General features: G+C 43.8%; 7 protein-coding genes, 1 long non-coding RNA gene and 1 pseudogene across 11 annotated transcripts; 8 read left to right on the plus strand and 1 right to left on the minus strand.

The window, feature by feature from the left end:
• Positions 1-967: 967 nt before the first annotated feature.
• LOC110342182 (WAP four-disulfide core domain protein 18-like) lies at positions 968-5695 on the plus strand. Its single transcript, XM_021231102.2, has 3 exons — positions 968-1392; positions 2329-2477; positions 5486-5695. The coding sequence occupies exons 1-3, from the start codon at positions 1308-1310 to the stop codon at positions 5519-5521; spliced, it is 270 nt and encodes an 89-aa protein (XP_021086761.1). The 5' UTR covers positions 968-1307; the 3' UTR covers positions 5522-5695.
• Positions 5696-16870: 11175 nt separating this feature from the next.
• On the plus strand, positions 16871-20596 carry LOC121141442 (WAP four-disulfide core domain protein 18-like). Its single transcript, XM_040749345.1, has 3 exons — positions 16871-17049; positions 17677-17825; positions 20408-20596. Exons 1-3 carry the CDS (start codon positions 16965-16967, stop codon positions 20423-20425), a joined length of 252 nt encoding a protein of 83 aa, XP_040605279.1. The 5' UTR covers positions 16871-16964; the 3' UTR covers positions 20426-20596.
• Positions 20597-25289: 4693 nt separating this feature from the next.
• LOC101842805 lies at positions 25290-26943 on the plus strand (annotated as a pseudogene).
• Positions 26944-36973: 10030 nt separating this feature from the next.
• On the plus strand, positions 36974-40536 carry LOC121141443 (WAP four-disulfide core domain protein 18-like). The gene is made up of 3 exons (XM_040749346.1): positions 36974-37254; positions 38293-38441; positions 40349-40536. The coding sequence occupies exons 1-3, from the start codon at positions 37170-37172 to the stop codon at positions 40397-40399; spliced, it is 285 nt and encodes a 94-aa protein (XP_040605280.1). The 5' UTR covers positions 36974-37169; the 3' UTR covers positions 40400-40536.
• A 1132-nt stretch (positions 40537-41668) lies between these two features.
• Positions 41669-54336, minus strand: LOC121141444. Its single transcript, XR_005878358.1, has 2 exons — positions 54092-54336; positions 41669-41814 (listed from the first exon to the last, which is right to left on the minus strand). It is a non-coding gene; the product is annotated as an uncharacterized LOC121141444 (long non-coding RNA).
• A 1510-nt stretch (positions 54337-55846) lies between these two features.
• LOC121141445 (WAP four-disulfide core domain protein 18-like) lies at positions 55847-58099 on the plus strand. Of its 3 annotated transcripts, none has more exons than XM_040749347.1 (3): positions 55847-55928; positions 56636-56784; positions 57890-58099. In XM_040749347.1, exons 1-3 carry the CDS (start codon positions 55847-55849, stop codon positions 57941-57943), a joined length of 285 nt encoding a protein of 94 aa, XP_040605281.1. In that variant the 3' UTR covers positions 57944-58099. The 3 variants fall into 3 exon arrangements, with proteins under 3 accessions (XP_040605281.1, XP_040605283.1, XP_040605282.1); XM_040749349.1 differs by having other exon boundaries at positions 57893-58099; XM_040749348.1 differs by having other exon boundaries at positions 56639-56784.
• A 2669-nt stretch (positions 58100-60768) lies between these two features.
• Positions 60769-62895, plus strand: LOC121141446 (WAP four-disulfide core domain protein 18-like). Of its 2 annotated transcripts, none has more exons than XM_040749350.1 (3): positions 60769-60925; positions 61532-61680; positions 62702-62895. In XM_040749350.1, exons 1-3 carry the CDS (start codon positions 60844-60846, stop codon positions 62726-62728), a joined length of 258 nt encoding a protein of 85 aa, XP_040605284.1. In that variant the 5' UTR covers positions 60769-60843; the 3' UTR covers positions 62729-62895. The 2 variants fall into 2 exon arrangements, with proteins under 2 accessions (XP_040605284.1, XP_040605285.1); XM_040749351.1 differs by having other exon boundaries at positions 62744-62895.
• A 32643-nt stretch (positions 62896-95538) lies between these two features.
• Positions 95539-99539, plus strand: LOC101842268 (protein Wfdc21). The gene is made up of 3 exons (XM_005077066.4): positions 95539-95766; positions 97872-97972; positions 99397-99539. The coding sequence occupies exons 1-2, from the start codon at positions 95670-95672 to the stop codon at positions 97964-97966; spliced, it is 192 nt and encodes a 63-aa protein (XP_005077123.1). The 5' UTR covers positions 95539-95669; the 3' UTR covers positions 97967-97972; positions 99397-99539.
• Positions 99540-100724: 1185 nt separating this feature from the next.
• On the plus strand, positions 100725-130611 carry Heatr6 (HEAT repeat containing 6). The gene is made up of 20 exons (XM_005076932.4): positions 100725-100965; positions 102489-102596; positions 104245-104385; positions 105185-105300; positions 106172-106286; positions 108362-108463; positions 109497-109634; positions 111674-111969; positions 112703-112880; positions 114560-114766; positions 115306-115405; positions 117711-118063; positions 119566-119688; positions 120120-120206; positions 123193-123327; positions 124065-124187; positions 124747-124871; positions 126281-126377; positions 127007-127211; positions 128806-130611. The coding sequence occupies exons 1-20, from the start codon at positions 100750-100752 to the stop codon at positions 129375-129377; spliced, it is 3537 nt and encodes a 1178-aa protein (XP_005076989.1). The 5' UTR covers positions 100725-100749; the 3' UTR covers positions 129378-130611.
• Positions 130612-142577: the final 11966 nt, after the last annotated feature.

Below are 142577 nucleotides of genomic sequence, written 5' to 3' on the forward strand. Positions count from 1 at the left end.
TGGTTTATTCTTTTATTTACTTCTCTCCTTAAGGACTTTATTATTTTTAAACTTAATTTTTTCTGTACCCATTTTTAATCCCTACACACATTGTTAAACAAACTATAACCTATTTAGAGAGGTTTTTCACTAAATCTGCATTATTATTTATCTCTATTCTTTCTCTCTTCATGATCAAAAACTTCAACCTGCACTCAGCTCAGCTCATGGTGCACTGGCAGTTCAAGCACCTAGGCAGCTGCTGGGAGTACATGTCTCTGTATGGTGGCCGGCATGAGACACAAAAGACTAAGAAGCCTTGTTTGGTTGTGTTTTTCTGTTTTGCTAAAGCTTTCTCAGTATGTGGTCCCATGCTGGGCACCATTTGTAGTTACATTTTTCTGTCCTGCCTACTCGACTCACAAATAACTGCAAACAGACTTCGTATTGATTAGGAATACTTGGCTCAGAGCTTAGGTTTCTTTCTAACTAGCTCTTATAAGTTAAATTAGACCATATATTTTCACCTATGTTCTTTTACTTGGCTCAATTACCTTTACTTTGGAAAGACCATGCTGCTTGTTCTGAGTCTCTGGCATCTCCTCAAGATTCTGACCTTCTTCTCACCAGCATCCTCAGTGCATTGAAATCCTACCTAGCTATTGACCATTCAGCTCTTTATTAAAACAATCAGAAAATGCTTTGGCGAACACACATCATCAAAGAGTATGAACAGATTATTCTACAGCATGCATCCTTACTCTCAACTGGGTCTTGATAGTTGGAAATCTTTGAGTATTCATCTCTTCTGGAAGAGACTTCATTGCCTACATCTTCAAGAAAGAGGTGCCCAGATTCTACACCTATTAAGGTATCATCTCATCTATAGACTAGAAATGACACAACCACCATATATCACAGAGGCATGCCACACAATTACATAACTGGATAACCAGGAAGCTCTAGATGGGCCCAAACCATTTGCAATATCCTTCTCTGCTGGAGTTCTCACTCTGACATGCTGAAGGACACAGGAACAACTATTTCCTTGGCTCATAACTAGTACAAGGGACAAGTAGTGTAGTAAGGAAGAACACAGTACAAATCTGTGTTCTTGACTTTTGTCTGGTTATTTGCATCTAGCAAACAATAATTATCCAGAAGCCAAATGTGAAATACAAAAAGGAGTCAGCTATCTGCAAGAACTTTATGGAGAGCTATTTATTGTTTTCATAGACTTCCCCATTGACTGTCTCAAATCACATCCAGGATTCTGGAAACTGGGAGGCTATAAATTGATTCCTGCATTCAGCCCAGCCAGAGCCAACATGAAGACAGCCACAGTCTTGGTTCTGGTGACTTTGATTGCCATAGGGAAGGACTCAGTGAGTGCTCTGAGATTTGCTCCAGGAGGTAAGTATATTAAGTGGATAAAAGCTGGAAGCAGAGAAGATTCACAGTAAGTAGGGGAAACCATGTGCTGAGGGCTTGGATTAAACTCGCTTTTTTGAGCCTATAAGAGTGATAACTCTGGGTTTCTTATCAAGAGACAGAGACAGAGACACACACACACACACACAGAGAGAGAGAGAGAGAGAGAGAGAGAGAGAGAGAGAGAGAGAGAGAGAGAGAAGCTGACAGGCAGACAGACAGTTGTGCCACTGAAGCTCAGGGAGAGATCCAGGCAACTCATCAACTTTGGAGATGCACCTTGAGGTGGGGGGTCACTGGACTCATTGTTCAGAGATGTACATAGCAGCTCTAGTTCCTTTCAGACTTCACTTCCAGTCTGCACCATGTGCAGCTAGCTGAAAGGGAAGGACACAACCCATTCTATCGGTGTTGGGACCAAAATTCTTACATGGAGGAAAGTCTGGGGAGTGGCTGACAGCTATGAGCGTTCATGAGTGGTGTGGGTGGGTAGGCACGCTGTGGCAATGGGTGCCTCTGGCCCACTAAGTTTTCTGCTCTGTCAGTTCCTAACTTGAAGTCGGCAGGCTAGTTTGGCTCTACAAGAGGAACTCTCTGGAGTTGGGCTCCCTCACCTTAGCCTCATAGAGGGTTAATAACATCTTCTCAGATGTGTAGGAGAGGGCTGGGATGATGGATGACTATTTCTCTGAGACTATACAGGCTGTGGAGAAGGAGAACACTCTCCCATGGCCAGGTAACACTCATGCCTAAGAGAGAGACTGGAGCTGGGGAAACAGGGAAAAACCCCAGGTACAAAGGAGAATATGGGATAATCTAGTTTCCTGCAGGTGACCAGCCTTTCAAAATTCAAGCATCTATTCTCAACCTTGTCTTTCTGAATGCTTCAGGCACAGTAAACACCATTGTATATTTCAGGATCACAAAAACCCGGAGCCTGTCCCAAGAATCCCACAAAATGTACTGTACCTATTCTTATACAGTGCTCAGAAGATAAATGGTGCCCCATGGAACAGAAGTGCTGTAAGCTTGGATGTTCCCGTAAATGCACGTCTCCTGTCTTTGAGGTGAGTAGAGTCCCATGTCTTACTTTCCTATTGTTGTGACCCCACAATAAGGCAACCAATAGAAGAAAAACTTTATTCAGAGCTTACAATTTCAGAGAGTGAATCCATGACCATCATGGTAGGGAACATGTCGGCAGGCAGACAGGCACAGTGCTGCAGTTGAAAGTTCATATCTTGACGCACAATCATGAAGCAGAGAACAAGCTAACTGGGAACAGTGTGGGACTTTGAAACGTCCAAGCCTGTCCCCAGTGACACATCTCCTCCAGCAAGGCCACACCTCTTAATCTGCTGGAGGCTATTATTACAGGAACTAGAAATTAATATTCAAGTCATCAACCCACCAGGAAATAATTTCTGATAGATGGCAACTCATATTTGCAAATCTTGTGAGAAATACCTATTCCAGAATATCTTTTTACTTCTGCCTATAATTAAGCATATTCTCATTTGCATTATTTCTCCAGTGGCTGTGCAGAATATCCCAAAGCATGTTTTCTAAGGTGTTTGCAATCCTGATCTAATTTGCATCCTTATCTGTGGAATTTTTAAGAAGGTGGCTCATTCTTAACTCTATTGTCCAGTTGATATTAATAACGTTAGTACATGTAGGGGTTTGATAAATAAATGCAAAAAGATACTACCCAGACCAAGAATTATGGATTTCCATTAAGAGCTATCTTAGAGCACAGCTTAAGAAAACATCTGTCTTTTCCCCAGATACCAAGACAGCCATATAGTATCAACTGATATAAAATTTCAAAATAAACTATTCACAGAAAAATACATTCTTATTTACAGGATATGTAGCCTGCTGTCAGATTTGGTGAGCCAGGTAAACATCGAGAAGCAAATTAATTGTGGTGCCAAATGACAAAGATCAACTCTCTACAATTTTTTGCCTCGGTTTAAGGGCCTTTGATTTTTTTATATTTTTATTTTATGTGCATTGATGTTTTGCCTGCATATATGTCTGTGTGAGGATGCCAGATCTGTTGGAACTGGAGATACAGACAGATTCGAGCTGCCATGTGGGTGCTGGGAATTGAATTCCGGTCCTCTAGAAAATCAGTCAGTGCTCTTAAACACTGAGCTACCTCTACAGCTACTAGGACCTTTTTTTAGACACCACAAGAAAAAATTCCCTAACTAGTCACAGCTACAAAGTATAAACTACCTTTATAGGCCTGAAATAGAGTTACAAGTCTCCCTTCTTACCATCAAGGGTTATACACAGGACAGAACAATATATTTTAAGATTTGAAAGTATTTTAATGTCACTGTGCCTCAGAGAGTGCTCAGTATAGTTGACCTCTGTGCTTCTGCCCCTTATCCAGCCCCACCTGAAGCTCACTAGCTGACAAGGGTTTCTTACCCAGGCTCTGCACTCTCCTTGACAGCACATTGTTGTTTGTTAACAACAGTCTCCAGTCACAGAAAGTTCAACTTTTAGGACCACTATCTATAAAATCCTTAAAGGTTTATACACTTAAAAGTATAGGATGCAACACACAATTTCCTTCTGGATCTTAAAGTCCTAAACAGTTCAGTTTTACATGACTACCTCTATAGGTAGATGACAGAAAGACTTCTCCTTTTGCAGTTGTGATTACAGCCCACTAATTAGGGAGTTGGCTGAAAGAAAGTGTTCTTTTCTTGCTCTGTGCAAGAAATCTGGATTTATTGCTGGTGAGCTGTTGGAATGATTGTTTCTTACATTTGTTTAAGAAATGGTATATGACTTACAGATATAATAAATGAAAGATTTGTGGGTATTCATAAGCTGCGAAGGACAAAGACACCTGGGCAGATTTAAGGGGAACATCACAAGAGAAACATCATGAGATAAGGATAACATCGTGTGTGAGAGAATTAGCAGGGGAACATCAAGAGTAAAGATGCAGACAGAATGAGAGATAGAATGAGATGCAAACAAAGTACCAAAGAAACATCATGGGAGAAACTTAAGGAAGAATTCCATATGAGGGAATGAAGAGTGATACCATCAAGCATGGGCTTGCTCCTTTTTCCTTAGCCCCTCAGATAAAAAAAGAAAATTTATTTTATGCCGACTCCATTAGATTCCTGTGCTGCTGGAGATTGGCCCACCAGATATCAGTTCAAATCCTTCCAAAAATGCCCCAACTACTGGGAACCAAGTATGAAAATATGTAAGTCCATTAGGGTCATTGTCCTTCAGATCACCACATCACGTCAAGGTATGTCCAACGGAGAAAATGAGTGTCCATGGGAATTAGCCTGGACACTCTCATGTTGCTCTGCCCACTGACTGCACACACAAGAGTATGGATGTATCCAACAGAGAGGAGCTGGAAGTACATGGCACCAGGACACTGGATTACATAATCTGGCCCTCATCTCTCCAAAGACATTCCCATAATGAGTAAAGTGACACAAGTCACTGTGACTTAGTTCCACATGGCCATAGACTGGGATGTCTCACTCTTCTTCCCATCCCCAGCCTAAGAGGTCTGACTCTCCCAGGAGATGAGGTGCTCCAGGGAGGGAGAAGGATAATGAAGTGAGTGGGAACATTCATTCATTTGAATACCTTACACATCAGGCAGGCCTATACTGGAATGAGAGAAAAGGGCAAATGCACCTAGACTGGACAACCAGGCCTGTGTGTCAGAGGAGTTCTACACCAGTCTACTAAGTTCTGTTAAAGGTGATTAGCTTTGCCTGGGGCAGGAGGGAGGTGCTAGAGTGGAGATCAACTAGGAGAAAACATAATTTAGGATACATAAAACACATCAAGAAAGGAAGGTAAGTTCAGATGGTTGAAGATGTGTGTGCCATCCCTCTTTGTGAAATGTAAAAATAGTTGCCTGGATTAGCTTCATTATTGAGCCGTGGGGGTGAAAAAACAAGGAACACTATAACATGCAGCTACATCCAAAAAGCAATGAGGTGACTAGTATGGACTGAGGGCTTAACATCTGAACCCTTCTAAACAGATGAAAATCATGATGTCATTTGTATTGTAGACAACTGACAACCCTTTGGTTTATGGATCCAACTAATATCAGGATGACTGATTGCCGTCTCAGAAGATTTCTTCTGAATCCACGGAGCCCATGACTGATTCTTTCTAGTCCTAGAACTATATCCTTAGAAGATGAAAACCTATCATGTGGTGACTGCTTCCTAGTGTCTTTGTGTCAGAAATAAATGATTCTTACCATTGTCTTGCTGAAGAGTTTTTCCCATTTGTGCATCTTATTGACTATTCTGATCAGCAGAGCCATCCGTGTAGCCTCCAGAGAGTCCCATGAATTCTTAGTCCCCAGGATCACTACAGACTGGGGACAAGTTGCTCATAAAAAAATCCCTCTTCCCATACTTGTCTGTTCCTCCAAACATGGGTGAGGCCATAACAATAGTTTCTGGTGCATCCTGTGAACACAATTCTGTTCACACAAACAAAATGAATTGAGCAAACCCCACATAGCAAGTCCTGCTGGAGCTGCATTTACTGGGTCATAATGCAGAAGGAGCAGGAAGGGGAATTCCCCACTCTGAGGCAATACAACATCCTGCAGGACTAGAACTCTATCTCCTGAAGCCCACACATGACCTCTGGGATACAGGTTCTTAGCATGAGTTAAGAGGCTGGAGAGCTGGTTGGGTGATAAATAGCATATTCTACTCTTCCAGAGGATCTGAATTCAGTTCCTAGCATCCATAGCAGATGGGTGACAACTTCCTACAATATTATGTAAACATTTTGGGTAACTGTCTGGGCAGCAAGATGTCTCTGTCAATTTCAGAGTTTATATATTACTCTTCTGAGGTCTTTGATGGAATTGAAGACAGTTATGGTTATGGTTTTCTTTAGTTATGATGAAAAATAAGTTCCCTATAAAACTTTACACTGACAAAGATAGGATAGATGATAGAATATTTTCCTTAAATTTTGAAAAATGTTAATGAACTAAATATTGTTAACTAAAGTTCTTGCTTTTTAACTGTTTTGTTATACATAATTTTAACCTGGTAGATTTAAAACGTTGCTTTTTACTTAGATAGAAAAGAGGAGATGATGGGGGTATACTGTTTGCTGTGAATATATGTTTCTCTTATTGGTTGATAAATAAATGTTGATTGGTCAAGTACAGGTAGGAAATATAGGCGGCTATCAGATTAGGAGAATTCTAGGAAGAGGAAGGCAGAGAGGAGGCATCAGTGAGATGCCCTGTAACTACTAGGAAGATAGGATGCCTGGGTATTCTCCAGTAAGCAAAGACCACATGGACATACATAGACTAATAGAAATGGGTGAATAATTAAAAGAGAACTAACCAATAAGAAGCCTGAGCCATTGGTCAAACAATTTTAATAATTAATAGAAGCCTTTGTGTATTTATTTTGGTCCAAACAGCTGTGGGACCAGACTGGGAGAGAAACCTCTGGCAACAGGATACTGGGTTAGAAGATCTGTGGCCTTCTGCTCTGCAAAGACAAAGTGACAAAAATGACACAAGTCACTATAACTTAGGTCCATATGGTCATAAACACGGATAACTCACTCTTCCCCTCCACAACCTAAGAGGCTTGATTCTGCCATAAGCGCAGATGTTCTGAAAAGGGAGAGAGATAAGGAAGTGAGTGGGAAGGCTCATTTATTTGAATACCTAACACATCAGGTAGGCCTGTACTCCAATGAGAGTAAAATGTAAATAAATTGACAGACACAGGCCTGTGTGTGAGCATGAGCTCTGTACCAGTGTCCACTAACTTCTAATAATGGTGACTAGCTTTGCCTGGGGAGAGGCAGGACAGATGTCAGAGTGGAGATCAAGGAGGAGAAAGTTTATGTTAGAAACACCAGACAAGGAAGGTAAGTTCAGATGGTGGGAGATGTGCCAGATGGGGAAATGATTGCCCTGGATACCTGTGGTGTCTGGGGATGTGGACACTAAACAAGACCACAACCAAACAGCAATGAGATGCACAGAATAGAGTGAGGGCAGAACATATGGACCTTTCTCAACAGGTGAAAATCATGATGTAATTTGTATTGTAGAAAGCTGGGAGTCCTTTGGAAGATGGTTTCCATACTCATCAGGATGACTGGTGACCAGCCACAGAAGGCTTCTTCTGAAACCACAGAGCCATGCCTGGTACTCCCTAGCCCTTGAATTGCATCCTTAGAAGATGAAAACCTATAATATGGTGACTGCTTCCTAGTGCCTTTGTGTGCAAAATAAATGATCCTTAGCCTCCTCTTGCTGAAGAGTTCTTCCCATTTGTGCATCCTACTGTCTATTCTGATTAGCAGACTATACCTGTGGCCTCCAGAGAGTCCAATGAACACAGATACTCAAGGATCCCTGAAGATTGGGGACAAGTTTCAAGTTGTTCCTAAATAATTCTTTTTCCCATGCCATGTCTGTTCCTCCAAACAAGGCAGAGTACATAATGATATTTTTTGGTACATTCCATGTGTAGGGAAAAGGGACCAGTCAAAGAAACACACCCTGAGCAGAGCCAAAGAAACACACTTTGGCCCTGCAACCACAACCAAAGAAATATACCCTGACCCTAAAACCAGTGCCAAAGGAACACACTTTGTCCCTGGAATCAGATTCAGTGAAAGAAACGTATCCTGGCCCTAAAATTGGAGCCAAAAGGCTAAAAAGGACCAAAGAAAGAAACACACTTTGGCCCTGAAACCAGAGCCAAATCTGACCCTAATCCTGTGTAAAAAAGTAACCAATCCTGGAGCAGAGCTCTAGCCAATCTGAGCTCAGCACTGAAATCGGACCAATCCCTACTCTGGAAAAACTTTCCCAACCCCAGGAATCCCAATATAAACCCTGTGAATGTTAAGCTTGGCTGGTCCAGCTGCCTTCCAATAAGCCCCTTTGGATGAGCTTTGGGTGAAGATCTTCTTTTGCGGCAGCGACAGAGCAGAGGCGACCCTGGGCAGAGCAGAGTAAGCAGCACTGTAACACTTGCCCTGGAAACCTTCATTGGCAGAGAGGAGTTGTTACACTCTGCTCCTGGCTCCCTGCTCTCTGCTCTCCAGGAGCAGAGCTGAACTGTAACAACTTCGGCCCAAGAAACCTCCTGCCTAGCAAAACTGCTACACTAGGCGAACATCCCCAGCTGGAAGACCCTCTTCTGCCGGATCTGAGCTGATACCTGCCGGAGCTGAGCTGATACACCGGAGAAGCCTTTCTCTGAGGCAAGGCTGTAAGCTGCCAAGCTTACTGCAACCTGTGGTGGTCCTTGGCTCCCGAGCTCCAGGATACCTTTCCACCTGAGCTGTGTAACACTCAGTATTCTGTGACTCCCGAGTGCCAGAATACATGACCCACTCCTGTTCCATCCTGTCCCGACCCATCCCGAAACGTTTACACCATGACCATTGAGTCTGGTCAAGTAAACAAAATGAACTGAGCACATCCCCCAGAGCCGGCTGGGTGGAGTTGCATATACTGGGTCATGAGACAGGAGGAGCAGGAAGGCATCAGGGAATTGCCCCATCCTGGGGATACAACATCCTGCAGGACTGGATCTATAAATCCAGGAGCCCACACATGAACCTCTGACGTGTGGGTTCTGCTTGGCATGAGTAAAATACTGGAGAGCTGCTTCAGTGGTTAATAGCTCATTCTGCTCTTCTAGAATATCTGAGTTCAGTTCACACCATCCATAACAGGTGTATCACAACTTCCTATATACTGCTGATTCAGGGGATCCGTCACCTCTGATCCCTCAGAATCTGATCTCATGTGATCATATACCCCACCCCAACATAGTACACATAATTGTGAAACATTTGTTAATCATTAAGAAGCATGGACTTGAAGCACTACTTCTTCTCTACATTAGGAGTTAGAACTTAATAGAAATACCTCTAGGAGTCTGGGCCCATCCCTATCCATCTGCTCAGCACTGGTGTCTGGTAAGGCCTTCATTTTCTTCTCTGGCCTTAGCTGGATCGGGGACAAGTCATGTCCAGATTTGATTGCCTGATTCACTCAGCATTGTTGGGTTTTTGCAGATCACTGCAAAGGATCAGTGATGGAAAGGTAAACACTTCCTTTAAGGAAAAGAATCCAATCAGGAAACATTTAGCCTCTCTTATCTGTCCTAGATCCCCTGATTTTTGTCTGCCAATATTTGGTGCCCCATGTCTGTCTCTATCACAGCATTGCTCCTGCAGCTCACACGGCTCACCTTATAAAATCAGGTCCTATGTGTCCTATGATGCTCACTCATCTGTCTGTCTTCGTGCTCACACACCTGGACCTGCCATCCATCTGTCCTCCGGTTCCTTCATCCTTGTCCTGCTCTTTGCTTCTGCAGCTAAACTCAGTTTTGCTTTCAAGCAGGTGACTGGAAGTGGCCTGACCTGCAGTCACCATAGTTTCTCTGCTCTCAGGAATTCTGAAGCCTATTGACTTCTGCAGCAGCCTCTTAACCCTTTACAGCAATTCTGTAATACATACACACAGGTATACATGTATGTGTATGCAGATACAGAAATTTATTTAATGTGTGATGTGTAATAAGTGATTTGAGAGTTAATATCATTAGTAAAGGTTGGAATAAAATCTCTTTTGTTTGCCTTAGCCAGGGCTACCATGGAAAGCAGAACTACTTGCATGAACACGGGTGTACTGTCACGACCACCTCGACCAGCAAGGAAGACTCGACTCAGGAATCCTTCTCACAAGCGGTTTATTCAGGACCTTGAACAAATCTTCTGACCCCAGGGAGTGCCCGCCCACAGCTTAAAAAGGCCCTTGGGCGGCCAACCCTGGTAAGCCATGTGGTGACAGCAGATAGGTCCACATACGAGGAAGCAAGCCTGATATCCAGCCTTGACCAAATAAGGAGTTGTTTATCACAGAGAGCACCTGCTGTCGGGCTAGCAAAAGGCAGAAGCCAGCACCATCTTAAGGGTGCAGCACTTCGCAGCTCTCTACAGTTCCCCCTTTTTTGTTTAAAATGCAACAGGCAAGAGTAGAGGTCTGATCTCTGACAATGACAGGGACATTGTACTGATTTTTGTTTGGTGTCATCCACTCAACAAACATCAGACCCGTCCGATACCCTTTTTTCCAGAGGCGGGACTCTTGGGTACCAACCCGCATGCAATCAGACATGCTCTTCTCTGGGTCATTATTAGCTGACTCAGAGTGCAGTGCTCTGCCTCGCATCCTGAGCATATTTAATTAGTTTTTAAGGTGGCTAACCATGCCTGTGGGGGACTGTCCTGCTTCAACAGCAGTAAAGGCCTGAATGATCATGGCTGCATTGTGTCTTTTTGTGTGACTCTAATCTTACATAGAATCCACAAGCAAACCAGGGAGACCAACACCAAGAGACCTGTTAATGCTCCTATACCCGCCCACTCCTTAAGATGGTTCATTGCAGTAGTCAGCCAGAACGATAATCCTGCTGCAAAGGAAAGGTCCACTCTGGTGGAATTCACATGGACCACTGCCAGCCTCAACTCCTTTAAAGTATCTTCAAATTTAAGTGACCAATTCTGTAAAAGAAAACTGGACAAATACTTGGACAAATTTGTAGCTTTTGTAAAATTGGCATACTGAACAGGAACACATATAATCCTTGCATTTTCCACTCGCAGCCTCCAGGTGCCAAGATTGCCACTCACTTCTCCTTAATTTGGCAGTTATTTTCCAAGCCTTAATGGCTATCTGATCCACCTGTTCAAACACCTGTCCTGGATATCCTGTCTGCATGTTTGCAAATCTACCTTTTCATTGCTGGAAAGGGGCACTGTTCATACCATGGGGATCATGACAATAGTTTGGAGTTCCTCCTCATTCTCCTCGGAGTCTGTAGACTCTGAGTCTTCTAGAGCTGAGTACATCTTTCTTTTCTGTTTTCCTCCCTTTTTACCGTTTGTCTGCTCTGATCTCTCCTCTTGTAATTGTTCTAAAGCATTTCTCCCCTTTTTAACTGCCTCACTACATTTCTGATCCTCAAGGGAACTTTTTACTAGTCGCCAGACAGGCCGAACACCACCTCTGAGCGTTTGAAATAATTCAGCAGCATTTATCATCAAGTGTACTTTAGCAGTTGTTCCTTCCTGAGCAATCAAAAAACTGAAAAACACAATAGTATACAGTATCTAGAATTTCTGTGTATTTTCCATATTGTTTCTCAGTCCCATGTCTCCCTAACTTCCAAAAAATCTTTAATTCTTAGAACGAAGCAGCTCATTCAGAGCCAAAAAATTGGGTGCAACTGAGAAGTGCCCATAGCCAAACTAACAATGTTTTTACTTTCGGTTTGCTGCTAGCCAAACTAACAATGTTTCTTTTAAGCTTCTAATGTTTCTTTTTAGCTTTTACTTTGAGTTCCCTGCTAGCCAAGCTAACAATGTTTTTACTTTCGGTTCTCTGCTCCAAGAACCATTTGTCCTGCTCTCTTTACCTACAGAGAGGAGTAAACCAATTGCTCTTGTCCCAGTCCTTTTTTTGCCCCGCTCTTGTCGTGGTCCCTTTTTTAGTCTAAGATTCTTTGATCGCAGCAACTCGTTGAGTGCCAGAAAAATTGGGCGGGATGTGGAATTACCCATGTTTTAATAACAAACAGTGAAAAGAAAACCCAAAAAATAAAATTGAATACCACCCAAAGGGCCAAGAAAAATAATAATACCCTTTGTTTCACTTTTACTCCGTCTGCTTTGACGCGGCTCTACTTACTTTCCTTTTTGTCCCGTCTGCTTTGACGCAGCTCTACTTTCCTTTTTGTCCCGTCCGCTTTGACGCGGCTCTGCTGCTTTCCTTTTTGTCCCGTCCGCTTTGACGTGGCTCTGCTGACCGTTCTCCCCTTCTCTATGGGTGAGAACAATAATCCCGCTCTTTTCGCGGATCCCCGCCTTACCTGGGGACTTACCGGTGCACCCCCTGACCGCTGTGAGTTCTGAATTCCTTTCTTCGTACGAGCGTCCCCGTAAGGGCCACCAACTGTCACGACCACCTCGATCAGCAAGGAAGACGAGACTCAGGAATCCTTCTCACAAGCGGTTTATTCAGGACCTTGAACAAATCTTCTGACCCCAGGGAGTGCCCGCCCACAGCTTAAAAAGGCCCTTGGGCGGCCAACCCTGGTAAGCCATGTGGTGACAGCAGATAGGTCCACATACGAGGAAGCAAGCCTGATATCCAGCCTTGACCAAATAAGGAGTTGTTTATCACAGAGAGCACCTGCTGTCGGGCTAGCAAAAGGCAGAAGCCAGCACCATCTTAAGGGTGCAGCACTTCGCAGCTCTCTACAGTGTACCTTAAGAGTCCTGGTGGTTTTACATACTTTGAATCCCAGCACTGCGAATGCAAAGGCAGATGGATCAGAGTTTGAGGCCAGCCTGATCTGCAGAGCAAGTTCCAGCACAGTCAGTGTTACACAGATAAACTCTGTCACAAAAACAAAAGGCAAAACCAAACAACCAATTAGAACACAACAAAACCACTGTAGTGTCTTATGGATTTATGGTTATACCATAAATTTTTACATTATAAGCAAATACACACATATATATGTCTTTGTTTATGATATAGCATGCATGCAATAGAGGGTGGAAAGTTACAGGCACCCAGGCATGTCTCCTCAATCTGAATGAAGGACTGGAAACACATGGAGCAAAGCATGTGTCCAAACAAAACCCCCTCAATCCCTGAGAAGTAATTCTGTAAATATTAGATAACTCCAAAGCCCACCACCTGATAACTGGGGTATTCCCACAGCTGCTGATATTTAACCCCTACAATGGTGTCTATAAATGGAACAGGAAAAGAGGCAGATTCTGTACTAGGGGACTGGGGACAATGCATGCCCTCCTGGTTCCCATCCCTCCTCTACACATCTGTGCAGCATTGTATATAAAGGCCTGTCTTACAGAAAAGCATTGGTCTATGGAAAACAACCATCATAGGGGAACCTGCCTCTGGAGGCAGATGTTTCTGTACTGTCTATCCAGGTCCATAGAGCCACCCAGAGACTCCTTATCAATTATGAAAACTTGACCGATACCTTCAGCCTCTTTCTAATAAGTTTCTATAACTTAAATTAACCCATATCGTTTAATCTGTACTCTTTCACAGGTTGTCATTATCTTTATATGTAAAGCCCTTGCTGCTTACTCAGAGTCGCTGGCATCTCATCAGGACTCTGCCCTTTTTCTTGCTAGCCTCCTCTGTGCCTAGAAATCTTTCCCAGCTATTGACAATTCAACTTTTTTCATTTATTTAAACTAGAAAAAAGCTTGTTTCACATGTCAATCCCAGCTACCTCTCCCTCCCCTCCTCCCTTGACTCCCCTCCAATCTCCCAGCACCCCCAACCAATACCCACTCCACTCCCCAGGGATGGTGAGGCCCTCCATGGGGGAACTCCAGAGTCTGTCATTTCAACCAGGGCAGGGCCAAGCCCTCCCCTGTGGAATGGGCTCCCAAAATCCCCATTGAGCTCTTTATTAAACCATCAGTAGCCACTCTGGCAAAAACACATCTTCACCTTGTACAAAAATTATTACACAACACTTCCTGTTTTTTATGTATCTTTTTAAAATGAAATTAGAAACAAGCTTGCTTAACATGCAAACCTAGCTCCCTCTCCTTTCCTTCCTCCCCCACCTCCCCAACCCCCGCAACCAATCCCCACTCAGCTCCCCAGGGAGGGTGAGGCCCTCCATGGAGGATCTCCAGAGTCTGTCATTTCATCCAGAGCCTATGACCTACCCCATGTTTCAAGGCTGAGAGAGCATCCCTCCATGTGGAATGGGCTCTCAAACTCCATTTGCATGCCAGACATAAATACGGATCTACTGTCCAAGGCCACATATATTGCTGTGGCCTCCTCGCTGACATCCAAATTCAGGGGGTCTGTTTCAGTCCCAGGCTGGCCTCTAAGCTATCAGTCTGGGGACCAAGAGCTTCCCCATATTCAGGTCAGCTGTCTCTGTGGGATTCACCTGCCCTGTCTTGACCCCTTTACTCATCACTCCTCCCTCTCTGCAACTGGGTTCCAGGAGTACTGTTCACTGTAGGTGTCTGCTTCTTCTTCCATCAACTACTGGATGACGGCTCTAGGATGGCATATAATTTTGTGGAGTACAGGTTTTCAAAGTATGACCTGATGATTCATTGGATTCCCCCAGTGTCTGTTGTTATGTTCCCCTTTTTATTTCTGATTTTCTTAATTTGAATGTTCTCTCTGTGCCTTTAGGTTAGGTTGGATAAAGGTTTGTCTATCCTGTTGATTTTCTCAAAGAGCCAACTCTTTGTTTCATTGATTCTTTGTATTTCTTTCTTTGTTTCTACTTTATTGCTTTCAGCTCAAATTTGATTATTTCCTGGCATCTACTCCTCCTGGGTGACTTTGCTTCTTTTTGTTCTAGAGCTTTCAGTGTTCTGTTAATTCTCCAGTGTGGCTACTCTTCAGTTACTTCATGTGGGTACTTAGTGCTATGAACTTTCCTCTTAGACATGCTTTCAGAGTGTCCCATAGGTTTGGGTATATTGTGCCTTCACTTTCATTGAATTCTAGGTAGTCTTTCATTTCTTTCTTTATTTCTTCCTTTACCCAGGAGTGACGCGATTGAGCATTGTTCAATTTCCATGAGTTTGTGTGGTTTCTGCAATTTGTCTTGTTGTTGTGTTCTAATTTTAAGCCATGGTGTTCTGATAAGATACAGGGGTTACTTCAATGTTTTGTGTCTGTTGAGGATTGCTTTATTGCCAAGTATGTGGTCGATTTTAGAGAAGGTACCATGTGGTGCTGAGAAGAACGTATATTCTTTTTTGTTTGGATGGAATGTTCTATTGATGTCTATTAAACCCAATTGGATCGTTACTTTTGTTAGTTCTTTATTTCTTTGTTAAATTTCTATCTGATGGCCGTGATCATAAGTGAGGGTAGGTTGTTGAAATCTCCCACTATGTGTGGGATTTGATGTGTGATTTGAGTTTTAGTAATGTTATTATGAACGTGGGTGCCTTTGTATTTGGGGCATAAATGTTTAGAATTGAGACTTAATCCTAATGGATTTTTCATATGACGAATATGAAATGAATTTCTTCATATCTTTTGACTAATTTTCGCTTGAAGTCTTATTTGTTAGATATTAGGATGGCTACACCTGCTTCCTTTTTCCCATTTGACTGGAAAAACTTTTCCCAGACTTTAAGGTAACATCTGGATTTGAAGATGAGATGTGTTTCTTGCATGCAGCAGCAGGATGGATTTTGTCTTTGTATCCATTCTGTTTGCCTGGGTCTTTTTATAGTTAAGACCATTGATATTGAGGGATATTAATGACCATTAATTGTTGATTCTTGCATATTTTGGATTCGTTATTGGTGGTGGTATTCTGTGTGAGTTTTTCCCCTATTTCTGGTTTTTGATAAAGTGAGATTTGTATTGGCTATGTTTTTGTGAGTGTAGTGCATTTCCTTGGATTGGAGTTTTCCTTCCAGAACTTTCTACAGGACTGGATTTGTGGATATGTATTGTGAAAATCTGGTTTTGTCATGGAATATCTTGTTTTCTCCATCTGTAATGACTGAGAATTTTGCTGTGTATAGTAGTCTGACCTCAAACAGATATTTATTAATTGTGAAAGCTTGACCAATAGCTTAGGCTTCCTTTTGACTTCTTCTTATAACTTAAATTAATCCATACCATTTTTATATATGTTCTTTCACATGGCATGATTATCTGTGCTTTGTGAAGACCATGCTGCTTGCTCTGAATCCCTGGTATCTCCTCAGGACTCTGCCCTTCCTCCTCCCACTATCTTCTGTGACTGGAAATCTTGCCTTGCTGTTGGACATTATGTTCTTTATTGAACCAACCAGAAGGTACTTAGGCAAAGACTCATTTTCACAGTGTAGAAAAATATTATTTCATAGATAGCATGCTTCCTTACTCAAAACTGGCTCTAGCCTCTTTGAAATCTTTGAATATTCATCTCTTCCAGGGGAGAATTCATCCCCTACTTCTCCACGTAAAAGGTACCCAGATTTCATACCTATTTAGATATCTCACCCATAGACCTAAAAGGACACAGCCACCATACATACACATGCCACATGCTTACAAAGCCAGATGTCCAGGAAGCCCTGGATGGGGCCACACTCTTTGCAAGGACATAGTGTCCTCATCTTCATTCCCAATGTGATATGCTAAAGGACACAGAAACAATTATGTTCTTTTTTCATAACTTTTAAGGGGACAAAATGTGCTCAGGAGGAACACAGTTCTAATTTGTTGTCTGGATATTTGTCTGGTTATCATTTGATCTACCAAGAAAATGATTGGACAGAAGCGAGTGATGAAATATAAAAAGGAGCCAGGATATCAGCAGGCAATTTCTGGAGAGCTCTTGTTTTTACAGACTTCTCCATTGATTATCTGTTCTCACATCAAGAGTTACCGAAGCTATATATTGATTTGTGTCTTCTGCCTGGCCAGAGAAAACATGAAGACAACTACAGGCGTCGTTCTGCTAGCTATACTTGTGATAGGGAAGAACTCTGCTGATTCTCTGGAATCTTTTCCCGGAAGTAAGTGTCTGAAGGAGAGTCAATCTGTGAGCACTAGGATCTGGGGATCAGATACTTCAGGGAAAGTGATGTGCCCACTCCTTGGATCAAACTCACTTCATTCGGCCTATTAGAGTGATCACTCTGTATTGCTTATCCTGAGAGAGAGAGAGAGAGAGAGAGAGAGAGAGAGAGAGAGAGAGAGAGAGAGAGAGAGAGAGAGGAGAGTTGCATTGTAGAGATCAGGGCAGCTCATCTAGTTTGGAGATGTGCCTTGAATGTGAGGTCACTGGAGTAATTGCTTAGAGATGAACCTGGGGTATGGTGGGATGACAGAGGTCTGGCTGTCATTAGAGCATGTATAATGTCTTCTCAGATGTAAAGAAGGGGCAGTAACCATGGAAGGTTCATTCTATGGAAACTGTGTAGGCTTCGGGGAGGTCACACACTCTCCCAATGACCAGATAACACTCATGCCTAAGAGAAGGACTGGAGCTGGTGAAGCTGAGGACAAAGACCCAGGGTGCAAAGGAGAAAATAGAGTGAGCTAGTTTCCTGCAGGAGAGCAGGCTTTCAGACCTCTACCATCAATTGTCAGCCTTGGCTTTCAGATGCTTCAGCGTCAATAAACACCATTGTGTATTTCAGGTATGCAGAGACCTGGAGATTGTCCCACTATTCCCCCAAATTATATTGGAGCTTGTGAAGATAACTGTATAGCAGATGAATTATGCCCTGAGCAAATGAAGTGCTGCAGCAATGGATGTGGACAGGACTGCACACTGGCTGTCTTTGAAGTGAGTATAGTCTCTGCCTTACTTTCCTAAAGTGGTGACACCATGGCAGGGGCAGCCTATAGAAGAAAAGTTCATGGAGGGTTTATACTTTCAGAGAGTAAGTCCATGACCATCATGGTGGGGAACATGGCCGAAGGCAGTCAGGCATGGTGCGGCAGTAGCAGCTCAAACTTAGTTTTGACACACAATCATGAAGCAGAGACCAAGCTAAGTGGGAATAGTGTGGGACTTTTGAAACCTCCAACTCTGTCCCCAGTGACACATCTCCTCCAAGACAATCACACCTCTTAATCTGCTAGAGGCCATCTTACAGGAACTAGAATTTAATATTCAAGGCATCAACCCACCAGTAAATAATTTCGAATAGAGTGAAAATCATGTTTACAAACTTGTGAGTAATACCTATACCAGAATATCTTTTTGCTTCTACTTGTAATTTTACATGTGATAATTTGCATTCTATCACTATTGACTATAGGGAATTCCCCACAGCCTGTATTCTAAGTTGTGTGCATCTAATAAATGTAATCCCTAGCTATTTGGCATCTTTATCTGTGGATTGTCCTCCTTAGCTATACTGTCAAACTGATATTAATAACTTTAGATTATAAAGACTTTTGATGAATAAAATAAATACAAAAAGGTGCTACCCATGTCAGAGATTACAAGTTTCTAATAAGGGCTGTCTTAGAGCACGAGTTTGGAAAACAACTGTCTTCTTCCCTAGCTGCCAAAATAGCTGTATACCATCAACTGGTATAAAACTTAAAAATAGCTTTAGATCAGACCAGATTCCTTATTAATGAATTTTAAGACAAACTATTCACAGAAAAATGCAATCTTATTTACGAGGATACGTAGCCAGTTGTCAGATTTGTTCAGCCAAGGTAATTAGTGAGAAGCATCTTAATTGTGGTGCCAAATGACAGTGATCAACTCTCTACTGTACAATTTCTTCCCTCAGTTTTGGGCCTTTGTGTAGACACCATAGGAAGACATTCTCTAACAGGTTAGGGTTACCAAGTATAATGTATTTTAAGATTTAAAAGGCTTTTAGATCACTGTGTCTCAGAGAATGCCGAGTATGATTGCCTTCTGTGCCTCTGCCTCCTCCCTCTGCCTCCTCCCTACACCCACCTGAAGCTCACTTGCTGAGAAGGGTCTCTTACTTAGGCTCTGCACTCTCCTTGACAACACACTGCTCTTTGTAAACAACAGTCTCCAGTCTGAGGAAGTTGAGCTTTTAGGGCCACTAACCATAAAATTCTGAAAAGGTTTATACACTTAAAAGTTAGGGTGTAACACACAATTTCCTTATTTCTCTTACTCTCGAAATAGTTAAGTTTTACATGCCTACCTGGATAACAAAAACGCTTCTCCTTTTGCAGTTTTGGTTATAGTCCACCAATTAGGGAGTTGGCTGAAAGAAAGTGCTCTTCTCTTTTTCTGTGCTTATCTGGATTTATTGCTTGTGAGCTGCTGGAATGACTCTGTTTCTTATCATTCACTTGTGAAATGGAATGTGGGTCTTTTTAAGCTGTGATTTTGTGGGTCTTTTTAAGCTGTGAAACAAAAACAGAGCTGGGAAGAAATTTGGGGATCATGATGACAGGAACATAATGAAAGATTAACATCATGTATGAGATAATTAGCAGGAAAACATCGAGAGAAAAGATGCAGCTAAAATGAGAGATAGAATGGAGAAGCAAAGAATCATCATGGCAGAAACTGGCAGATTTCAATATGAGACAGTAAAGAGTTATACCATCATAAAGTATGTGCTTGCTCCTTTTTCCCTACCCCCTCAAATAAAAAAATTATTTTGCTCTATGCCAACTCCATTGGATTTCTTTAAAATTCTGTGCTGCTGGAGGCTGGTGTACCAGACAGCAGTACTAATCCTTCCCCAAATGCTCCAAAAGCTGGGGACAGTGTGTTCAAATATATGTCATGGGGTCATTGCCATTCAAACAACCACAACCAATCAAGGTATGTATTCAGAAGTAAGTGAGTGTCCAGGGGATTGTGCCTGGGCAGTTTCATTTGCCTTGGCACCCGATTGTACACAGCATCTGAATGTATCCAATAGAAAGGATCTGAAAGTGCATGGCAGAGGGCAAAGGGTCACATGATCTGAGGCCCCTGACTCTACAAATAGGGTCCCACAGTGACTAAAGTGACACAAGTCACCATGACTTAGGTCCACATGGCCATATACTGGCATATCTCACTCTTTTTCACCTCCCCAGCCTCGGAGATATGACTCTCCCAGGAGAGCAGGTGTTCTGGGGAGGGAGGTTGATAATGAAGTAAATGGGAATATTCATTCGAATTACTTACACATCAGGCAGTCCTGTGCTGGAATAAAAGTAAAAGCTAAAAATATCTAGACTACACAAACAGGTCTGAATGTCAGCAAGAGCTCTGCACCAGTGTCTACTATGTTCTGCTTAAGGTGGGGACAAGGGGCACTCCAACATGGTCAAACATACAAAAAGCAATGAGCTGACCAGCATAGAGTGAGGGGTTAACATCTGAACTTTCCTAAACAGAAGAAAATCTTGATGTAATTTGTGTTGTAGACGTCTGACAGCCCTTAGGGAGATGGATTCCATACTCACCATGATGACTGATGGACATCCCAGAAGACTTCATAAGAATCGACAGAGCACTACCTGCTGCTCCCTAGCCCTAGAATTGCATCCTTAGAAGATGAAAACCTATAATGTGGTGACTGCTTCCTAGTGCCTTTGTGTCCAAAATAAACAATCCTTAGCATTCTCTTGCTGAAAAGTTTTTTTTCATTTGTGAATCTTATTGACTATTATGATTATCAGAGCCATCCCTTTAGTCTCAGAGAGTCCCATGGACACAGAGCCTTCAGGATCCCTGAAGACCAGGTCCAGGTCCTCCTACACAGTCCCTCTTTCCATGTCATGTTTGTTCCTCCAAACAAGGCAGAGAACATACCAATATATTCTGGTGCATTCTGTGGACACAGGTCTGCTCAAGCAGACAAAATGAACTGAGCACGTCCCACAGAGCAGCCCTGCTGGAATTCCATTTACATAATGCAGGAGTAGCTCATGGAATTCCCCATTCTAAGGCAATATAACATCTTGCAAGACTGGATCTCTAACTCCAGGAGCCTTCACATGACCTTTAGGGAGTAGGATCTTCTTAACATGAGTTAAGATGCTGAGGAGCTGGTTCAGGGATTAATAGCGAACTCTGCTCTCCTAGGGGACCTGAGGTCAGTTCCCAGCATCCATAACAGGTGGATCACAACTTACTGCTTCAGGGATACTGATACCTCTGACCCACTCACTCACCTGACTTCAGGAGACCATGTGACCCACCAGAATCCAGTATACATAACTTAAGACAATTTGTAAATCATTAAGAAGCATGAACTAGAAGCAGTACTTCCTCTCTACATTAGGAGTTAGAACTTAATCGAGATACCTCTAGGAGTCTGGGTCAATCCCTATCCATACAGCTCAGCGCTGCTATCTGGGAAGGGCTTCTGATCTTCCCCGGCCTTAGCTGGATGGGGGACAAGCCATGTCCAGGTTTAATTGCCTGGCTCCCTCACCTTGTTGGGTTTATGGAGATCACTGCAAAGGATAGAGATGAAAAGGAAAACCCTTCCTCTGGGAGTAGAATCTAATCAGGAAACATTGTCTTTCCTAGATCTCCAGATTTTGCCCACCAAATTGTGTGCCCCACATCTTTCTCTGTCACAGTACTGCTCCTGTACCTCAGGCTCACCTCATAACTTGATGTCCTATGTCTCCGTCCATGCAGTCCCCTCATCTATCTGTCTTCTTTCTCACCCAGCAGGAACTGCCATCCATCTGTCCTCCAGTCTTCATCCTGACCTGGCTCTGCACTTTGCTTCTGCAGCTGAACTCAACTCCACAGCTTTGCTTTCAAAAAGGTGACCTGATGTGGCCTGACCTGTAGTCACCATAGTTTCTCCAGGTTGTCCTCTCTATGCTACTTCTTTATCTTAGATTCTACTTAGATTCCTGTGTTTCTTTGCTCCTCAGGAATTCTGAAACGTTATAATTCTGCTGTGGCCTTTACAGCCATTTCTGTGATACCCAAGCATAATATTTGTGTATATGAATATAGATAGATGTATTTACTGTATTTGTTAAATCAGTGATATGAGAGTGGTGATTGGCTTGGAATAAAGAGATTCAGTGTTACCCTTCATGAGAACTATCAATAAAGCAGGACTGCCTGGTCAATATCTTCCTTTAAAACTGCTGTGTCTTAAGCAAAGTGGTGGCCCTTATTTGAATCCTAGCAATTGGGATTCAGAGGCTAGAAGATCTCTGAGTTGAGGCCATCCTGGTCTTAGAGAGGATCCAAGACAGTGATGGCTACAAAGGCAAACCCTGTCACAAAAATAAAATACAAAAGCAGCAAAAAAATTCCCATGCTATATCTTAGGAACTTATGGTTATCCAATAAATTATGACATTATGAATGATCACAAACAAATTTGCCTTTGTTTCTGACATAGCATACACCCAGCAGAATGGGAAATGTTACAGACACCCAGGCTTGTCTTCTCAATCTGATGGAAGGGCTGGTATTTAATGGAATGAAGCATGTGACCAAACAAACCCCCTCCATCTCTGAGCAGTAACCCTGCAAACACAAGACAACTCAAAAGCCAGCCACACCATGAGTGAGGCATCCCACAGCTGTTGGTGTTTTACCACTGCGACTCCTCATCTTAGAGTCTATAAAAAGGATAACAAAGAGGAAGGTTCTCTACTGGGGACTAGGGACATTGACTGTTCTCTTGTGGTTCCTATACCTTCTCTGCTTACCCAAGCAGTCTTCTTTCTCAAGGCCTGTCTTACAGAAAAGTATTGGTCTAAGAAGACCAACTATCACAGTGGAGGCTGCCTACTCACTCTCAACAGAATGAGGCCATTCTACCCATAAGTTCATAGCTGAAAGACAATATATTAAGAGGTGTAGATTAATGGACGTAGGACACTAGGAATGTGCATTTGAAAGGTAGAGATTTTTTGCAGTGCTATTATGTCTCCATATATGCTTCCTCTCTTCTGTGATATGAAGTTTGGCTTTTCCACATAATCTCTGCCATGATGTTCAGCCTTCCCTTGGCCCCCAGCACTGATGCTAGCTAGTCATGGATTTAAAGCTCCATTTCTCCCTGGCATTTGTCACAGTAATGGAAATACTAACAAATACATTGATTTTGTGAATGAATTTCAGAAATAAAGTGTTTAGCTGTAAGTTTTACATGGAGTCCATGCTGAGTTGATAATGTCTACCAAAAACTTCAATATATAACTCTATTGTAAATGGTGTCTTTGGGGTTATTACTTAAGAACCTATGGATAAAATCATCTCAGATTTAGACTAGGTTCTAAATATAATATCTGTTAGCTATGAGAAGAGAGTACAGAAAGACTCAGAGAGGTAAGAAGAGAAAGAGACAAAGACAGAAACAAACACAGAGAGAGATGGCGGTGGGAGGAGGAGGAGGAGGAGGAGAAGAAGGAGAAGAAGGAGAAGAAGAAGAAGAAGAAGAAGAAGAAGAAGAAGAAGAAGAAGAAGAAGAAGAAGAAGAAGAGGAAGAGGAAGAGGAAGAGGAAGAGGAAGAGGAAGAGGAAGATCACATGAAAATGAAAGTAGGTAGATGTTACTGGAAACCAAGGAATGGCAGAGCATCCAGAAGTTGGAAAAAGCAAGGAAAAATTCTTCTCAATAATTATAAAGGACAGAACAATCCCTCTGACGCCTTAATTTCAGATTTTTAACTTCAGTAGTGCCTAAGGAAAAGATTTCAGTTTTTTCAAGCCACTCATTTATGGAACTCTATTGTGTCAACAGGAGTTTCTCTTGTGATTGCAGACTGATATCAGTTATGGCTACAGTCATTTGAAGCTTGATGGGGCTTGATATGCAGGATGACTCAAGGACTTCATTGGCAAGTTAGTTCTGACTGTTGACAAGTAACTCAGCCACACCTGTTGCCTGGGGGCTGCAATCATTCCCATGGCTAGCTTTCCACTGAACTTCCCAGGTTTCCTCAAACTGTGAAGGCAAACTTCCAAGAGGATCTATCTAAAGAGACTGTGTCCTAAGAACTGTCTTCCCAGAGCCCATGCAGATGCTGCAAGCATGTAGATCACTCATATCCAGGAATTCCTGAGGATGAATTCCACTGCATAATATCCATCAGGAAGCCACTATCATTAGCTTAAGTTTAAGAAAGGAAAATTTCGACTCCACACCTCCCTAACTGAAAAATGTATTATGGGCGTCTTAAATCAATCCTAGAAATCTAGGTGCAAATTGTCATGCTACTATTTTCTATGTAAGAAGTCACAAAATTCTTTATAGTCTGTTATCATGGATAGAAGTTCCTTTCAGTGACTAAATTTGGGTTCATTAAATAATAATGTTTTGTCCTGGAAAAAAAATATCCATCTCTTCCAGGAGAGACTTCATTGCCTACTTCTGCAGGTAAGAGGGGCCCAGATTCCACACCTGTGTAGGAATCTTAACCAAAGAACTACAAAGGACATAATACCATGGGTCCTAGAAACATTCCACATGCCTACACAGCAAGACATCCAGGAAGTCCCATATGGCCATGACACTCCAGAGTGGCTATCTCAAATTCAGCTATTACCCTGAACTGCTGAGCTACACAGAAACAACTATTTCCTTTGCTCTCCATTCAAAAAAGGGCCAATTTGTGATGTATGGAAGAACACATAAGTGCTAAATCATATTTTATTTTTTTCCTGGTTATCTATGCCATCTACCAAGATCAATACTCTAATTATAATTGAGATAGACAAAGAGTCAGGCTATTGGCAGGCAGTTTCTGGAAAACTCTCCTTTGTATGCTTCCCCATAGACTACTTCCTGACATACCCAGGCTTCTAGTGTTGTGAGGTGTAAATTGATTTGTGCCTTTAGCCCCTCCAGAGACAACTACTGTGGACAGGAGGGCACAATGAAGGTCTAGCCCTCGGGAACCTGGAATGACGGGACAAAGACACAAGAATGGACAGCAAGACAACATGGCTGATCAAGCTGCAAGATTTTATTTTCCTTAGGCACATTATATAGGTTAGGTCGGGAAACTAGGTAGGGCTGAGAAATCAAAGGAGAGGGGTCGTTGCCTAGTAACCAGGCCAATGAGGTTGAGCAGACAGCAGGTGTTCGCAAGGTGAAGGGTTGCAGAAGGAGGGGTTTCATGATCTAATTGTGGAATGTTTCCTTTTTTGCCATAGGCTATTACTGTGAGCCCAAGTTCTACTCATTAGGAAGCAGAAGAAGGGCAAGAGGCTTGAATGGGACTGAAGGTAACTATTCTTTAAAATGATGGACTGTTCTTTAAAAAGGCTGGCAATATTTACAAGAGGTCCTAAATAACAATGATAGCTCCCAACAGCCAACATGAAGACAGCCACAGTCTTGGTTTTGGTGGCTTTGATTGCCATAGTGACGGGCACATCCTGTGCTCTGTCCCATCCTGGATGTAAGAAGGCCTAGGGGATACAGGCTGACAGCAGCAAAGGACAAACCCACTAGAGACTGAAACTCAGCTGCCACAGGGCAAAGCCATGTGCCCACTGTTTGGATCAAAGTCACTTCTTTTTGACCTATGAGAGTGATCACTGTGCATTCATTAGCTTTCTTTCAAGAGAGAGAGGGAGAGAGACAAACAGACAGACAGACAGACAGACAGAGAGAAAGAGAGAAGAGAGTTTTCCATCTGACAAAAGCTGGGGTCACGATCAGGCAGCTCATATACTTTGGAGATGTGCCCTGAATGTGGGACTCATGGGAGCAGTTTCTCAGAGATGAACCTGGGGTTGGTGAGATGAGAGAGAGAGTTCTGCATGTCATTCAGTTTTATAGCATCTTCGCAGATGTGAACAAGGTGCTGTGAAGGAGCCTGTATGGGATTTGGGGAGGGTGCAAACTCCCCCTTATTGCCAGACTGAACACTCATGCCTAAGAGAGATTGTATCTGTTGAAGCTGAGGGAAGAGCCCGGAGTGCAAAGGAGAAAATAGAGTGAGCTAGTTTCCTTCAGGTGAGCAGGGTTTCAGACCTCTAGCATCAATTCTCAACCTTGCCTTTCTGACTGCTTCAGCTCCTTAAACACCTTTGTGTATTTTAGAGGGACAGAAACCTGGAGCTTGTCCCAAGCTGCCCCTGGATGCTGTTGGAACTTGTGTTGAGCAATGCACTGGAGATGGGTCGTGCCCTGGGAAAATGAAGTGCTGCAGCAATGGGTGTGGTCATGTCTGCAAACCTCCTGTCTTCACAGTGAGTATATCCATGTCTTCCTTTCCTATTGCTGTGACACCATGAGCAAAGCACTTATAGAAGAAGGAGTGTATTGGAGTCTACAGTTTCAGAGAGTCAGTCCATGACCACCATGGCAGGGAACATGGCGGCAGGCACACAGGCATGGCACTGCAACACTAGATGAAAGCTTACATCTTGACACACAGTCATGAAGTAGAGAGCAAGCTAAGTGGGAATAGTGTCCATGGGGGCCATTATCATTCAAACGACCATACCTAACCAAGGTATGCCCAAGGGAGTATTGAGTTTCCAGGGGACTTTGCTGGCCCAGTGTCATGTTGCGTTGTCCCTTAACAGCACACAAAATCTGGATGTGTCCATGAGAAAGGATCTGGAAGTAAATTACAACAGGACACTGGGTTACATGATCTGTGGCCCTCTACACTGCAAAGACTGTGACAAAAGTGACACAGTCACCAAGACAAAGTTCCACATGATCTAAACTGGGATATCTCACTCTTCTTGCCCTCCCCAGCCTAAGAGGTCTGACTCTTCCAGGACAGCAGGTGTTCTAGGGAGGGATCAATATAGTGAAGTAAGTGGAAACACTCATTCATTTGATACCTTACACATCAAGCACGCAATTGCAGGAATGAAGATTAAAATCATGATGTAATTTGTTTTGCAGAAGACTCTAAGCCCCTTGGGAGACAAAGTTCATATTTATCAGGATTTTTGATTACCTGACCCACATTTTTTCTGAATCCATTTAGCACATCCCTGCTACTCCTTAGCCCTAGAATTGCATGCTTAGAAAATGATAACCTATAATATGGTGTGTCCTTGTGTCTTTGTGTGCGAAATAAACGATCTTTAGTATTCTATTGCTGAAGGGTTCATCTCATTTGTGCATCCTATTGGTTATTCTGATTATCAGAGCCATCCCTGTAGCCTCCAGTGTGTCCGATGAACATTGAGCACCCAGGCCCTGCACATCAGGGACAAGTTGCTCCTAAACAATCCCTCTTCTCATGCAATGTCCATACCTCCAAACAGGAAGAGGACATAACAATATTTACTGGTGCATTCTGTGAACACAAGTCAGCTCAAGCAAAGAAAATGAACTGAGCACATCCCACAGAGCAGGCCTACTGACACTGCATACTGGGTCATGATGCAGGAGGAGCAGGAAGGGCTTGGGATTCCCATTCTAAGGCAATGCAACATCCTGCAGGACTGGATCTCTAACTCCAGGATTCCACACATGACCTCTGGGGTGTGGGTTCTTCTTACCATCAGTTAAGAGGCTGGGGAGCTGGTTCAGTGGTTAATAGCACAATCTGCTCTTCCAGAGAACGTGAGGTCAGTTCCCAGCGTCCATAACAGGTGGACCACAACTTCCTATAACTCCAAGTCAAGAGGGATCTGACATCCTGACCCCATCAGACATCTGCTCTCATGTGCATGTATATCCCTCCCACCCCACCCCACATGCTACACATAAAATAAATAATTTTTAAATCATTAGGAAGTATGGCATAAAATCACCAGTGCCTCTTTACATTATGAGTTAGGGCTTAATTAAAATACCTGTAGGACTCTGGGTCAATCCCTATCCATCCAGTTCAGCACTGGTGTCTGGGAAAGGCTTCTGGTCTTCCCCCGCCCTTACCTGTATGGGGGATAAGCCATGTGCAGGTTTGGTTGCTTGGTTCTCTAGGCTTCACTGAGTTTATGGAGATAACTGCAAAGGATATAAATGAAAAAGAAAACTCTTCCTTTAGGGGGTAGAATCTAATCAAGAAATCTTTAGCCTCTCTTTTCTTTCCTAGATACCCAGATTTTATCTGCCAAAGTTGGGTGTCCCGTGTCTATGTCTCTCACAACACTGCTCCTGCACCTCACATGGCTCACCTAAGAACATTATGTCCTATGTCTTCTTTCAGGCAGTTCCTTCATCTGTCTGTCTTCTTGCTCACCTACCTGGACCTGCCATCCATCTGTCCTCCAGTTCCTTCATCCTGGTCCTGCTGTTTGCTTCTGCAGCTGAACTCAACTCCACAGCTTTACTTTCAAGCAGATGACCTGAAGTGGCCTGATCTGCAGTCACCAAAGTTTCCCCAGCTTCTCCAATCCACCATAGTTCATTATCTTGTCAAACTTGATTTTAGTTAGATTCTTCCATTTCTCTGCTTCTCATGAATTCTTAAATCTCTTGACTTCTTCAGTGTCCTATTAATCTGTTTATTACATCTACAGGCGCCCAGTTTGATAACAATTATCCCAATAGCCCCTTGATGTCTTTTTTTAAACAACACCCTGTGATCTTTCCCAAGATTTTAAAGGAGAACCCTCTAGTTGGAGCTCGCTCAGTCTTTACAGACGGCTCCTCCAAGGGTTTTGCGGTGGTGGTTTCTTCTCAGGTACGGAAGAGGGTACCCATAGGGCGCATGTCAGCACAAGCTGCCGAGTTGTTTGCATGCTTGATGGCTTTCCAAATGTTTGATGGAGAGCCCTTTAATTTATATACTGATAGTGTTTATGTTGCCAACATTGTTAGACCTTTAGAAACTTCTCCATATGTTCTTCCAACCTCCCAGGTTCGTTCCTTATTAGTTCAGCTCCAACATCTTATTTGGCAGCGCATCCACCCTGCTTATGTGGGATTTATTCGTGCACATACTAACCTTCCAGGACCCTTGCCCAGGGCAATGAAATTGCTGACTCCTTGACCCGCCCTAGGGTCTTATTTACTCAGGAGCAGCTGGCCCACCAGCTCCATGAGAGGTATCATCTAAATGCCCGCTCCATTAAATTTCACACTGGGTGCCCCTTATCCATAGCTACACAGATTACCTCTCAGTGCCCTGATTGTGCCCCTTATCATAATTCTCCCAATGAGGGGGTAAATCCCCGGGGCCTCAGGGCCAACCATCTCTGGCAAATGGATGTCACTCACCTGCCGCAGGCAGGGAAATTAAAATACATGCATGTCTCGGTGGATACGTATTCTAAACTGATTTTTGCCTCTCTCCACTCAGGAGAGAAGATTAAAGATGTTATTTCTCATTGCCTGCAGGCCTTTGCCTACATGGGCGTTCCAGATGCCCTAAAAACGGACAATGGTCCTGCCTATGCCAGCAATCGCTTTGCTGCCTTTTGCAGGGAACATCACATTGTCCATTCTTTTGGTATTCCTCACAACCCCACGGGACAGGCTATTGTGGAGCGCACCCATGCCACTCTCAAACAGTATTTTAAGAAAATAAAAAGGGGGAGTATGTTACCTCCCCCAATACTCAGTTATCCACCATACTTTACATTTTAAATTTTTTGACCATAGACCGTAATAATTTGTCTGCTATGGAGAGACATTGGAACAAACCCTCCCAGTCCTTGGGATGGGTCAGATGGAAGGATTTGATTACAGGAAAATGGCAGCCACCCACTCCCCTACTAGCTAGGGTCCGAGGGGCTGTTTGTGTTTTCCCTCCAGGAAGTGAGAAGCCCATTTGGGTCCCCGAACGGTGCATCAGGCATGTCGACCCCAATACTACTCCGGATACTAGTAATGCTCACCATGATAAAGATGATCCAACCATTGCTGAACACTCAGGTAAGGGAAATATGGGCGTTGGTGAGGATTCCCCCCCATGTTAATGCCAGTTAGTCATTCCAGCTCCCTGTTCATCAAATTTTATAACACCAATAATACATTGGGAGCGGCTGCTGCCAATGAGATTAAAAAGTCAGAAACTAGACATTCTGAGTTTCCCCCTCCTAAGCCTGATACCAGGGTCAGGAAGTAGGGGAATCCAAGAGATTCCCAGCGGCATACGCCTTTAATCCCAACACACCTTTATGCAAGTTCCAGGACAGCCTCCAAACAATACAGAGAAACCCTGACTCAAAAAAAAAATTGGTAACAGTAAAGAGGTACTGGTACTAAGTAAAGAAAAAGAAAAAGAAAAAGGTATATGGAATAGAAAATTTTGTTTACATTTAAGTTCTATTTTGTGAGTCATCTCTAAAAACTTTTGGCCAAAAACCTGGCCTCTCCACCTTGCATCTACAGAGTTATGAGGAGTAGGTACGGCTGTACCCCATGACTGTAGCTCAAATGGAGGAATGATAAAGAACATACAGGACTTTTTAACCCTTTTAGTTCAAGGATTGGCTGGAGTTGTTCTTTTACATAGATTTCAATTAAGGGAGCTTCATTGCAACAGACTAATCATGACCTAGGGAAAAAGGATGACTGAAAGATGCATGTATGTTCTGAATGTATGGTGTGGCCACACCGGTATGTATGAAATGTGATTGCGAATGTGTGAGTGTGAACTGCTTATATGATTAAAAGGATACTTAAATCCCTTCAAAAATAGTTAAGAAGCTACCTAGATTGCGTTAAATATAGCCAAAAGGAACATCCAGCCAGTCTGTTAATGTTTTAACAAAAAAAAAAAAATTTAAGATGCAAATGAGGCCTTGTCAGCTAGTGAGAGCTCTGCAGGTTAGATTGGGAAAGACTGCTCACAGACTTCAAATAATTTTCAAAAGTTATTTGGACACAGTATAGTTTACAATCTTTAAGTGATTTTCAGAAGTTTTTGGGAAATATTTAATGGATATGTCCTTTTTAATGGGCATCTACAAATAATCTAAGTAGTAATCCCAATTTACCTAGATAGTTAACCAAGGAGGGTAGACAAATTCTTCTACTGTTATGGTCCAGCTTCAACAGTTCAAAAAAATTTTAAAAAAAAGGGGGAATAATGCCCCCAGTCCCCATATGACTCATCAAATAATGCACTCCTCATTTAAAAATTTTATAATGTGAATGCCAGTGAGCTTCAGACAGATTCTGGCATGATGGAACTTGAGCAACCATTGCTCAGGTCAAATGGAGACATCCATGCACTAGACAGTGGAGAAGACCCTAATTTGGGGTCGAGGGCATGTTTGTGTTTTCTTGCAGGAAAAGAATAAAGCTTCGGCAGCTGTCAGACCATTTAGTGAGATGCATGGAGCAGAGAAAAACTGGACCCGAGACCATGGGAGCCTACCTAAGCCAGTTTGAATGAGATCTCCTAAATCAGTGTTCCTGATTCTTGATGTCATCGAATCTAGAGCCCAAGAAATAAAGAAAACAGTCGGTTCGAGATTTCCAGTTTCTCAACAGACCTGCTGCATCAACCTTCTGGACCCATGAGTTTTCATCGTGAAGACAACAGAGAAAAAAGGACCCATTTAAAGCATTTGGACATTGGTATGGACTATGATGAGTGGCAAAAGCCTCTTTTCAGTATTTGAACAGGACATGGTCACTTGAAATATCAGACTTGATGGTTCCTATTTCTGGAATCACGACTAGGCCAGTGTATTTTTCTGGAGAAATGCAACTTGTCCTAATGTGACAACTATTGTTCATATTTTTCATAATGCTACATGTGTAACATCAATGATTGTGCCCAATGTATCTGTGCAAGTGCACTTTCTAAATGCTTTCCTGAGCAGATCTTGAAACGATTGGAAACTTTATCAAATTGTAAATGTAAATCACATGCGGGTTACCCTTGTAACAGATGAAGGCTGGTAGAATGTTATGGCCCAGATCTGGTGATGGGTATGGTAATGGAGAGGCGCTATGTCAATGGGGGTCCTGGAAATGGTGGCAGTGGCGGTAGGTATTCTGGCTTTATGCCGAGCTCAAACGTGCCTTGTTCCAGAGACAAGAGATCTGTAACCAAGTATTGCTTAGCTTAGCCCATGGCAATCCCGATAGCCATGAAGGTTGGTTACAGATGATTTAAGGTTGGGGTATCTCCGATGACGGGCAACCTGTGGGGAAGACCCCTCCCACCTAAAACAGGGGTTCAATGTCCCCCAAAGACGGGAAAGGGAGGGTGACCCTACTTGACCTAAGCCAGGAGTGCCTCATTTGAAAATAAAAAGGGGTGAATTGTGGGAACACCAGACCTTGAGCAGAGACCCACTTCCCCTTCTGCCTGGGAGTAGGCAGCTGTAAGACAATGTTTAGTAAAAACATGTTTACTAAAAACGATACAATAAGTTCCTGGCCACTCCCCCTTCTGCCTGGGAGTAGGCAGCTGTAAGACAATGTTTAGTAAAAACATCTTTACTAAAAATGATACAATAAGTTCCTGGGAAAGGCCTTCCCACAGAAACCGCCCTGACCTCGACCTTGTCCAAAGACTAACCGCACCTTCAAAAACCCACACACATCCACCTCTGGGTCAGAGCAGAACCAGCCAGGGTAGAGGAGAGAGCAGAAGCTTCTCTGGTGGGAGCTTTTCTTAGGAGGTTCTCCTGAACCTTTTTGGAGCCTGTTTAAAGTTTTCTTTATATCATTGAACGAGTCTCTGTGTTGTCAATACCCGACACCCTCCGCATGTTCTCGGACACAGGCCGTGCGGCAGACGTGACATTAATCCTTTACAGCAATTCTGTAATACATGTTTATGTATGTGTATGTATGTGTGTGTATAGAGAGAGATTTATTCATGTGTGTTGTATATTAAGTGATATGAGAGTTGATATCATTAATTAAGGTTAGAATAAAAACCCTTGTGTTTGCCTTGACCGGGGTTACCTTGTGAAGCAGAACTGCCTGACCAGTTTCATCCCTTAAAACTTGTATGTATTAAACCAAGTGGTGGTGGCAGGTACCTTCAATCCTGGACAGTGAATGCAAAGGAAGGTGGATCACTGAGTTCGAGGCCAGCCTGATCTACAGAGCAAGTTTCAGAACAGCCAGTATTACAAAGATAAACCCTGTCACTAAACAAAATCCAAAACATAAAACCAACCAAACAAAGGTAAACAAAACTACTGCTATTATCTGGTGAGTTTTTGGTTATTTCCATAAATTATGCCACTACATACAAGCATATATAGATTTGGCTATGTTTCTACATACTATGCATATAATAGAGGGGAGAAAGGAATAGGCACCTCAGTTTCAAGGAAGGACTGGGAACACATGGGGCAAAGCATGTGATCAAGCACACCCCCTCAGTTCCCGAGAAGTACCCTACAAAGATAAGGTAACTCAAAGGTCAGCCACACCATGTCTGGAGCATCCCCATAGCTGTTATAATGTAAATTAACCAGTATCATTTCATCTATGTTCTTTCACAGGGCGTGATTGCCTTTACTGTGTAAAGCCCATAATGTTTGCTCTGAGTCCCTGGCATTTGCTCAGGTCTCTTCCCTTCTCCCCAGACCTCTTTGTGCCTGGAAATCCTACCTTGCCATTGGCCACTCAACACTTTAGTAAGCCAATCAGAAGGTACTTTGACAAAAATATATCTTCATAGTGCACAAAAAGGTTATTCCACATTTCCTCCCTTTAGTATACATAACAAGGAATGATTTTTAAATCTAACACAATAAAACCATGAACAATAATAACAATTGTCAGTTAAGGATTGCATTTGCAATGTCCAGTTCATTTGTATTTGGCATAGGTGGAGAAAACACTCCATTATTTTTTTATCTTGACAGGGTCAAAGGTCTGTAAATATTTTGTATTTTATAACAGTGAAGGAAAACTAACTATAACTACCTAGTCTTCTACTCCATCAAAGACTCAAGGGGATAAAATATTGCTTGAGTATACATGAACTATAGAACAAGCAAGCTGGTTGGCTCAACAGTCAACCAAGATTCCTCTCTAATGTTGGGGAATCTGACTTCATCCTACAGGCTTAAAATACCTGACAGACTTTTCTGTGGAGCAGAATTTTTAAAGGATTGTCCTACCTTGTCTTGGAAAGTTTGGCAGTCTCATTTCTTTGTGTCCTGCTGATCCAGTTTGGAGAGCATAGTGTCAGCAGTCAAGGCAAAGACAGTTTCTTGTTCTAACGGCTAGCTTTTGCTATAAAAAGCCAAACTCAATGTGGAGGTTCTTCCACAGCCATCATCCATTTTTGAAGTAAATTAGTCCTCCCAGGAGCAGACATGTCTCATTGTCAAGAAAATCCTTGTGTTATTAAAAGATTTTAAATTCCATATTATGTAGGTCTTTGAAGCCATAGAAGATCACCTTTCTATCTGAAATAAATCTCTGTCTCACCTTGAAAACATACCTATCATGGCTATAGGTTTGATTGTTATAGATGACTAACTACTATCTTGCATTTCTTTATTATCCTACTTTGTAGTATTAACATTCAAGGACTAGAAATTTACATTTCATTGTTAAATGAGCTGCTTAGATACCATACTTGAAATAATAGAAGATATGTGTGTACAGTATATTCAAACATTAATAACCTTAAATTAGTATCAATATACAAAAATCCATACCAATATAAAGTATTTGAGATAAGTGGTTGTTTAAAAGTAGACTCAACAATCCACCCTTTTATTTCATCTTTTTTATAATATATCCTCCCTTTGTTCTTCATAAAGAGATCCTTGAATCTAGCTCATTTTTTAGCCTTTTCCTGACCATGACCAATAGCAAATTGTAACCAATCACACCCCAAACTATGACAAACATCAATAACCCATTGAAGGATCACAATCCATCCACCCCACCTCATGGGAATGTGGATGTCATATTTGTGATAATGATCAAATCCTGGAGGAGTTAGCTGCTATCTTGTCTCTGTGTGATGGGAAAATGTAGGACTTATTTGAAGAGTTGACTGGAGCAATCTGTGAGGCTGGATCATCTCTACCAGCATCCTGAAGCCATTCTGGATGCAGAACTCTGAGGAAACTGCAAAAGAGGCACTCTGAAAGGCTGAAAAACCTGGGCCATCCCTTTTCATGGGTGTTTGATCCCCTTGTTCTGAAAACACAAATTTGTAAATGTAACATACACATATATGAACACAAATATGGAATGTTCCATGGGCACAAATCAGTTAAGGATGATTTTTTGTTTTATGTTTTTTTTCCATAAGATAAGAAACAAGGTTTCTTCACAAGTCAGTTCCAGATCCCTCTCTCCCTCCCCTCCTCCCGTGCCCTTCCCCCAACCCCCCCCACTTATCCCCTCCATGGGGGTGTCCATAGTCTGTCATTTCATATAGGGCAGGGCCTAGACCCTTCCCCAAGAGTTCAGGGTGAGAGTGCACCTCACATTGTTCTATGGGAGTCCAAAGTCCGTGTGTATACTTGGGATGGGTACTGATCTGCTGCCCAAGGCTCAATAGATTACCTAGTCCTCCTCACTGACACTCACATTCAGGGGGTCTTGATCAGTCCCATGCTGGATTCCCAGGCTGATGCCTGGGATTCAAGAGTTAACCTTTGTCAGGTCAGCTGTTTCTGGGGGTTAAACCAGCCCAGTCTTAATCCCTTTGGTCATCAGTCCTCCCTCTCTGTTACTGGCTTTCTTGTTTGAGAAGCTAAAATATATGGCACCTGTCTTATATTTTTTGGGTTTTTTAGGTTTATTTCCTTTTATCTGAAGCCAGGACTTTCAGGAAACATGCCCTATCAAACCTGATCTTCTTCAGCCCTGAAAAAAAATCCATGGCAGTTCATTTTCTGTGGGGAAAAAACCATAACCACTTCTCCAAAGCACCCACCTTTAGACTTCCATTTTGGAGACAAGACACTTTTAAAGTATATAGGTTGGTTTAATCCACCAGGATCCATAATCCAATGTCTCTCAGCAGCTATCACTCCTTCATCAGCAATCAAAAAATTGAAAGTCAATACATTACCATACAGGATTCAGATTCCCTGTAAATTTTCCATCTCTGTGTGGCTTATTCTTTTTGTATTTACTTCTCTCTTTAAGGACTTTATTATTTTTAAACTTTTATTTTTCTATACCCATTTTTTAATCCCTACACACATTGTTAAATACACTGTAACCTATTTAGAGAGGTTTTCTTCATCTCAATCTGCTTTACTACATATCTCTAACTTTTCTGTTTGTATGAGCAAAAACTTCAACCTTCACCTAGGCAGCTACTGAGAGTACATGTCTCATTATGGTGGCTGGCATGAGACACTAAAGACTAAGAAGCCATGTTTGGCTGTTTTTTCTGTTTTGCTAAAGCTTTCTCAGTATGTGGTCCCATACTGGGCACCATTTGTAGTTAGATTTTTCTGTCCTGCCTACTCAGCTCCCAAATAGCTGGACACAGACTTCTTATTGATTGGGAAAACTTTACTGAGAACTTAGGCTTCTTTCTAACTAGCTCTTATATGTTAAATTAGACCATATATTTTCATCTATGTTCTTTTACTTGGCTCAATTCCCTTTACTTTGTAAAGAATATGCTGCTTGTTCTGAGTCCTGGCATCTCCTCAAGACTCGGCCCTTCTTCTCACCAGCATCCTCAGTGCATGGAAATCCTACCTAGCTATTGGCCATTCAGCTCTTTGTGAAAACAATCAGAAACTGCTTTGGCGAAGACACATCATCAAAGAGTATGAACAGATTATTCTACAGCATGCATCCTTACTCTCAACTGGGTCTTGATAGTTGCAAATCTTTGAGTATTCATCTCTTCTGGAAGAGACTTCATTGCCTACATCTGTAAGAAAGAGGTGCCGAGATTCTACACCTATTAAGGTATCATCTCATCTATAGACTAGAAATGACACAACCACCGTATATCACAGAGGCATGCCACACACTTACATAACTGGGTAACCAGGAAGCTCTAGATGGGCCAAAACCATTTGCAATATCCTTCTCTGCTGGAGTTCTCACTCTGTCATGCTGAAGGACACAGAAACAACTATTTCCTTGGCTCATAACTTATAAAAGCGACGAGCTGTGCTGAAAGGAGGAACACAGTGCAAATCTGTGTTCTTGACTTTTGACTGTTATCTTTTGCATCTAGCAAACAACAATTATTGAGAAGCAAATTGTGAAATAGAAAAAGGAGCCAGGCTATCTGCAGGTACTTTATGGAGAGCTACTGTTTCCATAGACTTCCCCATTGACTGTTTCAAATCACATCCAGGATTCTTGAAACTGGGAGGCTATAAATTGATTCCTGCATTCAGCCCAGCTGGAGCCAACATGAAGACAGCCACAGTCTTGGTTCTGGTGACTTTGATTGCCATAGGGAAGGACTCAGTGAGTGCTCTGAGATTTTCTCCAGGAAGTAAGTGTATCAAGGGGATAAAAGCTGGAAGCAGAGAAGATTCACAGTCCAGTAGGGCCTGGGGCTCAGATGCCACAGGGCAAACCACATGCTGAGTGCATAGATTTAACTTGCTTCTTTTTATCACTCTGCATTTCTTGTCTTTCTTAAGAGGGGGGAAGAGAGAGAGAGAGAGAGAGAGAGAGAGAGAGAGAGAGAGAGAGAGAGAGGGAGGGAGAGAGAGGGGGGAGAGAGAGAGAGGGAGGAAGGGAGGGAGGGAGGGAGGGAGGGAGGGAGGGAGGGAGGGAGGGAGGGAGGGAGAGAAAGGGAGGCAGACAGGCAGGCAGTAAGGCACACAGACAGATGTGCCACCGAAGCTGGGGGAGACATCCAGGCAGCTCATCAACTATGGAGATGCACCTTGAGGTGGGGGTCACTGGACTCATTGTTCAGAGATGTACATAGCAGCTCTAGTTCCTTTCAGACTTCACTTCCAGTCTGCACCATGTACAGCTAGCTGAAAGGGAAGGACACAACCCATTCTGCTGGCATAGAGACCTCCATTCTTACATGGAGGAAAGTCTGGGGAGTGGCTGACAGCTATGAGCATTCATGAGTGGTGTGGGTGGGTAGGCACGCTGTGGCAATGGGTGCCTCTGGCCCACTAAGTTTTCTGCTCTGTCAGTTCCTAACTTGAAGCCGGCAGGCTAGTTTGGCTCTACAAGAGGAACTCTCTGGAGTTGGGCTCCCTCACCTTAGCCTCATAGAGGGTTAATAACATCTTCTCAGATGTGTAGGAGGAGGGCTGGGATGATGGATGACTATTTCTCTGAGACCATACAGGCTGTGGAGAAGGAGAACACTCTCCCATGGCCAGGTAACACTCATGCCTAAGAGAGAGACTGGAGCTGGGGAAACAGGGAAAAACCCCAGGTACAAAGGAGAATATGGGATAATCTTGTTTCCTGCAGGTGACCAGCCTTTCAAAATTCAAGCATCTATTCTCAACCTTGTCTTTCTGAATGCTTCAGGCGCAGTAAACACCATTGTATATTTCAGGACTACAAAAACCCGGGGCCTGTCCCGAGATTCCCACAAAATGTACTGTACCTATTCTTATACAGTGCTCAGGAGATGAATCATGCTCCAACGAACAAAAGTGCTGTATCCTTGGATGTTTCTGTAAATGTGTGATCCCTGTCTTTGAGGTGAGTAGATTCCCATGTCTTACTTTCCTATTGTTGTGACCCCACAATAAGGCAACCAATAGAAGAAAAACTTTATTGAGAGCTTACAAATTCAGAGAGTGAGTCCATAACCATCATGGTGGGGGACATGGCGGCTGGCAAACAGCCATAGCGCTGCAGCTGAAAGGTCCTATCTTGACGCACAATCATGAAGCAGAGAACAAGCTAACTGGGAACAGGGTGGGACTTTGAAACCTCCAAGCCTGTCTCCAGTGACACATCTCCTCCAACAAGGCCACACCTCTTATTCTGCTGGAGGTCATTATTACAGAAACTGAAATTTAATATTCAAGTCATCAACCCACCAGGAAATAATTTCTGATGGAGGGCCACTCATATTTGTAAATCTTGTGAGAAATACCTATTCCAGAATATTTTTACTTCTGCCTATAATTGTACATGTTCTCATTTGCATTCTTTCTCCAGTGGCTGTGCAGAATACCCCACAGCCTGTATTATAAGGTGTGTGCATCTCATGAATACAATCCTGATCTAATTTGCATCCTTATCTGTGGATTTTTTAAGAAGGTGGCTCATTCTTAACTCTATTGTCCAGTTGATATTAATAATGTTAGTTCATGTGGGGGTTTGATAAATAAATGCAAAAAGATGCTACCCAGGCCAGGAATTATGGATAACATCGTGTGTGAGAGAATTAGCAGGGGAACATCAAGAGTAAAGGTGCAGACAGAATGAGAGATAGAATGAGATGCAAACAAAGTACCAAAGAAACATCATGGGAGAAACTTAAGGAAGAATTCCATATGAGGGAATGAAGAGTGAAACCATCAAGCATGGGCTTGCTCCTTTTTCCTTATCCCCTCAGATAAAAAAAATTATTTTATGCCAACTCCATTGGATTCTATTCATAGCCCTGTGCTGCTAGAGATTGGCCCACCAGATATCAGTTCCAGTCCTTCCCAAAATGCCCCAACTACTGGGAACCAAGTATGAAAATATATAAGTCATTAGGGTCATTGTCCTTCAGATCACCACATCACGTCAAGGTATGTCCAACGGAGTAAATAAGTGTCCATTGGAATTAACCTGGACACTCTCATGTTGCTCTGCCCACTGGCTGCACACACAAGAGTATGGATGTATCCAACAGAGAGGAGCTGGAAGTACAGGGCACCAGGACACTGGATTACATAATCTGTGGCCCTCTCCTCTCCAAAGACATTCCCGTAATGAGTAAAGTGACACAAGTCACTGTGACTTAGTTCCACATGGCCATAGACTGGGATGTCTCACTCTTCTTCTCCTCCCCAGCCTAAGAGGTCTGACTCTCCCAGGAGATGAGGTGCTCCAGGGAGGGAGAAGGATAATGAAGTGAGTGGGAACATTCATTCATTTGAACACCTTACACATCAGGCAGGTCTGTACTGGAACGAGAGAAAAGGGCAAATGTACCTAGACTAGACAAACAGGCCTGTGTGTCAGAGGAGTTCTACCCCAGTCTACTAAGTTCTGTTAAAGGTTATTAGCTTTGCTGGGGCGGGAGGGTAGATGATAGAGTGGAGATCAACTAGGAAAAAACTCAATTGAGGATACATAAAACCCATCAAGGAAGGAAGGTATGTTAAGAGAAACCTTTTCCTTTGAGAGAATGCCTTCCCACCAGCATGCACAGGACTTCCCCCCAACAAAGGTAAGTTCAGATGGTTGAAGATGTGCCATCCCTCTTTGTGACTTGGAAAAATAGTTGCATGGATTAGCTGCATTATTGAGCTGTGGGGGTGAACAGACAAGGGACACTACAACATGCAGTTACATCCAAAAAACAATGAGGTGACTACCATGGACTGAGGGCTTAACATCTGAACCCTTCTAAACAGATGAATATCATGATGTCATTTGTATTGTAGACAACTGACAGCCCTTTGGTATATGGATTCCACAATTATCAGGATGACTGATGGCCATCTCAGAAGATTTTTTCTGAATCCAAGGAGCCCGTGACTGATACTCCCTAGTCCTACAACTGCATCCTTAGAAGATGAAAACCTGTCATGTGGTGACTGCTTCATAGTGTCTCTGTGTCCAAAATAAATGATTCTTACCATTGTCTTGCTGAAGAGTTTTTCCCATTTGTGTATCTTATTGACTATTCTGATCAGCAGAGCCATCCCTGTAGCTTCCAAAGAGTCCCATGAATTCTAAGTCCCCAGAATCACTACAGACTGGGGACAAGTTGCTCCTAAACAATCCCTCTTCCCATACTTGTTTGTTTCTCCAAACATGGCTGAGGCCATAACAATAGTTTCTGGTGCATCCTGTGAATACAGTTCTGCTCACACAAACAAAATGAACCGAGAAAGCCCCACAGAGCAAGGCCTGCTGGAGCTACATTTACTCGGTTATGATGCAGAAGGAGCAGGAAGAGGAATTCCCCACTCTGAGGCAATACAACATCCTGCAGGACTAGAAATCTATCTCCAGAAGCCCACCCATGACCTCTGTAATGTAGGCTCTTAGCATGAGTTAAGAGGCTGGAGATCTGGTTAGGGGATAAATAGCACATTCTACTCTTCCAGAGGATCTGAATTCAGTTCCTAGATCCATAGCAGATGGGTGACAACTTCCTACAATATTAGGTAAAAATTTTGGGTAACTGTCTAGGCAGCAAGATGTCTCTGTCAATTCCAGAGTTTATATATTACCCTTCTGAGGTCTTTGATGGAGTTGAAGACAGTTATGGTTATGGTCTTCTTTAGTTATAATGAAAAATAAGTTACATATAAAACTTTACACTGACAAAAATAGGATGGATGATGGGATATTTTCCTTAAATTTTGAAAAATGTTAATGAACTAAATATTGTTAACTATAGTTCTTGCTTCATAACTGTTTTATTATACAGAATTTTAACTTGGTAAAGTTAAAACCTTGCTTTTTATTTAGATACAAAAGAAGAGATGATAGGGGTGTACGGTTTGCTGTGAACACATGTTTCTCTTATTGGTTGATGAATAAATGCTGATTGGTCAAGTAGCCAGGTAGGAAATATAGGCTATCAGATTAGGAGAATTCTAGGAAGAGGAAGGCAGAGAGGAGGTATCAGGGAGATGCCATGTAATTATAAGGAAGATAGGATGCCTGGGTATTCTCCAGTAAGCAAAGAAAACATGGACATACATAGAGTAATAGACTAATTAAGAGAGAACTAACCAATAAGAAGCCTGAGCCATTGGTCAAACACTTTTAATAATTAATAGAAGCCTTCGTGTATTTATTTTTGTCCAAACAGCTGTGGGACCAGACTGGGAGAGAATCCTCTGTCTACAATCAATGGCAACAGGATACTGGGTTAGAAGATCTGTGGCCTTCTGCTCTGCAAAGACAAAGTGACAATAATGACACAAGTCACTATAACTTAGGTCCATATGGTCATAAACTTGGATAACTCACTCTTCCCCCTCCAAAACCTAAGAGGTTTGATTCTCCCATAAGAGCAGGTGTTCTGAAAAGGGAGAGAAATAAGGAAGTGAATGGGAAGACTCATTTATTTGAATACCTTATACATCAGGCAGGCCTGTACTCGAATGAGAGTAAAATATATTGACAGACACAAGCTTGTGTGTAAGCATGAGCTCTGTACCAGTGTCCACTAACTTCTAATAAAGGTGACTAGCTTTGCCTGGGACAGATGTCAGAGTGGAAATCAAGGAGGAGAAAGTTTAAGTTAGAAACACCGGACAAGGAAGGTAAGTTCAGATGGTGGGAGATGTGCCAGATGGGGAAATGATTGCCCTGGATACCTGTGGTGTCTGGGGATGGGGACACTAAACAAGACCACAACCAAACAGCAATGAGATGCACAGAATAGAGTGAGGGCAGAACATATGGACCTTTCTCAACAGGTGAAAATCATGATGTAATTTGTATTGTAGAAAGCTGGAAGTCCTTTGGAAGATGGTTTCCATACTCATCAGGATTACTGGTGACCAGCCACAGAAGACTTCTTCTGAATCCACAGAGCCCTGCCTGCTACTCCCTAGCCCTTGAATTGCATCCTTAGAAGATGAAAACCTATAATGTGGTGACTGCTTCCTAGTGGCTTTGTGTCCAAAATAAATTATCCTTAGCCTCCTCTTGATGAAGAGTTCTTCCCATTTGTGCATCCTACTGGCTATTCTCATTAGCAGACTATACCTGTGGCATCCAGAGAGGCCAATGAAGACAGATATTCCAGGATCCCACAAAATTGGAGACAAGTTACAACTTGTTCCTAAATAATCCCTTTTCCCATGCCATGTCTGTTCCTCCAAACAAGGCAAAGTACATAATGATATTTTCTGGTGCTTTCTGTTACCATAAGTCTGGTCAGGTAAACAAAATGAACTGAGCACATCCCCCAGAGCCGGCTGGATGGAGTTGCATTTACTGGGTCATGAGACAGGAGGAGCAGGAAGGCATCAGGGAATTCCCTCATCTAAGTCAATACAACATCCTGCAGGACTGGATCTATAACTCCAGGAGCCCACACATGACCTCTGACGTGTGGGTTCTGCTTGGCGTGAGTAAAATACTGGAGAGCTGCTTCAGTGGTTAATAGCTCATTCTGCTCTTCTAGAATATCTGAGTTCAGTTCCCACCATCCATAACAGGTGTATCACAACTTCCTATATACTGCTGATTCAGGGGATCTGTCACCTCTGATCCCTCAGAATCTGATCTCATGTGATCATATACCCCACCCCAACATAGTACACATAATTATGAAACATTTTTTAATCAATATGAAGCATGGACTAGAAGCACTACTTCCTCTCTACATTAGGAGTTAGAACTTAATTGAAATACCTCTAGGAGTCTGGGCCCATCCCTATCCATCCAGCTCAGCACTGGTGTCTGGGAAGGGCTTCTGTTTCTTCTCTGGCCTTAGCTGGATGGGGGACAAGTCATGTCCAGATTTGATTGCCTGGTTCCCTCAGCATTGCTGGGTTTTTGGAGATCACTGCAAAGGATCAGTGATGGAAAGGTAAACACTTCCTTTAGGGAAAAGTATCCAAACGGGAAACATTTAGTCTCTCTTATCTGTCCTAGATCCCCTGATTTTTGTCTGCCAATGTTTGGTGCCCCATGTCTGTCTCTATCACAGCATTGCACCTGCAGCTCACGTGGCTCACCTTATAACATAATGTCCTGTGTCTCCTAGGTAGCTCACTCATCTGCCTGTCTTCTTGCTCACACACCTGGACCTGCCATCCATCTGTCCTCCAGTTCCTTCATCCTGGTCCTGCTCTTTGCTTCTGCAGCTGAACTCAACTCCACAGCTTTGCTTTCATGCAGGTGACTGGAAGTGGCCTGACCTGCAGTCACCATAGTTCCTCTGCTCCTCAGGAATTCTAAAGCCTATTGACTTCTGCAGTGGCCTCTTAACCCTTTACAGCAATTCTGTAACACATACACACATGTATGTATGTATGTGTATGCAGATACAGAAATTTATTTAATGTGTGTTGTATAATAAGTGATTTGAGAGTTAATATCATTAGTTAAGTTTGGAACAAGATGTGTTTTGTTTGCCTTATCCATGGCTACCATGGAAAGCAGAACTGCCTGGCCAGTTGCTTCCATGAACACTGATGTACCTTAAGAGTCCTGGTGGTTTCACGTACTTCTTATACCAGCACTGGGAATGCAAAGGCAGATGGATTAGAGTTTGAGGCCAACCTGTTCTGCAGAGCAAGTTCCAGCACAGTCAGTGTCACACAGATAAACTCTGTCACAAAAACAAAAAGCAAAACCAACCAACGAAATAGAATACAACAAAACCACTGTAGTGTCTTATGGATTTATGGTTATACCATAAATTTTTACATTATAAGCAAATACACATATATTTGCCTTTGTTTCTGATATAGCATGCATGCAATAGAGGGTGGAAAGTTACAGGCACCCAGGCATGTCTCCTCAATCTGAATGAAGGACTGGAAACACATGGAGCAAAGCATGTGTCCAAACAAAACCCCCTCAATCCATGAGAAGTAATTCTGTAAATATTAGATAACTCCAAAGCCCACCACCTGATAACTGGGGTATTCCCACAGCTGCTGATATTCAACCACTACAATGGTGTCTATAAATGGAACAGGAAAAGAGGCAGATTCTGTACTAGGGGACTGGGGACAATGCATGCTCTCCTGGTTCCCATCCCTCCTCTACACACCTGTGCAGCCTTGTTTCTAAAGGCCTGACTTATAGAAAAGCGTTGGTCTATGGAAAACAACCATCATAGGGGAGCCTGTCTCTGGAGGCAGATGTTTCTGTACTGTCTATCCAGGTCCATAGAGCCACCCAGAGACTCCTTATCAATTATGAAAACTTGACCGATACCTTCAGCCTCTTTCTAATAAGTATCTATAACTTAAATTAACCCATATTGTTTAATCTGTACTCTTTCACAGGTTGTCGTTATCTTTATATGTAAAGCCCTTGCTGCTTAGAGTCGCTGGCATCTCCTCAGGACTCTGCCCTTTTCTTGCTAGCATGCTCTGTGCCTAGAAATCTTTCCCAGCTATTGACAATTCAACCTTTTTATTTATTTAAATTAGAAAGAAGCTTGTTTCACATGTCAATCCCAGCTACCTCTCCCTCCCCTCTTCCCCTGCCCCCCACCCAATCCTTACTCCACTCCCCAGGGATGGTGAGGTCCTCCATGGGAGACATCCAGAGTCTGTCATTTCATCCTGGGCCGGGCCAAGACCTCCCCAATGAGTCCAGAATGAGAGAGCATCCCTCCATGTGGAATGGGCTCCCAAAATCCCCATTCAGCTCTTTATTAAACCAATCAGAAGGTGCTTTGGCAAAGACACATCTTCACAGTGTACAAAAAAATTATTCCACAACACCTCCTGGTTTTTTATCTTTTTAAAATTAAATTAGAAACAAGTTTGCTTTACATGTCAATCCCAGCTCCCTCTCCCTCCCCCTCCTTCCCCATTCCCCAACCCACACAAACCCCCCAACCAATCCCCACTCAGCTCCCCAGGGAGGGTGAGGCCCTCAATGGAGGATCTCCAGAGTCTGTCATTTCATCCAGGGCAGAACCTAGGCCCTACCCCATGTGGCAAGGCTGAGAGAGCATCCTTCCATGTGCAATGATGGGCTCCCAAACTCCATTTGTATGCCAGACATAAATACTGATCTACTACTCAAGGCACCATAGGTTGCTGAGGCCTCCTTGCTGACATCCAGATTCAGGGAGTCTGGATCAGTCTCATGCTGGCTTCTAAGCTATCAGTCTGGCTCCAAGAGCTTCCCCTTATTCAGGTCAGCTGTCTCTGTGGGATTCACGAGCCCAGTCTTGACCCATTTGCTCATCACTCTTCCCTGTCTGCAACTGGGTTCCAGGAGTTCTGTTCACTGTTTAGCTGTAGGTGTCCGCTTCTGCTTCCATCAGCTACTGGATGAAGGCTCTAGGATGGCATACAATTTTGTGGAGTACAGGTTTTCAAAGTATGACATGATGATTCTCTGGACTTCCCCAGTATCTGTTGTTACTTTCCCCTTTTCTTTTCTGATTTTCTTAATTTACAAGTTCTCTCTCTGCCTTTTGATTAGGTTGGATAGAGGTTTGTCTATCTTGTTGATTTTCTTAAAGAGCCAACTCTTTGCTTCATTGCTTTCTTTGTTTCTACTTTATTGCTTTCAGCTCTCAATTTGATTATTTCCTGGCATCTACTCCTCCTGGATGAGTTTGCTTCTTTTTGTTCTAGAGCTTTCAGGTGTTCTGTTAATTCTCCAGTGTGGCTACTCTTCAGTTACTTCATGTGGGCACTTAGTGCTATGAACTTTCCTCTTAGACATGCTTTCAGAGTGTCCCATAGGTTTGGGTATGTTGTGCCTTCATTTTCATTGTATTCTAGGTAGTCTTTGATTTCTTTATTTATTTTTTCCTTTACCCAGGAGTGATGTAATTGAGCATTGTTCAATTTCCATGAGTTTGTGTGGTTTCTGCAATTTGTCTTGTTGTTGAAATCTAATTTTAAGCCATGGTGGTCTGATAAGATACAAGGGTTACTCCAATGTTTTGTGTCTGTTGAGGTTTGCTTTATTGCCAAGTATGTGGTCGATTTTAGAGAAGGTACCATGTGGTGCTGAGAAGAACGTATATTCTTTTTTGTTTGGATGGAATGGTCTATAGATGTCTGTTAAACTCAATTGGATCATTACTTTTGTTAGTTCCTTTGGGGTGTTGAAGTCTCCCACTATGTGTGGGGTTTAATGTGTGATTTGAGTTTTAGTAATGTTTCTTTTATGAACATGGGTGCCTTTGTATTTGGGGCATAAATGTTTAGAATTGAGACTTAATCCAAATGGATTTTTCCTATGTTGAATATGAAATGACCTTCTTCACATCTTTTGATTAATTTTAGTTTGAAGTCTAATTTATTAGATATTAGGATAGCTACACCTGCTTGCTTCTTAGATATATTTGACTGGAAAATCTTTTCCCAGCCTTTACTCTAAGGTAGCATCAGGTTTTAAAGGTGAGACATGTTTCTTGTATGCAGCAGAAGGATGGATTTTGTCTTCCAATGTGTTCTGTTAGTCTGTGTCTTTTTATAGTTGAGTCAAGACCATTGATATTGAGGGATATTAATGACCATTAATTGTTGATTCTTGCATATTTTGGATTCATTATTGGTGGTGGTATTCTGTGTGAGTTTTTCCCCTATTTCTGGTTATAGGTAAAGTGAGACTATCTATTGCCTATGTTTTTGTGAGTGTAGTGTATTTCCTTGGATTGGAGTTTTCCTTCCAGAACATTCTACAGGACTGGATTTGTGGATATGTATTGTGAAAATCTGGTTTTGTCATGGAATATCTTGTTTTCTCCATCTATAATGATTGATAGATTTGCTGTGTATAGTAGTCTGAGCCCAAACAGAGATGTATTAATTGGGAAAGCTTGACCAATAGCTTAGGCTTCCTTTTGACTTCTTCTTATAACTTAAATTAGTCCATACCATTTTTATATATGTTCTTTCACATGGCATGATTATCTGTGCTTTGTGAAGGCCATGCTGCTTGCTCTGAATCCCTGGTATCTCCTCAGGACTCTGCCCTTCCTCCTCCCACTGTCTTCTGTGACTGGAAATCTTGCCTTGCTATTGGACATTATGTTCTTTATTAAACCAATCAGGAGGTACTTAGGCAAAGACTCATTTTCACAGTGTACAAGAAGATTATTTCATAGCATGCTTCCTTACTCTAAACTGGCTCTAGCCACTTTGAAATCTTTGAGTACTCATCTCTTCCAGGGGAAAATTCACACCCTACTTCTCCATGTAAAAGGTACCCAGATTTCATACCTATTTAGATATCTCATTATAGACCTAAATGTACACAGCCACCATACATCACAGACACATGCCACATGCTTACAAAGTCGGATGTCCAGGAAGCCCTGGATGGGGCCAAACTCTTTGCAGTGTCTTAGTGTCCTTCTCTGCTTCAGTTCCCACTCTGACATGATGAAGGACACAGAAACAATTATTTTCTTTTGTCATAACTTTTACAGGGTCAAACTGTGCTCTACAGAGGAACACATTGCTAATTTGTGGTCTTGATATTTGTCTGGTTATTATTTGATCTACCAAGAAAATGATTAGAGAAAAGCAAGTAATGAAATATAAGAAGGAGACAGGTTATCATCAGGCACTTTCTGGAGAGCTCTTGTTTTTATAGAGTTCTCCATTGAATGTCTCCTCTCACACCTGTGCATCTAGTGTTACCAAAACTATATATTGATTTGTGTGTTCTGCCTGGCCAGAGACAACATGAACACAGCCACAGTCTTGGTTTTGTTGACTATACTTGCCACAGGGAAGAACTCTGCTGATTCTCTGGAATCTTTTCCCATAAGTAAGTGTCTTAAGGAGATTCAAACTGAGAACTGTGAGGACTCACAGTCCACTATTACCTGGGGATAAGACGCTACAGAGAAAGTCATATGCCTACTTCTTGGATGAAACTCACTTCCTTTTTCCTATAAGAGTCATCACACTGCATTTTTTTCTTTCTTGAGACAGACAGAGAGAGACAGATACAGAGAGAGGGGGGAGGGAGGGGGAGGGAGGGAGGGAGGGGAGGGAGGGAGGGAGGGAGGGAGGGAGGGAGGGAGGGAGTTGCTTTTGACAGAAGCTGTGGTAGAGAGATCAGGGCAACTCATATAGATTGGAGATCTGCCTTGAATGTGGGGTCACTAGAGGCATTGCTTAGTGATGAACCTGGGGAATGGTGGGATGACAAGTTTCTGGCTGTCATTAGAGCATTTATAATGTCTTCTCAGATGTAAAGAAGGGCAGTAACCATGGAACGTTCTTTCTACTAAGACTGTGTAGGCATGGGAAGGGAGAACGTTCTCCCAGTGACCAGACAAATAACACTCATGCCTAAGAGAAGGACTGGAGCTGGTGAAGCTGAGGGAAAAGCCCCAGGGTGCAAAGGAGAATATAGAATGAGCTAGTTTCCTGCAGATGAGCAGGATTTCAGACCTCTAGCATCAGTTGTCAACCTTGTCTTTCTGATTGCTTCAGGGTCAATAAACACCATTGTGTATTTCAGGTTTACAGAGACCTGGAGCTTGTCCCATTATTCCCCAAAATTCTATTGGAGCTTGTGATAATAGATGCTTGCATAACAGATGAAATATGCCCTGAGCAAATGAAGTGCTGCACCAATGGATGTGGACAGGACTGCATGCCGGCTGTCTTTGAAGTGACTTACTTCCTAATGTGGTGCCTTACTTTCCTAATGTGGTGACACCATGGCAGGGGCAGCCTATAGAAGAAAAGTTTATGGAGAGTTTACAGATTCAGAGAGTGAGTCCATGACCATCATGGTGGGGAAAATGGCTGAAGGCAGACAGGCATGGTGCTGCAGTAGCAGCCGAAAGCTTATGTCTTGACACACAATAATGAAGCAGAGAGCAAGCTTACTGGGAATAGCGCTGGACTTTTGAAACCTCCAAGTCTATCCCTAGTGACACATCTCCTCTTAATCTACTGGAGACCATTATTACAGGAACTAGAAATTAATATTCAAGGTATAAACCCACCAGCAAATAATTTCTGAAAGAGGGAAACTCATATTTGCAAAACTTGTGAGAAATGCCTACTCCAGAATAACTTTTTGCTTCTGCCTATAATTTTACATGTGATAATGTGCATTCTATCCCCATTGGCTACAGGGAATTTCCACAGCCTATATTCTAAGGTGTGTGCATCTCATGAATATGATCCCTATCTAGTTGATATCTTTATCTATGAATTGTCCTCCTTAGCTCTATTGTTCAATTGATATTAATAATGTTAGATTATAAAGACTTTTGATGAATAAAATAAATACAAAAAGATGCTACCCATGTCAGGGATTATAAATTTCCACTAAGAGCTGTCTTAGAGCACAACTTTGGAAAACAGCTGTGTTTTCCCTAGCTGCCAAGATAACTGTATACTATCAATGGTTATAAAAGTTCAAAATAGCTACAGATCAGCCCATGTACTTTGTTAGTGGATTTTAAGATAAACTATTCACAGAAAAATACAATCTTATTTACAAGGACATGTAGTCAGCTGTCAAATTGGTAAACCAAGGTAACCAGTGAGAAGCAACTTAATTGTGGTGCCAAATGACAGTGATCAACTCTCTACTGTACAATTTCTTCCCTCAGTTTTAGAACCTTTGTTTAGACACCACAGGAAAATATTTCCTAGCTGGCTAGAGTTACACAGTATAAACTATATTCATAGCCCTGAGAAAGAGTTTCAAGTTTCCCTTCTTATGGTCAAGGGTTACACACAGAACAGAAAAATATATGTTAATATTTGAAAGGATTTAAATGTCACTGTGCCTCAGAGAATGCTGAGTATGCTTGGCTTCTGTGTCTCTGCCCCTTCCCCATTCCATCTAAAGCTCACTTGCTGAGAAGGGTCTCTTACCTAGGCTCTGCACTCTCCTTGAGAACACATTGCTCTTTTTAAACAGTCTCCAATCTGAGGAAGTTCAGTTTTTAGGACCACTAACCATAAAATGCTTAAAAGGTTTATACACTTAAAAGTATAGGGTGTAACACACAATTTCCTTTCTCTCTCTCTCTCTCTCTCTCTCTCTCTCTCTCTCTCTCTCTGTTGTTGTTGTTGGTTTTTTTGTTTGTTTGTTTGTTTTTTCGAGACAGGGTTTCTCGGTATTGTTTTGGAGGCTGTCCTGGAACTAGCTCTGTAGACCAGACTGGCCTAGAACTCACAGAGATCCGCCTGTCTCTGCCTCCCGAGTGCTGGGAGTAAAGGCTGTGTCACCAATGCCCAGTTTCCTTTTTCTCTTAGTCTCCTAAACAGTTGAGTTTTACATGGCTACCTCATAGATAGATGACAGAAAGACTTCTCTTTTTGCAGTTGTGGTTACAGCCCACTAATTAGGGAGTTGGCTGAAAGAAAGTGCTCTTCTCTTGCTCTGTGCTTATCTGATTTATTGCTTGTGAGCTGGTGGAATGACTGTGTTTCTTATCATTTGTTTAAGAAATGGTATATGACTTACAGATATAATAACTGAAAGACTTTGTGGGTATTCATAAGCTGTGAAGGACAAAGACACCTAGGCAGATTTAAGGGGAACATCACAAGAGTGACATCATGAGAGAAGGATAACATCGTGTGTGAGAGAATTAGCAGGAAAACATCAAGAGTAAAGATGCAGGCAGAATGAGAGATAGAATGAGATGCAAAGTACCAAAGAAACATCATGGGAGAAATTTAAAGAAGAATTCCATATGAGGGAATGAAGAGTGAAACCATCAAGGAAAACATGTGCTTGTGTCTTTTTCTCACCTCCTCAGATTAAAAAAAAAAAAAACGTTTATTGTATGCCAACTCCATTGGATTCCATTTACAGTCCTGTGCAGCTAGAAATTGGCCTGCTAGATATCAGTATTAATCCTTCCCCAAATACTCCAACTACTGGGGAGTGTAAATCCATGAGGGTCATTGTCCTTCAAATTACCACATCAAGTCAAGGTATGTCCAATGGAGTAAATGAGTATCCATGGAATTAGCCTGGACACTCTCATGTTATTTGCTCATTGCACACACAAGAGTATGGATGTATCCAACAGAGAGGAGCTGGAAGTACATGGCACCAGAACACTGGATTACATAATCTGTGGCCCTCTCCTCTGCAAAGACATTCCCACAGCATCTAAAGTGACACAAGTCACTGTGACTTAGTTCCACATGGCCATACGTAGGGGCCTGAATATGATATTCTGATATAGGCCTCAGCTCATTTCCAGGAACTGGAATCTCCCATTGTCTTTTAGATGTTGGCTGGTTACCTCTGAATGGCCTGTTCACAGTAGAGAATTAATTCTAGTTTGCATAACAATAGACCTAGGCCCCATACCTATCATGAGAGCTAGTGGGACATGCCTGAAGACTGGTCACATGTGCCATTACAGAAAGTCCAAGGACTTGTTTACGTGCGTTCTGGGACCATCTCTAGGGTTAAAGAAAGTGTTTCCTAGTCAGCCCTATTTATATGATAATAGATGTCTTCTGCCAATACCCCCTCTTTTAGAAAGCTATTTAAGAGGGTGCTTGAATAAACCAGTGTCTCCAGTATGGACTGAGAGCCCTCCTGAAATGACAAGATGTCTCTGTCTCATTCCTAGTGCTGCTGGGTAGCTAAGACTTCCCTGACCCACACTCTCCCACTCTGGGTGAGACCCAGGGCTGTTTGGCTGGTTCGGAACATAGTCCTAAAGTCATCAGTCTAGAATAGATGGCTCTTGCAGCATAGGACTGATACAGGCCGGACCCCGGCAGCCATAAACTGGGATATCTCACTCTTCTCCCCCTCCCCAGCCTAAGAGGTCTGACTCTCCCAGGAGATGAGGTGCTCCAGGGAGGGAGAAGGATAATGAAGTGAGTGGGAACATTCATTCATTTGAATACCTTACACATCAGGCAGGCCTGTACTGGAATGAGAGAAAAGGGCAAATGTACCTAGACTGGACAAACAGGCCTGTGTGTCAGAGGAGTTCTACCCCAGTCTACTAAGTTCTGTTAAAGGTGATTAGCTTTGCTGGGGCAGGAGGGTAGGTGCTAGAGTGGAGATCAACTAGGAGAAAACTCAATTTAGGATACATAAACCCCACCATGCAAGGAAGGTAAGTTCAGATGGTTTAAGATGTGCCATCCCTCTTTGTGACTTGTAAAAATAGTTGCCTGGGATAGCTGCATTACTGAGCCATGGGGGTGGACAGACTACATCCAAAAAGCAATGAGCTCACCAGCATGGACTGAGGGCTTAACATCTGAACCCTTCTAAACAGATGAAAATCATGATGTCATTTGTATTGTAGATGGCTGACAAACCTTATGAATATATATCCCATAGTTATCAGGATGCCTGATGACCCTCTCAGAAGATTTCTTCTGAATCCACAGAACCCATGACTGATACTAGAACTGCATCCTTAGAAAATGAAAACCTATAATGTGGTAACTGCTTCCTGGTGTCTTTGTATCCAAAATAAACAATTCTTAGCATTCTCTTGCTGAAGAGTTCTTCCCATTTGTGCATCTTATTGACTATTCTGATTAGCAGAGCCATCCCTGTATCCTCCAGAGAGTCCCATGAACACTGAGGCCCCAGGATCACTACAGACTGGGGACAAGTTGCTCCTTAACAATCCCTCTTCCCATGCCTTGTCTGTTCCTCCAAACATGTCTGAGGACATAACAAAATTTTCTGGTGCATCCTGGGAACACAAGTCTGCTCAAGCAAACAAAATGTACTAAGGATGTCCCACAGAGCAGGCCTGCTGGAACTGCATTTACTAGGTCATGATGCAGGAGGAGCAGGAAGGGCTCAGGGATTTCCCCACTCTAAGGCAATACAACATCCTGCAGGACTGGATCTCTAACTCCAGGAGCCCAGCTATGTCCTCTGGGGTGTGGGTTCTTCTTAGCATGAGTTAAGAGGCTGGAAAGCTGGTTCAGTGATTAATAGAACATTCTGCTCTTCCAGAGGATCTGAATTCAGTTCCCAGCATCCATAGCAGGTGGCTGACAACTTCCTATAACTCCAGCTCAAGGGTGATACCACACCTCTGCCCCCCTTAGACAACTGTTCTCATGTACATGTATATCCCTCCCACCCCACCCCACCCCCACATACTAAACATAATTTAAAATATTTTTAAATCATTAAGAAACACAGACTAGAAGCACCAATTCCTGTCTACATTAGGAGTAAGAACTTAACTGAAATACCTCTAGAAATCTGGGCCCATCCCTATCCATCAAGCTCAGCACTGGTGTCTGGGAAGGACTTCTGCTTCTCCCCTGGCCTTAGTTGGATGGGGGACAAGTCATATTCCAGCTAAATTGCCTGGTTCCCTCAACAATGTTGGCATTTATGGAAGATCACTGAAAAGGATCAGAGATGAAAAGGAAACCCCTTCATTTTCAGGGAAGAATCTCACCAGGAAACATTTATCCTCTGTTATCTTTCCTAGATCCCCTGATTTTATCTGCCAAAGTTGGGTGTCCCATGTCTGTCTCTGTCATAACACTTCTCCTGTACCTCACAAGGCTCACCTCATAACTTGATGTCCTATGTCTCCTTCCATGTAGCTCACTCATCTGTCTGTCTTCTTGCTCACACACCAGGAACTGCCATCCATCTGTCCTCCAGTCCCTTCATCCTGACCTGGTCCTGCTCGTTGCTTCTGCAGCTGAACTCAACTCCGCACTTTGCTTTCAAGCAGGTGACCTAAGTGGCCTGACCTGTAGTCACCATAGTTTCTCCAGCTTCTCCTCTCTATGCTACTTCATTGTCTTAGCAATCTAAATTCTACTTAGCTTCCTCTGGTTCTCTGCTCCTCAGGAATTCTGAAACCTTTAGAATTCTGCTGTGGCCTCTTAACCCTTTACAGCCATTTCTGTGACATCTATACATATTACTTGTATGTATGTATATATAGCTAGGTGTATTTACTATATTTTTAATTAGTGATGTGAGAGTTAATATTAGTGGTTAAGGCTGGAATAAAAAGATTCAGTGTTAGCCTTGGCCAGGTTACCAATGAAAATAGAACTGCATAACCAGTTGCTTCCGTTAAAACTGCTCTGTCTTAAGCCAAGTGGTGGTGACCCATACTTTCAGTCCTAGCACTCGGGATTCAGGGGCTGGAGGATCTCTGAGTTCAAGGCCACCCTGGTCTACCGAGAGGTTCCTAGACAGTCATGGCTAAAAAGATAAACCATGTCACAAAAATAAAAAACAAAAACAAATGAAAAACCACTGCTGTATCTTAGGAATTTCTGGTTATCCAATAAATTATGACATTATAAACAAACACAAATGGATTTGACTGCATTTCTGACGTAGCATGCACACAGAAGAATGGGGAAAGTTCCAGGCACCACAGCATGTCTCTTCAGTCTGAAGGAAGGACTGGAAGCACATGAAGCAAAGCATGTGACCAGTCAAACCCCTACCATTTGAGAAGTAACCCTACACAGATAACTCATAAGCAAGACATGCCATGAGTGGGGCATCCCAAAACAGTTGGTGTTTTACCCCTACAACTCCTTCTCTGAGAGTCTATAACAGGGACAGCAAAGGAGGCGGGCTCTCTACTCAGGGACTAGGGACAGTGTTGCTCTCCTAGGCTTCCCATCCCTCCTCTGCTCACCTGTGCAGCCTTCTTTCTAAAGACCTGTCTTACAGAAAAGCGTTGGTCTAAGGAGACCGACCATCACAGTGAGGCTGCCTACTCACTGTCAACTGCCTCTAGCCACTTTGAGATCTTAGAGTATCCATCTCTTCCAGGAGAGACTTCATTGCCTACTTCTGCAGGTAAGAGGGGCCCATATTCCACACCTGTGTAGGGATCTCATCCATAGAGCTACAAAAAGCACAACCACCATATCTCCCAGAAGCATGCTACATCCTTACACAACTAGATGTCCAGGAATCCCAAGATGGCCCTGACACTTCACAGTGGCTGTCTTGGCTCCAGCTCTCACTCTGAGTTGCTGAGCTCCACAGAAACAATTATTTCCTTCACTCAGCATTCAAAACAGGGCCAAGCTGTCATGTAAGGAGGAGCACATAAGTGCTAAATCATACTTGATGTTTTTCCTGGTTATCTGTTTTACCTATCGAGAACAATAACTGTAATTAGAGATAAGCAACTTGTGAAATAGAAATAGTCAGGCTATTGTCAGGCTGTTTCTGGAAAACTCTTTTTACTATGCTTCCCCATAGACTACTTCCTGTCACACCCAGGCTTCTAGCATCACTGAGGGTATAAATTGATTTGTGTCTTCAGCCACTCCAGAGCCAACATGAAGACAGCCACAGCCTTGGTTTTGGTGGCTTTGATTGCCATAGTGATGGATACATCCTGTGCTCTGTCCTCTCTCCGAAGTAAGAATGCCTAGGGGATACAGGCTGATAGCAGAAAGGGACAAACCCACTGGGGACTGAAACTCAGCTGCCACAGGGCAAAGCCATGTGCCCACTGTTTGGATCAAACTCACTTCTTTTGTCCTACAAGAGTGATCACTCTGCATTTATTAGCTTTCTTTCAAGAGAGAGAAAGGGAGAGAGAGAGAAAAAGAGAGAGACAGACAGACAGCGAGAGAGCGAGAGAGCGAGTGAGAGAGAGAGAGAGAGAGAGAGAGAGAGAGAGAGAGAGAGAGAGAGAGAGAGAGAGAGAGCTATCTCACGGAAGCTGGGGTAGAGATCAGGGCAGCTCATCTATGTTGGAGATGGGCATGGGCTCGTGGGAGCAGTTGCTCAGAGATAAACCTGAGTGTAGTGGGAAGAGAGAGGTCTGGCTGTCATTGCAGTTTTATAGCATCTTCTCAGATGTAAACAAGGGGCTATGACAGTGGAAGGAGACTGTATACACCTTGGAGAGGGAGCACACTCTCCCAATGGGCAGACTGAACACTCAGGCACAAGTGAGAGATGGGAGCTGGTTAAACTGAGGGAAGATTCCTGGGGTGCAAAGGAGAAAATAGAGTGAGCTAGTTTCCTGCAGGTGAGCAGGATTTCAGATCTCTAGCATCAATTCCCAACCTTGTCTTTCTGACTGCTTCAGCCTCCATAAACACCATTGTGTATTTCAGAAGGACAGAAACCTGGAGCTTGTCCCAAGCTTCCCCCAAATACTGGTGGAAGTTGCAATGAAGAATGCTCTGGAGATGGGTCTTGCCCTGGGAAAATGAAGTGCTGCAGCAATGGGTGTGGTCATGTCTGCAAACATCCTGTCTTCACAGTGAGTATATCCATGTCTTCCTTTCCTATTGCTGTGACACCATGATCAAAGCACTTATAGAAGAAAGAGTTATTGGAGTCTACAGTTTCAGACAGTGAGTCCATGACCATCATGGCAGGGAACATGGCAGCAGGCACACAGGCATGGCACTGCACACTAGATGAAAGCTTACATCTTGACACACAATCATGAAGCAGAGAGCAAGATAAGTGGGAATAGTGTGGGACTTTGAAACCTCCAAGCCTGTACTCAGTCATACATCTTCTCCAACAAAGCCACACATCCTAATCCTCCCCCAAATGCTCTAACAATTGGGGACCAAGTACTCAAATATATAAGCCCTTGGGGGCCATTGCCATTCAAACACCACATGCAACCAAGGTATGTCCACAGGAGTATTGAGTTTTCATGGGCCTCTGCTGGCAGTCTCATGCTGCTATGTCCACTGACGGCACACAGGGTCAGTATGTGTCCATGAGAAAGGAGCTGGAAGCAATGGCAGCAGGACACTGGGTTACATGATCTGTGACCCTCTCCTCTGCAAAGACAGCCCCACAGTGACTAAAGTGACACAGGTCACCATGTTTAGGTCCACATGATCATGAACTGGGACATCTTACTCTTTGCCTTTCCAGCCTAAGGGGTCTGACTCTCCCAGGAGAGCAGATGCCCCAGGGAGGGAGAGATAATGAAGTGAGTGGGAACATACATTCATTAGGCTGCCCTGTGGTGGAATGAGAATAAAATGTAAATACAATGAGAGAAACAGGCCTGTGTGTTACCATGAGTTCTGATAATAGTGGCTAGCTTTGCCTGGGAAAAGGTAGGAAAGATTCAGGATTGTAGATCCAGGAGGAGAAAGCCTAAGTTAGGATATACAAGGCCCACCAAACAAGGAAGGCAAGCTCAGATGGTGGGAGATGTACCAGCTCTCCTTGGGAGATGGGGAAATGATTGCACTGGATAGCTGTTGTGTCTGTGGATGGGAGTGGGGACTACAGCAACAAAGGCTACACCCAAACAATGAGCTGCACCGCATAGAGTGAGGGCAGAACATATGGACCTTTCTAAACAGGTGAAAATCATGATGCAATTTGTATTGTAGAAGGCTGTTGACCCTTTGGAAGATGGTTTCCATACTCATCAGGATGGCTGGTGACCAGCCACAGAAGGTTTCTTCTGAATCCACAGAGCCCTGCCTGCTACTCCCTAGCCCTAGAACTGCATCCTTAGAAGATGAAAACCTATAATGTGGTGACTGCTTCCTAGTGCCTTTGTGTCCAAAATAAATTATCCTTAGCATCCTCTTGCTGAAGAGTTCTTCCCATTTCTGCTTCTTATTGACTATTCTGATTAGCAGAGCCATCCCTGTAGCCACCAGTGAGTCCCATGAACACTGAGCCCCCAGGATGCCTGCAGACCAGCAGAAGTTGCAAGTTATCTCTAAATAATCTCATGCCATGTCTGTTCATCCAAACAAGGCGGAAGACATAAGAATATTTTCTAGTGAATTCTGTGAACACAGGTCTGTTCAAGTAAACAAAATGAACTGAGCACGTCCCACAGAGCAGGCCTGCTGGAGCTGCATTTACTAGGTCATGATGCAGGAGGAACAGAAAGGGTTCGGAGATTCCCATTCTAAGGCAATACAACATCCCGCAGGACTGGATTGGTAGCTCCAGGAGCCCACACATGACCTCTGGGGTGTGGGTTCTTCTTAGCATGTGTTAAGAAACGGGGGAGCTGCTTCAGTAGTTAATAGCACATTCTGCTCTCCTAGAGGATCTGAGTTCAGTTCCCAGCATCCATAACAGGTGGCTCACAACTTCCTGCAACTCCAGTTCAAGGGGATCTGCCACCTCTGCCTCCCTCAGACAGCTGTTCTCATGTGCATGTATGTACATCCCACCCCACTCACACATAGTATACATAATTTAAAATACTTTAAATTGCTAAGAAGCATGGGTTAGAAGCACCAGTTCCTGTCTACATTAAGAGTTAGAACTTATTTAAAATACCTCTAGGAGTCTGGCCCATCCCTATCCATCGAGCTCAGCACTGGTGTCTGGGAAGGGCTTCTGCTTCTTCCTTGGCCTTAGCTGGATGGGGGACAGGCCATGTGCAGGTTTGATTGCCTGGTTCCCTCAGCTGTTTGGGTTTATTCAGGATCACTGCAAAGGATAGAAATGAAAACGTTAATCCTTACTTTTGGGAGTAGAACCTAATCAGGAAACATTTAGCCTATGTTATCCTTCCTAGATCCCCTGATTTTGTCTGCTAAATTTGGTGCCCCATGTCTGTCCCTGTCACAGCACTGCTCCTGTACCTCACATGGCTCACCTCATAACTTGATGTCCTATGTCTCCTTCCATGCAGTTCCCTCATCTGTCTGTCTTCTTGCTCACACACCTGGACCTGCCATCCATCTGTCCTCCAGTTCCTTCATCCAGACCTGGTCCTGCTCTTTGCTTCAAGCTGGTGACCGGAAATGGCCTAACCTGCAGTCACCATAGTTTCTCCAGCTTCTCTCTTCCACTTTGGATCTTATCAATCTAGATTCTATTTAGATTCCTCTGTCTCTGCTCCTCAGGACTTCTAAAACCTATTGACTTCTGCTATGGCCTCTTAACCCTTTACAGCTATTTCTGTTATACATGTATATATGCAATTTTTATATAGAGAGTTTTATTTACTGTGTTTTCTGTAACACATGATTTGAGAGTTAATATTAATAATAATTATGGTTGGAATAAAATATTTGGTACTAGCCTTGGCCAGGTTACCAATGAAAACAGAACTGAATAACCAGAAGCTTCCATTAAAATTGCTGTGTCTTAAGCCAAGTGGTGGTGGCTCATGTTTTCAGTCCCAGAACTCAGGATTCAGAGCCTGGAGAATCTCTGAGTTCAAGGCCACCCTGGTCTACAGAGCAAGTTCCAGTACAGCAGGGCTACACAGATAATCCCTGTTCACAGAAACAAAAACCAGAATCAAACAAGAAAAAAAGCCACTGTGGTATTTTGTGAGTTTATGGTTTTTCCATTAATTATGACATTATAAGCAAACAGATGAATTTGATAATATTTCTGACATAGCATGCTTACAAGAGAGGGGAAAGTTACAGGCATCCAGGCTTGTCTCCTCAGTCTGAAGGAAGGACTGGAAGCAAAAAGAGTAAAGCATCTTACCAAACAAACCTCCTCAATCTCTGAGAAGTAACCCTACACAGATAACACATAAGCCAGCCACACCATGAGTGGCTCATTCCACAGCTGTTGGCGTTTTCCCACTACAACTCCTTCTCCAAGAGTCTATAACAGGGACAGCAAAGGAGGCGGCTCTCTACTCAGGGACTAGGGGCAGTGTTGCTCTCCTAGGCTTCCCATCCCTCCTCTGCTCACCTGTGCAGCCTTCTTTCTAAAGACCTGTCTTACAGAAAAGCGTTGGTCTAAGGAGACCGACCATCACAGTGAGGCTGCCTACTCACTGTCAACTGCCTCTAGCCACTTTGAGATCTTAGAGTATCCATCTCTTCCAGGAGAGACTTCATTGCCTACTTCTGCAGGTAAGAGGGGCCCATATTCCACACCTGTGTAGGGATCTCATCCATAGAGCTACAAAAAGCACAACCACCATATCTCCCAGAAGCATGCTACATCCTTACATAACTAGATGTCCAGGAATCCCAAGATGGCCCCGACACTTCACAGTGGCTGCCTTGTCTTCAGCTCTCACCCTGAACTGCTGAATGACGCAGAAACGATTATTATTTTGTTCACCATTCACAAAGGCCAAGCTGTGCTGTAAGGAGGAACACAGTGCTAAAATGTGTACTTGACTTTTCCTGATCTTCTATCCTACCTACCAAGAAACAATGCTCTAATTGTATTTAGAGAGAAGCTAGTTATGAAATAGAAGAAATAGCCAGGTTATTTGCAGGAAGTTTCCGGAAAGCTCTTTTTTCTATACTTCCCTATTGACTGCCTCCTGTCACACGCAGGCTGCTAGTGTTACTGAGGGTATAAATTGATTTATGCATTCAGTCCAGCCAGAGCCAACATGAAGGCACCCACAGTCTTGGTTCTTGTGGCTTTGATCACCATAGTGACAGAGATGCCCTGTGCTCTATCTTCTACCAAAGGTAAGTGTGTTAAGGGGATTCAAGCTGAAATCAGAGATGGGTCACAGCCCACTAGGCCTAAGACTGATATGCCACAAGGGAAAGCCATGTGCCCACTGCTTAGATCAAACTCATTTCTTTTTGGCCTATGAGAGTGATCACTCTGCATTTCTTATCTTTCTTAAGAGAGAGAGAGAAAGTTGCATCTCACAGAAGCTGGAATAGAGATCAGGACAGCTCATCTAGTTTGGATGAGGGACTCATGGGAGCAGTTGCTCAGAGATGAACCTGGAGTATGGTGGGATGGGAGGAGTCTGGCCATCATTAGACGTTTCATAGCATCTTCTCAGATGTACAGGAGGGGCTGTGATGGTGGAAGGTTCTTTCTACTGAGACTGTATAGGCTTTGGGGAGAGTGCACACTCTCCCAATAACCAGACAGGTAACACTCATGCCTAAGAGAAGGATTGGAGCTGGTGGAGCTGAGGGACGATCCCTGGGGTGCAAAGGAGAATATAGAGTGAGCTAGTTTCCTGCAGGAGATCAGGCTTTCAGACCTCTAGCATCAATTCTCAACCTTGTCTTTCTGACTGCTTCAGCCTCCATAAACACCATTATGTATTTCAGGTTTACAGAGACCTGGAGCTTGTCCCAAGCTGCCTCCAAACACTTTTGGAATTTGTGTTGAGAGATGCTCTGGAGATGACTCATGCCCTGAGGGAATGAAGTGCTGCAGCAACGGGTGTGGTCATGTCTGCAAACCTGCTGTCTTTGCAGTGAGTATAGCCCATTTCTTCCTTTCCTATTGCTGTGACACCATGATCAAAGCACTTATAGAAGAAAGAGTTATTGGAGTCTACAGTTTCAGAGAGTCAGTCCATGACCATCATGGTGGGGAACATGGCGGCAGGCACACAGGCATGGCACTGCAACACTAGATGAAAGCTTACAACTTACACACAATCATGAAGCAGAGAGCAAGATAAGTGAAATAGTGTCCATGGGGGCCATTACTATTCAAACCACCACATCCACAGGAGTACTGAGTTTCCAAGGGACTTTGCTGGCAGTTTCATGTTGTTATGTCCACTGACTGCACACAGGGTCAGTATGTGTCCACGAGAAAGGAGCTGGAAGTAATGGCAGCAGGACACTGGGTCACATGATCTGTAACCCTTTACTCTGCAAAGACAATCCCACAGTGACTAAAGTAACACAAGGTACCATGACTTAGGTCCACATGATCATGAACAGGGATAGCTCATTTTTCTTCCCCTCCTCAGCCTAAGAGGTCTAACTCTCCCAGGGGAGCAGGTGATCCAGAGATAGTGAAGTGAGTGGGAACATTCATTTGAGTACCTTACACGCATACGGCAGGCAAGTGCAGGAACTTAAAGATTAAGAGGTAAATATAACTAGAGTACAGAAACAGGCCTGTGTGTCAGCATGAGCTCTGCACCAGTGTCTACTAAGTTCTGTTAAAGGTGATTAGCTTTGCCTGTGAGGGGGTGGGGGCAGCGATGTCAGAGAGGAGATCAATGAGTAGGAGAAAGCCTAAGTTAGGGTACACAAAGCCCACCACACAAGGAAGGCAAGCTCAGATGGTGGGAGATGTACCACCCCTCCTTGGGAGATGGGGAATTGGTTGCCCCGATAGCTGTTGTGACTGGGGATGGGGGTGGAGGACACTACAACAAGACCACATCCAAAGGGCAATGCGGTTCACAGCGTAGAGTGAGGGCAGAACACGTGCACCTTTCTAACCGGATGAAAATCATGATGTAATCTGTTCTGTAGAAGGCTGGCAGCCCTGTCAAAGGTTGATTCGACACTTTTCAGGATGGCTGACAAGCCCCAGAAGATTTCTTCTGAATCCATGGAACACATGCCTGCTACCCCCAGCCTAAGAATTGCATCCTTAGATGAAAACCTATAACGTGGTGACTACATCCTAGTGTCTTTGTGTCCAAAATAAACGATCCTTAGCATCCTCTTGCTGAAGAGTTCTTCCCATTTGTGCATCTTATTGACTATTTTGATTAGCAGAGCCATCCCTGTAGCCTCTAGAGAGTTCCATGAACACTGAGCCCCAGGATCCCTCAGATCAGGATAAGGTCCTCGTCGATAAACCCTCTTCCCATGCCATGTCTGTTCCTCTAAACAAGGCTGGGGACATAACAATATTTTCTGGTACATTCTGTGATCACAAATCTTGTCAAGCAAACAAAATGAAGTGAGCACGCCGCACAGAGCAGGGCTGCTGGAGCTGCATTTACTGGGTCATGATGTGGGAGGAGCAGAAGGGGCTCAGAGTATTACCATTTCTAAGGCAATAAAACATCCTGCAGGACTGGAAGTCTATCTCCAGGAGCCTACATATGACCTCTGGGGAGCCCACACAAGAAATTAGGGAGCTGGTTCAGTGTTTACTAGCACATTCTGCTCTTCCAGAGGACCTGAGGTCAGTTCCCAGCATCCATAACAGGTGGCTCACAACTTCCTGCAACTCCAGCTAAAGGGGGATCTGACACCTCTGACCCCCTCAGACATCTGCTCTCATGTGCATGTACTTTTCTCCCACCCCACCCCCATATACTACACATAATTTAAAATAATTTTAAATCATTAAGAAGCATGGATTAGAAGCATCAGTTCCTATCTACATTATGAGTTAGAACTTAATAGAAATACCTCTAGGAGTCTGGGCCCATCCCTATCCATCAAGCTCAGCACTGGTGTCTGGGAAGGGCTTCTGCTCCTCCCCCGGCCTTACCTGTATTGGGGACAAGCCATGTCCAGGTTTGATTTCCTGGTTCCCTCAGCTTTGTTGGGCTTATGGACATCACTGCTAAGGATTGAGATGGAAACGTTAACCCTTCGTTTGGGAATAGAATCCAATCAGGAAACCTTTAGCCTCTATTATCTTTCCTAGATCCCCAGATTTTGTCTGCCAAAGTTTGGTGTCCCATGTCTGTCTCTTTCACAGCACTGCTCCTGCACCTCACATGGCTCGCCTCATAATTTTGTGACCTAAGTCTCCTTCTATGTAGTTCCCTCTAGAATATTTGCTCTATGTCTTTTCTCTGGCTCACTTGTTCTGTTTCCTCTAAGAGCCTTGTTATCAGTTCTGGTTCTCAGGTGTCTCTTTTTTCACCCTCCCAGAGTTCACATTTTGCCAAGAGCTCCTCTTTGGCTATTCACATGCTAATCCCCAGCTCCTAACTTGTGCCTTCCAGGTGATATCTTATGGGGTCGGTGAGACTGCCCATCCAACAGAGTATAACATCTTGTCTAAGAGAGGGTTACCGTCATCCGGGTTCATCTAATCCCAGGTTGTCAACCACATTTTGTCCAGAAGTTGACTCTGTATCAGGAAGCCTCTCTCAACCTCTTTTAGTTGGGGGTTCTACAAGATGAACAAGTAGGATAAACATTAATAAAAATAGCATTGCTGCATGTGACTGGGGCTTGCCTTGCCAGCTGCAAACCTGGGCAGACTGCCAGCATGACAGTTCCAAATCTCTAGGCAAGAACTCCTTCACCGGGGGAGCCTCGCTTCTGTTCTTCAAGTGTCTCCACTGACTCACTCTCCCCATCCAGCTTGTCTAAGCTGATTTCTCTTAAGGTTATTGATTTTGGATTAAATGGCTGTTACAAAGTATGGCCCCAGCCACATCTAGATAAGCATTTGAATGCTAGGCTGTAACATAATTGAGTTGGCACACCAAGTTAGCCACCACAGGACCCCTGACTGAGTTCATTCCTTCTTTAATAGCTGTCTCCCTTGGGCGCTGTATTAGCTAAACTTCAGTGTTAGGGAATAGGGAGATGGGAAATAGAAGGAGAAACTCCTTGGAGTAGATCGGCCTCCATCCATGCATTTCTCTTCTGTATGTCTCTCTACCTATAATATCTTGTCATTCCCACCCCATACAGGACTGGTTTTGTTGGAATCTTCCTCCAACAATAATCTTCCTGGGACAAGGTAGAATAGGAGATCCACAGGCCTTCCTCCAGCCTAGCTTCTCTCTGTGGTCCCATCCCCTTTTTGTACCAAACTGAACACCTACCCCTTGCCAACACAATACACCAGAGTTTCTCCTTTCTCCTCAAGGGTTTCACAGTCTTCCTGTTCATTGCAAAAAGGTTCCAGAGATACCCAAAGAAGCTAAGTGCCATCTCATGGTGGGGAGGGGACAAGCAGCACTTTTTCCTTACTAACTTATGACTTTCTAAATGCTTATTTGTGTGTACATGTGTCTGTATAAGCACATGCCACATGTGGAGGTCAGAAGACAATGAATGTGGGTCCCATGGATGGAACTGAGGTTACCAACCTTGGCCTTTACCTGCTGAGTCATCTCACCAGCCCTGAATGCTGTCTTTCTAAAGCCCAGGAGGTTCTAACAAGGTGGCCTTTATTATGATGATTATGATTATCATTATTATTATATTATTATTAATTTATTATTATATATTTACCCTGAACTTATTGTTACTTTGTGAGTCTTTTATTGCTATAAGAGGTTATAAATGAGAAAGATTTTGTTTTATAACCCAGAAATTCCTTACTTTTTTTATATTGCAACTTTTGCTGGAAAATGGACCAGATCTTTCTTCTGTCATCTCTTTCTGCCTTAGTCCATTTGGGCTTCTATGGCAGAATACTACAGACTGATCAGCTTACAAGCAATTTCCATCTGCAAGCCACACATCTTAGACTGTACTGTGATAGTACATGACTTCCAGTACCTGTCTAGGTTTGAGTGAGCTTTGACCATAACAAACTACACCAAACAAAATAGCCAATCATTTTTTTAGCTCAAAGTTCCGTAGGTTGGTTGGGCTTCTAGCTTGGCCCTTCTAAGGGCATCAGCAGGTACCTGGCCTTTCTGATGGAAAATGAAAGATTAAAGTGAGCCTCATTTACATGCCTGGGCCTGGCAGGCGGGACTGACTGTCAGAATGCCTGGGTCACATGCATTTTGTCCCCAGCAGTCCATACCAAGTTCCTTTGATGTTGGTGGCAGGATTCCAGGATCATGAAAGAGAACTTACAGACCTTCCTCATGCCTCACTTGCTCTGAACATCTCACTTCTTATTAGCCAAAATAAATGGGCTTCAACCACACTTAAAACAACAGCTGACCATATAATTCAGTCTTCAGATAACATCAAAGGAAGATTAAGATTCTGGCAAAGAAGTGAGTTTATAGAGACACATGGGGTTCCCAGTGGGATCTTGTTTTCCCCGTTTAGGACAGGAGGATCCTTGTCTACATTTTTTTGATGGATAATCACAGTGTGGAAGTGTGATGGGGTTGTGACTACTGACATTTTGGAAATTACTGCATTTTATCTACTGCCTATACACATTTCTTCAAATTTAAACATCTTTAAAAGTCAGGATAAATCTTGTAACAGATGACAGGTCACAGTTTAATTAGCAAGGTTTCATTCTTCTTCATTGCATAGAAAATAGTGGTACTTCTTAAAAATGGATTGCTTCTTAGATTCAGAGAAGTCCAGTAGATATGACTTGCTAGTTGCTTGTAGGACAGGCCATTCCAGATTATTCTCACCTGTGCATCAGCCCAGCTTTCGGGTGAACTCTCCTGTGCTTTACAGGGAAGGGGTCTGGCATCCAAAGTGTCTCAAAATGTCTAGAGCCTTTTTTTTCTTTTGAGGCAGGGTCTTTCTATTCAGTCCTAACTGTCCTGGAACTTGCTATATAGATCAGACCGGCCCAGAACTCACAGAGCTCTCCCTGCCTCTGCCTCCCAAGTGCTGGGATTAAAGGTCTGTCACCATGCCCAGTTCCTAGAACCTTTTATAAGGATTTTTTGTCATTGGTCTAAGGTTTTGAAGACTGCAGAGAAAGATAACATGGCCATCCCTAGGGCTTTCAAGCAGACCCCAAAATGCTGAATAATCAGCTACCGAGAAAGGCCCAAGAATTTATCTCTATTATATCTTACGGGGGATGTGTTCACTGTTTGGTATGTTTTTAACACAAATAAACAAATGACACAAAGACAGATATTGTGGTTCAAGCTGAATATAAGAAAAGCAAAGCAGCCAGCCACTAGCTCTTACCTCTACCTCAGGCTGAAAAGGCTAACCCACACAAGAGCTCTTCACCAAGTCTCAAACTGCTGACTCTTCTCAGTGTGACTGGAGAACAAATGCCTCCCTGAAACCTAGCTTCTGTCTTATATACTTCCCTAATACTGGGATTAAAGGTGTGAGCTATAATTCCCTTTTAGACTGATTCACTCTTGTGTAGATCTGGGTGGTCTTGACTCACAGAGATCTGTCTATCTCTTAACCATCAGTCCTAGGATTAAAAGTGTGTACCACCACTTCCTAGCTTCTGGCTGCTGAGATTAAAGGTGCAAGCCTGGCTTCTGTGACTTGTGGAATGCTTTAATAAATCATAAATAATATATCACTACAGCTTGTCTCTGGCATTAATTGGACAGTAAGTGTTGAGTTCAGGCGTGTTGCTTACTGGACCCTGCAACCTCAGCATTTGGGAGGCTGAAAGATCACAAGTCTTGGCGTGTAGTAAAGTTTACCTCAAAAAATAAAAAGTAGTAAACAAGTAATTAGTTGGTAAGTGAACTAAACAAGGAGTATTGCTTGTTGTACTGTCTTTTCTTTCCTTGCTATTTTATTCTCCATTTCTAGTTCTTACATCTGTATGTGTAGCTGCTGGGACTTTACTTTCCTCGTGACTGAACACTTGCATGCAGGTCTGTGCAACCCCACTGTCCCCTTACCGGCAGACTATGGAAAGAACAGGTAGCACTCTATTTGTTCATACTTCTTCTGCTGTTAGTAGTCAGCACCTCACACTAGAGTCCACCCAGTCCTTATTCTTACAGACGGATTTTAAGCATCTCTAATGATGGACCAAGAACAAGGCCCGTTCCTGTCACTCCAACATGGCCTCCCAAGGGGAATCTGCTCACTGCTAAGCCATTTGTGACTTGAGCCTATCCCTTTCTTTCCAGAAGCTCTCAAACATGTAAGACTCTCCAAGGACCACAATGCACTTGTTCTTTTCAAGCCTCACTCTATTTCTATTCTGGGAAGAAAGGGCATAAGAGAAACAATATTACTGTTTCCAAGAGAGTTCAGAAGCACTAGACATTGGACTAGAGAACATAGTGAATTACTTCCTCGGTCTCTCTCTCTCTCTCTCTCTCTCTCTCTCTCTCTCTCTCTCTCTCTCTCTCTCTCTCTCTCTCTTTCTCTCTTTCTCTCTCTCTCTCTCTCTGATCTGGGCACACGATACTTCTCAATGACAGCCTCATCCAATTCATACACATCTGCCAGTCAGGTGACTCTGTCACGTACTGTGTGAACTTGAATGAGTCCAGAGCAGTGGAGAACAGATACCCCCTGAAAAGAAGAAGAGAATCTCAAAGATGAGCAGAGCCCAGCAATGCCACTTTGCTATAAAGGGAGAGGTAACAGATCATGTATGGAGTGCACATCCTCCGCTTGTCCTCATCCTCCATGGCTTAAGTTTGGAAGGCCATGGAATAAAAAGAAAAACTAAAAATAAGTTTTCTTTCTACACTGTGAAATATAGAAAGCTTGGAACTCAAGCTGTCACTGAATTCTTTGCCCAGAACCCCACAAACTCCTGGCTGCTACTGCTCCTAGCACAAGCATCAAGACATGCAATTGGAAACAGTGGACACCCATATGGGAATTCTGATTTATTATAAATTATATATACAATCAGAATTACCTGAGTCACTCTGTGAAGACTTGATTTTATCAAAATCCTGTGAATGGCATTGGGGAAGGAAGCTCCCTCTTTGTATTGTCTCCAGATGGCTTTTCTGAAACTGTTCCAAGTCAAAACTTGACCCACTCAGAGCTATGAGAGGCAGGTATTTCCCAGGGGTACTCCTCAGTGGTAAGAAAGCGGAGTCCCAGGGGCTATCACATGGATTAGATGGTTACACAGCTAAGAGTTGACTCTTGCCTCCGGCATTTTGATCTTGGGTATTCCCATCAAGTTGAATATTATATTACCTAAAGTTCAAACCTCTTAACAAATATACATGGAGTTTGGTGGTAGTGCACTTATCTACTACACATAAGGTCCTGGGTTCAACCCCAAGCTCCAAGGGTTGGGGAGGGGGAGATAAAGAAAATAAAAATCATTGTTTCTCTCATAGGGGCTTGTCATCTGTTAAATGGAAAATACTAAGACTGTTGAATCTCATCAGGTCTATCATAACATAAGATCCCGTAGCTGAAGATAACAACTGCATCCTAAGACACTGAGAAATCAGACTGAATTTCAGCTAGAAGTTTCCTTTTGGCCCACTAGCTTTCATAGAACTGGGAGGCACTATGCAAGCTATTAAGAAAGAAAAGTCACAAACAATCATATCCGGCTGTGGACCCCATGGGCGACAGTAGTGACCTGCCCATCAGTACAATAGTAGAATGACTGTCCTGGTGACAACCAAAAGTTCTCTGATTGGATTTGATGTCCATTTGAGGCCTACGACACAGGAGGGAACTCTTGTCTCTCACTGCTAATCTAGTCAAGAACCCATGGATCCTCAAGGAGATATAGGCCCAAGTGGTCATATACAAAAGCATAAAGGCCAAGGGACAAATAAAGTAAACAATTAAAACAACCAAAATTAACAGTAACAAAGTATTTTTCTGAAACTAAATGAAAACATTATATTTGATAATTGAGAAGTTGGTTTGCATGCTTATACCATAATTGAAAATCTGGGGCCAGTGGGATGACGGTTCAGCAGGTAAAGATGTTTGTCACCAGTCATGATGACCTGAGTCCTACCCCTGAATATACACATGATGGAATGAGAAAAGTAAGTAAGTCCTGCAAGTTGTCCTCACCCTCCACACACACACTCTGAGACACCCACATCCATATACACATGCCTCCAACCACCTGTAACTCCAGCTCTAGGGTGTCTAACACCCTGTTCTGGTATCTAAAAGGACCAACACACATGTGGCACGTCTGCACATGGGCACATACACATACATATATACATAAATAAAAAAGTAATCTTTAAAAATGATTTGGCCAACTCATTCAAATGCAGCATCTCCAAATTCAACATTTTAAAAAAATGAGATTAAAAAAAAGAAAAAGAACACCCTTGGTGAAGAACCATCTGTTGTAAATCTACAATCAGCCTTTTCATCAATGAACCTTTGGAGTTTGTGTTTCTAAGTTTCAGATATTTGCACTATGTCAACTCACAAAATGAGAATAAGAACATACTCTGGGCAGGCTCCTGTTACATTAGTATATTTTGGTCAATGAATGTCTTCATTCTTGGTTCTCCCATCATCCTGTTCGTGAAATCCTGGAGATCCCCACATTGAACAATTTGCTGAAACCGCAGAGCTCGGAAAAGTCACTACACATGCTCATGGTTTTTATTTTTAACTACAACACATAAAAACTGGCAAAGAGAAGAAATATCTAGGCAAAGGACCAGAAGGCTCCAGGCACAGAGACCCCGGTTGTCTTGCCCAGTAGAGTCACGAGAGCAGTTTTTGCTTCCACCAGTGACAAGGTATGGTGATAACCATGGAGTATTGCCAACCTGGGACACTCACCCTAATAGACCCCATTCTCAACAGGATGGTATTTCTGTCTGTTCCTTAGAATCACCTGGAAGTTTTTAAAGAACACCCATGCCAGTGCCCTTGAGTCACATTCATTAAATCCGGCTCTCTGGATGTCTTCAGATGTGTGATATACTTAATGGGATAAAACCCACATACTTACAAAATACGCAGGTTCATTAAATCCAGCTCTCTGGATGTCTTTAGATATGTGATAATAATATAATAAAACCCACATACTTAGAAAGTACACAGGCTTGTGTGAATTCACAGTTTGGGCCAGCCACAGCACAATCTAGTATAGAACATTTTCACAACTTGAAAACAACTCCATAACTGTTTAGGGAAACATCCTTCACTTTTTCCTTCCTTCACCCCTGGCAAGGAAACTGATTTCCATCATGAAGAGTTTTCCTACTCTGGACATTTCACATAAGCGGAACCAAATAATCTTTGGTTCTTTTAAATCTGGCATCTCCTAGTGTTTTCATGGTTCATCTGTGTCACCACATCCACCAGAACCTGATTCTTTGTAAGGGATGAATAATAGTCCATTGTATGCTTGTGCCAAATGGCGTTGGGGCCTTCATTGGTCAGTGGGCACTTGGAGGGTTTCCATTTTGTGAATTTTACAAGGTATTCTCACCAACACTCAAGTGAAAAGTTTTGCCTCAATGTGTTTTGGATTCAATTACTCCATTATGTGACAACTCTGCCTGACTTTCTGAAGAAGTTCCAAGATATTTCACAGGATTCCAAAATATTTTACAAAATCTACTTCATTACCTTCCCACCAGCAGGCAATGAGGCTTCTAGTTTCTCCAGTTTTTATCAATATTTGTTGGTTACCTAGCTTTGTTTTTAATTGACTAACTAACTAACTAACTAACTAAATGTACAATCCTTAAGTGGAGGTCAGAAAACAGCTTTCAGGAGCCAGGGATGGAACTCAGATTGTCAAGTTTGTGATGAGCGACTTTACCTATCAAGCCTTCTCACCACCCTGGTACCTGGTCCCAGGGCCTAATGTGAGCTAGGCAACCACTCTACCACTGAGCTGGAGCCCCAGCCTTTTGTCGTCTTTTTTAAACATTTTATTTTGAGACAAAGGCTCACTAAATTGCCCAGGCTGGCCTTGAACCTGCACTCCTGCCTGAGCCTTTATCACATGCCTGGCGAAATCAAGCACCTTTTTCATGTGATTATTAACCATTTAGATAAATTGATGGGGGAAGTCCTTCTGTGTATATGTTGTCCTATTGGTTGATAAATAAAGCACTGTTGACCAATAGGGAAGTAAGATAGGTGGGACTAGGAGTCAAGGAGGATTCTGGGAAATGTAGTCAAGAGTAGAGAACTGCCATGTGATCCTGGGAAAAGAGGATGCATGAGGCTGCATCCTCGCTAAGATAAGACCTTATTAAATATATATATGTATGTATATATACCAGTAGTTATGGGTTAATAATTAAGTCAGAGCTAGCCAATGAGAAACCATAGCAAATGGCCAACAGCTTCATAATTAATATAGTGTGTGTTACTTGGGGGCAGAGATAGAGGCGGGACCCAGGCAGCTGGCGAGAAAGAATACACAGTACAAGAAATATCTTCTTTGGAGAAACATTTTCCCATGCCCTTGCCCTTTTAAAACTAGGTTGTTGCTGGGTGTTGGTGGACCACACCTTTAATCCTAGCACCCAGGAGCAGAGGCAGGCATATCTCTGAGTTCCAGGCCAGCCCAGTCTACAGATCAAGTTCCAGGACAGTCTCCAAAACAATGCAAAGAAACCCTGTCTTGAAAAACCAAAAAAAAAAAAAAAAAGATTAGTTTCCACAAAGACAGCTGACAACTGATCCAGACCCATGAATGTAGTGTCAGTGAGGAGGCCTCAGAAATCTCTGGGGCCTTGGGTAGTAGATCAGTGTTCACCATGGCGTACAAATAAACTTTGGGAGCCCATTCCACATGGAAGGATGCTCTCTCAGCCTGGACAAATGGGGAAGAGCCTAGGTCCTGCCCTGGATGAAATGACAGACTCTGGAGATCCCCTGCCAAGGAGGGCCTCACCCTCCCTGGGGAATGATGTGGGGATTGGTCTGGGGTTGGGGGGGGGATGGAGGAACAAGGGAGGAGGGGTGGGAGAGGGAGCTGGGATTGACATTTGAAGTATGCATGTTTCTAATTTAAATGAAAACATATTTTTAAAAAAAAGAATAAAATTAAGCATTGTGACTCAAAAAAAAGCAAAAACAAGGAAGTGCATATGTGAGGATTTGGAGGTTGGAAAGGGAAGAAGGAAATGATGTAATTAGATATAAAAATAAAGAAATAACTTAAAAATAAGAAGGAAAAAGGACACATGCTATCCGCAGAACCTACTGATATATACCTGTGATCATGTGGCAAGCACTGCATTTCTCCATTCTATACTATACTCCATGCCATACTCTTTGGAACAAAGTCACTATGCAAAGCCAAAAAAAAAAAACTGGGTTGTTTTCTTTTTGTTGTTGATGCACAGGAATTCTTTACCTATTCAGAATCTTTTTTTTTCAGGTTCTCTCTACATAGCCTTGGCTGTCCTGGAACTCACTATGCAGACCAGGTTGTTCTCACAGAGAGCCACCTGCCTCTGCCTCCCAAGTGCTGAGATTAAAGATGTGTGCCGCCACACCCTGCCTAAACCATTTTTAAATATATGATTTCTGAAGATTTTCTTCCATTGCATGAGCAACCACTCACTTTCTTGTTAGTACCCTTTGATGCATGAAAGTCTCTCATTTTGATGAAATCAGGTTTTTTTTTATTTTTTTATTCTGGTTTTTACACCACATTTTAAATATGATTATTTAACCCAGTATTACCAAGATTCACATCTATGTGTCTTTTAAGAGCCTATATTTGAGTGAGGTTTTTGTTGCCGTTTTTATTTTCATTACGTGGTGTGTCTGTACACACAGGACACACACACACACACAGGTCAGGCCACACACATGGAGGTCGGAGGACAACTTTCAGAAGTTGATTCATTCTTTCCATTGGGTTCAGGGGGTCGAACTCTGATTGTCAGGCTGTACAGCAAGCACTTTCCTCGCTGAGTCACTGAGTGATGTTTTCCTATTGTGAGAATAGGGATCCAAATGTGCTCTTCCTCATGTGGAGTCCAAGGAATTTTCTAGTACCATTTACTGATGACATGCTTGCCCCCTTCGGTTGATCCTGGCGCCCTTGTTATGTGTGCAGATCTTGTTTAAATGATGAAGTGCTAGATCACAGAGGAGACTGTTGTTTCCCAGCTCGTTTCTGTAATCTATGATTGCTGAAGCTGACACTTGAAACTGAATCTTTTGAATGATTGTCTCATCTCAGTAAAAATACATGCTTGGTCTTGCTCACCCATTTAAAAGCATGTACTCAATAGTAATTAATGTATCCTTGGGAGACACAAGAGAAATGCCACTCGGTGAGGGCTTTTATTTGCCAGCAGTCCAGAACAGACTCCTGCCAGAAAGAACTTCTAAGGCAGAGTAGGACTCATGAAGCCAAAAGCCACAGTTACCTCATACTGGAGGCAGGCCATGGGCGGGAGGGTAATTCCTAAACTTTCACTTTAGTTGATTAAAACAATTTGTTTTATGTTGTAGAACAATGACCTCCCAAGCCACAGGTGCAGCTCTTTGAGAACGTTCTGCTCAACAGGAAGTGCTGGGGGCAGGCGGGCTGGGGCCAGGCTGCGGAGCAGGAGCAGTTGGGTGAAGCGCAACACCTCAAACTTGAGCAACTGGTAATGAACTTTCTTTTTCTTTTAATTTTTCTAAGACACAGTCTTGCTATGTAGACCAGGCCAGCTCTAAGCTTTAATTCTTCCTGCCTCAGTCCCCTAAAAGTGCTAAGATTACAGATCCATACCACCACACCCAGCTCAGTGATACAACTCTTTTTTTCTTTTTTAAAGACAGGGTCTCACTCTGCAGAACTCACAGAAGTACAGGTGAACCGGCCTTGAACTTGTGCCAATCCTCTTGCCCGGGTCTTCCCAAATACTGAGAATCCAGGCTGGCACCACATCACCTTGCTTCATCACAAACATAGCCCTTAAATAACAGAAGGTTGTTTTATCATCAAAGTCATCTCTCCTTTTATCACCATTTCTATTGCATTTAATCATTCTTGACTCTTTAGTGTGGGAACTTCTTTTTTAAAATAACCTTTCCTGTTTTCATCGCCCCAAAAATACATATTTATGGTTGAGAAGCAAGACTATAACCACAAATGTCTAAAACTGAATGAATGGATAAGCGCTTGCTGTCTCACCAACTTCATTGCCCAGAGAAACATCACTGATCATCTTCAAGTGTATATTTACCCACACTTCTGTGACTGCTGACTGTGTAGTGTTGTACCTGTTGGGCCCAGACTCTGAACCCCCCAAAACCACTACAAGATCAGATCTGATGCAAAAGCAAAAAGTCTTTATAATTAACTAGTTAACCTTTCCCAACCTTGTCCTAATCATTAGGAAGCCAGATACCCTCCATGTGGCAAGGAGCCAATCAAAAGTTAGCTGTCGAGCTCTGGATGTGCTTTACTGGAATACAGAGTTTAGCAACCACCCTGGGAGGGCCTGTAGGCATAGCAACCTTTCTGCAGCTGCAGCTGACCAATCAACTCAGGACAGGTTGCCCAAGCCTGGAGGTGCACCAACCCTGAGACTGTTGCTATGTAACTAGCAGACCCCCAGACACTCCCATTGCTCTACCCCAATATATTCCCTGTCCCACTGCTGCTTGGGGTCCCTCCTACTCCACCCACTTGTGGGACGGTTGGGGATCCATGTCTTGCTGGGTCTTTTCTGCATCCTGTCATGGCTGCCAAAGCAGGGGGGTGGGTAAGGGTCTGAACCCTTCAGTAGCCCAGGTTGTCCTTGAACTTGTGATCCTCCTTCTTCAGTCTCCTGAGAGCTGGAAGGTAGGTGTCTCCCACCATGCCTGGTTTATGTAATCTATTTTCTGTGTATAATCCCTCTCTGTTGCTTTTTTTCTCCCAATGGTGGGGATTGAACACAAGGTCCTACCCATGCTAGGAAAGTGCCCTAACATGGAACTGCATTCACTGCTTATATCTTAATATGAGTAATAATAATAAAATAAACTAAGGCTAGTTTCTTCCTTTCCTTATTTACCATTCTGTTCCTGAAGGGCTGATTTGAAATAATAATCTTTTTTTTTTTACTCAGTCATTCTTGGGGAGCTGTCTAGCTCACTGCCCATTTCAGGAGCTCTTTCCATTTCATTGGATGAGAAGGTTCTGTTTGGGTTCTCTATGGTCAGTTTACTACATTACCAGGTGAGACAGATGAAGTTCTAGGTTTTATAACCGACTCACACAGAACAACCAGATGAACTCTCTAACTCAAAACCTCACTAAGCCCAAGATGGTCCAGAAAATGCATTTCAAAAACTTCAGCTCTGACTTGACACTGCACTTGGAGTAACCTCTGAGCCTCAGATGTCTCTGTCTAGCTTTTCTAGAGTGTTCAAAGATCCTCAGACTTTATCCAGTATTCATTTTATTCCTACTCAATTCTTAGTATTGCCATGGTTTGTGATCTTGTTGACCACTTTGATGAAGGAACATCAAAATGGCAACATGATTATTGAGAAAAACCTGTATTATATGAAAGTGCATGTGCACACTGGCCTATATTTTAAAGTTCCACACATGGTTTGTTTTCTTACATTTGCTTTGCTGATTAGTTTGACAATAAAACAATGAGCTCCCTGCACCATTTGACGGGTCTGTTGTGGTTAGATTATCAGAGTAACAGTCAGTGTACACACTGTTTGCTTAAATGATTGTCTGGGTTTATTTCTACAGTAATTATACATTTAGTATCCTTGCTGGTCCCCTGTAGTCCCTCTCTAGTCATTCTGGTTAGATGAAGGTGATTGCAGCAGATCCTACGGAAAGTTCTTGGGGGACTGCACCCTGATTTCATGATCACCATCACTGCTTTCCCAACTTCTACACTGATTTAGAGAAGTCTGGGGTCTGGAGATGGTGATGGGTCTATCCTAGTCCTACCCATTCATATTCTGGAACTGGGGGAGAGGTCTTACTTCTGGTTGTGTTGTCTATCTGTTTTGGAAATTGTTATTTGAATTTTCCTGTGTTTTTATGGTGAAAATTTTGAAGAGTCAAAAATTATGTCAATGCTACACAGCTAAAGCCACCTTGTTAAACTTGAAGCTGAATGTTTCCTCTTTGTGAGGTGTCTGAGTGCTCAATACTTTTGCCCATATTTCTATATTTTCCTATTGATTTCTAAGGGACTCTAGACATGAGCAGCTTTTTGGAGACTGTAATCATTTCACCTGGTACTGCTTCTCTTTCCACCCTCTTGTGTCACTGAATGAAGAAAACCCCTTAATTTTAATACAGTCTGATTGACTTATTGTTATATATAGCCATATATATAACATATATACATATATATATATATATATTAATCACATTTAGGCCTATGATCTATTTGGAAAGGATTTTTGAGATGGCATGATGTAAGAGTCATGTTTTCTTTTGGTTTATGTGAATGATTCTGTAGCAGTCTCGCCTGTAACAGTAGCCACACCCTTTTGGGCATGTCTTCAGGTGGATGGAAGTGGAAAGAGGGAAGGGTAAGGTGTGGTCTCCCTAGCCTGGGCTCTCTTTCTGGTGGGTCAGCCAATCAGGTAGGAAGGGCAGAGAAACGATCCCTCAGTTCTTTGTATTTTCTATGTGTTTCCCCATAAACACCCATTCATAATTTATCTTGGGTCTAGTGAAATCTTTACACCCATGCCTTCAGTTGGTGCCCAACGTGGGTGCCTGGCCAATCAGCCAATCAGTATTTTAGTCATCAGCCAATAAGAGAAACACATAAACAGAAGGACTTCCCACATCATGATTCAACTAATAAAGCTACTTTGTTCAAAAGATCATTCTTTCAACATCTGTTCAAATTGCCTTGGCTTCCTTATTGTAAATTGTGAAATAGGTGCTTTTCTTACATTGACAGGTTTGCTGTTGTGCATTCATTTACTGTGGCATTATAAATCTTTATAGAGGGTGACTTAAATCCTGTGGCTTAGTCTAGAATTATCTTGATTATTACTGCCCTTTAGAATTTGTCATGTAAATTTTACAATAATTTTTTACTTTAAAAGCCTTTTTAATATTTTGACTAGGAATGTATTAAATTTACAGTTATATTTAGGGAAAATTATTTTCTCATAATAAATGATAACTCAGCTGAGTGGGTGGTGCATACCTTTAATCCCAGCCCTTGAGAAGCAGAGGCATGCAGATCTTTGTGAGTTCCAGGCCAGCCAGAGCTACATAGAGAGGCCCAGTCTCAAAAATAAATAAATAAATAACTCTTCTAATCCATGAACATGGTGTATGCCTCTATTTTTTAAATCACTTAATTTTTATAATTTATTTATTCATTTTTAGTTTATGTACATTGGTATTTTACCCATGTTTATATCTGCATAAGGATGTTGGAGCCCCTGGAAGTGGAGTTATAGACAATTGTGAGCTGCCATGTGGGTTCTGGGACTTGAACCTGGGTCCTCTAGAAGAGCAGTCAGTGAGTCATCACTCCAGTCCCCACTTAATTTTTTTTGTAATATGTAATTTTCAGCACATAGTTTGCTAGATTTATTCCTAAGTAATTAATGTGCTTTAATGACAGAATAAGCATTTAATTTTTAATTCATGGGTTATAGGCGTAGACACTTTTCATTGGGTCCCCCTCTTCTTTCCAGTTATCTGCTGAAGCAGTGCAGAGAACACAGGGATGTAGGAAGGAAAAGGTCACCGGCTGTGGCAGCCCATTGACCATGGAAAAGGTCACCGGCTGTGGCAGCCCATTGACCATGGTCAACCTTCCGTAGCCGGGGATATATTTCCATAGTTCTACCCTTTCCCCAAAGACTATACCCATTTTACTTACTAATTCTAGACCAATAGACACTTAAACTTCTCTGATAGCTGGCCACCAAATGATTCTCACAAACAAAATGTTTCCACACACCCATAATTGGTTCGTTGTAGTGTTTTTTGTTCAAATAACTTGCATGCTTTTAAACCCAAAAATAGATTACCGAATACCCTTATGAGGATGTATTTTTTATGTCAAAAAATTTATAAACCCCCAAATGAGGGATATTGTTTAACTTATCAATGCTTGGCAATAATGTTAATTTCATATGCTTTTACTGTTTTAAATGACATGCTTTTTAAAGCTTCAGTTGTGTTTATGAAATACCAACTTCTTTTTATGGATGTTTCAAAATGTTTCTTCACAGCAAGGAAGCACACACAGAGAAGAAAAAGAACGACTACGTATCTGGCAGCCTCTTTGTGCTAGGTGTTTTCAAACAGGTTATTTTTGTTTCCTCTTGAAGACATTTTTATGATGCGGACATTCATAACGCCCCAATTTGCAGGTGAGAAACTAGAAACGGACCAATTGGTTTTTCTTTCCCTCACTTGACTGTGGTTGCTGTCTTAGAGGCTTCCATGAATTGCTTAGACATCACTGCAAACATTGACACCAGGAGGACATTGTCAGTACAAAGGCAATCTTAAACTAATCCATTCAGAGTATGAGCAATTATAAAGTAGATAAACCAACGAAAAAGAAAGCAATTAACAAATCTCCTCAACCAAAGCAGACTCCAAGAACGCCAGCCAATAACATTATATGGCAGTATGTATAAGCAGCTGAAGAGCCAGATGAAACAAGTTACAACTTAAGTGATTAATTGGTAACAGGGCCTCCTGTAAATACTGAATTTAAACCACACACCGGTAAACTGCAGTTTCCAATAGACTTAGAACAGGAGCTTGATCCGAATTTACAGCTTCATCCAAATTGCACCTAGTGGTGCCTAGGTCTCCCAGCTTGCACAGAAGATTAGTGTCATGGCCCCTTCTCCAAAGGATTCAGAGTTTGGCAGTTGGATCAAGAGCAAAGGTTGATGGTGGTGCGGTCCATTGTGCCATCTGCTGACTGTTCCTGTACAGTGCAGAACGAGGGACTGTACCTGTAAATCTCGCCTTTCTTCCGTTAATCTTCACAGCACCTTTTCTAAATAAATACTACCCTTATTTCAAATGCAGAGAAATTGGGCCTCAGAGACATGACACATATGTCCTAAATCAAAAACTTTTCTTTCAAAACCAAAACTCTTTCCTGAAAACCATGCAACTCCCCCAAATGTAGCAGTCATGAGAAGTCAGTGTCTTTCTCTTCCTACACTTTCCTCTAAACCGTACAGAACAAAGCAACAGCACCCAGCATCTCAGAGCAGAGACCACAAATGTGAGTGGCCGGAGCTGTCCCTAATGACTCGCTCACACAAAGCCCCGCACTTGGGACCGTTTCTTCCGCACACCTTCGCCTCCTTCAGCTCTGAGCAAAGGCTAGCTAAGGCAGAGAAATTCTCGGTGTGTCACCTTCCCGGATGGCTGGGCTTTCTCTGCAACCCCATTCTTTCACTAATCAGGGCCCCAAAGCTACTACAACCATGAGCTCCCTGGAGTGGCCAGCGGGGACAGCTATTCCTAGGTTGTTCTGGTTTGTGGGTAACCACAGGCTTGGCAGGTGTGAGGTTTCTTTTTAAATCTCTCCTTGAAAATTTTACCTCGAAAGTTCTGCCCATTCTTTATTAGCTCTCTGCTTTCGTGTAAGTTGTTTATGCTCTCAGAGTCTAGTTCTATACTTTTGGGTCAAGAATATCTAATTTTGGGGCTGGAGAGAGGCACCTACTCCCCAGATCCGGAATTGAACTTTCAGGGAACCCGAAAGGCAGTTCATAATCACCTGTAACTCGAGGTCCAGAGGATCTGATGCCCCCTGTCGGTCTCTGTGAGTACCTGTACTCACATGCGCATACCCAAGCAGAGACACAGCACAATTCAAAATTTTGTAAAACAATACTTTTTATTTTAAAAAAAAGATACTCATTTCATGGGGATCTCATGACAAATGGAAGAACCTCGATGTGAACCATTATCTGGAAATGGCACAATAATGCTTGGAAAATGGCAGGAAAATGCCACAGGAAAATGAAAGTGAGAGTTGCTTGTCTCAGCAGATATCCTTCATCAAGAGGGAGTATTACTCACATGTGAAGAGTGCTCTGTATATCAAATGAAATCCCAGCAAGTCCACAGCCCTCTCCTCTTGCTACAGGTTTGGGTAGAACACTCCCTTCCCCCCACAAAGACACATATGCTTCTATATTGGTCCCTGGTGTGATAGTATTGGCATGGGAAAAGGAACTCACGAACTCTAGCTAGGCCATTGGAGTACCACACTCATAACGTCTGTCTCTTGCAGGGGAGGGTTGACTCTTGCAGGGGAGGGTTGACTTTGCAGGGATGGGGTGACTCTTGCAGAGATGGGTTGACTCTTGCAGGGGTGGGTTGACTCTTGTAGGGGAGGGTTGACTTTGCAGGGAAGGGTTGACTCTGCAGGGAAGGGGTGACTCTTGCAGAGGTGGGTTGACTCTTGCAGGGGTGGGTTGACTCTTGCAGGGGAGGGTTGACTCTGCAGGGGTGGGTTGACTCTTGCAGGGGTGGGATGACAGTTGCAGGAGTGGGTTGACTCTTGCAGGGGTAGAGTAGAATCATCTAGAATGGGTTGTTATGCATGTGTGCCTGGGTTTTCCTGAGCAATCCCTTCCTGATTTACCATGTGATCGCTCCCTTCTACTGCCACCAGCGCCATCCATGTTTTGATACAATGAGAAGGTGCTCACCAGTAGCTGATTAGATAAGGTCACACCTAATCTTGACCTTCTGCTTCTAAAATTATAAGCCGTTCTAAAAAAGAGAGTCACCCAACTTCCGGTATTTTGCTTTAGCAACAGAAAACAGACTAATACAAGGCTCATTGACAATCCTCTATGCAAACCGACAGCACCATGACCCTGTACACATTTATGAGTTTTAATACATTTTAAACTCATGAGACCTTTTATAATGTGAGAAGAGTTAGGAAATCCTCACAGTACACTATCCCAATGGCCCAGTGATACTGTTAAAATGCAAATAATTTTATTGTCTACAACAGGTTTGAGCAACAGTAGTGTGAAGTTGCTCTGTTCTATTTGGTGTTTATAAGGGATACACAACCTTGTGCAATAAACTATTTTCCCTGAAAGACAGGGGTCATCGTAGGAAGACTCAGCAAACTTGTTTGTTTGTTTGTTTGTTTGAAACAGGGTCTCATTCTGTAGCTCAGGCTGGTTCAGAACTCACTAAGCAGCCCAAGCTAGTCTCAAAGTCGAAACAATCCTCCTCCTTCCACCACTTCCCAGGTGCTGGGATTAGTGGCGTAAACCACCACACCTGGCTCACCATTGAGGTCTAAGATTATACTGCTAGGTATTTTCTTATTATTGCTTTTAAATCTCAGTGTTTTCTCTACAATGTCTCCAATGCATTTACTCATTTATGTTTCGGATTTTGTTGTTTTGTGTTGTTTTTTGAGACAGGGTTTTTCTGTGTAACAGTCCTAGCTGTCCTGGAGCTTTGTAGACCACACTGGCCTCAAACTCACAAAAAAAAAAATCTGCCTGCTTCTGCCACCCAAGTGCTGGGATCAAAGGAGTGTACCACCATACCTAGTCTATGAATAAATCTATTTGGGGTGGATTATATGAGTGTAGTGAATGGATGTAGTGTAATTCACTTAACCAGTAGCCTTCTATGACCATTTCACTAGCTTGACATGCATTTCTATCAATGTTGCTAATACTCTGATACATAAACAGTAGTGCTTTCCCATAGTACTTTGGGCAGGAGAATATGTCTCCCGTGGTGTGAGACAGGGACATTCCTTTGAGGAATGCTTCAGAATTACTGTAGCCCTCAAAGATAAACATTTCTTTGGGAAAGGGAGTGTCAAATTAAACCTTTCAACAGAGAACTATTTCACCAGTTGAAACCTGTGGCTATGGGTCACTCACAAAATAATTTATTAAGGATATCATTTGTTTTCTTTTGGGAGGTATGGGAGGGTGAGGCAAGGTTTCATGCAGCCCAAGCTAGCCTCAAACTTATTAACCTTACTATGTAGCTGGGATGACCAGCTCCCACCTTCCACATGACCAGGCATATGCCACACCTACCTATGTCATCTACTTAAAACAATGCATCTGAATTCAGGCCTTACGGAAGGATTCCAATTACTGTACCCTGCAGACAACTGCGTCCTTCTCATACCCTTTGTTTTTCCCCACAAGAATAATGCAATCATAATACAGTAACTGTATGCTATAATATACATTACATTATAACATATGTATAAGTATTATAATGTAGAGTACATTTCTACTAAGCTACGCACATGGGATATAGTGAAACAAACTATGTCCCATTTAAGCATTGCAGAACTACTAGCTGGGGGTTGCCCAAGACTGTGGTTCTCCTCACATGTGGTTACTAAAATGCAGCAAAGATCTAGCTGAATTCCAGAGAACCCCCCCTGCCCTTCTCAAAGGAAAGATCTGCCGCAGAGCCACCATTTTAAAATATGAGAACCTTTGGGGGTGGTTAATATTTTAACTTCTCAGTGAATACATATTTATCCATACTCACGGGGGTAAGTCAGAATCTACAGAAAAACAAGGACTTAAACAAAGCTATAATGCCATCATCAAAAGAGAGCCATCCTTATCTTGCTGGGTCATGTGCTTCTTATGTTCTTTCCTGTTGCATAGAATGATTACATGTGTTACAGGATGTGATATTCCTGGATTACTTTTTAACTAGTATAGAGTGAACCATTTTCTCAGACCTGCAACATACATTGATATTATTTCCAAACATTACATTTGTAAATGTAGGTGTGTGCACACGCACACACACTCACTGTTATTACTGTGTTTTCCTTTCCACCATTGAAATTTTAAGTTTTTCTAGTATTCCCTATTTTTACCAAAACTCAGTACAGAGAACGTTTCCACGAAGAGTCTGGGAGGTAAGACATTAAGTTGTGTAAGCCATACGTTTCTTCTGCAACCACTCAGGCTTGCCACTGCAGGGCATTTCAGAGGATTTATAAATGAACTTTTCAGGTGACCCTGTTCCAGTAGCTCAATAGCTCCACCCTCTTCCTTGCTAGCCGGAAGCACTTCCGCTTTCGCTGGAATGAAAGCTCTATCACATGCTGTGTCCTGTCTGTGCGTTGACTCAGCAAACCCTTGTGCTTCCCAAGTTTTAAAAACCCTTTCTTTCTCAATAAGGCCTACTAATGTCTGACTCAACCAAGGCTAATGTGAAATTCCCTGCGGAGCCCTAGCCCCTTTATTCCAGGCTGTGGCACCCCTTAGCATCTGCCACTGAGTAGGGGAACCGCTGGACAACTACAAGTATGGAGGAATAAGCAAAAGCTCACTGGACTTAAACCTCAGAATATTCTCCCCGGTGTGTCATGCGCATTGTGAATGTGTTGCCAAATTGGCCTTGCTGTGTCCCCACTACACAAACCACTGAAATGAAGGGATTCACAAAGAGAAAGGAGGAGATGGCCAAGGATGGAGACAGGTAAGAGATCTCATCTCCCTGAAGATAGTGTTTAGAAATGGCTGAGGATTGGGGGCAAGATTCTTAGTGGTTAGGAAGCAACCAGAGCTTCCAGCGTGTGTCATCAAACTCCATCATGGCCCACATCGGTGATCTCTACCCCTCTAAAATAGCAGCTGGCCTCTTAGACGCTGGGATGCAAGTAAAGCCATGGTCCATCACTGCTGTCCCTAGTGCCCCCGGCAACACACACACACATACACACACACACACACACACACACACACACCTTTTTTTCAGTCGTATTCCTGTCACCCAGAAGGAGAAAATGAACCTGAAATTGAAAGCAGGTCAGACTCTTAGCCCTGGCACGCTGTGTGCTTGATATGTTCTGGCTTCTACTCCCACGTCTCTTTAGTTGTGTAAAGGACTTCCATTTCCAACAAGGAAACTGGAAAATCACAGATACCCTATAAAGGCAGCACCTGAGCACTATGGTGCCACAGCAGAGGGCTCTTTTCTTCTGCCTCATACTTTCTTTCTCCATGGTCAGGAAAGCTCCACGGTCTCCATGGTCAGAATAGTAGATGACAAGTCTATTCCCTGAGCATCTTGTCAGTCTAGAGAGTAAGTGTATTCATGGTGAAGCCATCATTTAGCCACAGGCCTAAATTCAGAAATCTTGGGCCTCATCGATTTAGATATAGAAGCCTCATAGCCAGGTGGGGTGGGGGACCTGTGTGCACTCTGGCCTGGTTTCCAAACACCATGAGAATGCCAGTTTCTCTACTGATAGACAAAGTGCTCACTATTCCTGCAGGCCACCAGGATAATATTTCTTGGCTCTCCCTCTGATGCTGGGGCATGAAAGCATTGTCCAACCCTGGTCTTCTGCTTCCTTCTTCCTGGTCTCCTGCTTCCTTCTCCCTAGCAGCTTTTATCCCTCATTCTCTAGACAGCTGGATCACAAAAATATCTGGGATATCTTATAAGCTACAGCCCTAAATTGTCACTCTCTATTGTCCACAGGCAATTCCTTAGATTTTCTTTCCTGCCCTATGCAGTTTCTTCATATCTAAATTGATGTCAAAGTCTTTATCTTTATCTTTTTGTCGTTTTTTGTTTTGTTTTGTTTTATCTTGTTTCAAGACAGGGTTTCTCTGTATAGCTTTGGCTGTCCTGGAACTCACTTTGTAGATTAGGCTGGCCTCAAACCCAGAGATCCGCCTGCCTCCGCCCCCCAAGTGCTGGGATTAAAGGTGTGCACCACCACTGCTTGGCTTTTTTTTTTAGGAGAGGGCCTCCACTGACTATCTAGGTGGGTAATTAAAGGCTTGGTCCTGACATTTGACCCTCTTAATTATTAGTAACAGAATCAGCCAAATATTAAAGCAAGGAAAGCTACTTCTTCAGGAAGACACATGTGTGGCACAAGAGCCACTCCTTGGTCCCCTGCCCCTGTTTCTCAAGTGTCTCCCTTGATACCCACTGTCAAAAAGAGAATTGGGCACTTCTACTGTTGAGATGATTAGGGACAGGGGCCTTGACTCTGCGACCTAAGTGTCTTCATCTGCCTCAGGTTTACAACTATAGTGACACAAAGCAGCTTTTTGTCTTTGTAAAGAACTGACAGGCACAAGAAAAAGCAATGCTCAGTGTCAACAGTCATCACAGAAATGGCAAACCAAAACCAGGAAAGACATCATCTCACCCCAGTTAGAATAACCATTATACAAAACCCCAAAATAGCAAAGAGTATTGAGACTGTGGAGAAAGGGGAACTCCCATCGGGGAAATCTCAGTAGGAATGTAAATTAGTACAGCTATTACAGAAAACAGCACAAGAGTTCCTTAAAAAGTGAAACAAGACTACCATCTGATTCAGCAATCCTACCGCTGGGTATATACACACAGGAAATGAAATCATTATATCAAAGGCATACCTACATTCCCTGATACAGCATTATACACAATGGCCAAGAAATGGAATCAACCAAGGTGTCCATGGATAGATGAACAGATAAATGAAATGGCATATATATTGGTGGTAGGATAGTATTTAGTCTTGAAAAGAATGAGGCACTATTATTTGCAACAACGTAGATGAAGTCAAAAGACACCGTGTTAAGTGACATAAGTCAGGCTTAGAAAGGCAAATACTGTGTGTTCTCACTCATTTATAGAAAGGAAAATGCTGATGTCCCAGAATTAGAGACTAAGCAGTGCTTATCAGAGGCTATATAAGAAAGCTATAGAGGAGAAAGAGTTTGGATAGTGGGTACCAAAAGACAGTGGAGGAAATGAGTCCTTGGTTCCATAGCATGCCAGCTCATTCTGCAGCCTATATCAATTTCTTATCCATTTCAAATACCTAGAAAAGATTGACGGCTCCTAAAACAAAGCAACCAATGTTTTAGGTGACACGAATAGTGATTATCCTGATTTGGTCACTACATTTTGTATATGTAAACTGAACTATTACACAGTACTCATAAACATGTATACATGGCACATGTTAATCTATAAATTTCATGCAAAAGTTAAAGGGTTAAATATAAGTCAAAAGACTAGCTCTGTCTATAAGTTCATCTCTTTGAAATAATCACCATTTATAGTTTGGTAGACATTATGTACATTTCTTCTATAGTACACCAGAAATTATGTTTCTTTATATACATCCTATTTCATACTCCATTGCAATATATAATACATACTGTCTAGGAGTAATCCCGTTGCCTAATTGCCACCATGCTTCCAGAGATGTGTCTCTGAGGTTTATCTGTGTTCATGGAGGCTTTTCTGTCTTGAGGAATCTATGTATGCAAGCTGCTGCCAAGGGACCTGGGACTGTAGAATCATATATCAAGAAGGGACACAGTCCTGTCTGCTCTCCAGCCTGGAAACTGGTTAGAAAGAAGCATGAAGCCCTGCCCAGGTCCCCACCGCCACACAACCCAGTGAGATTGTGCCTGGCTCTGACTTGACTTTCCTTACTTTAGTGATTAGTGCCCAGGCTCTCTGTTCTCAAGCCTGGCCACCTGGGTGACGAGCAGACCACAGAAGCTTCTCCCAGCCTTTTCAAACACAGAATGCTCTGCTCTTACGTTGTTATACAAGACATATGCGTTCACTGTGGAAAACTCAGAAAGGCTATTATCCGGTCTTCTCACATAGAAAGCCACATTGACATCTTAAATGAAAGCTTACACACACACACACACACACACACACACACACACACACACACACACGCACACGCACACACACCCTATACTGTGTGTCCATGACTGGACACAGCCCTACCTGCTTGACATCAAAACCAATGTCATAACAGTAAGCCCTGTCTGGACACTGAATGCAAAGAGAAAGAAGGCAGCTACAGCCTCTGTGAATTAGGGAACATTATCATTTCTCGATGGTCAGAGGACCATAAAGACACAGATGGATAATATCTAGCTTAGAGTTTTTATAAACTTAAAAAGCTGGGAATGTTCTTAGTAAAAACAAATAGCCTTAGGCTATCAACTTATTCTCAACAAGAACTGGAGGTGTGGGCAAACTTTGCCCCCTGACCCTGATCTGAAACATGCAGGGTTTTCATTCATTCCGCCAACATCCCACTCATACTGCCACCTGGTGGATGCAGCCGTGTCACTGCACCTCTATACCCCTCACTTTCTTTACTGAAAGCCTAGGATTGATTGTTGCCACTGTAAATCTAGAAGGTGCCTCAATATGACCTTGGAACTGAGTCAGGAGAGCAGAGACTAAATGTGTAATCCAAGACCAGCTTGCAAACACACATTTATTATCTCAGGCTTATGGGCCAAGCTTAGATATGTGAATGATTCGGACAGTATGCAAGGGATTCTTACTGCTAAAGGTGGTATATCACAGCACCAACTAGACCCACCCAATGTATTCACTTAATTATGTCAGTGTAATATCCAGCGTGCATTTTCCACACTGCTAACTTGATAATAAGATGACTTTTAAGGGGTTGCTGTGCAGCAAGGGCATGCATAAGAATCACTGCTGAGGGGGGAGTCTCATTAAACTCTGGGACTGCACCCCAAACCCATGGTTTCTGCTTCAGTAGGTCTGGTATGGAATCCAAGAATCTTCATTTCATTCAAGGGATCTGCACAGCAGACTGATACTGGGGGGCCGCCAATCTCTCTTATTGCAGGCTAACTGCAAAGTGTTTGTCAACCCTTCCCTTCTCCCTGAACTTCACAGTCTCATTCTTATGCTGAAATCCTGGAGAATTATAACGACATAAACCTCTTCCCCACACACCAGCCCACCCCTGCCTCACTAGCCTGAAAGTGCTATGGTTTTTGACAAATTTCCACCCTAAGACCCATATGACAAAGACATGGCCCTTAGCCTCTGGCACTATTCAGAAACGGTGGAGCCCTTTTGGGGGTGCGATACCATTGGAGGAAGTTAGGGCATTTGAGGCATGAACTTGAAGCAGCTGCTCCCTCTGTTTCTACCTGCTGCCTGCCCTGAGATAGACAGTTTCCTCTTCCATATGGTCCATCGTGAAGCACAGTTTTGCTCCAGGCCCCATAAGCAATGGAGCTCACTAGCTATGGTTGGAAACTTGCAAAACTGTGAGCCAGAATAAACCTTGCATCTTCGTTAGTTGTTTACCTTAGATATGTGCCATCACAATCTCGGAAAATTATCTAACAGGCAGGCACGAAGTTACAACAGAATTACAATATAGGTTGATGCTATTTAAACATAGTAAGAATGTGGTATTCCTCAATGGCTGCCCCACCACTGTTACTCAGAAATAAAAATCTCTAAACCACCTGTTCCCCCCTAGGAGTGCAGTGTGGGGCACTGTTAGCATCTCATGTAGTTTAACCAAGTGAGAAATTCTAGGTATATTGGACATTGAAACAAAGAGGACTGCAGTCCCTATTCTTAGGCTAAGCTTTGTGCACTGAGATTTGGATTTAAAGCCAGGTGAATGCAAGGGGGAGCTATTCAAGTTACACAGAGGTCAGGTGTGGATATGCAAGTTCACAGAGGAGAGGTGTGGAGGAGAGAGCTTAGGGGCAGAAAGACGGGCAGTTAGGAAGCTGAATTGGGCTCGGAAGTGATTCAGTGGGTAAAAGCTCTTGCTGCACAAATATGGTAGTGTGAGTTCAGATCCCTCATCTACACTAAAAGGCAGGTGTGGCCATCCTTGTGCCTATAAATTTAGGGCACTATATGTGGTGGAGACAGGAGGATCATGGGGATTTGCTGGCTGCCAGTATAGCTCTACTTCAGTGAGAAACCCTGTCTTGAGGGAGTAAGGCAGAGGTGACAGAGTGGGACATCTGATGTCCTCTTTTCATGAGCACATAGGTGTGTGCACCTGAATATACATGCATGCATACACAAATACACATACAGCCCACAAAAATGAGGAGGAGGAGGAGGAGGAGGAGGAGGAGGAACAGGTGGAGGGAAGGGAGAAGGTAGCAGCTCTGTAAAATTGGGATAGGTATGGCCATTTGTGAAATGGAGCTAGCCCCTGAGAATTTTTAATAGCAGGGATAATAACATAACAACATTAATTACAGGGATAGAGCTGGGAGATACACATATGCCTGGGGTGTGTGTGTGTGTGTGTGTGTGTGTGTGTGTGTGTAAAATGTAGCACGTACAAGAGCCCAGTGTGTATCAGTTCCCTGTCTCCCCACCCCACTTCTGTCTGTCACTCAAAGTGGTTTCCATTCTTTAGTAATGTCAATTATGAGGCTGAGAAGCTATTTTCCTCCATTTGGCATGCTGATATGAAAGTATGTCATTACTCAATGCCAAAAGAAGATCTTTCATTCAGAAACAGCAGATACCTATCAGGATTAGGCTTCAAATGCCTGTCTTGACCCAGGTTGCATCTGCCAGCCTGGCTCAGTAGGAGGGGGCGTGTCATCCTCTCTCTGTCTTGGACCATCTGTACTGTATCAAAGGAGACTTCCCTTAGCAACATGATTCTGGAGTTCAAGAACATGTATGTCCTCTACTGCACAGGTGTCTTCTGGGCTGGAGCTGGAGTCAAATGCAAATGGTTTGGTCTGGTTCTGAAGCCAGCAGACTCTTACACTACCTAGATCTGGTCCAGATGAGAAGGTGTAGGCCGGAGGACACATGCTTCTCATTCTCCTGGGGCGTGGACTGTACACTGTGGTCCCCACCAGGTCTCACGCTCTAGTTTCAGAGCTCAAGGGGCAGGAGAGCTGGTATTTGGAACAGCTCAGTTCTCACTAATCAGTAGTTGGCAACAACCCCTTTGTCATGCAAGCACTCTTATTGAGAATGGAGGCGCATTGGGTGGTGACAGTCCCCTCTAGACAATGCTGTGCTCTTTATTGCCTATAACTTTTTTATCTTGTCCTAAGGAATGACTCTTTATCAGAAATTGTTCACATGCTATGCTTCTTGACCTCCATATAGGAACCATGAATCCATGTGTGATCACAGAGCTAATAACAATGCTAGATTAAGCCCTGAAGTCTCTTCATGACTTAATTGTAATGCCCAGTGGAATAAAACATGCACATGTTCTGACTCCTTTTTATTCATTTACTTTGTAGTATTTCCTTAGTACCTGGCAAACTTTTGCACAAGTTGCCCATAACTGGCCTGTTCCAGAGACCAGAAAAAAAAACAATCCCTTTTGTAGATATCCATAGTACTGAGAGCTGACAATTTAAAAGATGTTGTACCAAGAGTATGAATACATAACATTTATATATATACATATATACATATATATATATTCTTATCTCACATACCCAATAAAGCAGCCCAGAAATGACATCAACAACCTGGGGAGTTCCCTTCCAACTTAGAGACTTCCACTCAAGTAAAGCCAGGTCTTTGATTCTACAGGAAAGAACTTCAGGATAAGCCAGAGGAGGGAAAGATTAGGGAGTTTGAGTGTTTAGACAGGAAGATGGACCGGGAAAGGATAGAACAGGACAAAGACAGGAGTGTGGGCTTCTCAAGATAAGAGTCACACTTAGGTGTCTTTGCAACATTTATAATGTTTTGTGATTTCTAAATTACATTTTTCAACGAATGTCATTTATAAAAAGAGTAAAAGATTAAGTGAGGTTTTTAAATGAAGCAAACTTTTGAAAAGTATTTATGTGTGTGGATGTTTGGCCTGTATGTATGTCTGTGTAGCACATGTATGCCTGGTACCCACAGAGACCAGAAAAGATCCCTTGGGAATTAGAATTACAGACAGTTGTGAGCCACCATATGGGTGCTGGGACTCGAACCCAGGTCTTCTAAATCATCTCTCCAGCTCCCAACATTAAAGTAAAACTATGTGTAAATGAAATTATAAGATTGTTTGTGGGGTATGCTATTTAGATTTAGAGATGAGGAGGGAAGGCCACAAATAAGGCCGCAAATAAGCAGAATTTGTTCTTTTAAACATCCTTGACAATAGGAGATGCAAACTAGCTCTGAGGGTGAGCAGCTCCTTTCCCTTCCTATGACGCTTTCTTCTCTCGCCTCTTTCTAGCCTGCTTCACCCCACTTCACAGATGAGACCACTGAGGCTCGGCAACTTCACCTGTACTATTGCTTAGAAAGATGTCTGACTGACACGGCACTGATCAAACCCTCCCTTTCAGTATCCTGGTGACCACTCTCCCTCACATGGTTCAAGGCACAGGAAGGGGTTCCTGGAGAGCTGAAGTGACCATGAAGCAGACTTGGCTCTGACACATCCTCACACAAATTCTCCCTTTGGGCAATCAACACTGTAACTGACAAACCGCCTTATTGCCTGTTGGAGCATTAAACACAGGAATGTCTGCAAGGATGTTGGTGGAGAGCTGGGTGGTGATGGCGCATGCCCCTTTAATCCCAGCACTCAGGAGGCAGAGGCAGAGGCAGACGGATCTCTGTGAATTCGAGGCCAGCCTGGTCTACAAGAGCAAGTTCCAAGACAACCAGAGCTGTTACACAGAGAAACCCTGTCTCAGAGAGAGAGAGAGAGAGAGAGAGAGAGAGAGAGAGAGAGAGAGAGAGAGAGAGAGAGAGAGAGAGAGAGAGAGAATGCAGGTGAATAGTGACTCCTTGGGCTCAGATCTGGAGTGTGCCTCTACTCAAGCATTGGTCTTGTTGACTTCTTGGTCTCCACAAGAGAAAATGAAATCTCTTGAGGCACTATAGACTCAGAAAGTTTAAGTATATATTTAATTGACAGCCTAAAATGACTCAGCACAAGTTAAACATAGCAATAGCATTTGTGTACCGAGAGCTGGTGGAGAACCCAGATGCTTTTTGCAGGTGGAGAGCCCAGTTACTCATGCACAATGCAAACGGAGTCACCCTTGGTAGTCCTGAGAAAGCAAAGTGACTTTTGGTTTCTCCTTTTTATTTCTGTAAATAAAATACTCTCTGTCTTAGCTGGGCTTTCATGACCATAAACAACTCATGGAAGAAAGTGTTTATTTCAGCTTACAACTCTCAGGTTATACACAAGGAAGTCGGGGCAGGACATCAGACAGGGCAGGGACCTGGAGGCAGGAGCTGATGCAGAGGCCTTGGAGGGGTCCTGCTTACTGGCTTGTTCCTCATGCTTGCTCAGCCTGCTTTATTACAGACCCAGGACCACCAGCCCAGAGGTGGCACCCCACACACACACAATGAGTTGGGCCCTCCCCCATGAATCACTAATTTTAAAAATGTCCTGCAGACTTGTCTACAGGCAAATCTGGTGGGGGTGTTTTCTCAATTGTGGTTTCTTTTTTCACCCAAGAGCCCCTCTTCTGAAACACTCAAGTCTGTGTCAAGTAGACACTTGTCTCTGTTCTCAGTCAGTGGGGTGTCTCTAAGTTTACTTTCATCACAGGCTGTTTGCTGGTCTCTAACTCCCTTAAAGTGGAAGCTTCCTGAAGAATAAGCCCCATACCTGTGGCCTCTATATCCCCTGCCCTGAACACTGGCTGTGTTGCCCAGTAGCAGACTCATAAGCAGTGTTCAACTAACATGGATTCTTATCTACACTCACATTTGTACAGACAACATGGTGGGTTTGGGATGGGGGTTTATTGAACTCCAGTCCTGACACTTCAGAGTGTGCACCTTTCTGGAACAACCCAGTTTGGCAAACTCAGGGTTCCAGTATGGGTCCTAGGTAGGCCCACCTTCAACTTCTTGTCCTCAACCAAACCTCTACCATTCTAATTTTTCTCTCTAACTTTAACATTTGGTTATAAAAATAAAATGAAATAATCGCCCCACCCCCAATAATCACTAAGGACTATAAACACCTGTTTTGGAGCACTGAAAACAAGCCTCCTCCTAGCTGTCAAGATCCTCCCAGGAGAGAAATGTAAGGCAGTGACAGTAGTAATTAAGTATTATGTGTTAACAGGGCTCAATAAGAACCAAGTCCAGAGACCCAGTTACTCCCCCAGGAGTTGGGCATAGGAAAGTTCTGGAGGTGATGCTTGAGCTAGGATGATTGATAGGTAAAGACTTGACTTTTGACAGACAAGAATGCCCACATTTTGAGAAGAAAGGGGAAGGAATTCCATGTTCTAGGCACAGCCATGCTACGCTCACCCATGTGCATGGAGCAGAGCAAGCGGGAGTCGGGGGGCAGAGACAAGTGGGGCCAGAGAGAAGAGATGAGAGGGCAGGATGGAACGAACACATCATTCACACTCCAAGTCCCCACTCAGCTCTGAGTGTCCCTCTGGACCTAATAAGCACATGCTCAGGCCACCAAAAACAAAACAAAATGAGACTATATGAAAAGAAATGAGAATGATTTCAATATACCTTTGACTTTTGTGCAATTTCAGAAAATATTTTTATTTTAGGTCCCCAGATTGTAAAAATATGGAACCACATGGAAACAAGCTGTGTAATGTTTCCAGTGTTTAAGATCTCTGAAATCTTTCCTGGGTCTTATGGATTTAGCATGAAATGACCCCACCATTGGCTTAGGTGTCTGAACCATTTGATCTCTAACTGGTGGTGCTGCCTGAGCAAGACTCAGAAACTTGGGAAGCTAGAATTTAGCTGGGTGAAGTTGGGTACTGGGGATGGGGTTTAGGTGATGTGTGTGTGTCTGTCTGTCTGTCTGTCTGTCTGTCTGTGTCTGTCTACCTGTCTCTCTCCCCCCTCATCTGAAAAGCTGTGAGAAGTCCCAGTTACACATCTCCATCATGATAACAATATCCTCAAACAGAGAACACTGAACCAGAGTGAATCCTCCCTCCTTCCAGTTGCATTAGCCAGGTATTTCATCACAATGACGAGAAGTCAGTGGTGCTCCAGGCTTTAGACCTGTTACAGAAATTGTACACCAACGTGTCAGCCTTTGAGCTAGGCAGAGTGGGGTTAAAGCAGCTTGCAAAAATGCTTTCTGCATGGCCCATAACTCTACCTTTTAACCCTCTGGGAGAGCTAGCAATATTTATCCAAAGGGCCTCCAATTTGTGGCATTTAAGAGTGTGACAAACGAAAGGAAGAGTCAGTCTTCCTGCAGCTGCAGAATTAGAAACCAGAGTCCTTGTGAAACATCAAGTTTTCTCTCCCTCCCACTTCCTCCCCCCCCTCTCTCTCTCTGTGTGTGTGTGTGTGTGTGTGTGTGTGTGTGTGTGTGTGTGTGTGTGTGTGCTCCTAGGAATTGAACTTGGGCCTCATGCCCTCTACCATTAAGCTCTAGTCCCAGCCCAAGTTCTTGACTCACTAAAGTGAAATGAGTCATCTCCCCAGGGACCTACCAAGGGACAGCAAACTGACCCTGATACCCCTCACTCCCCATTCCACCACCTTATTTCATGCTAGGTTATTTTATGAGACTCAGTGTTCATAACCAAACATTATGTGTGCTCCTCCCTTACCACTAGGGGAAAAAGAGGGCATATTCCCTGTCACTTAAACCAAGGGTAGTCTGAGGTACACGATCACTCATCTAGATTGGTAGGCACGTCCACAAGAAGGAGGAAATGAAAATTCATATTTAGGCTAGTTGTCACTATCACCCCATTCCAAGTCCCACAGCAGTGATGCAGCCTGGGAGGCATCCTAGGAGGGTTTAACATGATATTGCCCGCTGGAGCTCCCCAAAATGAAGGCTCCAAGCAGCAGAGATAATCACCAAGGCAGAGGAAAGCTACAGCGGCGTGCTGACTCATCAACAGGTGGCCACAACCCGCCAGCTTTCCCACTGCCTCTCCCTGTTCTCAGTTACAAGAGCAGTTATCCTCGAGCAGGGAGGGGAGAGGTGGAAAGCGGGCACCCCAGCTTCCAAGCTTTGGGTTTCCGGTTTGTGGGACAGAGGAGGGTGTTCTTGGCACAGAGCCTGGCTTGGGTAACATGGCATTACCCAGGACACACGTGGTGTATGTTTCCATCGATGCTAGTTTCCGGGCGGGGCTTTGGCTTCCATGGTGTGCAGATCCACCCCTGACTTTACATTCTAGCTCAGTGGGTGGAAAGGTTTAAATTCTAGCAGCTCTCAACCCTGCTACATACTGGCTAAAATCCTGCACCAGCGACATGAAGCTGGGAGCCTTCCTTCTCGTGGTGTCCCTCGTCACCTTCAGCCTGGAGGTACAGGAGCTTCAGGCTGCAGTGAGACCACTGCAACTTTTAGGTAAGTCCAGGCAAAAGGTAGCATTGTTCTGCCTCGAATGAAGGTGTCAGAGGTAGGGCATCCAGAACCAGTGCGCATGCGCACAGGAAGTGGACCCCCCCAAAAGGTCTTTTGAGAATCTTCCTTGATGGTCACTTCTTAGAACAGAATCCCTCTTCTGCCTCTTCCTTCTCTTTCCATTGCTGGGTCACCTACCTGGACTCTCCACTCCTGCTTGCTCAGCAGACATTCTCCAACTCCCCGCATCTCCCTCTCCACCTGCCTACAGAAAATATCTCTCTAATTATGTTAAACACCGGTCAGTCTCAATCTCCTTTACCAATAATATTCTCAAAAAAGGTTTGTTGCTATAGGGTTTTGTTGTTGTTTGTTTGTTTGTTTGAAACCAAGCAGGCCATGAATTTACTGTGTAGCCCAGGCTGACCTCAAACCCATGGCAATCTTCCTGCCTCGTCCTGCTATGCTGGATACAACAATCACAGTCACCTCACCTCCTTTGGCCAAAGGAGTGCTCTTAATTCTCTGTCCACTCTTCTTAACCCTTTGGTGACCACAGCCTCAAGTCCTGCCCCATTAAACTCCTGATGCATTCCTCTCGGGTCCTCTGAATGAGTCTCCTGATTCTTCTCAGAAGTAACATCCCCCCCTTTGCAACCCTGATGCTTTCCTCCCGACTCCCACCCCCTCACCCTCTGGTCCTGCAGCCTTCTCTTTCCTGGTGTATCTTCCACTGAAATGCATTGCTCAGAAATGTCTTTAGATCCAGTTCAGGCCTCTCTTCCTTACTCTCTTCCCCACTCCATCAACTTCCTGTTTTGGAAACATTGCATCTCTTCCGGCCCTTGCCCTCTGTGGCCTCACTGTGTCCAGCCCTGGTTACTCCAAGGCTCTGCTATTGCCATAGTTTCCCCGCAAAGGTCTCCCCAGCCCTCTCTTCCTTCTTCAATGCGTTGACTAGTTAAATCCTGGTTCTGTCTATGCTTTCACAGCAGATAATCTTCCAAAGTGACAGCAATCACCACATTCTCTCAGCCTGTCAAGTGGAATCCCAAATCCACAGGTCCTGATTACCTGTTTGCCCTCTGCAGTGTTTGCTTCTCCTGCTTTTCTTCCAGCCACTCCCAAACTTGCCCCGCCCTCCCCTTGCCACTGCCCCCCCCCCCGCTCCCCTTATTCCAGGGAACTCAGAGAGGCAAATGGTATGTCCAAGGGACAAGACTTGAAGCGTTAGTCTAGAGTTGTGGGAGTGCCTCTGCAGCTCCTGTATCCTAGGCAGCACACCGGTCTCTTAGAAACCCAGCCCTGTTACAGTTTCCCCTTGTGGATCCTTGCATCTTTCCTTAAAACTACTCTTCTTTGAAATTATTCCTGCACTTCAAGGCTTACTTTTTCTGATGAACAAGAAATAACGCCTTATCTCCCCTGAGCCCTTGAGTCCTCTGGCTCCACCTTGCAGGACACCTGTGAAACACTGCTTTGTTTTCGGAACCTTAAATCTAAGTCTTACTTACATTGGAAGGCTCAACCCAAATACTTAAAGATCAACCAAACTATGTGAATAGGGTCAAGGGGTCATCAATTTCTCATCTCAGATGAGCAGCAGCACCAGAAACACTGGGGAATTGTGCTATGAAGCAGAGTGAGGGAGACTAACCTCACAGAGTGACCGCAATGCAAGCAGCAAGTCAGAATGTCCCCTGCTCAGCACCATGTCCTGTGGTGTGGGGCAGTGATTTCACTTGAGCAATCTTCTTCCTTCCTTTCCACAAATGCACCCCTGCTCTATCCACATCTCTAAAAGTGGGCTTGCTTAAATGAGATTATGTGTGTGCCTCGTTTTTAACAGAAATAAATGCTAACATCTTGCAAATTATACTCTGCCTTGAGCTAAAAGAAACCAGTGAAACTTACTCCTTAACTGAGGACTGTGGTCTCCAGAACTTGATCCTGAAGCACAGTGTTTTTCACCATCTGTTTGTCTGTTTGTGAACGGGTAAATTCACTGTGTAGCCCAGGTTTGCCTTTAGCTGATCATCTGCCTGCCTCAGCTGGGATTACAGGGTTAACCCACCCACCTGGCTTTCAAATGATCTTTTCTGATTTAGGGACCTGCGCTGAGCTCTGCAAAGGTGACTGGGACTGTGCAGAAGGGGAGCAATGTGTCAGCAATGGGTGCAGTAACATCTGTGCTATGAGTTAAGGACAGGTAAGACCATCTGGCCCTTACTGTTACCCCGGATCTTGCCCAGATCAGGCAGGTTATACGTTTGACACCTGAAGGACTTTCCAGAAGTTGGCAGTATAGAATACCATGTGTCTCCAGTTTTTTCTCCATGAAGGAGATGCACCTACCACAAGATGGTGCTTTCCAAACCTTTAGAGTCATTTCCCAACCCAGTCTATCCAGGAGAAAAATCAGACAATATTTGAGCAAGAAGATAAAATCACCCATTATATATCACCCCAAAATGATGTCTGTTTATCACTGTGATACATATTTAACTATGCACAAATATAAAAATACCTTTTAAAAACAAGAATCTTATAGCTTTTGGGGGGTTTTGTTTGTTTTTTGAGAAAGGGTTTCTATATATAGCCCTGGCTGTCCTGGAACTTGCTCTGTAGACCAGACTGACCTTGAACTCACAGAGATCTGCCTACCTCTGCCTCCCAAGTGCTGGGATTAAAGGATGCACCACCACCACCCAGCTCTTTTTTGATTCCTTACCTATTTAATTTAAAAAGTTAATCAACATTTTTAATATCGGTACTTATCCTCAGTCCCATCCCACCATCTTTGCCTTCTCTGTAGTCCTTTGTATATGCTCTTCTACAAACAATCTCTGTAAATTTACATTTAAGATATTTATTTTATAATACTAACATGACAATAATGACTATTAAAATATGCACACTCGTTTAATTCATTTGAGATGCAGCCTGACATATATAAACAACCATGAAAGAATATTCTCATATTAAGCCTTTGATGCACACTGCCATATTGACCTAAGCAGATACTTCTTCTGTAAAATATTTGATGGGATTCATATTATTGTATAAGTTTTCCTTTTTAATTTTCCGTACCCATTAATTGAAAAAAAGATAATATAAAGCTACGGTAATTAAGTTGTATTAATATGGCTAAATGGTTATAGCAGATTTAGCATGCACTCTAAATACCAAACAGTTCAGGCCAACAGACTGATCAGTGGGTAGAGGCTCCTGCTGCCAAGACTGGAGATCTGAGTTTGATCCCTAGAATCTACACGGTGGAAGGAGAGACTGTCTCTCAAAGTCTGTCCTCTTACATGTGTGTCATGGCATGCTCATAACTGCACATACACAAACATAAACATTCACACAAATAATACTAATAAATTAAATTAGAACAAACCTAAATTGTTCATGTTCAGAACATCTTATTTGTTCCGTGCATCTGTAGTGTTTGCTGGCTTCTTTACAGGGCTATGGATTTCCAGAATCAAAAACTGTTATTTCTCATTGCATTCTAGGTAGCCAGCTATCCCCAAACAGCAGGTCTCAAGTATAATTTTTATATTTATTTCTCCAACAAGGAATTGTCTCAAGGGACATCTTTAATAATCATTCCTTTCTTTTTTTAAATAGCTTCTACCTGGAAAAAATATGCCTATTTGGAGCTCCATGCCCAAGAAAGCAGTTGAAAATGGAGGCCACGGAAGGAGATTACAAGGAGCACAGTGGGGAGGGGCAGGAGGTGTTTCTTTTAATAAATCATCATTGTAAAAGTCTCTCTGACACATGAATTATTTGGCTGGATGCTGTTATGGTTTGAATATGACTCGTCTCCCACAGACTCATATGTTGAGGGCGATTGGTCCATAGCTGATGACACTGTTTAGGAAGCAGGGGTGTTACTGAAGGAGGCAGGTCACTGGGGAACTTTGTCCTGGGCCCACCGAGTTTCTTGCCACTTCCTGGTTGCTTCAGGTGAGCAGCCTCAACCAGTCACACCTGTTGTCATGGTAATTCTCCTTCACTGCAGAGCAAAGCAGGAGAGCCAGCCAAGCAAAGCCTTAAACCTCAGAAATACTGAGCCTAAAATAAGCCCTCCTTCCTTTAAACTGTTCCTCTCAGGTATTTAATCCTAACAGTGGAAAAGCTACTAATGCCAAATGTTGAGATCTGATAGCATATAATGTGGGTCCACCAAGTAAATGAGCACACCTATGCTGTGGTCATCACCAACTGAAGGGAAAAAAATATACACAGAGTTCCCAGGGAAGCCTCTGAAGACTTCTTGCATTGACTTGAGTTGCACGGAGCAATTGCTACACACCAAACTCCTACCCTGAGACTGTGGAAACTCACAGCTTAGCAACAGTATACTCTATAATACCAAGGTCATTCAGTCTTGAGTAATACTTTACGTGGGTCATTCATGTTGCTAAACCCAGACTGTTCACACAGTCTCTTCATACCTCTATTGTGGTAAGAACGAGGCCCCACATCCTTCTAGCTCAGTGCAATGTTTGAACACGGCTTAAGCACTGCTTCAGACACTCTTGGTGTCAAGCAAGGAGAACCGTTACTATAACAACCAGTTTATCTCACTGGGGGACGGGGGGGAGGTAAAGGAGATCAAGGATTCATATAGGAAATAAGAGTGGAAGAATGTCACATAACATTCTGTCACTGTCATCAACAGCGTGCTCTACAACTCCACCCAGAATCTTGAAACTCTAGTAATGCCAGCCCTGCCCAGGGACAAACTTTCTGAGAGGATAAGGGGGTGTGTGTGTGGATGGCGATGTTTCCAAGCCAGTTTCCGCCACCTTTTACAAGATTTCAGGCTGAAGGAATGATACTGTAATCACACCACCGCTTACAACCTGTAGTGCAACAAAGACTTTCCGGAACTAGAGCACACAGCGAGGCCCTGCGAGGCCCTGCCCTAAGCGGTGCCCCGGAAGTATTTCCCCGCTGTTTCACTTAGGAAACATGGCGGCGGTGCAGGTCGCCGCCTCGCTTCCTTGTGGGCAGCCGCGAGAGGCCCCGCGGGAGCCGTCATCCGAGGACGATGGGTTCCGCCGCTTGTCTGCCAGGCTCCGCGCGCTGCAGCCGGATGACAGCACTGTGTCCCGAATGGAGATCCACCTGCTTTTCGACCAGCTCATCTCCGAGAACTACAGCGAGGGCGGCGGCGTGGCCCCCGAGGTAGGCGGCGGCCTCACCCTTCCGGGACGACGGCTGGTTCCTCCCTCCCGCCCCTCCGGTGTCACCGGTACACGGGATGCCTTCGTTCCGGGCTGGCTTTCTCTCTCCGTCTCTGCCCTCCATCTGAAAGTTTGCACGCTAGCATCTTTCTAAGCTGAGTCCTAAACGCCCTCAGCTGCCACCCCTGGTGAACGACTCCAGGAAGGTCGAGGATAATTTTTGGTTGGTTTCGTTGATGAACACACTGAAGCTCACAAAGAGCCAGCGTCACGGTTTGGGCGAATGGCAAAGCCGTTTGCTTTAGTGCCTGTGTCTTCTGTTTTGTTTCCGTACCAGCCTCTCCTCGTTTGCCTCACCTCTACTGTCAGAGTAATCTTACTCATACACATCAGATCTTGTATATCACTAATTCCCTGAATCCTTAAGCCAGCCCTACCATGGCCCACAAGCATCTCCAATTTGATAGCTTTCAAAAGTGAATACTTTGTCTCCAACGCTCCCATCCCCAATTCATTCTACCCTGCCCCGCCCCAAATATACACAAGGCGCACACTCTGCTTCTTCCCTTTATCCTGAAGCCTGTTGAATTAATATTCTTCTGAATCTGCCCCAAACATGTTTCCCAGGTCACTCTCTCTTCTTTACTCCCATTGTCTGTGCTTTAGACAAAGTAATTCTTGCCTGGTCTCTCACTGCTCTTCCTCCAGTCTAGCCCCTTTCCAGACTATTCTTTGCCAGAGTCTACTATTCGGTAAAAAAAAAAAAAAAAAAAAAAAATAGGACAAACAAAAAACCCATAAAGTGTAAACCTAATCAGAGATTTTCAATGTATATTGGCAAATGGCAGAAGCAAGCTGCTTAATAAAACAATCTGTACAGGGATAAGGATTTTTAAGAATTTACATATGAAAATTCAGAAGAGCTCACCACAGATGACGGAACAGAGTGAAATTAAAAGTGAAGTTAAGGGACTTTTATTTAAATATTTTGATATTTTATCCAGTGCACCTTTCCACTTTTCTGTCCTTTTTCTCCTCTTGGGCCCTGGGTGCAGCCATTTGGAACTTGCTGCTGTTCAAGCACCTGAGGGCTTTTCACATCTCCAAGGCTCAGAGCCTTTTTGTCAAGCATCAGTAGATGGTGTCATTTGTGGACAGCATATTTTTTCTTTGTAATTTTTCTAATTTTATATATAATAAGAGTCATGTCAGTGTTTTTTCTGATTTGCCCAATAGCATTGAATGTCTGGTTCATTGGGTATTTTTATTTGTAGCATGTGTGCTTTTCTGTGCTGGAAGCCTGTCTCTTGTTGTTTAATTGTACTGTATAGTAAAAGTTCTTTTCCTTCTTTTTAGTACTTCCTAATTTTTGTTATTTCATTTCCCCAACCTTTATTTTTTTCCTCAACTTTCACTTGGATATTTTGACTCACTGAGTGTGGAACATTGACTGTACTTTTCCCATTTGACTGTGTTTTGAGGTGTTCACTTGGCTAACGAGTGCATTTATCTTTTTTTTAATAGGATGTCAGCGCTCTTCTTGTGAGGGCTTGTCAACTGGTGCCTCTCAGTCAGAATCACCTTGTCAGCAAAGTGTCTCAGCTGATCCATCATTTACTTAACAGATTACAGGTAATCACATATGGGACTTTAGGGCTCTGGTTGGGAATGCAGATATGGTAGGCTCATCATTTTGTTTTGTTAGGATCTTAGTTCAGGTTGGCCTGAGAAAGACCTTGACCTTCTGATCTCTTTGTTCATGTTTAAAGTGTTGGGATTACAGATGTTTGCTACCGTGCCCAGGTCAGTTGTGTGACCTTTTGAAAAGCTTGGAAAAGCAAAGTGCCTTGAGCTGGGAATATAACTCAGCGGCGGAGCCTTGCAAGCCTGGCACACATGAGGCCATGGGTTCAATCCCAGCATCAGTACCACCAAAGAAAGTAGTGCTTAAAGAGAGTATATCCTTAAAAGCAAGTAGCACTCTGGCCAAATGTATTTTCTAAGAAATTCTAGACTTTTGCTTATGAGAATATTCTTTTATGTTTAGGTTGATAATCCAACATCATTCATGCCATCTTAGGCTTTTTTTTGTGTGTGTGTGGAAAATAGAATTGACCAAGATATATCCCAGAATACAATTACATTATTCCCTATTTTTTTCCTATCAATATTTTTTGGTTTTCCTGAAACAGCTTATTTTTGTGATCTACATAAAACCCCACAAGTATCTTGGGCACAGAGAGCTCCAGGTAAAAAGTTCACAGTTATTTCTATCAAGATCTGTTCTGCGGTTTTTCCATCTGTAAAATTTCTAAGCAGATCCATGAGTAGATGAGTGTACAAATATCAGTTAGCATTGCATCAACCAGAATCCTTCAGACTACAAGACAGGAGGGCATCCAAATAAACCATAACCCTGCTGCCGGGCAAGGGGATGGATGCTGGCATGTAACCAGCATCGTGTGTTAGGTGCTGGTGTGTAATCAGCTGTGTGTGTTAGATGCTGGTGTGTAACCAGCTGTGTGTGTTAGATGCTGGTGTTAACCAGCTGCATGTGTTAGGTGCTGATGTGTAACCAGCTGTGTATGTTAGGTGCTGATATGTAACCAGCTGTGTGTGTTAGATGCTGGTGTGTAGCCAGCTGCAGTGTGTTAAGTGAGACAAGACTGCTCCCATGGTTAGAATGTCACAGACAGATGTGGGATGGCTTCTGAATTTTTACTACGTCATGTGCTTTATTTATATGTGCTTCATCTGTATGTCACTGACAACTGGAAAACTCCCCATCACCTTTGGTACCTACAGCCCATAACCAACTTTCTAGCATGTGATGAGACTAAATATGGACTTGAATGCCCTTAAATTGGTTTTTGGTTAGCCCATTCTTTCTCAAGAAGCTTATAAACTCTAGGGGATAGGGATCGTCCTATCTTCTTGGTGTATTCCACATTATGACAGATACATAGTTAGCAGATATGTTCATTTGCTGTGTATTAGTTGAAAAATTACTGTGCATTAAGTAAATTTAATTGAATTAAGACATTTCAGTACATTGAATCTTGTGTCTGTATAGATGTCAGTTTCTGATTAGTTCCAGGAAAAGTTACAAGGACTACCAGGTTCTATTTTGGAAATATCAAAGGGGCAGAAGTGATATAGACCCCGTAGCAAGGTCTGTCTCCCCCTGCCTTGATCGAACATAGAACCAATGCTTTGGCACAAAAAGATGAATGTGTATTGTCTTACATTAGATCATCTCTGTTTTTTCCTTTCTTGTTAGGTGGTTGTAGATGAACAGAACTTGGATTTCCTGTTGACCTATACAATCTCAGCTATTCATCAGTGTAGCTCTTGGACGCACATGGAAATTCTTCAAGCTCTGGCAACTCTAGTGTACTGCAATGGTTCAAAATGTCAAAAGGTAGTGTCTTAGATTATGTTCTGTTGCTGTGATAAACGCCACGATCAAAAGCAGCTAGAGGAAGAAAGGGTTAATTTCATTTTACAGCTTATAGCCCGTTATCCAGAGAAGTCAGGGCAGGAACTGTAGCAGAAACCACAGAGAGGTGCTGCTTACTAGCTTGCTTCCTCTGGCTTGCTCAGCTGTCTTTTATACAGAGCAGGCCCAACTGCCTAGGGATGGCACCACCCATAGTGGGCTGGAACCTTCTATATCAGTTAGCAATTAAGGAAATGCCCTACAGACATTTCCCCAGGCCAATCTAATGGAGACAATTCCTCAGTTGAGGTCTCCCCTTCCCAGGCGACTCTAGGTATGTCGGGTTGACCAATGAAGTTAACTTTAACAGGTAGCTTAAACTGTTATGTCTTTCCTTTGAAAGGCTAGTAGCACAGACTTGAGAACCAAGATACCCATGTTAAAGTATCCATCCTGCCACTAATTGCATGTATAGCTTTCCTGAATCTTTTGGAGCCCTGCTTGTTCGTGTGTAAGATATTGCTCTGAGAATGAAGTGAAGCAGTGCTTGGCATTCTCTAACTGTTGATCATTGTCATCACCATTTGTACGTGCATCCAAGACTAAAGAGCCCCAGCAGTCACCTAGTAATAATTCTTACTATTGATTCCTGGCATATGTTTGATTTACCTAATAGCTATTTTTTTATACTTAACTGCCCTTTAGTTAGGAAAATATTGTATGACAAGTACAGTCTTCCTAGAAGCTGTCTTATACCCACATTGCTGATATTTTGTTTCAGCATCTCCCAGACTTGCTAGGCAAGAGTGGCCTCTTGATGAAGTTGAGTGACTCAACTCACCCTGATCCTGAGGTCAGGCGAGCTGCAGTTCACTGTATGGCAAACTTATGTCTCAGGTATGTGGATCCAACCAGGTTTCCCAATAGTAGAAAGTAGGACCTTTCCTGGGCCTTTAGTAGATTGTTCTATCTGCCTGAAGCCAGAACCAACTTAGAAAAATAACCTAGCTTAAGCTATGCCTAGTGACACATGCCTATGATCCCAGCACTCAGGAGGCTGAGGCAAGAAGATCCTTAACTTGAGGTTGTCTTACATAGCAAGTTCCAGACCAGCTTGAGCAACAGTGAGACTGTCTCTCAATACACAAAAAGAGAAAGAACTTCCTATGCCATTTAACAAGGTTATCTTATATTGAAGGGAGAAATGCATGCTAGAAGTGATAGGTGTACAATATGTTTTATTTTCTGTTAGTGTAAACATTACTCATATTCTTTTAGAAAGAATATCCTTGTGAACTCAGGCTCTTTTGAGAGTTTCTGTTAAGTCCGGTTTCTTCTTTAAGAAGATGGAGCCGGTCTGTAGTATACAGTAACAAACAGACAGCACAAACTTGATCTTGTCTCTGGGTAGCACTGTGTTGTCCAGTGCCTTGGAAAGGAGTCTCAGTAATGTTCTCACACCATGCTGCGTTATTACCCTCCTATGACTGAACGGCAGAACCCAAAAGACATTGTTTCTTCTCCACACCTCCTCCACTACACTTCTGTGCCATTTTTCTATAGAAACTTCTCTTTCCCCTTCATGAGTGGTCAAGCCTGTGCTAGTCCAACAGTAGCGAATCAGCCAAAATGCCATTTCTGGAGCACAATGGTATTCAGGGATGTGTTCCAGACTTAGCAGTCTGTGTTGCTGTCGTTAATGCTTGTCCATGTGTAAATACCATTTCAAAGAAGACTGCTTGAATTGTTTTCTCTATGTGTGTTTTAGTGTGCCAGGACAGCCGTGCTTGGAGGAGTCCTACCAAAACATCTGCTTCCAAGCTTTCTTGACCATTTTACGGTCTCCAAAATCGTCTGATATGGATGATATAACATTTTGCATGGTAGGTGGGACTGCTGTTAACATCTGAATGTTGCAGGCATAAACAGAGGCTAGAGGATCTGACTGCTCTATTAGGTGATCTGGAAGGATAGCTAGAGCTACATGTATGTGTAAATGGTGTCTATAAGTCAACAGCACTAAAGCCACACCTTTGAATTTAAGTGATATGGAATCATTTGCCTACTGTAGTTTTGTTTTATTTTTTGGTTTGGTTTAGGTTTTTTTTTTTTCAAGACAGGGTTTCTCTGTGTAGCCCTGGCTGTCCTAGAATTCACTCTGTGAACCAGGCTGGCCTTGAAATCACAGAAATCCACTTGCCTCTGTCTCCTGATTTCTGGATTAAAGGTGTGCACCACCGCCCAGCTCTGAGTTTCGTTTTGACAGCTTAAAAGCCCCTATTCTTTTCCTCCTGAATATAAAAACAATACAATAATTATGACTGATTTTAGGGTAAGAAGGAGGAAAATCTGTTCAATAATATATTTTTAATTACATATATGATGATACATGAGCATATCTTAAATTCAGAAGCATATATTTTAAATATTATAGATCCAAGATAGTGTGTTATTTTTGGTACCTGGCTGAGATATGACCAGTGGAAATAATTCATTCTTTGGGCCCTCAGCTTTTTGAATGAGCACATTTATCATTTGATACCCTGTTTTACAACCTTCCCATTTTTTAAGTTTTAATAACTCTTAGATACCTTTCCAGTGCCTATTTATATATGACATGGTTTCTGGTGGCTACAGATAGAGTAATTTAGGCAGATTACTTAAGTTTCTGGTTCTGCCTCCATGTCATGCCCTTACGTTGGGCTGACAAGACCGTATTGTGAGACTCTTACATGGTATACAAGATAAGGCATTTAAAGTACATGATAACATCATGGTGCTGTTGCTGACTTTCATTGAGCAACTGTTAGCCTTTAATGTAATTGTTGCAGCCATAATCCATGAAAATCAACTTTCCCCACTGTGTCAACAAGTCTGCAGTTCACCTCCTGCCCTGTGGGCAGCCTTGACCAGAACTGCCCTCCTGCCCATGCCTTGGCCTTTAGGAGCCCCTCAGGGTGTTTATTACAGTTTATTACAGAGCTCCTCATGTCTTCTTCCTGCTCCTTTTTTAAAAATTTATTTTGTTTTACAAGACAGAGTTTCTCTGTGTAACAGTCCTGACTCTTCTAGAACTCACTTTGTAGACCAGGTTGACTTTGAACTCATGGAGATCCACCTGCCTCTGCCTCCCAAGTGCTGGGATTAAAAGTGTGTGCCACCACTGCCCAGCTAAAAACTTTTTAAATGACACTTTATGTTATGGGTTGTTGTAGGATTCCCACATGGGTCCCATCACCGCTTCAGAGCCCCCAAATAACACACAGAGACTCTGTAGTTACAGTGCTGTCGGCCAATGTGTAGGGCTTCTTATCAGCGAGCTCTGTCTTATGTATTAACCCATGACTACTAATATATATTTCTGTAAGGTCTTATCTTACCAAGAATGCCAGGCTCATGCATCCTCTCCTTTCAGGATCACATGGTGACCTCTTCTACATTTCCCAGAATCCTCCTTTTCTCCTAGTCCCACCTATCTTGCTTCCCTATTGGCCAACAGTGTTCTATTCATCAACCAATAAGAGACATATTTATAGAATGACATCTCCCATCAATGGGTATGTGTGCATATGGACATGCCATAGCACTTGTGTGGAGCTCAGAGGACATGTTGGAGAAGTTGGTCCTCTCCTCCCACTGAGTGGGTCCTGGGACTGAGCTCGGTTCATCAGGCTTGGCAGCAGATGGCCATACCTGCTGAGCGGTCTCGCTGCCCCCTCTCTTTCCCATCATTTATATTTGCTGGTGTATAAGTGTACAACAAGAGCTCTTCTAGGAAACTGCTGAGAGTGCCCATCAACTCTGTCGTCTGGATCCCATCTCTGCTGTGCATGCTTCATAAAGTCTCCTCCATCCAGGAGCCTCTTTTCTCTTCCATCCTAACTGCTCCAGAGCTGATCCATGAGGAACCAGGTCTCATTCTGCCTTCTAACTTGTATCTCTGCCTCCCTACCCTCAGTTGTTACAGAATGCACTGAAAGGCATACAGTCACTTCTTAACGGTGGGAAGATGAGAATGACGCAAACCGAGCACCTGGGAGCGCTCCTCGCCGTGCTAAAGGTGAGGGAGTCTCCGCAGTTTCACGGCTAGGGTGGGGTGTAGGGGCTTTCCTGTGCCTAGCTGTAAAGCATTAGTAGTTCTTACATGGATTATAAGAGCAGAATAAGATCTTCACATTCACTCATTCATACTCAGGTAAAATAAGAGCAAAGGACAACTGCAATCAATATATCAAAGTTTTAAGAATTACTTTGGAATCTCAGAAAGGAATGGTGGTGAGATATGATATGTAGATAATTTAATTATAGATTATCTTGAACCTTCATTCACGTTTTTTGTGCTTAAGGAGCAGTAGGCTGCCATTACTAGCATTACTAGCTTCTGAGCCTCCACACAATGGGAAAGTCAGGTCAAAGCCATCTGTGACAGTCTAGCTTTGTGACCAATATTTTAATTATTTTCTCTTAATCCCTAAATGGGGGCAAATAGATAGGGAAATAGTTGAGTAAATAAATACAGTAAATTAGGGGCTGGAGAGATGGCGTGGCAGTTAAGAGCACTTGTTCCTTTCACAGAGGACCTGGCACATAGTTGGTGGCTCACAGCCATTCACAACTCCAGTTCCAGGAGACCCGAACCCCCTCTTCTGACCTCCACAGACACATACATGCAAGCAAAAAAAGGCACATAAATAAACCGAATTAAAAAAATAACAAATTAGTTTAAGCAATTTGTGATCATAAAATAACAGGATAAAGTGAGTTGATAAACAAAAATAATAGTTGCACTAAAACTAAGCCTAATCTGGTGTGGCCAGTGCAGATCCAGCTGCATTTAGACACGATTAAGCTCTTTGCCCATCCCAGGACTTGCCATGCCCAACCCTGCAGGCTTCTGAAATCATATGAGATCAGGAGCATTCAGGGGGGTGTGGATCAAGCACTTCTTTGGGCACTAACCTTAAGGTATCTCCTTTGTCTTACTTTTATTCTGTACTCATTTTTAAACATTGGCCTGTGCTTCGTTGGTGAGAATAAGCTGATTCTGTTTTTGATTTATGTAGCGTGTGTTTCTCCTCGCTTTTCACTGTTAGAAAGTCATGTTTCACGGACTCCCTGGATTCAACATAGAGATGCCTGCGGTGCTATACCCAACTCCACTTCCTCAGTATGATGGGCGCTCACCTGTTAAACCACAGCAACCAGAACCCAGTGCTGCTCGACCATCTGCGGTACATCTCTGTCCACTGAGATTTCGGCTGTGGATTGTCTGAGTGCTTGCTGTGTTGCTGTGTGTGCTCTGTCTGATTTGCTTCTCGGCTGCTTCAAAAGGCCACTAGAAACTTGTTTTCAAGTTAGTATAGTTAATGCAGAAATGTAAAATTGACAGATTGCTGAGAGTACCAGTTAGAGCGCCTTGTACTTCTGAGAGGTCTAGGCAATGTAACCACAAACAAGCATTTGCTTTATCATCCAGTGCTATGAAGGCTCATTCCTGGGTCTCTCAAAACCAAGAAGAGTCAATACACTTCTTTTGTAAAGGGCTGGCTATCACAGGTACCATAGTGCAAAAGCAACCAGGGATTCTCTGTGGAAGCAGATGGGCTGCAGTACAGTAGAAGCTTAATCATCGAAACGGGCTACAGACTGGGCTGCATTTAGCCTGTGGGTCACAATGTAGTTCTTCTGTAGAGCCATTGGAGCCCACCTGCCTGTCAGGTCACTGTTTCCACGATGCAGCACTCATATTTCCCAACTTTTCTAATAGTTGTTTTCTCCCTCCGTTCCCTCGGAGACTCTGGAACATACAGATGTTTGGCAAGATTTATATCTAGAAATGTGCCAGCAGACAAGGAATGCTTAAATCGGAAACACCTTCACTTATTTATTTATTCAACATTTATTAAACATGTACTATACTAAGACATTGGGGAAAGCGTGAAGAATGCAGGCACTAGGGGTTGGAGAGATGGTTCAGTAGGTAAAGTACTAGTTGCATAAACATAGGAACTTGAGTTCATATACCTGCCACCTATATTAAAAAAAAAAAACAAAACAACCTGGTGTCACACTTTTGTGACCCCAGAGCTGCAAGTGTGGAGACAAGTGACTCCTGAGGGCTCACCAGCCAGCCAGTCTGGCTATTCAGTGAGTTCCAGGTTCACTGAGAGAACCTGGCTCCAAAAAGTGAGGTAGAGAGGGTTAAAGGAAGACATACCGACCTCTGGCCTCCATACACCCATGCATGGGTGTGTATATGTTACACACACACACACACACACACACACACACACGGGGAGGGGGGGTGGTATTCTACCTACTCTTAGGAATTTTGGATAAAGATAGATAAACCATTACAGTCCTGTAATTTCTTTCACCAAAATGCCAACAAAGTACTCTGAGATCACATTCAGAGCACACAATCCAAATGGAGGAGAAAGGTTTGCTTAAGATGTGGTGTCTAAATGGAGACTCCAGAATGAATCACGGGGTGGAGACGAAGGGAAGCAGAGCTGCATACTGACATGGAGTAAGGGTGTGTGCTGCTCATGTTGCCGGCAGAGCTGCACTGCAGTGTGTTGGGGGGTCTTGCATAGTGTTACAGAGTCGGGTTTACCTTGTAGGTGATGGAACAGCCACATAGCAAAATGACATGGTCGGATTTGTGGCTGAGAAGACCCACAGATTTTTACAAATAGAAAGTCTAGGTCAAGAGCACTTTAAGTAATAGACAAGGGGGAGGAACAGATCCCAAAGATACTTGGACGCCAGGTAGAAAGAAGCAGAACAGGCAGAATGCCTTTACTGTATCTGTGCTGCCGCCTCCTGTGCTCTGGCTAGAGGGGCACTTGCTGCACCTGGGTAACAGGTGCTGTGCTCGTGTTCCACGGCCTTTCAAGCTCTGGAGAGGGCCAGTTTCTCTACAGCTTTGCCTGGTGCTTATAGGTGAGGGGGGTGACACTCTGAGAAGTGATTCCAGGGTCACTTGGGAGACGCCCAGACTGCACGGTTGTTGTGTCCTTGAACCTTTATTCCTTGCAGTAGTAGTTCAGTGCTGCACATCATGTATCATGCCTGACACACATCCTGCCTCTCTTTGCTGTTGTCCTTTTTCCTCCTTTCTTGTTGGGAACATCTCCAGTCACTCTCAAATGAAAAAGTTCCAATGATTTCAGTTAAAAAGTGGTTTTGGAATGACTATACGTATATGTTTAACTATATATAGGTATGTATGTGTGTATACATATATTGTCTTTGCTCCCAAAATCAGAATAAAAAGAAAAAACACAAAGTAAAACCAAAGAAACCCCAACAAGCAGAGAAGGAGGAGGAGGAGTCCAGTAGTGACATGGAAGTGGCCCCAGGTCTCAGCACGAGCAGAGTAAACGCGTGTGGTGAGAACGCCTGGTGCTCCTCCCCCTGGGGCTCGCAGAGTTTGCCTGTGGATGGAAGCAGAGCCGCAGGAAGAGAACAGGTCTCCTGGCCCTTCACCTCCAGCTGGAAAAGAGTCAGCAGCAGTGAGTCAGACTATTCCGATTCGGAAGGAGGCATACAGGGTAAAATGAGGTAGTAGTATTTTGTTACAACATTCTATCTGGTGTTTGTAGTTGCACATGACTTAAGGGCCTGTCTGCCATGTGGTCTCCTTCATATGGGGGCTTTGCATCACTTTGACCCATGGCTACTTACTGGATCTGCTGTTTTGACTCTTTGCTTCTCTCTGGGAGTTTCATCTTGTTAACCACTGGCCCTCTTCAAAATGAGTTCATAAGTCATAGCTTCTGGAAAGTTTTTCCAACACCTCCATTCTCCGTTCTCTGTTACATGACCCTGTAATTTACATTTGCCCTAGTGTCATGTCAAATGTGCTACAGTTCTTTCTTGAACCATCTGTCACTTCCACTAAAAAGCATGGCAGGGGCAGGGGTTGTGTGTGTGTGTGTGTGTGTGTGTGTGTGTGTGTGTGTGTGTGTCCACCTCAAGCCCTGTGGCCTACATAAGGTCATTCAGGGGTTATCCACTGAGTAGATGCATGGATACTCTGCAATGTTTCTTGTCTACCTGGGTTTCCTAATCAAAATGTTAGTCTCTTATTCTCTGCTTGGTTTTTAATCAGCCTTAATATTAATAGCTTGTAGTAAAATCAAAAAGTATGTTTTGATCATACTTTAAAGGGATGGTAACATTCTTAGGGATATTCAGGATACTTAATTTCTCAAGTCATTTGAACTTATTGGAATACATAGCCTTTCTGTTTGCATTTTTAAAAACTTGTTAAACTTTCTTCTCACGATGAAAGGTCCTACCAAGCCAAGGTTCGCCAAGGGGCATTAGCTTGTTTTCTTTCTACAATCAAATCGATAGAAAAAAAAGTCCTGTATGGCTACTGGTCAGCCTTTGTTCCTGACACGCCTGAGCTTGGGAGCCCACAGTCCGTATCCTTGATGACGCTCACTTTAAAGGACCCGTCTCCAAAGGTAAGGCACATTTTATGTCCTTTTGCCCTTTGCCCTAGCTGATATTCTCTGAATACTGCTCTCACTCATACTATCCCAAGTCCTGACTTGAGAACCTTCATAGGTAGGAAATGAGGAGGGGCCAGGCTTCTGCAGACCATGAGGTAAGATTATACCCCGCCCCCTACCCCCCAGGCTTTGCTTGAAGTCAGAGCACACTGTGCTATAACTTATGTGTCTCCTGAGCCCCCTGAAGCTATGATGTTAGGAACAACTTGGGAGTGGCTTGACTCAGTGCAACTTAGTATACATAGTATAGAGGCTAACTAAAGCTTAGAAAAGTGCCTGTATTGTTTTGTGAAAGCACAGGATAATACTATAAATAAAATAAGGTCCTAACGATTTGCCCATATCTTTAAAAAAAAGAAAAAGAATGATCTATGTATTTTAATAAAAAACAAGCAATTTCAGGAAAGAAAACAAAAACAATGGTTTGGCAGTCTGGATAGCATCAGCAACTACCCTGTGGCAGATAGAACATCTGCCTGTGTTTAGATAAGTCCACTCCTCTCTGGAAACTAGCTCTTAACCACGGAAGGAAAGGAGTCTACTCTCAGCCTCACAGCAATGGGTATTGAGAGGTCACACTGAGGAGTACCTGGCTCTCCCTGGGTAGCCCACATACCCACCAAAAGTGAGTGTTTTAATTAGCCCTAGCGCATATTTTACCTATTTTTAAGGTTTCTCTCTAAAAGGAGAGTAATCCACAGTAGGCCAGAGTACTCCATAATTATTTGAGTAGCTAATTACAGTGTAAGGTGGGGGCTGGAGAGATGGCTGTGTGATGAAGAGCACTGACTGCTCTTCCAGAGGACCCAGGGTCAGTTTCCAGCACCCACGTGGGAGCTCACAGTCACCTGTGACTGTCTTCCTGAAATAAACAGCACTCCATGACTAAGATGGGTTTTCCCCTCTCCACCCATAAGGTTATATTTAGGGTCTGTGAGATGGCTCGGTATTTAAAGAGCTTGCCGTGCAACCATGAGGACATGAGTTCAGATCTCCAGCATACCCATAAAGAAGCTGGGTAGTGGAGACAGGTGGATCTCTAGGGCTTGCTGGCCAGCCAACCTAGCCAAATCAGTGAGCTCCAGGTTCAGTGAGAGGCCTGGTCTCAAAAAATAAAGTAGAGAACAACTGAGGAAGATACCAGGCATCAATTTCCACATGCATGCACACACATGCGCATACACATAAACATATACATATACACCTTCCATTCTTTATCAGATACACCCACTGCAAACAGTGTCATTTCCTTCACTCAAGCGTTTCTAAGCATTACATTGTTAATATGCACAAACACATACTCAAGTACCTCGGAGTCGAATGTAAATAGATACTCTCAGGAGCTGTTGAGTTCTCTTCCCATCGGCCTTGTGCTTAGGTGTGTAGGTCTCTAATCATCCCCACAGAGGACTTCAGATCCGTGTGCTGCCTCACTGTTGTCCCATGATGGCCTTCTGTGTGGCGCAAGTGACCTGCCTTGTAGCTTCCCCCAGTACCTGATGCGTCCTACCCTTGCCTTCATTCTTCTGACCCAATGGCTCTGAAAACTTGGAGAACCGAGTCTATATGGAAAGAAGGGAACCTGGATCCCAACCTCTGACTAATCCGTGTGAATCATCTTGAAATTCTAGACCCGTGCCTGTGCCTTGCAAGTTTTGTCTGCAATCTTGGAAGGCTCAAAGCAGTTTCTTTCTGTTGCTGAAGACACCACTGACCACAGAATGGCTTTCACCCCCTTCTCTGTAACGATTGCATCCAGCATTAGAGAGTTGCACAGATGTCTTTTGTTAGCGTTGGTGGCAGAGTCATCATCCCAGACCGTTACTCAGATAATTAAGGTAAGTCCCAAGTTCAGCTTCAAAGAGTTTGTGTGTTTCATATCACCTAAAAGTAATTTGACCTAAGAGTATAAGTAATAATTATATTAAAGACACCTGTTTGGAAGTCTGTACCTATTTAGCTAATTTAACTATAGACATTAAAAAGACTGCTTTTTAATCAGGCAGTAGTGGCACACGTCTTTAAATCCCAGCACTTGAGAGGCAGAGGCAGGTGGATCTCTGTGAGTTCTAGACCAGCCTGGTCTACAAAGCTACACAGAGAAACCCTGTCTCGAAAAAACAAAAACAAAAACAAAACAAAACTGATTTTCTGTAAATAGACCTTTAAAATTGGGCAGTGGAGGGCTGGTGGGATGACTCACGGGTAAAGGCCCTCGCCATGAAGACAAGTTTGATCCCTAGAATCCACGTGGTGAAAGAAGAGAACACATTCCCACAGTTGCCCTCTGACCTACACATACACATACACACTGACAAAAATAAATACCAAAGCTATTTTTTTGTATGTGTGAATATATGTTTCTGTTCCGTGACAGTGCCTTGCAAACCTAGTATCAAATGCCCCCTACAACCGCCTGAAACTCAGCTTGCTGACCAAAGTCTGGAACCACATAAAGCCTTACATCCGCCACAAAGGTTGGTAGTGTGAACTGCTTCTTTATGCTCATCAAATGCAGAGAAGTGTGTATTGAGAGCATTTCTCCAGCTCTAAGGTCTTTGCTTAGTGTCAGCTTGTCAAGGGTACTAGATGGCCATTTGGGGGTAGGGAAGGAACTGGAGAACTGACTGTGAGTTGAATGCCGCTTCAACCTCTCAAGACAGTGAACAAAGTGCATCTTAGAGTAAGAGGGATGGATGGATAGAAGAAAGGGAGGGAGGGGTGATATCACGTATTGGGGAGAAAAACTGTAATACAAAAACCTGACTTCCGTAACGTGATCTGTGTGGTTCACATAAAGTCCTTTGAAGTTGGTCCATATCGCCTCTAACTGAAGACTTACTGCTTGTGTGTCTTGGATTTTCCCACACATATGTGTGGGCTATAAGCTCCTGTCTTCAGAATGTTCCTTTTTGTTTGTTTGTAAGATTTCAGATCCCTTTTACATCTGAGTTTTCAGTCAGAGTTGCAGTGTTTTCTGGAATGCTATGGGAGGGACACTGAGAATCTACAGCTTGCCCCCACTTCTTCCATCCCCACAGCTGTGGCCCATCCAGAATCCCAATTTCCTAGGAAGACTTGCACTTATTCTGTAAGGTTTTCATGAGAGGCCAACTTCAACCCACTCCTTATGGCAGTCTGTAAATCAGGACACAGAAAGATAAGTCCTGTCTGAGGCCTCTCATCGCAGGGAGGGCAGAAGAACAAGGGAGAGGCTCCTGGTGCAGGCAGCCGCTTGTCTAACTGCATCTTTCCCTTTAGTTGTATCTCAACAGTCCCTGTCAAATGTTGGACTTTGTACTTGAATGTTTTCACTGTTAAAATGTTCAGACTCTTAAAATGCTTAGGAGGGAATCTAACAAAATTTAAAGAAGGTTCATGTGAACACTAGAAAATGATGGATTCAATGGAAGAGTCCTTGTTCAAGGATAGGGTTCAGTGTCAGTTCTTCCAAACTTGATTCAGAGTTTAGTGTAATCCCAACCAAAAGCCTGGCAGGTCATTATGTTTAACATCGGCCAATAGCTTCTTGTGTTTGTCAGCCAGAAGACCTGAAGCTCAGCAGTGGAGCGCTTGCCTAGAATGTACAAGGCCCCAGGTTCGATCTGAGAGTGTCAACACCTCAAAACCTACTATAAAACTATAGTGAAGACTGTGTAGATCAGTAGAAGGGAGTAGAGAGCCTAGTAGCACACCCACATTGATCATCATCAGCTGGTAATTCTTCAACAAATGGTCCTGGGGCTGCAAATAACTGAACCCGATTGCAGACCTTTTAGCTTTTTCTTTTGCTCATTTGTTATTTATATGTGGTGTGAGTACATGTGTATATGGGCTTTTGTGTATGTGGACACACACGTGTGAAGGCTCAATTCTTTGAACAGTGTTTCTCAGCTGCACCTGGATCTCTGGCTGGACACTTCCCTCCTGGGATCCCATGTCTTATCTTCTGAGCACTGGCATTATATGTAGGCTGCCATGCCCACTTAGCAATTATATGAATTCTGGGGATCTGAACCCCCAGTCCTCATGTTTATGGGCAATTGCTTCAATCACTGAGATACCTCTCCAACCCTGTTTTTTGTTTTTGTTTCTAATAGCTTTTTAATTTTAAATCCTGGGATCATTCAAGTTCATGAATTAATAACATTTGTTACTATGTGTACCACTGTCATGTTTCTATTTGTTTTCATTTGAAGTGAGATGACCCTATAGAGCCCAGGCTAGCCTCAAATGTCCCCCTACCTCAGCTTCCAGAGTGCTGGGTTTGTAAAGATGCATCGTTGTTATTTTTGTGACTGTGGCTAAGTATGTGCGTGTGTATGCGGGTACCTAGGAGGCCAGAAGAGGGCACAGAATCCCCAGGAACTGGAGCTACAGGCAGTTGTGAGCTGCACCATGTGGGTGCTGGGAGCCAACCTCTAGTCTTCTGCAAGAACAGCAAGTGCTCTTACCCTGAGCCATCTCTCCTGCCCACAAGTGCTAGGATTTCAGGTATACAGCTCCACAGCTGGGGTCTGTGATCTTTTTAAATCAAGAAACATCACCCCCTATTTTTATTTTTTTTTCTAGCATTCTCATTTGGATACACCTAGTCAGTTGTCTTGTAGAATAGTGTTCTTGATTTCCTTTATGATATTGTCCCATATTTTTTATGAACTGAAATTAGGAGTTTAATTATACCTAATTAAAGAAAAATCTAGCCATTCTTAATTGCCAGCAGGGATAACTACAGCACTTATGACAGTGGTTTATTGATATGCTCTGACTTTCTTTGGACAGATGTTAACGTTCGAGTGTCAAGTCTCACACTGTTAGGAGCTATAGTGTCCACTCATGCACCTTTGCCAGAAGTCCAGCTGCTCCTGCAGCAGCCCTGCTCCTCTGGGCTCAGCAGCAATTCAGCAACTCCTCACTTCAGCACTCCTGACTGCTGGAACAAAGTCCCTGCGGGACCCTCTTTGGAGGAAGCATCAGTCAGCTCGCCAAAGGCGTCTGCAGAGCCCTGCTGGCTCATCCGACTCTGCATCTCCACTGTGGTGCTACCCAAGGAGGATTCCTGCTCAGGTAGCGATGCTGGCTCTGCCCTGGGAAGCACCTATGAACCTTGCCCCATGCGACTGGAGGCTTTGCAGGTAGGAAGCGCCATGTCCTCTTGTCTGCAAGGAAGGGCCCATTCCTTCTCAGGAGGGCGACTAAGGGGCAAGTGTATCAAGTGGCCTCACCTTTAGGTGTGACCTTTGCTTTGTTGTGTTGTTAGGGGTGGTCCTTGTAAATTGTTGAGTGTATTCCTTTCTGTTCTTTTGTTACAGAATGTTGTAGCCACTTCAAGTATTGTGTGACAGATGGATGTAATGATAAAGTTTGACTTCTGCAACTTAAAGTTAATTTTCTATAAGTTCTTTGTTGCCATCTTGTATCCATTTATTGAAACAAAATGATTGCTCTTTGGAAGAAAGAAAATGGCCCTTTCAAAGTGTTGGCCTGTATATTTAATTCCAACACTTAGGAGCAGGGGCAAGCAGATCTCTGGGAGTTCAAGGCCAGTCTGGTTTTCATAGCAAGTACCAGACCAGCCAGGTCTACATAGTAAGAATTCATCACAAAGTAAATAAATAAGCAAATAAATACTTTGAAAAGGAAAGAAAAGAAAATACTCAGATGTAGTCTAAGACATAGTCAGGGGTCTCTAGAGCAGAGTTTCTCAACCTGTGGGTTGTGACCCTTTTGGGGGGTCAAATATCAGATATTTACATTACAATTCATAACAGTAGCAAAATTACAGTTATGGTAGCAATGAAATCGTTTTATGGTTGGGGTGTCACTACAGCAAATATTAAAGGGTTGCAGCATTAGGAAGGTTGAGAACCAGTGCTTGAGAGGAACAGAACTAGGATGAACATATATATCAATTTCATATATATATATGGGATTTATTAGAATGGCTTAGAAGCTGTGGTCCAGCTAGCCCCACAATGGCTGTCTACCAACAGAAGGTCCAAGATTTTAGTAGTTGTTCAGTCCATGAGGCTGGATGTCTCAGCTGATCTTCAGCATACACCAGAATCCCAAAGGAGTGGGCTGTGAGGCCAGTGAAGGAATGGACGTGCTAATGAGAGTGGGAGCAAGCTGGCAGAGAGCAGAAGCCCCTCCTCCCTGTCCTTTACACAGGCTGCCAGCCGAAGGAGTGGCCTGGATTAAAGGTGGATCCTCCCACCTCCAAAGATCTGGATTAAGAGTGGCTTTCCCCACTTCAAATGATTTAATGAAGAAAAAAATCCCTCACAGGTGTGTCCAGCCACTTGGGTTTTAGTTAACTCCAGATGTGTCAAGGTGACAGTGAAGAGCAGCCGTCACAGCTTAGTTCTGCTGGCTCAGCCTTGGTCCTCTCATCTATACATTCCATAGAAATGTACATCAAAGGATTGCCCTGAGGTTTGAGTAAGGTGCCACAAACCAGCAAAGCATCATGGAACTAAAGCCAGCAGCAGCTACATTATGGCTGCTTCTCCCTTCTCCAGTGCTAGACTTAAGGTCCTTGTTAGGTGTGAAGAATGGCTGCCAAAATGTCGAAACACTTCTGGATTGTGCTGCCTTACCTGCTTTCAGGTGAGCTAATCGCCCGTTCTCTGTGTAGGTTTTAGCTCACCTGGCAAGGGGCTATTTCTCAATGGCTCAGCTGTACTTGATGGAGCTTGGCGAGGTTATCTGTAAGTGCATGGGTGAAGCCAACCCGTCCATTCAGCTCCACAGCGTGAAGGTAATTACATTATGAGTGACTTGTTTTCTTCTGTGGTTTCTTGGGTTTCAGGGGAGGAGGGAACATGCTCCTCTCCTGTGCAGGGTCGGCTAACAGCATAGGTGCTGGTTTTACTCCTTCAAAGAATACCTCTGTCATAGTTGCTGAGAAGAGAAAAATCAATTAGAAATTACTTTTCTTAAGTTGTGTACACACCTTTAGCCCCCGTGTGAGGGAGGCAGAGGCAGGTGGATCTCTAAATTTGAGGCCAGCCAGGGGCCAGGGATACATAATGAGAACCTGTCTCAAAAAAAAAAAAAAAAAAAGGAAAGGAAAGTAGAGAAACCGCTTTTCCTGTTGACTTGAGGCATCTCCATACGGAAGGCATGTTATTTGTGATCTCCACGGTGCTATTGCTCTGCTCTGACAGCTCATTTCTTGTATCTCGGCAGCTTCTAGAAGAACTGGGCACAGGCTTGATACAGCAGTACAAGCCAGATTCCAACACGGTTCCCAAGCAGAGAGTGCCCATCCATGTGGTAAGCTCGCCTCCATTCCCAGTGTTCTCTCCCAAGTGCTCTAGTGTGCTTTTCATTTGAGGCTCATTAATAAAGTGGAGCAGATAATATCATTTCTTCCAGTGTCAAAAACCATGATGTACTAACAAAATGGCGCCTCCCAAAGATGCAAACCAGACAGCCCTAGTGTGATCACTGGAACCCACAAAAAGAACCAACTCCACAAAGTTTTCCTCTGATATCCCCGTGTGCACTGTGACAGATGTGCCCACATGTGTCATTTATGTGCACACTAGTAATAACAATAAATAAAACTCAGAACAAGCTGGGTGGTGGTGGCGCACACCTTTAACCCCAGCACTAGGGAGTCAGGCAGATCTTTGTGAGTTTGAGCCCAGCCTGATCTACAGAGTAAGTTCCAGGACAGGCTCCAAAGCTGCACAGAGAAACCATGTCTCAAAAAACCAAAAGAGAGACACACACAGAGAGAACTCACTGGTAAAGTGCTTGTTCAATCCCCAGGACCCACGTCAAAAAAGATGCTGGGCATGGTGTCGGATGCTCATCCCCGCTGAGAGGCAGGGGCAGGAGGATCCCTGGGGCTCACTGGCCAGTCTAGCCTAACTGGGACACTTCAAGCCAATAAGAAACTGTGTCAAAGGAGGTGGACAGTGTTCCTAAAGACAACACACAAGTTTGCCCTGTGTCCTTTGCACATATATATATAGTTAAAAAAATCTGCTGGGCAGTGGTGGCACATGCCTTTAATCCCAGCACTCTGGAAGCAGAGAAAAGCAAATCTCTGTGAGTTCAAAGCCAGCCTGGTCTACAAAGTGAGTTTCAGGATAAGGTCCAAAGGTTCACAGGGAAACCCTGTCTTGAAAAAAAAACAAACAAAAGCAACTATGATCAGGCTGTTTCTGTAACCCCTACACTGTGCCACTTCTCTGGATGAGACATCTAACTCCACCAAAATGGCCCTACTTGGTGCCAAAAGCCAAATGAACTCAGCGTTGATGAAGCTTTCTCCTTTGGACCTCTTCACCCTGCCTTCTCTTTACTGTTTACATGCCCATCATCTTTGGACCTCTTCACCCTGCCTTCTCTTTACTGTTTACATGCCCATCATCTTTGGACCTCTTCATCCTGCCTTCTCTTTACTGTTTACATGCCCATCATCTTTGGACCTCTTCACCCTGCCTTCTCTTTACTGTTTACATGGCCATCATCTTTGGACCTCTTCACCCTGCCTTCTCTTTACTGTTTACATGCCCATCATCTTTGGACCTCTTCATCCTGCCTTCTCTTTACTGTTTACATGCCCATCATCTTTGCAGTTAAATTCCCAAACTCCTTTCCAAGGCTGCAGCTCAAGCTTTCGTGGAACCACTTGCAAGGAGGTGAACTAACATCAGATAGAACTTGGGTGGGAACCCAGATTTCTCCTCTTGCTAGACAAGTGGCTGTGGGCAAGCCTCTTTTTTTTTAAATAATTTTTTAAAGATTTATTTTATGTATGAGTGTTGTATCTGCATGCATGCCTGCAGGCCAGAAGAGGGCTTTTAGATCTCATTACTGATGGTTGTGGGCCACTATGTGATTGCTGGAAATTGAGCTTAAGACCTCTGGAAAAGCCACCAGTGCTCTAAACCGCTGGGCCATCTGGGCAAGCCTCTCAACTGCTTACAATTTCAATATTGCCTCACCTAGAGAAAAGACAGATTTTTGTATTGCCTGTCATTAATTGAGCAAAAAAATAACCCTAAGCACATAGCATCTTCAGACAGTGAACATTTGTTCTCTGAAGTCTCTGCTGGTCAGAACTGGAGTGGCTGGGCCATGTCAACTTAGTAGGGGTCTCTCATGAGACAAGATGCCACCAGGGATGCCATCAGTTGTGGCCTTGCCTGGGGTTACAGGACCTTCCAGGTGGCTCACCCATATACCTAGAAGTTATGCTGGTGTTGGCAAAAGACACTCATTTTCTCCCTGGAGAATGTCTCAACGGGGCCCTTGGGTATCCTGCAAACACGGCATCCATCTTCCCCACATCAAGATCTGAGAGAAAGGGAAGCTGGAAGGTAGATGTTTTGTGACCTAGCTTCCAGAGTTTCACGCTGTCACCTTCACAGTATCCTACTAGTTACACAGATCAGCCCCATTCAAAGTGTGCTGGGACTCCACATGTGTAAATATTTGGAGGGGAGAGTGACTGGGCTACCCAGGAGGGTGTAGCCATCCTGTTCACGCATTCTAAGTAAGGAGAGTTCAGACTGGGTTTATAAGATGATCCTTCAAAGTGCCTACAGCAGAGCCTGCTTCTCACGTTAAGAGCTAGCTTGCCCTAGTGCTGGAACTCAGCACACAGTGTCACGTCTTATTATAGACTTCAAGATTAAGTCACCAGGCAGTGCTACAGACAGGAGGGGACAGAAACCACCCCAGCTGTCTTTGATCCTGGTGACTGGTGTGCATAGCCTCCCATGCCCAAATATAGGGTCACATTGAAAGAGCCCAGCAGGATGGTGGTGCATCCAGGTTCTCAGTGACCCGGATATTATAATGTATTTTGTGCCTCTGTTTTCTTTGTAGAAATTGTGGTAGTGGAGTAGACTTGGTTTAGTTGTACTGAGGAGTAAAATGGGTTGATTATGACAGTCACTTAAAGTAATGCCTGGCCTATGGTAAAGCCTCCAAAAAACAGCTGCTTCTGCTGTTGTTACCACCAGTGTCATCACCATCATCATCATTTGTCACCACCACCACTGTCATATCATCGTCACCATCACTGTTTCTGTCACCTCTATTACACTGTATGTCCTACTGGGTCTGGCTAGTTATTTCAGAAGTTGTTTCCATCACTGTGAAAGATGACCAGTGAAAACACTTACAAAAAGCTACTACTTCAACAAAACGTCTCATCTCCAAGGCTACATCTGATGGGCATGGCTTCTACAGGTTCCACTGTGGGTATTGTGCTGTGGTTCTAACTGTGCCTCCGTTCCAGGTGGTGATGTTCTGGACTGCGATGTTAAACGGTCCTTTGCCCCGAGCCCTGCAGAGTTCAGAGCACCCAACTCTCCAGGCGAGCGCCTGTGACGCCCTGTCCTCCATCTTGCCAGAGGCCTTCAGCAGTCTGCCGGTAACCTAGCCACATGTCCTAACTCTTGGACCACGTCCTGGGCAGCAGGGCTCCAGTGTGACTCTTTGTTTTGAAATCTTACAACCTCTTCTCTAGAAAAAAGGAACTGTTTCTGTTGAGTTTGCAGTGAGCAGTGGTGTCTGCTTCCCCAGGAAAGCCTTGCTTCCTGGGCCTTGGAAGGCAGGAATGGGAGTGAGTGGCACAGCTCTGAAGACAGACTTCAGAAATACTGCGTCCTGAGTTGAAAGGCTTGGGTCCACAAACGAGCCATTCTGCCCCCACTGCTTGACTCCTTGAATTTCTTTAAAGCTTTGTATTATCCACTTAACAGAGGAGTCACGTGTATGAAAATACTTGGCTATTCGCTTAACCTGTTGCCTCCTAATCCCATCGCTTTGGGTGAGGATTTCATGTCTGATTTGGAGTACACAAGCATGTTCATTCTGCTCCTGTTCTTTATTCCTCAGTGGCTTTTGAGCTGTCCTTAGCCATGTAAATTAGCTTTTATAAAGGAGTGGCCCTAATAAACAAAGATAAGAATGATCTTGATATATAGTTGAAAGTGGCAACGTGATGACATGCCGTGTGTGCCTTGCCCAAAATCATGCCTCACATACTGCCCCGGTGTCCAGACTCCTGCCCCTTAGTGGGCTGAGGTCACAGTGGTCAGTTGCTTGTGGAAGACTCTGGCGCACAGTGATCCCATCTCACTTCTCCTGTGGACCTTCTCGCTGCAGAATGACAAGCAGATCCTGTGCATCACAATGTTGCTCGGCTTGAACGACAACAAGAACCATTTAGTGAAAGCTGCGACCTCCAGGGCCCTTGGCGTCTATGTGCTTTTCCCCTGCCTCAGACAGGTGAGAGTAAGCCTGAATTGCCCCCTCTGTTTCCCGGGAGCCTTTACCACTAGTGAACTTGTGGGCTTATAGCTTCGGCGTTGACAGTGAAGGAAATTAACCTGCTATGTAATCAGATTTTCTTAACTGCTATTACAATGTGCAGTACCCGTGCTTCATGTGTTAATTATTTGACACACTGCCTGGGACTGTAGTGTGCAGCCAACATTTAATTAGTGAATGGTTAACCAAATATGAAAAAGAGGATGTTACCTTGTGGCAGTAATGAGTGAGAAAGCTAATGTCCATTTTTCTAAGAGGGCAGTGAAGTTTTCCTTTATTCTTATGTGCGACTTCCATCTCTAAGAAGGGTGTGTGTTTCAAAGAGTGCTTGGAGTGGAAATCAATCCAAGCACAGAACGAAATGGTAACTGTCTTAGGCTCATGTCGATTCCATAGATGAATTTTGATCTCTAAATCAAAATTATCATCAAGACTTATAGCTTTCTGTGACAGGAAACTGAAGTTCCGAGGCAGCAGTGTGAGCTCCCTGAGTAATGTAGCCTGGTTTGTTGTACAGGACGTCATATTTGTTGCAGACACAGCAAATGCCATATTGATGTCACTTCAAGATAAGTCACTAAACGTGCGTGCCAAAGCAGCCTGGTCCCTGGGCAACCTAACAGACACTCTAATCGCCAACATGTAAGTGATTCAGCTTGCTTTCCCTGGGGGGCATCTGTTCTGGAACTCCTAAAAAGTGTCTTTCCTACTTACTATGAAAGAATTAGCAAGAACTCCCCATATTATACAGACAGGTTTACTACTTCATTTTAATATTTAAGCAATAAACCTAGTAGGTTCTTACTATGTATTCAAATACATATTATTCTATAACAGTATACAAATTCAAAAATACCATGTGCTAATGTAAACTTACACCTGCATTGTAGAAAATATCTTAGCAGAAATGCAAAACCTTAGTAACAACTGCCCTGCTCTTAGGATACAGAGGGATTTTTGTTTGTTTATCTATTAAACATTTTTACATACAATGTATTTTAATCGTGTTTTCCCCTAATCTAACTCCTCCCAGATCTCCCTCACATCTGTACCACCCAACTTCATGTTTGCTTGCTCTCTCTCTCTCTCTCTCTCTCTCTCTCTCTCTCTCTCTCTCTCTCTCTCTCTCTCTCTCTCTCTCTCTCTCTATTTCCCCCTTCTACCCCCACCCTCGCTACCTTGCTCTCAAAAACCAAGAAACCAATAAGACAAAATTTACTCACAAAAACCCCTTGGAGTCCTTTTTGTGTCACCATTTACTCCTGAGCATGGAGCTGTCCTGGAGTGTAGTTGATACACCCAGTGACGTCCCATTGGAGAAAACAGTTTATATTTTTTAAAGGAAGATAGTCACAGGTCAAAAGAATTGCAACAGTTCAAATGGGTATGTAATAGAAAACCTGCCTCCTTCCCATAACAGGATGATTTTTTGTTTGGTTAGTTGGTTGGTTGTTGGTTTTTGGGTTTTTTTTGTTTTTGTTTTTCATGACAGGGTTTCTCTGTAGCTTTGGAGCCTGTCACAGAGATCCACCTGCCTCTGCCTCTCGAGTGCTGGGATTAAGGGTATACACCACCACTGCCCGACTACACTGGATGATTAATAAACACATGTTACACAGCCCACACGGGTTGCATCCTTATCCATCCTTTTCTTAAATGGCGTCTATATGCAGTGAATACTTCCAGAAGTGAAATCTTGAGGTAGCCCCTGTGGTTACATTCTTAAATGGAGAACTGCCAGGTTGAAACTTAGGTGTGGTGGCATGTGCCTGTAATCTCAGCACTCAGGAGGCTGAAGCAGGAGAATCACAAATTTGAAGTCAACCTAAGTCCCATACCAAGTTCCAGGCCAGCCTAAGCTCTACAGTAAGGCCCTGTCTCAAAGACAAACACAAAGATGTGTAAGTTCTTGGTATAATCTGAAAAGATCTGTCAAACTTCTTTCCTGAAGTTTTTACCCTCGCATACTTGGTGACGGTATCTTTGTGTGCACACATTTAAGTGGTGTTTTCTTTTTACCCCACCGTGTGCCTTGGCCTTGGGTGGGACAGGGACACGCCAGACCCAAGTTTTCAGGATGAGTTCTCTGGGCTCCTGCTCTTGAAAATGTTGCAGTCTGCGATACAAGCCTCCACGGACAAAGACAAGGTACACACAAGATGGTGAGGGGCACACTTGCGGCGCTGCTCGGAGGGGGGGGGGGCTGGCAGCCATAAAGCATCCCGTGCTCACAGGCACTCGGAGAGGATAAAGCATCCCGTGCTCACAGGCACTCGGAGAGGAGTACTGCCCCCTCCATACTCTATAGTTGGTTCTGCTGCCTCAGCTCCCACAACATTCCCCCATTGTCATACTGCATGCTGTATTCATGCTTGTCTGTTATTTAAACAGAAAGAAAGAGGAATAAACCCTTAAACGGAATTGAAAAGTAAGAAAGATAAAGAACTTGCATGGGCTCGGGGCTGGAGAGATGGCTCAGAGGTTATGAGCGCTGACTGCTCTTCCAGAGGTCATGAGTTCAATTCCCAGCAACCACATGGTGGCTGACAACCATCTACAATTCAGTCTGGTGTATATGTAATGAATAAATAAATCTTTAAAAAAAAGAAAAGCATGGGCTCGGGCATTGGGTCAGCTGAGCATGCATAGTTCCTAGGGGTTCATGTCTCATTGATTCTCTTACTTTAAGACATGGAGGGTCTTTTTTTAAGTGGAATTTCTACTTTCTGAAACATCTCTGGAAAAATAACCCTGAGGCCTTTTATGTTTTATTCTAGGTTAAAAGCAATGCAGTCCGGGCCCTTGGGAATTTGCTTCATTTTCTCCAACCCACTCACATAGAAAGACCCAGGTTTGCTAAAATCATTGAGGAGTCTATCCAGGCTCTGATTTCTACTGTTGTAAACGAGGCTGCCATGAAAGTCCGATGGAATGCTTGCTATGCGATGGGAAATGTTTTTAAAAACCCTGCTCTTCCACTTGGTAAGATGTTTAGCACTAATCAAGTTTAGTGGAACGATGAAGCAAGTCATTGTGTGTGTGTGTGTGTGTTTGATGGGGTGTTTTATTGCCATTTTAAAAGTATATTTACAAGGATTTTTTTTATAATCTGAGAAAATACTTTATATGTTAAGCAAACTAAAACAGGGTATTAGCTCGTTTCTACAACGCCATCTCATTAAATACTTAGGGCACAAGATGAGAAGGAAATTGGCCAAGTCCACAGCATCACCTCCGGCACAGAGGGCACGGTTTTATATCTCACTAATTCTGGGTTCAGAAATAGATGCTCGGGACTTCTGTCCCCATCATACTGTTCCTGAATACCATGAGCCTTGCTTGACATGTCATCTTGGGCTAGTAGTTTCTTCTAGGAATGGCAGCAGTGACCCTACATCTCTGCCTCTGACAGGATTGGAGAGCTAAGGGTGTGTCCCTGGGAGGGGATAACCACATGGGCCAGCAGAGCAGATACCGTGTGAGGGAGGCTGGCGTGGTGTCCTTACCTCCTGGGTGTCCAGGCAGAGCAGGGCCTGGGAGACGGTGGAGAAATTGCCTGGGGGCAGCAGAGCTCTGAGAAACATGGAACAATGGAGCAGGAACACTGTGGACAGAGATCTGAGGCCCTCGCAAATGGCCCTGGCATTCACAGGCTGGAAAGAGCTGATTTTCTGGGGGCCATAAAGCAGGGGACAGCCTGAGAACTGCCATCGTCTTGAGGAGTGACACTCAAGCCAGGGTGACCAGCAGCACTTCTGAAGAGGTGGGAGACATGCTGGGGGGGTGACACAGAAATGGGGGGCCATGCAAGCATCTGATTCTTGTCATTAGAAGTGCTCTTATTTCTTAACAATGAAATGTGGCAAGTCTGAGAAGGGCAACTCTTTCTGCTAGCAGAAATGGGGCTGTTGCGTGCGGTACACAGCCATGCACTGTAGGAGTGGGTTGGGTACAGTTTCAGCCATGTGTCTCCCACCAAGCTTTCTCCCTTTGGACAGACAAAATCCTATTTGGGTAGCAGAGGCTTTGATCATGCTGCAGGCTTGACTAGGGAAAGAGGGGAGCCAGAGATCAGTACTTAGCCCCTTCTCTGGGATCCCACAGGTTGACTTTTGCTGCCTGCTCTTGTGAGGAGTCTTAGTGTCCGTTCTATTGCTGTGAAGAGACACCATGGCAGAAGCAGCTCTTAGAAAGACAAGCATGTAACTGGGGCTTGCTTACAGTTTCAGAAGTTTAGTCCATTGTCGTCATGGTGACACTCATGGAGCTGGAGTAGTAGCTGAGAGCTACATCCTGCTCCACAGACAGAGGCTGAGCCTGACGTGGGCTTTTGAAACTTCAAAGCCTATTCCAAGTGACACTTTGTCCAGCAAGGCCACACCTCCTAATCCTTGTCAAACAGTGCCACTCCCTGATAACTAAGCATGTGAGCTGATGACGCCATTCTTACTCAAACCCCCACATAGGTTTATGATGAGAGTGGAGAAAACACAAAATGCTTGCCTCCTCCACCCGTCCCCTGCTCACCCTGCTATCTGTAAGCCTTCACTGATCTCAGTGACTGAATTCTTCCTAGGCTCAGCCCCGTGGACCTCCCAGGCCTACAAGGCCCTGACATCGGTTGTGATGTCGTGTAAGAACTTCAAAGTGCGCATCAGATCTGCCGCAGCCCTTTCCATCCCAGGCGGGAGAGCACAGTACGGGTCTCTAGAACAGTTCGCTCAGATCTGGAATGCGTTGGTCACTGCCTTGCAGAAGAGTGAGGACACCACAGACTTCCTGGAATTCAAGTACTGTGCCAGCCTAAGGACACACATCTGCCAGGCGCTGGTCCACCTCTTGAGCCTCGCCAGTGCCTCCGACCTCCCCTGCATACAAGACTCTCTTGAGCAGAGTGGGAACATGGTCCAGTTCTATGTCCTACAGTTCTTAAAATCAGGAGTAGAGGCAGATGACCCTGGAGCAGTCCACACCCCACAGGAAAGGGACCAGATGGTCAGGGTGGCCCTGACGCACATACACAGTGTACAGGCGCTGCCTGGAGACACAGCCAAAAGGGTCATCGTGGGCTTCTTAGAAGACACCCTGGCTATTCATTGTGACTCCGCAGGAGGACAAGTGGCACTCCTTGGCGCCTCAGATCAGTGACTTTTCCACCCTCCCTTCAGCTGTCTTAATCGGAATCCGAGGCCGAGCTTGTGTGTTTGTACATGGAGTGTAAGTCTAGGGCAGGCGCATCCTATCAGCGTTTACTTAGAATGGGTTACTGGTTACTTAGCTCTCTCTCAAAGGGCTCAGCCACTTTGGAGAGTGGTTCCATTACTGGCCATTCTAACCCCGACAACCAAGTCGTGAGGAATCAGGGTGCATGCAGTGTGGGCCCAGACAACTGGAAGTCTTGAAGTGTTTAGTCTCAGAGAGAAAGAAGATAGACTTAGAGATTAGAATCTATTAGAATTGTATTTTCAAGACTAGTTTTAATAAATGGATTCAAAACAACAGCAGCAAAAAAAGTAGCAATAAGCAGAGCAGGCATCCATGCAGTGTCTGCAGCACAGCTGCAGCAGCTGAGAACTGCAAGAGTGCCCTTGATGAGTAGCAGCTGTTCACCCAGCATCTACATGCACCCCAAGGCTCCTTCCACCTCCCCCGCGGTCTAGGAGCCTGAGCCAGAGCACCGACTTTTGTCTCAGTTCACAAATGACCTTCAGAATAACGTGTTCCTGTACACTAAGTGTGACTGTTTGACCAGCCACCTTTTAATTTGTATCTTCAAAGAAGGTTATTTGTATAGTTTGATGGTTTCAAATATTTTTTTAAATTGTGTTTATTAAGGTCAAGCATTTGTTAATTTCTTGCTGAATACATACTTAAGAGCATGGATACAGTTTTTCCTTTGCCCCTAAGTTGCTTTTCTCTCCCTCTGCCCCCTCTTTCCCTCCCCCCCCCATGGTGGTTCAGAAACTGCCATTAGACAGTGATTGGGGAACAGAGCACTCACACTCCCTAAGTCTTCATGCTCCGTTGGTAGAGGACTAGCCTCTCTAAAGGGGCCACCTTCTCAGGCAGTGCCCACATGGAGCATCCTGCGACCTTGCATTCCTGCAGAGGTGGCTCTGAAATGGATTGCTGCGGAGGGATCTGGGGGTCCAGCTGGACCTGCCCTGACCCTGCATGACTCTTCCCATCGTTGGTACTTCTCCTCCATGCATTCTCAGCAACGGCCTCTTTAACATATTTCTATAAGAGTGATTCCCGGGTGGTTGAGCTTTCGCCCATGTGTTGCTTGGTGAAAATATTTGTGAAACAGGCTCTAATGGGTTCGTTTGATTATCTTCTATTCTTGCCTTATCTTGAATAAAGTTTCACGTTTCTTTGTAAACCCTTTGGTTCTTGGGTTTGTGGAATGAATGTCAGTGTTCACCTAAAGGGGGAAATGTAGAAGCACCTCTAGGTATTTCAGGTGTCTGGGTCCCCACTTCTGTCTTCAGGGAAAAGATTCTCACTTAGGCATCCTGGACCTGTGGCACAAGGAAGTGCTTTTCCCAGGTCACCTGGTACGGGAGCGGTGGGTACGGCACACGGTGTTACAGGGGCGGTGGGTACAGCACACGGTGTTACAGGGGCAGTGGACACGTCACGCGGTGGGCACAGGGGCGGTGGGCACAACCCAAAGCCCACACAGGCTGCATCAGTAGGACTTGCTGTAATACAGAAACAACAGAATGGTGGTGGATTCAGAGGGCACTAAACTCTATAGACTCCGATGTAGCTCAGAGCTTACCTACTCTGTGTGAGGCCCTGGGGTTGATCCCCAGTGCCACAGATGACAAGGGTAATCCTGTCACCTTGCCACTTGGAGCAAGTCTGTAGGGAGGTCCAGGGAGAATTAACCCAGGCCCCTCCCACAGAGAGAGCAGCACCTTCCAGGAGAACCCCGTTCAGAGAGCTGAGGGGAAATTGGTACTGCTCACCTGCCTGCCTGCTTAGAGAGCGAGTCTGTCCCCTCCTCCTCTTCTCCCTCCCCCTCCCACCATCCCCTCTCCTCCTTGTTCTTCCCCAACTCCCTCCTGGCTCCTGCCACTCCTTACTGGTTTCAGACTCCAGCTTCTCCAGCCTCCCAGCATGGACTCAAGACTGAGCACTCCAGGAACCTTCCAGGCCTTCAGCCCCAGACTGGGACCGCTGTGACCTTCAGCTGCATGGAGTAAGCTGTTGGACCATTGTCAGCCTGTCTGCTGTGAAGGTGGCCACTGACCACCTAGTCCCTTCTGCATAACCCATTCTAGTATGGTTTTATGACATACATTCTTTGACTCTAAACAACACTACCTAATACAAGAAAAAAAAAAAACTAGATCACACACTCCCCCCCTCCCGCCCTGGTTTTGTTTTGTATATGTGTGGGTGTTTTACCTGCTTATATGCCTGTGTACAGAATGTGCAGTACCAGCAGTAGCCAGAAGAGGGCAACAGACTCCCCCAACAGAAATTACAAGAGGTTGTGAGCTGCCTTATGGAGGCTAGGAACTAAATCTGAGTCCTCTGCAAGAGCAACAACTGCTATTAACCACTAATCCATCTCTCTAGCCCCAAGACCTGTATTCACCACCACCCCTCACCACTAAGTACCATATGCAACACTGTATCAGGCAAAATTGGACTAAGTACACTTGGAATACATTAAAACAATTGACTGAAAAGGAATCGCTGGCATCCAACAGAGGGAGAATAACTTATGCTTAATTATACTTGACACTTACTGGCTGCTTTTTATTTTAGGAATACTCCCCCAGACTCTTAAATGCTCAATGCTAACGTATTTTAAAATTTAGACAACCTCGTTATAGGAAAGGATATAATTTGTACGTATTTTTATTACTTAAGATTTTCGACTCTGGTTCTTTTTCCTCTTATTTTTTATCCATTTAGCAAACTTTTTTTTTCTTTAAGTACAAATAGAGCCAGGCTGTAGTGGCGAACTCCTTTAATTCCAATACTCAGGAGTCAGAAGCAGGCAGATCTCTGAGTTAAGGGCCAGCCTGGTACACAAAGAGAGTTCCAGGACAGACAGTCAGGCCTACATAGGGAAATCCTGTCTCGAACCGCCCCCCCCCAAAAAAAGGACACGTAGCAAATATTTACTGGAATATATAACCAGCACAGTTGAACGCCTGCAGTTTGGAGTAATGGCCAACAGAGGGAGACAGAGAACACAAAGTCATTTAGAGCGGGCTTGAGCGTGGGATGGAATGGGGGGTGGGTATCAAGTTGCTCTTAGAAACAGTAGTGCAGCCGAACTTTGCATTAAAATCACCTGGGACACATTAAAATTACCTGGAAAAACTTCAATAACTTATGACAGTCCACAGATTCTGAGTTCAGTGCTCATGATGTTGCCTTTGGGAGTTTTTTGTTTTGTTTTGTTTTTTAATTAGCTGTATCTACTTCCAGCCAAATCTAAGACTTCAGAACATGCAACAATGACGGGTCTCAAGTTGGTCTGTTGCAATATCTTCTGGAGGATTTACGAAACCCCGGCTGTTGTAGTCTTTGTTCTCGAAAATCAGTGTGTTCTAAGATGACAATACAGTAAACCTGAGTTAATAACACTATCAGGCTGGGTCTGTGGCTCATGCTTCTAACCCCAGTACTCAGAAGGCATAGGTAGGCAGATCTCTGAATTCAAGGCCAGTCTGGTCTCCATAACAAGTTCCAGGCCAGCCAGGTCTATATACTGAGACCCTGTGTATAAATAAATAAATAATAGGAATTTCATTAATAAGATTAAAAAAATCCTAAAGCGAGAAAGAAACAAAACAGTTAGTTCTAGCCTCGTTCACCCTGTGAAGGAGCCTTAGGGGAAGGCAGACAGCTCAGCTGAGTGCGCTCCCGGTCTTCATGGGCTCTGTTCCCCAGTGCTGGTCTTCACTTCCTTGTAAGAAAGTGCGGGCATTATTTTTATATTACCTTATAGCTTAATCTCTAAATAGCACCCATTGCCTCCCACATTTCAAAAGTAACAAATCTTCGTTGTGGAAAAGACAGAATCAGAAGGTTGTAGGTAAAAATGACATTACCATGCTGAGGCCATCTCTACTGCTGTTTTGATGCATTCCATTACAGGCTTTTTTGAGGGTGTGTGTGCATATGTGATTCTGCGCTATATATGGACTCATTGTAGCATGAATAATAAAACCCAGAGACCGATATCGGGGTTCAAGCTTAAGATGGGAGAAGCAAAGCAGCCAGCCACTAGAGAGTCCTCACCTCTACCAATTCTCAGACCAAAGGGGCATCCACCAGACCTCAGACTGATCTCAACCGCACTGCTCCTCAGACTCACTCAGACTGCACTGAGCTCCGATCTCCTCCCGTCTTATTCTATTCCTCTCTAGTGCTGGTATTAAAGGTGTGGGATCCCAAGTGCTGAGATCTCCTTTGCGTGAGCTCCGTTTCTTTTAGACCGGATCAATTTCCTGTAGCTCAGGGTGGCCTTGAACTAACAGAGATCCATTTGCCTCTGTCTCCCAAGTTCTGGGATCAAAAGTGTGTGCCACCACTGCCTGGCCTCTGTGGCTAACTGGTGTGGCTAGCTTTGCACTCTGATCTTCAGGCAATCTTTATTTGTTACATCATAAACAAAATGTCACCAAGACTGGTAGTTCAAACCTGTGTGTGCATGTGATCTTGTACACTCTGCAGAAAACTAAGGCCCACAACTGGGGCCTCACAATATAGTATCTGCAGTTGGATGTTTTGCTTACCAGGAAGTGAGCATTGCTGATTCTTCTAAAATTGGCCCACAGTCCACTACTCTGATACACAATCATTTAACCAGATTCTTACAGTGGAATGCTGTTCTCCAACCTCGGAGTGGTTTGCACATCACTGTAGCTTGTTGTTGTTTGTGGGGAGCATTGTTGGTAGTGTTGTTTTGTTTGTTTTTTAACTATCATTTAAAAACATTTATTTGCCTGTTTAGAGTGTGTGTGCGCATGTGCATGCGTGCAGACACCTGAAGAGGCCATAAGAGAGTGCTGGATCCCCTGATATTAAAATTACAGGCAGGGGGAGTCATCCGATGTGGGTGCCGGGAACCAAACCCAGGGCCCCTGCAAGAACAGCAAGTGCTCTTAACTGCTGGTTTTTTTTGGGGGGGGTGGGGGTTGTTTCTGGTTTTGAGATAGGTTGTCACCATGTGCACTGGTTGGTCTTAAGTTCAGGACCCTCTTGCCATAGCCTCCCCAGTACTGGGGTCACAGGCTGCACACCCAGCTCTACAACTCTTCAGTAGGTGGATCGTTCCATTCATTGATCTGAGGTAGAAAGGTAACCGAGTTTCTAAGCACCTCACTGATGGTCCCTGTACCACTGGTCTAGTATTCAAGTCATCCTTTTGGAACGCCCCTTGCTCCAGGTCACATCCTTACCTTCCCAGAGCGTTTCTGCTTGGGGGCATCCACTGAGGTAGTTGTCACTGGACAGTCAGTATTGGCTTGCAAAGTCGCCCTTCCTGACTGAGGGGAAAACTTTCTCTCCCCGCTACCCCCAGTCCCCATCTTTAAGAGCACCCTTTACTACCCTAGTGGTTTATTCATCTGTCGTCTCCCTGCTGGGTATAAGTCGCTTCATGTCTCGTGGCCTTTCTTGCATGGCCAGCCCAGCCAGGCACTAACAGGTTCTGGCACGAGTCTGCTGAGTAAATTGGAAAGGTATCAAAATCCCCTTGTACCAATGAACATTGAGGCCTCAGAGGGGAAATGGCGGCCCCCATGACCAGGCTCACCAAGGGGACAGCAGGAATGGAATTCAGATCTCAGACTTTCCTTCATTTAGTACTGTCTTCCTACACAGCTCTGCTACCACACATGTGTAAACCCAGATATGAAGGAATTTGACATACAAAGAACACCTTTTACAAGCTTGGGGTTTTATTTTTGTTTTTACCACATCTGACACCCAAACACAGCTTTTCTGAATACTCAGAACCTGAGATAAAAGCTATTCTAAAGGTTAGTGTTGAAATAAAGCCAGTGAAGTTGAGTGAAGCCTCCTGGGTCATCCCTGTCTCCCTGCTTCTTTCACCACAAAACCATCCTTAAGATGCACACATGTGTGTGCGCGTGCACGTGTGTGCAGACACACACACTTTATTTTATGTGTATGGGTGTTTTGCCTGCTGTGTGACTGTACCACGTGTGCAGTGCATGCAGAGGCCAGAAAAAGGCATTGGATCTCCTGGAACTGGAGTTACAGACAGTTGTGAGCTGCCATGTGAGTGCTAGGAATCGAACCTGGGTCCTCTGGAGGAACAGCCAGTGCTCCTAACTGCTGAACCATCTCTCCTTTGGCAAGAGGGGGGAATCGTCTTTCCAGGCTTAGAGACTGATGGAGAAGGAAGGCCAGGGAGCCTTCTATGCAACTCCAGCCCTGTGGATGTAGATTTTGGCCTGTACCTTCAGGTTGGGGCTTTAGTCCTGAACTTCAAGAACTGTGTCATCTTTACCCTGCAACACTCACTTGGCACTTGTACTCGTGGCTAGAGAGGTGACACATAGCAGACACACACCTGAGCCCAGGAAAATGCAGGCAGGTGTCCTTGTGGCATTGAAATATGTGGAACTCCCAGTCAAGGGAGGTCTGCCCCACTCTGGTAAAATCATCGGGACTTGGGGCAGCTGGCAGGATTGCCTCTCTCTTACCTAAGCAGCAGACAGGCCGCCTCCGCTTGTCACTTCCCCCAACTCATAGGCAGAGTAACCTACTTAAAAAACCAGACAGATGCATGCATGCTTTCGCAGATTCAAAGGTGAATGCTAAGGCAGCTCAAGGCAACAGGCGCTCCCAGATGAGGGCAGTGAGGACTGGACAGACGCCAGCACAGGACTGGGGAGGGGAGCAGTCAGGCCGTTCTTCCTGCTTCGGGGCGGAAGGGAAGGAGGAGGGAGTGGCCTGCCCCAAGGCAGGGAGGTGTGGCCTGGCAGGGAGGTGTGGCCTAGCAGATGGGCTCTCCTGGGTTAGCGTGTGGTGCTCCGCCTGGGAGAGGGGAGGGGTCGTGGCGGTATTGAGGAGGCTTTCTGGAAGTACCTAGGACAGATTAGCTTTAGGAAACACCCAGGTAGCAGGTGGAGCATGGACAGAGGGGAGGAGGGAAAGGCTCCCCTCCCACCTGAGGCTGGGATATTGAAACTTCCTCCCTCATGACTGAGGTGTTGGAAATAGAGGGATCTCCTCAGAAGGCACGGGAACCTCCCAGGTGGGAACCACAGAAGAGGTTAGGGAGAGTCAAAGGCAACAGGGACCGTAGAAGCCCAGCCCCTGGCTGGGTGTGGATTCATAAAGTTAGGAAGAAAGTGTAGCTGGCCGTGCCCCCAAAGTTTCCACCGTCACCATGTGACTTAGCAACTCCAGATGACACCCCCAAGAAACGAGGACGTGAGCAAATACAGAACTGCCCACAGCAGCAGCACGTGTGAGAGCCCCAAACTAGAAAGAGCTGGCCAGCTGATGATCATAAAACGACATGACCCATGGCTACTCAATGGAATATTATCAGGCTGTAGAAAAGGCAAAATATTAATATACTCCACATCATGGGTGAGCCTTGAAATGCTATGCTAAGTCAAAGAGGTCAGTCCATTACATTGTAGATTTTCATTTACACGAGAAGTCCAGAATTAGGCAAACCCCACAGGCGGAACAGATAATCGGTTGCCTGAGCCTAAGGGAAACAGGTGTTGGGGATGATAGGGGGAAGTACCTGAATTGGGTTCCCAGCACCCATGTACAGGGGAGCAAAGCCACCTGTCACTCCAACTCCAGGGGATCCAGGGCCCTCTTCTGTACACTGAGGGCGACTGTACTCACATGACATTGAGAAACAACATAATCAAAGGAGCAGCTTGGAAACATGATTGCATTCATTCATTCATTCATTCACCAGAGAAGATAGTAGAAGAATTTAACAAATATATTGTGAGAACCTGGCATGAGAAAATATCAGGGAACAAGACAAAAAAAATCCTTCCCTGCAGATCTCACACTTCAGCAAGACAATAAAATAACATAATCAGTGAACTGGGGTGTCGGAATCAGAGCCATGGAAAAACAGATTGAGGCAGGGTGGAAAGCTCTGGGCAGACTGTAGCTCGGCGTGAGTCTCAGGGAAGGCCTCCCTGGGAAGGCAACCTTTGAGCAGAGACGGGCAGGAGGTGAACTTGGGGGTGACCACAGAAGAGTGGTACGGGCAGATGGCACATGGAGCTTGTTAGGGGGACAGCAGGCAGAAGAGCAGAACAGCAGATGGGGAGGAGGACCAAGGAGAGGGTGGCCTAGGCGACTGGGTGGTGGGACCCTCCTGGCCTTGCCCCGCCCCCCGCCATTAAGAGTAGAAACGTGGGGGCCATGGGCTGTGAGCACAATTTTGCCATGAACAAACCCCACAGCCACAGCACTATTGACACCTGGAGCCGGTTAGTTCCTCGTGATGCATTGTGGGATGCTTGGCAACTTCTCAGACCTACCAGATGCAGGTAAGAAACTCCCACTCCCAGCAGTGACAACCCGAAGTGTCCCACACCTTGACAGATGGCTAAGACGCCCACAGTGAAGAATCATTCCAAAGGGACCTTTGGTTCTAAAAGGCTGGATTTGAGGAGGTCATGAGAACTATAGGACAAAGATGTCTCTCCAACACAAACAGAATTCAGCCACTTGCACACTCATGTTGATATATCATTTATGATTTGTTAAAGCTTGACTGAGGATTCAGAGAGCAAAGTCAGCCACAAACGATATAAGCCAGGCACACACCTTTAATCCCAGCAGTCAGAAGCTAGGAGGTGGGGGTACACACCTTTAATCCTAGGACTCAGACTTAAAACGTAGACAGACCTCTCTGAGTTCAGGGCCACCCAGGGATACACGAGTTTGAATCCGTCTAAAAGAGTAACAGATCACATGCCTTTAATCCCAGCACTAGAGCGGTATAAAAGATAGAAGCAGGGTCTTCTAACGCCTAAGTAGGAGAAGTTCATTCTCCAGCCACACTGAGGAGAGGTTACAGGCTGAGGCTTGGTGAGAGCTCGTGGAGACAGGATCAGCCCATTCAACCTGAGGCAGAGGTGAGAGCCAGTGGCCAGCTGCTTTGCTTCCCTGATCTTCAGCTTGAAGTTTGGACCCCAATATCAGTCTCAGGTCATTTATTTATTCACGATACACACACCTGTGATGAGTGTGTCACAGGTTTGGTTAAGCTTAATTCCGTGAACAAGGGTTGTGTGTAAGGTGCTGGAGAAGGTACCAGAACAATCGCTTGAGCTTTTGGCCCCACCTCACAAGCATAGAAGACAACAGTGTAGGGAAGGGAGCCAGAGGAGGCAGGAGAAAAGGGAATGAGTCCGGGTCATCTGGGAGGCAGGCTCACGGATTGTTGGGGCATTTGTGACTATATCTATATGTGAGGCAGTTTCACTAACCTGGTGTTGCCTGAAAGCAAAATTTAACAGTGAGGGCAAATAGTGCCCTTCCTCTTCCGTGACTCAGACTGAGAAACTTCTGAGTGTCATTCACTGCCATTGCGCATGCTCCCTAATGCCAATGCCGGATGCTGGCTCCTCGAAGTTCCAAGTGTGGTTCATGCTTAGCATTGGAGGCCGGGCAGGCGGATGTGGAGCTGGGAAAGGGAGCAAGGGACACAGCTGTTTGGGTGGAGCTTGGATGAGGAGTACATCACAGGGACTTGGGGTGGGGCTAGTTCCTAAATCACAGAGCTTGTCAATATCAATTCTACTTGGTCTGGGGTGGGGAGGGGCAAACGCCATAGCATGCCTAAGCAGGTCGGAGGACAAACACGTAGGAGATGGCTCTCTCCTAGCATGTGAATCTAAGGAATCATACCCACGATCTTTCCCAAGCAACTGTGTGTGTGTGTGTGTGTGTGTGTGTGCGTGTGCACGCGCGCGCCTGTCTGTCTGTCTCTTTCTCTCCCTGTCTCTCCGTGTGCGTCTCTGTTTTACCTCTGTCTCTCTGTCTCTGTCTCTCTCTGAGATGTCTAATTCGTGTCCTGAGTACTAGTGCTCTCTGTGACACAGGGCAGGGAAGCTGCTTGGGGACTGATAGCCACTAAGCACGGTGCAGGCGGCACAGCTCCAGCCCCTGACACGTGCACAGCGGGCATCAGCTAGTGTGAGCTCTTTCTGAACTTTCCTCCCTGGAACGGGAGGCTTTTCAACCACCCCCCACCCCCAGCTGACACCCCCACACACACACCCAGCTGACCGTGGCAGGGTATTTTCTAGAAGATTCTTTTGGTCCCTTTTCATGAAGGAAAAGTTTCCCAGAGTGTAGCTGATGACATATACCCTTTCCAGCTGTGGCAGGAGACCCAGGTATGTGAGCAGTGTGTACATCCACTCTAGGACTTCTGGGAAGGGGGAGGTTGGTTTTGTACCAGCAGGAGACAGTGAGGGTCATGGGTCATGAACTGGCCAAAGGCACAGGTCTCCCCCCATTTTCAGCATCAGCCCCACCTGCACACAGACCTTCAGGTCTGAGGAACCTCAGGTCCCATACTTCTGAGAAAAGCCTGTAACATGCATCCCCGTGCTTAAAAGTGATCCTCCCACCCAGAAACACTTCTTTCAGCATCTTCCAGAAATGAAGACTTCATGATGTTTTAATGGATGAAATCAAAGACAGTCCAACAGCTGAGGTTAAGCTTGTTGTGAGGTTTCTCTACTTTAAATATGCTGGAACTATTTAGGATAAAAGAAATCTTTACATTGCCAGGCATGGTAGTGCATGCCTTAAATCCCAGCATTCTGGAGGGCCTCTATGAATTCAAGAGCAGTCTGGGCTATATAGTGAACAAATCCCAGGCCAGCCTGGGCTACATGGTAAATTTCAGGACAGTCAGGGCTGCATAGAAAGACCCTGTCTCAAAACAAACAAACTTAAGAAAATTATGTGGAATCTGCTTGGATTATAGTGTTAAGGAGATAGAACAGGCTACAATCAACACACACATTTACATGCATATAATAACAACAGGTCTGACACAGAGATTTTTTTTTCCCAACATATTAGAAGTGGTTATTTCTGAGAGCTGAGACAATGGGTGATTTTGCCTTTCTTTTTCAATTTTAACGTGTGTGAGTGCCTGCATGTGTATATATGCACTGTGTGCAACTCCGTGATGTCTAGAAGAGGGCATCAGATGCCCTGGGACTGAAGCTACAGGTGCTCACAAGCCACCCTGTGGATGCTGGGTCCGCTGCTAGAGCAGCCAATGCTCTTTTTTGTCTGGTTTTTTTTTTTTTTTTGAGACAGGATCTCATTATGTAGCCTTGGCTAACCTGGAATTCATTATGTAGACCATGTTGGCTCACAGAGATCCATCTATGTCATCCTCCCAAGTGCTGGGATTAAAGGTGTGCACCGCTATGCCTGATTTAATTTAGTGCTTTTAGTCACTGAGTCAATCCCTAGTTTTTTGTTTTGTTTATTCTTTATTTTTTGCTTTTTTTAGTCCCTGTTTTTCTTTTTCTAATCTACATATTTTTCTAAATTTTCTCAATATGCTACTGTTTTTCTGTATTCCTGTATTCCTAAGCCGTAAGGAAAAGGTTGAGAGTTGAGTTACTAGGAAGTGTCAGGTCCCAGTGGACCTAACTACCTGATCTACCCATGTTAGGGAGTGCCACCACTAGTGTCTCCCAGACTCCAGGAAGCATTTGCTGAATGTTGTCATTGTCTGTGCAGAACCTACATTGTTAACATTTTTGGAGAGAGACTTTGTTTTTTGTTTGTTTGCTTGTTTTTGAGACAGGATTTCTCTATATAGTCTTGGCTGTCCTGGAACTCACTCTGTAGACCAGGTTGGCCTCAGACTCAAAGATCTGCCTGCCTCTGCCTCCCAAGTGCTGAGATTAAAAGCGTGTGCCACCACCCAGCAAGACTTTGTCCTTTTAAAAAACTTGAGTGCATGATCAAAAAGACTTTTAAACTATTCTAAATGGAATAAAAAGATAATGTTACTTGTTGTTAATTAGAAGTAGCCACAAAAACTCCACAACACAGAGTGATATTGTAAGATGTTACAGTGTGAAGCTCTTGCACAGATGCCCGTTTCCTCCCTCTGACAGGAGGCATGCCTGTGTTTGCCGAGAGGAGGAGACCGGTGAATAAGGGTGCAAGAGTCACTAAGACGTTTCATCCCAGCACCAGACCCCTCAGGGCTTCAGAAAGTCTGAGCTCCTCACTGGAGATTTTGGGTTATTTTTTAATGATCTGCCCACCTGCCGTGCAAACGTGACATCCTGGAGAGCGCTGTCACTGTTCCTAGCACCTGTGGGTTTCACTGTCTCTGGTCACTTGTCCACCTGGTTTCAAGCTTGGGGACAGGTGTTTCTACTGTCATCACCTTTTCGTTCCTATTACAGCCCCAAAGAGCCCCCTTGTACAAGAAGTAGGAGTTTGTCTGAGATCATTTTTAGTGTCTTCACCACGTATTTGCATCTCAGGGTCGGTAACCCATAAAGTTGTCAGGGTTGTGGCAGTCCTGAGTCTGAAACAGGTTGGGCAAGTTAAAGAGAACAAAAGGAGGCCATAAGTCCAGGCAAACAGGGGAAACCAAATCAAAGAGGAGGGCCACCAAAATGGCACAGCAGGTAAAGGCACTTGTAGTTAAGCCTGATGACCTGGGTTCGATCCCCGGTACCCACATCACATCGGAGAAAGACAACTTGTGCAAATGTTCTTAGACATCTACATACATGTCCTCCCCCACAAACACACATAGTTTACACAAGTACACTTTTTTAAAAATTGGTTATAAAAAATGTTGAGAGGCTAGAGAGTTGTGCAGTGGTTAAGAGCACTCACAGATGTTACAGAGGACCGGGTTTAGTTCCCAGCACCGACATGGTGGCTCACAACCATCTTTAACTCCAACTCAGGGATCCAACCGCTCCTTCACAGCTACAAACTTTTGCACTGGTGATTCACATGCACACACTCAGGTACATGCTCACACATGCATAAAACAAACATGCACACACTCAGGCACACGCTCACACATGCATAAAACAAAATACACACACTCAGGCACATACTCACACATACATAAAATAAAACATGCACATGCTCACATATACATAAAACAAAACATGCACACAATCAGGCACACACTCACATGTGCATAAAATAAAACATGCATACAACTCAGGCACATGCTCACATATAAGTATTCTTTTGAAATGAGTGAGCTTGCATCCACCCAGCACACAGATGACGAAACTGAGGACTGAAAGGGAAGATTAGAGACCCTGGTTGGGTTAGAACCCA

The sequence above is a fragment of the Mesocricetus auratus genome, unplaced genomic scaffold (genome assembly GCF_017639785.1).
Source record: "Mesocricetus auratus isolate SY011 unplaced genomic scaffold, BCM_Maur_2.0 Super-Scaffold_100007, whole genome shotgun sequence".
Taxonomy (NCBI): Eukaryota; Metazoa; Chordata; class Mammalia; order Rodentia; family Cricetidae; genus Mesocricetus; species Mesocricetus auratus.

Bases quoted from the DNA above. Each gene is read 5' to 3' on its own strand.
- LOC121141442 (XM_040749345.1), top strand. From the start codon at position 16,965: ATGAAGACAACTACAGGCGTCGTTCTGCTAGCTATACTTGTGATAGGG. The intron at 17,050-17,676 runs GTAAGTGTCTGA...TGTGTATTTCAG, and splicing joins TCTGGAATCTTTTCCCGGAA to GTATGCAGAGACCTGGAGAT.
- LOC101842268 (XM_005077066.4), top strand. From the start codon at position 95,670: ATGAAGCTGGGAGCCTTCCTTCTCGTGGTGTCCCTCGTCACCTTCAGC. The intron at 95,767-97,871 runs GTAAGTCCAGGC...TTTCTGATTTAG, and splicing joins GAGACCACTGCAACTTTTAG to GGACCTGCGCTGAGCTCTGC.
- LOC121141443 (XM_040749346.1), top strand. From the start codon at position 37,170: ATGAAGACAGCCACAGTCTTGGTTCTGGTGACTTTGATTGCCATAGGG. The intron at 37,255-38,292 runs GTAAGTGTATCA...TGTATATTTCAG, and splicing joins TCTGAGATTTTCTCCAGGAA to GACTACAAAAACCCGGGGCC. The intron at 38,442-40,348 runs GTGAGTAGATTC...TTTGTATTGTAG, and splicing joins GTGTGATCCCTGTCTTTGAG to ACAACTGACAGCCCTTTGGT.
- Heatr6 (XM_005076932.4), top strand. From the start codon at position 100,750: ATGGCGGCGGTGCAGGTCGCCGCCTCGCTTCCTTGTGGGCAGCCGCGA. The intron at 104,386-105,184 runs GTAGTGTCTTAG...ATTTTGTTTCAG, and splicing joins ATGGTTCAAAATGTCAAAAG to CATCTCCCAGACTTGCTAGG. The intron at 124,872-126,280 runs GTAAGTGATTCA...TGGGTGGGACAG, and splicing joins GACACTCTAATCGCCAACAT to GGACACGCCAGACCCAAGTT.
- LOC110342182 (XM_021231102.2), top strand. From the start codon at position 1,308: ATGAAGACAGCCACAGTCTTGGTTCTGGTGACTTTGATTGCCATAGGG. The intron at 1,393-2,328 runs GTAAGTATATTA...TGTATATTTCAG, and splicing joins TCTGAGATTTGCTCCAGGAG to GATCACAAAAACCCGGAGCC. The intron at 2,478-5,485 runs GTGAGTAGAGTC...TTTGTATTGTAG, and splicing joins GCACGTCTCCTGTCTTTGAG to ACAACTGACAACCCTTTGGT.
- LOC121141446 (XM_040749350.1), top strand. From the start codon at position 60,844: ATGAAGGCACCCACAGTCTTGGTTCTTGTGGCTTTGATCACCATAGTG. The intron at 60,926-61,531 runs GTAAGTGTGTTA...TATGTATTTCAG, and splicing joins TGCTCTATCTTCTACCAAAG to GTTTACAGAGACCTGGAGCT. The intron at 61,681-62,701 runs GTGAGTATAGCC...TCTGTTCTGTAG, and splicing joins GCAAACCTGCTGTCTTTGCA to AAGGCTGGCAGCCCTGTCAA.
- LOC121141445 (XM_040749347.1), top strand. From the start codon at position 55,847: ATGAAGACAGCCACAGCCTTGGTTTTGGTGGCTTTGATTGCCATAGTG. The intron at 55,929-56,635 runs GTAAGAATGCCT...TGTGTATTTCAG, and splicing joins TGCTCTGTCCTCTCTCCGAA to AAGGACAGAAACCTGGAGCT. The intron at 56,785-57,889 runs GTGAGTATATCC...TTTGTATTGTAG, and splicing joins GCAAACATCCTGTCTTCACA to AAGGCTGTTGACCCTTTGGA.